The sequence below is a fragment of the Solanum stenotomum genome, chromosome 11 (genome assembly GCF_019186545.1).
Source record: "Solanum stenotomum isolate F172 chromosome 11, ASM1918654v1, whole genome shotgun sequence".
NCBI lineage: Eukaryota > Viridiplantae > Streptophyta > Magnoliopsida > Solanales > Solanaceae > Solanum > Solanum stenotomum.
The window spans coordinates 3,803,306-3,947,484 of record NC_064292.1 but is presented as its reverse complement, the minus strand read 5'-3'; the positions used below and the strand labels follow the sequence as shown (position 1 = coordinate 3,947,484).

The 144,179-nt window shown below is 32.3% G+C and overlaps 11 protein-coding genes, 3 long non-coding RNA genes and 2 other non-coding genes across 23 annotated transcripts in view; 6 read left to right on the top strand and 10 right to left on the bottom strand.

Moving 5' to 3' along the window:
- Nucleotides 1–12,913: 12,913 nt before the first annotated feature.
- Nucleotides 12,914–13,998, bottom strand: LOC125844545 (uncharacterized). The gene is made up of 3 exons (XM_049523853.1): nt 13,872–13,998; nt 13,057–13,794; nt 12,914–12,975 (listed from the first exon to the last, which is right to left on the bottom strand). Exons 1-3 carry the CDS (start codon nt 13,996–13,998, stop codon nt 12,914–12,916), a joined length of 927 nt encoding a protein of 308 aa, XP_049379810.1.
- A 24,377-nt stretch (nt 13,999–38,375) lies between these two features.
- Nucleotides 38,376–41,159, bottom strand: LOC125845268 (uncharacterized). Its single transcript, XR_007444252.1, has 3 exons — nt 40,993–41,159; nt 39,366–39,434; nt 38,376–38,483 (listed from the first exon to the last, which is right to left on the bottom strand). It is a non-coding gene; the product is annotated as an uncharacterized LOC125845268 (long non-coding RNA).
- A 4,388-nt stretch (nt 41,160–45,547) lies between these two features.
- On the bottom strand, nt 45,548–135,793 carry LOC125845251 (uncharacterized). Of its 3 annotated transcripts, none has more exons than XM_049524722.1 (5): nt 135,783–135,793; nt 49,282–49,477; nt 47,692–47,805; nt 47,521–47,591; nt 45,548–45,962 (listed from the first exon to the last, which is right to left on the bottom strand). In XM_049524722.1, the coding sequence occupies exons 2-5, from the start codon at nt 49,459–49,461 to the stop codon at nt 45,701–45,703; spliced, it is 627 nt and encodes a 208-aa protein (XP_049380679.1). In that variant the 5' UTR covers nt 49,462–49,477; nt 135,783–135,793; the 3' UTR covers nt 45,548–45,700. The 3 variants fall into 3 exon arrangements, with proteins under 3 accessions (XP_049380679.1, XP_049380680.1, XP_049380678.1); XM_049524723.1 differs by lacking the exon at nt 135,783–135,793 and adding an exon at nt 96,361–96,371; XM_049524721.1 differs by lacking the exon at nt 135,783–135,793 and having other exon boundaries at nt 49,282–49,514.
- Nucleotides 54,233–59,623, top strand: LOC125844541 (carotenoid 9,10(9',10')-cleavage dioxygenase 1-like). Its single transcript, XM_049523849.1, has 8 exons — nt 54,233–54,460; nt 55,642–55,782; nt 55,900–56,002; nt 57,587–57,846; nt 58,380–58,559; nt 59,060–59,138; nt 59,215–59,296; nt 59,557–59,623. Exons 1-8 carry the CDS (start codon nt 54,233–54,235, stop codon nt 59,621–59,623), a joined length of 1,140 nt encoding a protein of 379 aa, XP_049379806.1.
- On the top strand, nt 59,745–61,579 carry LOC125845255 (uncharacterized). Its single transcript, XR_007444251.1, has 4 exons — nt 59,745–59,877; nt 60,512–60,594; nt 60,705–60,866; nt 61,237–61,579. It is a non-coding gene; the product is annotated as an uncharacterized LOC125845255 (long non-coding RNA).
- LOC125844538 (carotenoid 9,10(9',10')-cleavage dioxygenase 1-like) lies at nt 65,538–74,787 on the top strand. The gene is made up of 12 exons (XM_049523846.1): nt 65,538–65,665; nt 66,157–66,282; nt 66,667–66,769; nt 67,155–67,420; nt 68,091–68,270; nt 68,714–68,792; nt 68,891–68,972; nt 69,206–69,268; nt 69,381–69,519; nt 69,627–69,810; nt 74,310–74,450; nt 74,702–74,787. Exons 1-12 carry the CDS (start codon nt 65,561–65,563, stop codon nt 74,785–74,787), a joined length of 1,554 nt encoding a protein of 517 aa, XP_049379803.1. The 5' UTR covers nt 65,538–65,560.
- On the top strand, nt 70,140–70,694 carry LOC125845254 (uncharacterized). The gene is made up of 3 exons (XR_007444250.1): nt 70,140–70,224; nt 70,332–70,493; nt 70,577–70,694. It is a non-coding gene; the product is annotated as an uncharacterized LOC125845254 (long non-coding RNA).
- TRNAS-CGA (transfer RNA serine (anticodon CGA)) lies at nt 71,031–71,112 on the bottom strand. Its single transcript has one exon. It is a non-coding gene; the product is annotated as a tRNA-Ser (tRNA).
- Nucleotides 71,768–81,669, bottom strand: LOC125845248 (probable beta-1,4-xylosyltransferase IRX9H). Of its 5 annotated transcripts, XR_007444249.1 has the most exons (5): nt 80,043–81,669; nt 78,496–78,745; nt 78,159–78,363; nt 76,491–76,632; nt 71,768–72,027 (listed from the first exon to the last, which is right to left on the bottom strand). XR_007444249.1 is itself a non-coding variant. In XM_049524716.1 (4 exons), exons 1-3 carry the CDS (start codon nt 80,957–80,959, stop codon nt 78,196–78,198), a joined length of 1,335 nt encoding a protein of 444 aa, XP_049380673.1. In that variant the 5' UTR covers nt 80,960–81,669; the 3' UTR covers nt 71,768–72,170; nt 78,159–78,195. The 5 variants fall into 5 exon arrangements, 4 of the variants coding, with proteins under 4 accessions (XP_049380673.1, XP_049380674.1, XP_049380671.1 ...); XM_049524716.1 differs by lacking the exon at nt 76,491–76,632 and having other exon boundaries at nt 71,768–72,170; XM_049524717.1 differs by lacking the exon at nt 76,491–76,632 and having other exon boundaries at nt 71,768–72,127.
- On the bottom strand, nt 75,537–75,618 carry TRNAS-CGA (transfer RNA serine (anticodon CGA)). The gene has a single exon. It is a non-coding gene; the product is annotated as a tRNA-Ser (tRNA).
- Nucleotides 83,975–85,546, top strand: LOC125845250 (U-box domain-containing protein 25). Its single transcript, XM_049524720.1, has 2 exons — nt 83,975–84,432; nt 84,732–85,546. The coding sequence occupies exons 1-2, from the start codon at nt 84,037–84,039 to the stop codon at nt 85,350–85,352; spliced, it is 1,017 nt and encodes a 338-aa protein (XP_049380677.1). The 5' UTR covers nt 83,975–84,036; the 3' UTR covers nt 85,353–85,546.
- LOC125845246 (protein EMBRYONIC FLOWER 1) lies at nt 90,853–98,356 on the bottom strand. The gene is made up of 7 exons (XM_049524712.1): nt 98,120–98,356; nt 96,757–96,950; nt 95,613–96,025; nt 95,393–95,503; nt 93,862–95,288; nt 91,885–92,839; nt 90,853–91,742 (listed from the first exon to the last, which is right to left on the bottom strand). The coding sequence occupies exons 2-7, from the start codon at nt 96,924–96,926 to the stop codon at nt 91,261–91,263; spliced, it is 3,558 nt and encodes a 1,185-aa protein (XP_049380669.1). The 5' UTR covers nt 96,927–96,950; nt 98,120–98,356; the 3' UTR covers nt 90,853–91,260.
- LOC125845253 (protein PEROXIN-4) lies at nt 104,128–109,080 on the bottom strand. Of its 2 annotated transcripts, none has more exons than XM_049524724.1 (6): nt 108,948–109,080; nt 108,793–108,844; nt 106,432–106,551; nt 106,175–106,303; nt 105,014–105,143; nt 104,128–104,315 (listed from the first exon to the last, which is right to left on the bottom strand). In XM_049524724.1, the coding sequence occupies exons 2-6, from the start codon at nt 108,796–108,798 to the stop codon at nt 104,227–104,229; spliced, it is 474 nt and encodes a 157-aa protein (XP_049380681.1). In that variant the 5' UTR covers nt 108,799–108,844; nt 108,948–109,080; the 3' UTR covers nt 104,128–104,226. The 2 variants fall into 2 exon arrangements, with proteins under 2 accessions (XP_049380681.1, XP_049380682.1); XM_049524725.1 differs by having other exon boundaries at nt 108,793–108,846; nt 108,951–109,037.
- Nucleotides 110,057–129,115, bottom strand: LOC125845247 (TOM1-like protein 9). Its single transcript, XM_049524713.1, has 10 exons — nt 128,830–129,115; nt 119,797–119,875; nt 115,648–115,746; nt 115,440–115,553; nt 114,459–114,610; nt 113,327–113,408; nt 112,993–113,078; nt 112,322–112,510; nt 111,479–111,903; nt 110,057–111,026 (listed from the first exon to the last, which is right to left on the bottom strand). Exons 1-10 carry the CDS (start codon nt 128,928–128,930, stop codon nt 110,290–110,292), a joined length of 2,064 nt encoding a protein of 687 aa, XP_049380670.1. The 5' UTR covers nt 128,931–129,115; the 3' UTR covers nt 110,057–110,289.
- Nucleotides 130,941–138,275, bottom strand: LOC125845249 (D-amino-acid transaminase, chloroplastic). Its single transcript, XM_049524719.1, has 5 exons — nt 138,160–138,275; nt 135,425–135,474; nt 133,052–133,230; nt 131,749–132,422; nt 130,941–131,291 (listed from the first exon to the last, which is right to left on the bottom strand). The coding sequence occupies exons 3-5, from the start codon at nt 133,216–133,218 to the stop codon at nt 131,197–131,199; spliced, it is 936 nt and encodes a 311-aa protein (XP_049380676.1). The 5' UTR covers nt 133,219–133,230; nt 135,425–135,474; nt 138,160–138,275; the 3' UTR covers nt 130,941–131,196.
- Nucleotides 138,276–142,414: 4,139 nt separating this feature from the next.
- The window catches only part of LOC125845496 (8-hydroxygeraniol oxidoreductase-like), a 5,008-nt gene continuing 3,243 nt past the window's right edge, over nt 142,415–144,179 (top strand). Inside the window, exons 1-4 of the mRNA XM_049525010.1 lie at nt 142,415–142,497; nt 142,636–142,778; nt 142,935–142,972; nt 143,463–143,865. Coding sequence (XP_049380967.1) covers nt 142,461–142,497; nt 142,636–142,778; nt 142,935–142,972; nt 143,463–143,865 — 621 coding nt within the window. The 5' untranslated portion in view covers nt 142,415–142,460. The remainder of the gene's footprint in view (nt 142,498–142,635; nt 142,779–142,934; nt 142,973–143,462; nt 143,866–144,179) is intronic.

Genomic DNA, 144,179 nt, shown 5'->3' with positions numbered 1-144,179 from the left:
TTTAGATTTTTGAAAACCGATAGTATTTGGTTTGGTTATGGTTTTATTCGAAAAAACCCGAAGAAATTAATAACCAAACCGAACCGATGAATTATATACATATATTTTATTAATATACATACTTAATATATTATTTTTGTAAACAATTTTAAAGATCTTATACATATTTTCATTAAAATTTCTTTATAATTTACTTATTGAAAGCAAAAATGCCCAAGATGAAACATTTATCTTATTGATTTCATGTATATGAGTGTCTATGTCAATTCTTTGTGGGACTGAAAATGTTATTGTCTCTTCCTTTTAGGCCAATATAGTGAATTTTAAAGCTTTATTGATAGTAAATTTAGTGATTGAAAGTTTAGTAATTTAACTCATTCTAACTATTTTTCGTTTTGAATGAATTGTTGTCATTTTTTTCACATTTTAAATGAATTGTTTCTTTTATTTTTGTGTATGGTTAATAATCGAATAACCGAACCAAACCAAACCGAAACCGATAATCACCAAACCGATAAATGTATATTATATTTGTTTTGGTTTGGTTTTGATAATTTTAAAACCGATTAAGTTGGTTTGGTTTTGGTTTTGGCCAATAACCAATCCAAACCAACCTGTGAACACCCCTACTCAAGACAAAAAAATGACTTTATTTATCAATGTTACTTATTTGATTTAGATTGTCAGGAAGTTTGTTTCAAAATAGTTATTACTATATAAACATTTTGTTTTACTTATTTACTATCATATCATATCATATATATATATATACAAAAGAGAACCTTAGGCCCGCCTACATGACGCCACCACAAACAAAAATTCGCTTTTAATTTATTTATTTCCAAAATTAGCCTTCCCCTTTCATGAAAAGTTGTGACATTTATGAAAAGTTGCGACTTTTATAAAGAGTTGCGACTTTTATGAAAAGATGCGACTTTAATGAAGAGTTGTGACTTTTATGAAAGGTTGTGACTTTTATGAAAGGTTGTGACTGAAGAAACCTTACCCCCCATATATCAAGAACCAAGTTCTTATATATTTGCCTAAGAAAGAAATTTAATAAAACAATACGCTTTTCTTGAAAACCTTCCTCACTCAAGGAAGGAAAAACTTTGTTTTATTCTTCCACAACAATTTCACGATTACAACTCGATAATCAAAACTTCAACAACTATCGATTAACTACAATCGATCTAAACAACTCCTAAGAAGTCAAACCCACTTCTTGGTTATACACAACTCACAACCTCTCGACTCTCCAAGAAGCCAAACCCACTTCTTGGTTACAAAACTCACAACCTCTCAACTCTACAAGAAGCCAAACCCACCTCTTGTTGACAACCCTCACAAACTCTCACACAAGCAGTAATTCAACTAAGAATTAATGCGGCTCGAACTATTACAAAAGAATCCCAGAATGTAGAACTCTTTTGATCTCACACACATTGCTGGCCTTTGCTGCTGCTCTCTCTCACTTTTTCTTCTCTCTATTTGTGAATTGCAAAGACAAGTCTTCCTGTCTCGATCTCTTCCCTTATATAGGGAATTTGGATTCAATCGTTTGCTGTCTTCATCTTCGACATTCTGAAGGTTTGCAACATATCTAAATAGTTGTAACCTTTTCGATAAGGCACAATAAATATTTGTTCATGCTATCCTTTGTTGTCTATAAATGAAGGGATTTCCTCTCATTTTAAAACAACAAAAAATCTGAATCTCTTCTTCTTCTTCTTCACAATTAAATATTTGTGTATTTTGCTCCTGTTGAGTGGCTCACTGACCCATTGCTTATGTTACAGATCCTGGTATGTATTTTTACAGTCATTAATTTATGCTTATGTTATTAAGGATAAATGGTAAGATGTAATAATTTTCATTTTCCTTTACACTATTACTGTTTGTTACTACGTAATCTTGTATGTGAGACAATATAGTGTTTTAGTTTTAATGACTGATAGGTTTTAAGTATTATTTTATAAATTTCATGATATTAAATTCCCGCGTGAAGCGTGGATAATTTTACTAGTTTCTTAATATTTCAGTATTTTAGACGAAGAAAAGTTCATGACTTGTAATAATGCTAGTTGAAGTTTGTATTAGTTTAATTTTTATTATAAATTTAATAGCTAATTTTTATGAGGTAAATATTTCCATAAATGCAATATGTCACGAATGTATTATCAAGTTAACAAGATCTTGTAACTTCAAAATTTATTATTTTAAGATATACCGAGTTCTTTTTTTTTTAAAAAAAAAAACTCACAAAAATTGTGAAAATATGTGAATATATATGAATCATTTAAAATTTATCATTTACAAAATAAATTTTATATTCAGTAATATGGAGTAAACATTTTCATTGTCCCTACACTAAATTAAAATCTAATAACTATAAAAAATAGTAACATTAATTAAAAGTCCTGTTTATTTATGTAAGTATAAAGTTTATTAGAAATTCAGCTATTGCACATTAATTCTTTAGTTGTAACATTATAAATTCTCTTAGTTATTACTAACTATTGCAAACGTTATACACACTCTGACACTCTTTTACATTCTTTAGTTATAATATTATGAATTCCCATAGTTATTACATTAATTATTTTTATCATTCATCTTTCCTTAAAACTAACTTTTGACAAATAATTTTTCATATTATTATACCGCTCCTATATATGTGATAAAACAGGGTTGTTATTTTTCCTTGGTCGAATCATGTTTGGTTAAATAAATTGAAAATTGTTTACAAGTATATGAACTATATTTTTGTTGGGTGTAAGATAAACTAGTGATTATATATATGATTTCATAGATAAAATATATTCTTTAATTTTATTTTTTAATTTTTTCGGTGAAAAAAAGAAAGAATGAAACCTTTCTCAGTTAATTATGGACAACCAAATAACTATCTTTGATTTATGTACATAGTCAATCGAGAAGTCAAATATGAGAGGTAACAACAAGAATACTGTTGACACCCAATTTTGACCCTCCACAATATAAATTAATCATTTCGAGCTTCTCCAATTTCAAACGATTTAAAATAATTAGTTTTATAAAGTAGTTTGCAAGATTTTTTTTTTAGTTTTGTCACTTTTCATAATTTTTAGATAATATATATGTTTTACATAATTATGTGTATAATTAATATATTTTATGATTATTCGAAAATCGTCTAAAAAAATAAAAATAAAAGAGAGATTTTATATTTTAAATTTAGGGATAGTTATAATTTTGAATTAATAAGTTTTATGAAATTCAAAATACTTTCAAGTTATTTTTTTTTTAAAGTAATTTTACCATTTTTTTTAATAATAAACATGTATATTTTAGCAAATCACGTTATTTTATAAATATTTGAAAAATCATCACAAAAGATTTTACATCGTAGATAAATACTCTATTAATTTACTTTAAGTTATAGTTATAATTTCGAGCTAGTTGGTTTTGTAATTGAATTAGTTAGTTTATAATTAAGTTAATTATTTCTTATTTCGTTAAGATTAAGAAGCTCATTAATCAATTTATATTTAACTCATCTTGTTTAAATTTTAGCCGAATTCACCAATTAAATTCTATTAGGCTATAATTGAAATCTATTATTTAATAACAATCTATCCCATCTTTTAAGAATAATTTTGGGCCACTTTCTAAAGGCCCAATTCTAATTTCCTATACAAACAATTCCAGCCCATTTCCCCTTTTTTGCTTTCCAATTCAACACCCCTTTTCAGCCCACACCCTTAGCTCCGACCCGGCCCAACTCTTTATCAGGTGAACATCACAGCAACTTCCAAACATCAACAATACAATATATACAACTGACCAAACTTTACTTCTTCTTCTCCCTTACGCCTACAACCCAATAGCCGCAATAACAACACCAAACCGACCCCACTGCCCGTACGAGTCTTTTTCTTCACGCGAAAATCCCGGCAAATCCGGCAAGAAATCCGCAAAATCGTCCAGATCTTGCAGCAGTCGTCCCATCCCCCTTTTCCCCATTTTCAAAATTTCCCATCCCTTCCCCTGTTGAGTTGAAAGAGCAAGCAAAGATTTGGGATTTCAAAAAAAATTTCAATCCGTTTTCCCTCTCAAATCAGCCCTTTTCTTCATCTATTTAAGATCGTTTTTCTCGATCCGAAAAGGGGGAGGAGAAAAAGAAAAGAAAAAAAAATTAATTAATTAAATTACAATGGGTTGTTAAACAAATACACCTAATATATCAACTTTTGTTCTTGTTTTGTGGCTGCGAAATTTGCCGGAATTCTCGAGGCTTTCGAGCGGTGTTTGGAAGTTGAAGTCATTCCTGCTCTTCGTTCTCAGTCGCTGCCCGGAAGAAGGTGAAAATCCTTTCTTAAACTATTATTTCGTTTGATCTTTAATTGTTGTGCTTACTGTTTATTTATTTACTTTTCTAGATTATGTCTTGATTTTCTTTATAATTAAGATTGGAAAAAATCGATAATGTTTTAGCTAGATTTATTTTCCTGGGCCAAATCGTGGTCACTGTTTGTTCACTGATATGTGAATATGAATATTTGGCATTTTGTTCTTTTTTCTTTGGCTACTTTTAGCCTTGTTATGGTTCTTTAAAAATGTCCAATACTTTCAGTGTGTTAATCCATCTCCTTGTGGTTTGTTTAGCTTGTATTCATGAAGTCGACCATATCTCGGTTTAAAGGTGTCATTGCTAAAGTTATTTCAATTGTTGCATATATCTTTTAGTAGGCTATTTTTTATTCATCGATTGTTTAAGTTTCCATCTTCACGTCCTTTCAAATAATGACTTCTCAACATGCTCATTTTAGTTTAACTCCCATGATTAGTATATTATCTTTGGGTTAGATGTTTTGGGTCTCATTTTGCTGAATAATCTAAGATATGTGTGATAACATTTTGGCCATTCTAGTTATGTATCAATGTAGCCAACGGGACTTATATTTTGTCCAAAATCTTACTGATTTATTATCTTATTTTTTTAAGAAAAATGAACATGACATATGGGTTATTTCAATTCCTTTCTGTTGTTTTTTTTTTCTTACTTTAAATTGTTTTGGATCAAAAGAATATGCTGCTAAAGTTTTAATTGTTGGCTTGTTGAGATATATTTTGTTCATTTGCACATTCTTAGAATGTTGTCATATGGGCCTAACAATGGCCTTTGGTTTTTATTTTTTATCTTAAAATATTTAAGTCACTTTTATTTGAATTCAATTACATTCATTTGTTTCCTTATTTCAAATGCTAATCTCTACTTCTTTTCTTTCTCTTTGTGTGTATGTGAATCCTTGTTCATGGTGGACTTATCTACCTCGCATTACCGAGTTGAGCCATAAAGGCTCGATCTTCGCTTTCCCTATTTCTCGAGTCAAAGCCCCTATACATTCGGAAGCTGTTACGGGTCCCAGAACTCCAACGTTCTGCTGGAAATTGGTTCAAAAGCCTAAGAAATGGGCTGTGTACATATTGTATACAGCAGTATACACTCATTATACAGCGATATACGGCTCAAAAACACAAAAATATAGGGCTGAGGAGAAATATAGGTGTTCGGAAGCAAGAAATACATGAAAAGAGCCTATGCACACGCTGATATACACTGATATACATCAGCTGTATACCAAAAACGGGAATTGGGTTAAGCCCAAAAATTCCAACAAATTTGGCCCAAAAGGAGGCCCAAATTCAATTTCTCTCTTACTCGTTAATTATTTAATTGTGATTATTTATTGTTTGTTATTTAACTCTAACTTTATAATTTTTAATTAACTTAATTAGATTCCCCAAAAGATAAGTTATTTCCTTTGTGTTGGTTAACTTTTTAATAATTTTTATATTTATTTTATCTATTTTAAATATGTTGGCCAAATTATACAGTTTAAGTTAAATCTTTTGTTCTAAAAAATAAAAATAGAAAAAATAAAATAACAACATATTCTTTAATGTCTCCCACTCAATCACTTTTTACTCGTTTAAAATTGGTTTAAAGGGTCAGAGTATATTTTTCCTCAAGTAAACTAAAAAAATAAAAAATAAAATTATATATATATATATATATATATATATTCTTTGCTTGGTCATTTTCTCAAAAAAAGGATTAGTCAAAACTTTGCTTTCATTCTTCAATTAATGATTTTCATGCTTAATTTTATTGGCTTAAATTATTTATTTCGAAAATGAGTCAAATAAATTATAATTAATCTAGTTTTATTAAAATCCTAATCACTTGTATTTCGAGTCAAATGTATCATTTTGGATCCCTTCCTCTAAAAATAAAACAAAATAAAAATGCATCATTTATTTAATTATTTGCTTAATCAAATATATTATAGGTTATTATTTCTTATGTTAAATCATTTTTTTTCTTCTAAAAATAGTCAAATATATTTTAGTCAAGTCACAGGTCAACCGCACGTTAGCGGACACTTCGAATGCTTAAACCCTTCTCGAAGTGTAAATTGAACCTCGAACCCCCTTTGGTATTTTCAAATGATTTTTTCTGTTTAAATTTTTGAAAATTATAAGTTTTCTTAATTTCTTTAAAAATTAAGTGGCGACTCTTTTCTAAGTATTTCTCAAATTGATTTATACTTAGAACATTTCAAAATAGTGATTTTGCTATAGATAGGAAAATTACGACACAACAAATATCATCTATTATGTTATAACTTATAAAATAAAAATTAATATACAAAAAATAATTCTAAAAAATAAAATGTAGTTATTCTCTTCACGTGTTCATATGACATCTAAAGAGTCTAACGTGGAATACACGTGTAAAACACATTTGGTTAGATGACAAGAAAAATATACAACAAATATCGTCTATAAGGTAATATTAGTGAGATACGACTAATTATATGATTGAATAAAAAAAATTTCATTGACCATCTTAATAGGTTCACGTGAATAAGAGATATATATGACGATCTACATTGAACATTCACAAAATATTCTACAATATTATTTTTTTATTCAAATATTCAATTAAATAAGCAATACTATTTACTATAACATATATTTTCTGAATTGATAATCACGTGCAACACACATGTCGAAAAACTAGTGTGTTTATATGTATAATGTAACACCCCGAATTTTTTTTGAGCTAAGACTTGAATCATTCTTCGTTGTGAGTAAGATTATACTGAGAAATTTAAATTTTCTTAAGTGTTAAGGTCACTAGATGTAGCAATTTGAGTTCCAAAAAGAACTAAAGAGAATTCATTTAAGTCATTCGTAAGTTCTTTTATGTTTTGGATAAACTTCAAACGGCCCTAACTTTTAGCACAGTATGAGTTAGGAGATCAAGGAGATATCAAATGAAAGATCTCCGAGTCTCTTTCCAACACCGTTGAGTTTTCTAAAATCCGAGTTCAGATGCGGGAGATATGCCCGTTTGAAGTCAGCATGTCCAGTTAAGGAAAGTTACCCAAATTTATGAGGGGTATTTTGGAACTTTCCTTACCCATTTAGCTTAAAATGTTTTTAGTAAGACTTTAGGGGTCTAAACTGATTTGAGTCAGTTTTCATAATCCTAAATACGCTTAGGGTTTTAGAAGAGAGTTCAAGAGGAGAAAAGAGGGGGAAAAAAAGGAAAAGTTCAAGGCGTTCGCCAATATTCATGAGATTTGTGAGATTTGTCGAGGAATTTCGCCAAATTAAGGTATGTAAGTTTTCATAGTGTTTGGTTCGTTCAACCACACACAAATCATGTAAATTCCATCCGTAATTTTGTTCTTGAGGTTGAGTGATTTGAATTCTTGATAGGTATTCTTGAGGTTTTGTTCTTCCTGCTTTGATTAGGGTTGGATGAATTTGGAGGTGAGGATTTCGATTGTTGAGGGTTGTTCTTGAGGAAAAATGAGTAGATTCTTGTGTACTTGTATTGGGTAATTTAATCTAAGGAAAATTTGAGGAAACCAATCTATTCTAGGCGAGTTAGGGTCAGAAAACGAGAAGAAAATTCGTCGGGCTTTTCTGGGCAGGAACTGGCGCGCCGCGCCAGCAGTGCGCCAGAGTTACGCCTTTGAAGTTCAGAGGCCCTCACCCCATGCCACTCAATGCGCCAGGGTCTCCTGCCCCGACCTGTTTCAGTCGTTTGCTCCATCTAAGTTCTTTTAAAACGTACCTTCACTTCTTTCTGATTTTAACTACTCAAACTACATCTAAACATCGAGAGATCCTTCATATCATGAATAATTACTCTTGAATTCAAAATTCAAATTCAAGAAAGAGTTAAGAGTAGAGTTCAAGAAAGTCTTTGAGTTAAATTGTGAATCCCTTGAGATCAACTATCGATTGAGCTAAGTTTTGAGGAAGTAAGTATGAGAATGAGAAAAATTGTACACATGAGTTCTATATTGTTATTTTGACCCTTGAGTCGAGTCGTTCATGCCCATAAGTTCCGCATGAACTCTATAAATTGAGTATCTTTTAGAGGAGTAGTATATTTGAATTCTAAGTTCTTGATCATCGAGTTCCTAATCCTTTTGAGATTATATTGCTAATTATGAGACTACCACATGTTTCCCATGAAGGTCCTTGAGTTGAGTTGTTCATGCCCATAATTTCGCATGAACCCTCTGAGTTGAGCATTCTTAAGATAATTAGTATCATTGAGTCCTTGAGTTCTGAAGTTATCGAGTTTCGAGTATTGAGTCTTATATATGGTTATTAAAACCCTTGAATTGAGTTGTTCATGTCCATAATTCGGCATGAACTTTATTTTGAGAAATATTTTACAATTATTTATAATTTGTTTAAAGACTTGAGTAAATGAGTATGGGGTGAGAAGAGTCGGGTTTAATTTTTTCAAAATGAATATAAGGGAACTAAGCATTCCCAAGAGTAAATGTTTTTAATTTTAAAATGAGAGGAAACTTCGATTTTCAAATGAGTTCATGTGGAGTTTTGAGTATAATCTCTTTAAGAGAAACCTTTTGAGTAATAATCTCAAAGTTTGAGGATGAGGAAATATTTTTTTAAACTTATGAACATAAGTTATATTATTGGGAGTAGTATTGAGCACCATATGGGAAATAGTTCATATAACTCACATCCCCCATAAACCATGTATGTCAATGTGGGTAAAGGGTCATATTTTTGAGATGATTCATTATTGCTTTTTAGCATAGCTTAGTGGATCCACTTAGTTGAGGATGTCTTACACTTCTGCATGGTATATGACAGTTCTGACAGCGTGGGAGAGACGTTGTATCATCACATAGCTCATATTGATGGTTATAGGTTAGAGAACCTCTCAAATAAGAGTTATTATTGTATTTTTACATACAATTGAGTTATTATCTACTGTTTTAAAAGCGTTTCATATATTGCATTTTTTATTGTTGCTTTATTCTTGAGTATCTTGAGTTGATCATCTTTGAGTTGAGTATCTTTGAGTTGAGTTTCTTGAGTTAAGTATCTTGAGTCGAGTATCTTGAGTTGAGCATCTTTGAGTTGAGTATCTTATCCTTGAGTGTAGTATTCTATCCTTGAGAGGAGTTTGAGTTGAGTGGGTTTGAGAAGAGATAAGTACGTTTCTATTCTATCAGTTCAAGCTTATGTTTATGCATTAGAATTCCTCTTACATGCTCGTACATTCAATGTACTAATACTATTTGTCTAGCATCGTTTAATGATGCAGATACAAGAAACCAGGGTCATCAACAGGCGCTTCATTGATACCACTTGCAGTTTGAGTTAGCTTTGGTGAGTCTCCTTACTTCCGGAGGATTCCATTTACTTTCAGTTTTGTTAGGGTATCGATTTATAGGCTTCATAGATGGACAATAGAGTTTGAGAAGTTTGTTTCATTTTATTTTGTTAAATGTTTCAAAGAGTTGAGTTGCCTATTTCTGTCTAGTTGAATATTCTATTATATTCAGTGTTAATCATTTGAGTTAAATCTTTATATTTGAGTTCATCTTATGTTGAGTAAGTCTTCCGTTGAAAGTTGAGCCAGACCAAGGGTTCGCTTGGGGCCAACAATGGTTCTCGAGTGCCAGTCGCGTCCAGGGTGTAGCTCGGGGCGTGACATATAACTATTCTAAGAAATTGGCAGAAACTAGGATATAATTAACAGTGTACTCATGATGTAATAATGGCCTGGTCGGTCATTTTTAGAAATTTTCGTAAAACCATCGTTTTATCCCTTATGATATTGACCCCGAATCAATTCTGTAATTGGATTCGAGTTTTGAGTTAAAAGTTGTGAATTATGAGAATTTTGGAAATTTGAAAGGCTAAAGTTGTTAAAGATTGATTTTCGAGTCTTTTGGAGTTTCAAGTGTCGAAATGAAATTTCATTGATTCCATCAATTCCAAAATGTGGAAATTGGTCCATGAGAGTTTTTTATTTCTGATTCAGAGTCTTTTTGAGGATTTGAGGTCCAAAGTTGTAAATTATTGAGATTTTAACCTTTGGGTTGACTTTAGTCAGCATTCGGGGTTTGGATGCTCAAAATAAATTTTTGACAGTTTTACTGGATTCGGGGGATGAATTTAGGCCAGAGGTCTTTGTTGAATTTTGAGAGGTTCCGAACATGATTTAGCCTTTTAATTTTAGGTGTTATGATTAGTTTCTTGTGACTTACACAAGACTCGGGTCAGGGAGACCTCGGGTCCATGTTTAAATAATTCCATTGTGTCTGGAATGTTGATTATAGTCAAATAACATATATGATTTGTGTGTATGGGGTTCCGAACAAATATCGAGGGTCCTTTCAATGATTTGAGAGTTGACTGATTTTCTTGATATCTAGTGTGTCTCACTTTCGCGAAGGGTACCTCGTGTTCGCGAAGGGTACCTCGCGTTCATGAGGTTTGCGTTAGCGAGACCCTAGTTGTGAAAGTGAAGGGTCTTGTTGGTGCGGATCGTGAAAGCGAGCCTTTTTCGCGAAAGCGAGACCCCCCACTATAAGCGGGGTTCGCTTAAGCGACATCGAGAGTGTTTTTGGCCTGCCATTTGATAGTTTTACCCCATTTTTTCCCGTTTTAAATTTTGGAAAACCCTTGGAGGAGATTTTAAAGAGACTTTTCGAGGTGATACAATTGGGTTAAGTCTTTACAACCCTAAAACATCAATTCCCTTTAATCATTTGTGGATATTTACATCAATTGGGTAAGTATATGTAACCCTAAAACTTTGAATTGTGTTATTATTCCGATTTTGATTTCCTAATTATGAAATTATTATATTGTATATATTGAGATCCTTGAGTTGTTGTTCATGCTTATATCTTCACATGAATCCTAGTTGATGAGATTTTGATGAAAGCCTTTGTGCAATTATTTTCCTTGCATTGATTTTAGAATTTAAATAGAGTCAAAGAGAAATTTTAAAGAATCATTGAGAAGAGTTTTAAGAGAACTTTAATGATCCCGAATTTTTTTATTTTTTTATTTAGAAAGAAATATTATTTCTAGAAAAGCATAAAGAGTTTTGAGAAGTATTTCAGACAGATTAAATACATGAGTTTGATTACCCCTTAAAGAGGGCTTTTGAGTATCAACTCAACCTAGTGAGTATTTTATATCATCATATTGTTATATTTTTTGGAGCAGTATTGAGCACTGAGTTGGTTGAGAGTTCAGATAACTCATAGCCTCATAAACTACGACGCCTATCTTCAATCAATAGAGGCTTCATGGATAGACAAAGTTAGTGAGTCAGTTCAGTCTTTTGTATTCAGAAGTTTTAAACATTGTTATCATTATTTATATTCAAATTTATTTCAGAATTTTGCACGAGATACCTTTAAATGATTTAGAATGTCCATCTCATAAGGCTTCTGCATGTATGTATAGTTTTCCGCTCATTAGTCAACCAGATCAAGGGTTCGCTTGAGACCATCAACGGTTCTGAGTATCGTGCATGTCCTGGGTGTAGGCTCGAAACGTGACAATTAATTAACACAGAGTTGGACTAGGGTCAGTCTACCCAAGTCCCAGAACTATGTGTCACCGTAGGTCTATGTAGCCCCTATGAACGCATGCTTTCAGTTTAGTGGTACCACGTTAGATCAAATCAATCTTTATATCCTGACAAGGTATATTGAGTCCTTTTTTTTGTAGGAATTATACATTGAACTCCATGTTTAGATCACATGGTTATATGTCGGTTAATAGTATCTCCCACATATTAGTTTCAGTTATTAATGCATTGAGCTTGTACTACTTGGTCGTTGCATTCAAATTATATATTTTAGTTTTGTATTCAGTCCAACATTTCATATTGAGCATGTTCAACATATTAGTATAGTGCATGTCTCACATATTCAGTACATTCAAAGTACTGACTGCATACCTTCCCGCGCTATATTATTTTAAAATATAGGTTCAGACGCTCAACATCCTACATGCGGTTAGTATGATCTCCGATCATCTTAGCAGCAGAGTTGGTGAGTCCTCATATTTCGAGGCAATCCTTATGTTTATTTCAGTTGCTTATTTCTTTCTGGAGTTTATCCCAACAACTGGTCCTCATGTTTAAACAAAGTATTTTCTAGAAAAAGACTACAAATTATTATGTTTAAATCAAACATAAAAAATATACTTAGCGGCAATAGCAATTGGTCTTCCATAACCATTATTATGTATATGATGTATGAGAAAAGGAAAAGATAAAAAAGAGCAGATTATATATTCTAAACTGTTTCTGAAATTGAACATGAGATTGTAATGGTAAGTTATAAGTGTTTTAAACATTACATATCAACTAAAATTACGAAGTCATTTGTTCTAATATATAAACCATCAGGCTATATCAGTCTTCCCACAAGAGGGAAATAAGAAAAAAAAAAAACCTCCAACAGACCATCCTCTCCTGCTTTTTCCACCTTGGCTAATCACCAACAATCTGTGGTTTTTAGTACGATACCAATTTCCATCAATACAAATTTCATTCTCAACATCTATTGCGTCTCTTTCTCCCAACGGTTTGATTAGAAGTACCCGCTTGTGCAGACACTGCAACATAGAAATAAAATAAAATTAGAGTGAAATTATGAAAATTAGAACATATTCATTCATAAACTAAAGAATACACACCTGACTCAATGGTAATAAAAAGCTTGTGCTTCCAGCCAAACGATTTCCATTGATAAGACAAGTGAATCATAGAAGGAAAGTCAAACCTGTTCCCCAATGCTTGCCAAAATAGGGCATATCTGATTCCTTGCGCAATGCTGATCAACACGCCTGGACATGTAGTGATATTATCAAGTTCAAATAACTTTGAACTTGTCAAAGTCACTGGCATGCCCACAGAAGAGAACACTGGTGCCTTTATGAAGCACTTAGGAGGACTCCCATCCAATAAGTTGTTAACATCAGGAGTATTGATTTCTAGAAATTGACATTCCATGGAATTAGTCAGCGTTGTGGTAAACCAAGGGACGGGTGTAGGGGTCATCCAAACAAAATGGTGCTCATCAGACAGGTCCCATGAATGTATCCATCTTGGATCATCATCCACCTGCTGACCATCAGCCACCCCATCAGGCACCTGCGGACCATCGGCCACCCCATCAGCCCCCTGCTGACCATCAGCTACCTGCAGACCATCATCCACCTGCTGACCATCAGCCACCCCATCAGCCACCTGCTGACCATCAGCCACCTGCAGACCATCACCAACCCCATAAGCCACCCCATCTGCCACCTGCAGACCATCAGCCACAGGGGCTGCTTGTTGAAGCTGAGGAGCATCTATTGGGGCTGGTTGTTGAAGGTCCATAGGAAGGTCATCGAAAAACCCCAAAGGAAGAGGATTGATAGGACGCATAGCTATGCAAACAATCAAAGATATTAATAAAGACTAGTATTGATGAATAAAAACACTTAAACTAAGAATTACGTTTTACCTTCAACAAGCAAATAGGATTTTGCTTGCTCCAACTTCCCGATCATTTCAAAAAGGTCAGATTGACCGGTACTCCTTTGTTTTAGTGTATTTATCATGTCATCAATCTGAAACTTTAATTGTTCCATAGAATCTAGAAAAGGACAAAAAGATGGAAGGATACAAACTAGTCAATTTAGGATCTTTGGCCATTCTAAAATCAAAAAAGTATGTTCATGTTGGTAATAGACAGAAACAGAATGCTTCAATATCATATTGCAAACAGTAACTCATAACTACAGCATATAATTGGAACCTCAGCTGATACAAACTCAGATCCCATCAATGAAACAGTATCATTTGAGCATGCTCACACTGTTCCGATCCCTAATGTTGAAGATAATCCAGATCCTAACTGGGGCTGGGTTAAACTTGTGAAGAGGGAAACGGAAAAGGAAACCAACAAGTGGAAAGCTGCCCTAATTGTGTATGTTGTGGGTGATACTCCAGGGTATAATTACATGTCTAAATACATAGCCCAAAACTGGAATAAAGTCTCTGAGCCTGATATCTTTTATCATGAAGATGGGTATTATGTAGTTAGATTTAAATCAATGGGTGATCCTAAAGAAATCTTACATGCGGGGCCCTATAGTATCAATAATAGGCCTTCAATCTTGAAGCAATGGGATCCAAATTTTGATTTCAACAAAGAGTTCCTAACGGAGATCCCATTATGGGTGAAATTCCTGAGTCTGCCGATGAGTTGCTGGAGCTGTGACTCACTTAGTCATATATCTAGTGCTATTGGAATACCCAAGTATGTGGACAATGTACAGCTAGACAAACCAGAATATCTTTTGCCAGAATGCTCATAGAGGTGAATGTGACCAAACCATTACCTGACCAAACAAGCAGTTGAATTTGAATGGAAACCGTAGTATAATTGTACTAAGCAAAGATTCAGAGACAACACCCACAAGGGAACCAACCAACCTGCAATGAAGCAGCCTATGGGGAAAAAGAGACCTACCAAAGTGAATACAACTTGTTTGATTATTGTGACCAAACAAGGGTTAAGGGTATTCCATAAACAAATATTCCTTTAAATTTTTCAATATACTGCTGGGCTCAAGTACTGCATATGGACAAAATGAAAAATATATGGTTGAAATTGAAATCACTCAGACAAAGATTAAAGATCCTTAATGAAACAGACTTCAAAGGATTGAACCAAGCTAGAGAGAATCTGAAGGAAATCCAAAGCAAGAGCAGCGCCAATTACTCAGATAACCTAGCTAGATTGAAAAGCGATACTATCCAACAACTGGAGAAATGAAGTCTAATTGAAGAAAGCACAATCCAACAAAAAGCAAGAGCTACCTGGATAAAGCTTGGAGATTCCAATACTAGTTACTTCTAAGCTGTTATGAAAAAAAGGAGACAACAAAAACAAATCAAAGAGATAAATGCAATTGCAGGAGGAAAGTTGGTAGATGTTGAGGCTATCAAGGAGGAAATCATTGCTTTCTATAAATCACTCATGGGAACTGCTCTTCCAAGTGTAGTAGCAGTGAACAAAAACGTTATGAAGGAAGGTCCAAAACTGAATCATGCTCAACAACTCATGCTAAAAGTGCCAGTCTCAGACAAAGAGAGCACTAAACTCAATTGGAGATGATAAAGCCCTGGGAGTTGATGGATATAATGCCCTATTCTTCAAAAAGAATTGGCAGATTACTAATCATGAGGTTACAAAAGCAATTAAACAGTTCTTCACTTCAGGGAAAAGATACAAGGCTATCAATTGTACTGCAACGATAAAATGAAAGAAAAAACAGATTGTGTTATAGTCATGCTGAAATTGTAATTTGTCACTCGGTAATCAACGAAATCTATTAGTTACCAAAAAAAGCAATGTAAAAAAAGTGATGAGTTTGACAAGGCAGCAACTAATAGTGATATCAAACAGAAAAAATGCAGGAACAGTATTCACGACTATTCATGCCATATAATCTGCAAAGAGTGTGGAAAAGAAAAAAAAGGCTACCTTCAGCTTCTCTCGCTTGACAATTCTTTTGGATAACAGCCGTAATAGCTCCAATTCAACCTGCACAGCCCACAGGAGGATTTGACAGGATTAGGATCTTTGGCCATTCTAAAAGCAAAAGTATGTTTAGGCTAGTAATAGACAGAAATAGAATGCTTCAATATCATATTGCGAACAGTAACTCATAACTGCAGCATATGATGAAAATAGAATGTCAACAACAGCATATAACCTAGCAGGAGTGAAGGATGAAATGAGGCAGAGACTATTGAAGTTGACGGGCTTTGAGCTAGGCAAGTTTCCTATGAGGTACTTGGGGCTTCCACTGTCGCCAAGGATGTGGACTAAAATAGAATGTCAACAACTATGTACAAGGAACACTAAAACGATCAGTCTCAACTAGACACCTTTCCTGCATAAACTGAAGTCAAGAATGCAAGATTGGTATGTAAATGATCACTATTGTTTGACTGGAAATGGCCACTACTTGATAGCACTGGGGTACATGCATATGTTGGGTACTGCACCTACAGAAGATAATGCAGGGCTTATATGGAACAGAATCACAGTACCAAAGCACAGGTTCATCCTCTGGCGACTTCACAAGATGGGATTGGATAGCGGCAACCAAACATGTAAAAGTAATATGGCGGAGACTACAGAGCACCTATTCTCACAGTGTGTATTGATCATGGAGGTTTGAAATGCAATGCAGATATGGACTGGAACCAGATTGCATACTCAAGGGGTTCAACTCATGCTCAAACACATCAACCAGAAGCACTGGACTAGATTCAGGGAACAATGTGTATGGAGTGCCTGTACGTAATTTATTATATTTGGCAAGCTAGGAATCATAAAATCGTCACTATGACCTGCAGGTTCATAATTCAACAAGTAAAGCATGTAATTAAGGATAGGATAGACATGTTCAGGGAATCAAAAAGGGGCAGAAAGAATATAGATTTAATTCAGCAACTCTGCATTTCATTGCCAAAAAAAATAATCTAGGACCCAGTTCAACTACTTAAACATCAATAGGTAATTTACCCAGTAAATTGTTGAATTCAAAAATTCAACTACTTAAACATCAATGGGTAATTTGACCTAGTAAATTGTTGAATTCAAAAATTCAACTACTTAAACATCAATGGGTAATTTACCCAGTATATTATTGAATTCAAAAGTTCTAGCATGCTACTTGAGCCTACATCACACAAAGTTAACTTGTTCACAAAGACACCCTGTAAAAGGAAGGAGCACATGGTCAAAAAAAAAAAAAAATTGTTCAAAAAGTAAATTAATCCTCCACTGTTGTTTGTTGGTGTATTGGGTTTATGAACATCATCAACTCTACTCATGACAGCAAAGCTGGATTTGTTGGTGTATTGGGTTCAAAAACAAAGGTTTGAACAAAAACCAACCATTCAGAAGTTAACAAAGAAGAAATGAAGAGAAAAGGAGAAGAAGAAATACCTGAGATTGCAGCAACAAAAAATGCTTTGTTTGAACAATAGGGTTTTTCTCCTCAAATGCTGTATATGTAGTAGGGGTTTTCACTGACCAATAGAAATGTGTACGTCCGTACTGTCAGAGCATAATCCATGCAGTCTCACATAACTGACTGCTATTTTTTGTTTTTTTTTTTTTTAAAATCAAGTATAAATCCCAATTGCAAACATAAGAATATTTATTAACTAACTGAAGTAGCAGAGAGGGCTACGAGTCCGGTTATAACACATTTGCTGGAAAATAACAACTCGCCGGAGACGTTTAGGAATATCAATTGTGGTTAAGTATTATCACTCACTGAGCTAGCGTCTCACTTATTGCTAATTGTTTTTACAGAGAACTCAGGTGGTATGGAAGAGGATTTCATTAACTAGAGAGTGTGATCTGGTGAACCCCGCATTGCTTCGCGTGGCAAGAGAACTATTGATTTGCTATGGTTAATTTAGTTTCTTCAAAAAATTTTAGAGTCGCTCCATTTGTCATTCCTTTGATTTAAGCCGTGATTAGTCCTTCGTATTATAGTCAAGTGACTAGTTTGGAACTTCTTTTTCATAATTTGGAGATGAATTGGTTTTATTGCATGACAATTAGATCATTGATGGATATTATGTTGTGGCTTATAGTTGATATTGGTTGTGTTGTGAATTTCTGAGACAGGAAAAGTTTAGGATAGGCCTAAAAACAAAAGAAACTCTGCCCGATTTTCTATAGAATTATGTTAAGGCTTGCTTTGGGATTCTTTCCCCTTAGTGCTGGTCACAGACCTAATTTGGATCGTGACATGATATCATACCTGCCTCTGCCCTCTGCCCCTGCCCCTGCCCCTGCCTCTCCCGAAAAAGCCTTAATCTCATAAACCGTACTCATCATCTTCTCTGCTACTTCGTTTGGATTGCCTTGTTTAATTTTGAATCTTTTTTGGGTTGCCTTTTTCCACAGTCTGATTAACTATTTTTATTGCTTACTCTTTGAAATCCATAAAAGAAAATGTTAATAGCCTTGCTGCCTCAATATGACGAAGCTAATTTGTTGATTTTAGTTAAAGGGCAAATACATAAAACAATATTCAATTGTCAATTTGATTTTTATTTATTTGTTATTGTGTATCTACAATTACTGTTGTTGTTCTTATGTTCCTTCCAATCAACATGTGATGCTATTGAAAGAAATCAAATTACATGTTGAATTACCCGGCCCTCACAATTAAATTGAACAAAATTCTGCTCAATATAACAAATAACAATACTCATAGGTGGGATTTGCAGAGGGTAAAGAGTACGCAAAACTTACCCACAGTCATGTCCACTACAAAACATATGAATTTCAATAGGAAAGCAGACAGAGTTGAACACGGAACAAAGTAATTGTCTGAGATAACTTCACTCATTTTACCTGCAAAAGTGTGTGAAGTATAGAGTTCTTCTTCCACTTTCTGAAAATAGAAGATCACATATAAATATTTGTTCATAGCTTAGTGTAGTTGCTTTCCGTTGTATTTATTTGCCATGATGAAAATTTTCCGGCTCATTCTTAAAGTATCTTGATTGTGCAATTTACACATATTGTAACAAGCGATTGTCTCAGTGCAATTTACACATATTGTAACAAGCAATTGTCTCAGTGACTCTTCCAAGTTGTTGCAACATTGAGCTGTTGAACTGATTGGAGTTCTAAAACTTTACACACCAACTTTCTTTAGCAATGAATCCTGAACAAACAAGAAAACATCCTCGCACAACGAAAGAGGCTTATGAAAAGAATACCAAATGATGTGAATATATATTGTGATATGTCGTTAGCTGAAAGTGCCTTTATTTTCCGTTTATCTTTCAACCGAGTACCAAGTAGCTAGCACTTTTCGACCATTTCCTCTACTTTTACAATTTGCACTAGGAAGATTTCTCCTCACACAAGGTGTGTATCTTTTGCTCGATTATAACTTATTTAGGAATAACACATAGTTATTATTGTAATCTCACCTTCATTTATTTTTATAGAGTGGTTGTGAGGAAATCATGGCTTTAAGGTTACTGAACCTTACCACTTTTTCATGTAAAGAATTGGAATCTACTCTAATTGAAATATCATCCTGTGTTTCTGGTGCACATGGGAAACCAAGTTTTGTTTATAGATGAAGCTGCGGACTGTTCCTATGTTCCTTTAAAAGTTCCTGCAACCTTTTCTATTGTGTCTTCTTCCTCTTCTGGACTTACTATCTCTTAATTTGTCTATTATGCTAATTAAGTCTTTAATGGTTATTATAGAAGCATTTTATTATCAAAAAACTAATTTTGGTCTTTTACTATTTTTTGGAAACAGGTAATTTACTTAGGTCTTCCACTTATCATTCATCTTTTCTAAGAGCTAAAGGAGAAATAGAGAAGTGAAGGATCTCGAGTTCTCATTTGTGCTTTACGCTCTCAGGTGGTAATATAATTATATCGGGTAGCTACTTGTTAGGACCGAAAAAAGCAGGTGTAACACGGAAGCTAGCAAAGCAAACCTCGAAAGACCACGAGTAAGAAGACAAACAAGAAACACACCAAAAGAGACAGATTTAACGTGGTTCGGTCAATCGACCTACGTCCACAAAGGAGATGAACAATCCACTATAAATATGAGAGTACAAAATATAGAGAGAAACAACCTCAAACAATTCACTCAGAATACAAGGAGGTACACAAAATTCTCCCCCATAACCGTAACTCTCAAAACCCTAGGACTACATTGTGAATGCTAATTAAGTTAGAAGGAACAAGCCTATATTTATAAAGTCCTAAACCTTTCCTACAAGAAAAGGACTAGTTAAAATATTAAAATCTTTTCCTAAAAGGAAAACATATTTATGGTAAGAAATCAGGGCAAATAACCCCAACACTACTAGGATTTGTATTCAATGATTATTATGAAAGCATTTTGTCCATGTTTGTTCTACTTATATTTATATTTCTCTTCTTTTATAATAAGTGTGAGTCTACAGGTCGTTCGTCCATACCTGTTATACTTATAATATTTATGTATTTTACCTTATCAAAGACTTTTTAAAATTCACCATAATCTTTAACGCCTCCTACAGTACTTTCCCTTCAAAAGACGATCAACTGACTTAACATCTCAATAACTTGCATGAAAGGAAAGGCTGGAGCTCACACGCCAGGCACGTCACTACAACAAAAATAACTTTTAGCGGCAATAAATAAATATAGATATTAATAAAGAGTGTTAAAGTCTTTACCGGCATTAGTTAAGTGTCATTAGAACCAATATATGTCGCTAAAGGTTTTAGGGACATACACAAAGAGTGTTAATTGCCGCTAAAAATACATTTTTAGCGGCAATTAAGCTATTGGCGTTAATTAATTATATTGCCCCTAATGATCATTTTTGATGTAGAGAAGAGAGAAGCCGGCCCTAGAATATATTCTCACAACTTTATCAATAAATTGTATCACGTTTTAAGATATCTAATTAGAAACTTTTATAATCAACGACTACATATGTTCATAATTTTTAATAGTAACTATAATGGCTATCAACTCGAACACACAATTGCCCGGTGATATCATCTATATGTTCATTACCTGCTTCAAAGCTTAATAGAGTACATATTTTAAAATCCAATTCATCAGCTCATTGATGACTTTATGTTGTCCCTATGAAGTTTATGAATCTCATTTTCTATCAAGAATCTATGTTTTGAGATGGATTCTGAATGTTACTTTACAGTTATTGATGCCTGAAAAATTAATAACAAGAAAAAAAGTATTTGTTACTACAAAGTTAGAGAATCCCTCAGAATGAATTCATGCCGATACAAAATGTTCAAATCAGAAATTGTTCAGCCTTCAAGTGAGGAAATCATTTCCTTGTGCACTGACTGAACAAGTGAATTGTTGAAGATGCAACAAAAATTGGAGTCGTTAATGAAGGTATTACATTTCTCTTTATGGAAATATATATATTACAACTTTCCTTTGGTAACCAAGATACTTTGGAATTCCTTTGTAATTGATAGACTAATTATTTGCTTGATCCATTAAATTTGCTTCAGTTTCTGGACTGATCAATTGACATTACTTGTGCAGTCATTCCATGTTCTCTGTGCTTTGTTACTTTGCTGCTACAAAAAAAAGTGAGAAACACATTGCAATTATTACTAACTTCTCGCCCCGATGTGATCTTTAAACACTTGATCCAATGATGATGAAGAGATTTGTAGATCAAAATACACGTGAAGAAGAAACCTCTATTACGCTATATTTGTTTCTTCTGAAGAGAAATGCCAAATGCCCCTATTTTTTGTTTGATTATATGCACAATAAAATACGTCTGTTATTCAAACACTAGTCCAAATCCAGAAACAACTTGGGCTGCACCTCTAAATTCAATCCAAACTGGACAAAACTTGAAAAAAAAAACAAAGCTGAAATCTATAGATATCATTCATGGAGAACCTACAATTACATTCACAGTGGAAGAGTAAAACCAAATGCCCCTACTTTTTGTGTGATCTCTAAGAACATTATTATATGCGCAATAGAATACGTCTGTTATTCAAAAGTTAGAAACATGAAAATTTTTCAAGAAAAGTCACTAAAAAGTTATGTGTTCACATTTTTAATCTAAGATTTCACATATGCCATCTAATTTCAAGAGGATGAAATCATCATGTTTTGGGGAGCTTAAGTAATTTTGAATGGTAACAAAGGTAAAACAAAGATTATTTTTGATGTTCAGCTTTTAAATCTAATTTAATAGTCACAATCGTCCTCTTACTTCTTTGAAATTTTGTTCTTGGTTGAGAGTTATTTTCTGTAGTAACCTGATTGCTAATTACAGGACACATCTATACTACTCGCAGGAACTCATAAGATAATTCAGTACATAAAAAATGATCATTAGCGGCAATTAAGAATATGTATTTATAGCGGCAATTAGCACTCTTTGTATATGTTCCTAAAGCCTTTAGCGACATTGGTTCTAATGACACTTAACTAATGCCGGTAAAAACTTTAGCACTCTTTATTAATGTCAATATTTAATGCCGCTAAAAGTTGTTTTTGTTGTAGTGAAACATATTCGTTTTTAGGAATCTCTTTAATTATATTCTCTTCTTTTGCACTCACTTTAGGAACATTAATTCAACAAAGGAAATCACTTGGTTGCTTAACCTGTAATATGTAATGTATTTGAGTGATTTTATATTATTTTTACTTGTGCTATGAATATGCAATTAATTGAGGCTTAAGTGTTAAGAGTATAAGCTCTAATGCTTGAAAATTCTAGATAATTTCTCTCAAAATGAAAGTTGATGAGATGTTGGCTGGGGATGAAAAAATTTGAAGCATCAGGATGAGAGGTTGACTTAGTGCTAAGTTGCCTTCAAAGCTCCAACGTGGAAATTGAGGTTTCGATTCATGCTACGAGGTAACCACTGTTTCTCTGTGTGAAGTCCACAGTTTACTATAAATTAGTATGTGTATTATAGCCATAGATGACGAATAAACCCACCCATCCATCCCTTCCCCTCCACAATCACAAGGTACAGTAAAGAACGCGACGATCAGACAGCAGACTAATAATTGTAGATCGGAGCTAATGATTGGAAACTTCATCATAGAGATTAATTATGCTATTATTACCACTAAAAGACAAGAATAAAGATGAAACTTGAACTGTTAATAAACTTCATTTAATTTGTAGCAACAAGTTAGGTAATTTGCATCGAAATTAATCATTATATATTCATTATTAATTCGTTAGTCCAATGATAAACTCATCAAGATTTCTGAAGTTGACAGTGGCCACTTTGAACTAAACAACCATATTAGACTTACAACAATATGTTTGGGTATTAATTTATGATCTTATTTCTATGAATTACTCCACTCTATATCTGCTATTCTACCACTGGAACTCCCTCGAGCTCTGAAAAATAAATACGACATCCCGTAAATAACTCAATTTATATTTATTCTCTATGTTAATTTGCTTGAAATTGTTGTAAAATATTTTGCAAACTGAATCACTAGCTAGAGGATGGCATTGAATCAGATCAAAAAACCTCATACGTATTTTCCGGATAGGTTGGATGAAAGATATATCTTTAAGAGCTTGTGGAAATCTCCGGATCGGAGGTTTGAAAGTGTCTTTACTTATACGTCCTCAGCCAGATTGGATGAAAGATGGATCTCTCAGAGATTGAGGAAAAATATCATCATCTCCAGAGGTTCGAAAGTGTCTTTGAAAGTTAGAATTTGTTTGTTCGAATTATTACAAACAACTCTTCATTTGAAGGACATTTCATAATCGTTTGAATATCTGTAAACTTTGTTCCTCAATTCAAGTAAATACCGTGAAGTGTTAATATGTTGTAAACATGATATTTATGCTTTCTCTTTTAGTATTTTCAAATTGAATTTCTTTTTATCAATCTTGTGAAGTACTCATAAACAAAGAATAAAAACAACCATAGGCGTGTGCCTTGCACGGGCTTCACATAGTAAATGCATATCTTTTCTTTCTTTTTTGTTAAATTTATACCACTAGACAGAGAGTCTAGCAGTTTTTTATTAAAACAAAAAATCCTCAATAGAAATAAGTACAAGCCAGGGGGGCTAGACCTTACCTTGTCAATCCTATGAGGTAACGAACCTCTACTAATTAACAAGCTTGAAGAAAATAAGAGCTAGAGAGAACTAGATATTCTATGATCATCACAGAATTCGTAATACACTCTATGATGATATTACAAATGAGAATGCTTAAATAATACACAAATATAGAATCCAAGAAGAAAGTTGAGTTATCAGACTTACTTTTACAAATGTGTGAATTAAAAATGATAGATAGTCCATCTAAAGTAACGTAAAGTATTTTCCTCTTGTCTTCTTCTTCAACTATGTCCAACAAAATTTGATACTTCGTCATTTCTTTTTGGATGTGTTGGATCTTGTTGAAGCTATTGACACTGTCATATGATTTTGCTTTGCCAGTCGCATCGGCAGGTGCCTTGGAACAAACTCTCCTGTCACTTTACCATCCCAACTATTGTTTTCCATCTATCTTCTTTTTGTTTTTGTTTCTTCCACTTCTTTGATGCCTAGGTGAGATATCCCCATCTCTAGCCACTTTATCAAAGCATATGTCCAACATATTATCTTCCTCATCCTCATCCTCATCAAAAGAATCTGTAACATCCGGAAAATTGAAATAACTACGAAGAGGCTTCAAAATTGGAAATTTTCATTTTTGGAAAGAATTTTAAAAATCTGGGAATTTGGCGAAGTATGGGAAAAAGGTGAGTTTTGGCCAACTTTGAGCAGTCATAACTTCTATCTCAGGAGGATTTAGGTGTAGTTCCAGTTATGGTTGTAAATTTCTTGGAATGATATTTCCAACGCCACCGAGTTTGCTCGATTCCGAGTTCGTATGAGTGAGTTATGCCCTTTGGAAGTTGGGCAGTTGGCAGGGAAATCCGTCCGGAAATTTTAAGGGCATTTTGGTCTTTTCCCTAACCAATTCCTTTGGTTATATTGTGTGTTAGACTGATTTTAGATCAGTTTTCCCTTTTAAAAAAGAGTAAGAGTTAGGGTTTGAGAGTGAAGAGGAGAAGAAGAAGCAAGGTTTCGTCAAAGATCGTCGTGGATATCGTCGGGGGTGATCCCTACTAGGTATGTGAGTCCATAGTGTTGGGTTGGTTCTTTCCACCACATGCCAATCTCATTTTATTTTCAAGAAAAGATTGGTTGTGTTGTTGAAGTTGTTGGTTGTGTTGTTGATTGTGTTGTTGAAGTTCTTGTTGATTTGGGGCATTATTTGGTTGTGTTTTTGAGTTGAAACCTCTTGTATGTTGAGGGATTTTATGATTCTTAGTGTTTGGGGTTGAAACTTTTGAAGTTAAGGTGGTTTAGAGTTGGCAAAACAAGGGAGAAAAGTCGAGTTTTCTGGGGAAAGGGGTGGCGCGTCGCGCTTGCCAGCGCACCCCAAAAGGGGTTTTGAACTTTCCCCCTTGGGGCTGCGCGCCTAGCAGAGCGCCAGCAGGCCCCCTCTTTATTTCGAGGGCTGGCGCTCCGCGCCTTGCAGAGCGCTAAGGACGCCAAGACTTCTCTTTTATCCCCCACCTTCTCATGCATGTTCCTTGGTATTGTACCTATGTTTCCTAGTTGTTTCCAACACTCCAAGGTACTTCTAAAAGTCAAGAACTCATCTGTAACATGTGATCAAACACCTTGAATCCATAAATCCAATTCAAGGAGAGTTAGTTTCCAAGTCAAGTGAAGTTAAGAGTTAAGTTCAGGAGTTAAGAAGCAAGTCAAGCAAGTCTTCAAAGTTGTTCAAGAGTCTTTATTGAATGTTTTAACTCCATTTTAAGACTCAAGTTTCAAGTCTAGAAAAGGGTATAGAGTTTCAAGCTAAGTTAAGAGTCTCAAGTTTCAAGTTGAGTCAAGAGTTTAAAATTGAGTTCATTTCTCAAAAGTTACTAGGGAACTATGTATTCCCAAAGAAGTTTCTAAATGTTTTTACATTTGAGTAAGAAAGGAACGATAATTTCCAAAAGAGCCTTTGTGCTAGTTTTCAAGAAAAAGGAACATCGATTCCAAGTGAGCCTTTGGGCTAGATTTTGAGTAATTATCTCAACTAAAGAAAGATGTATTTAAAACACTTATAAGCTAAAGTATTTTTGGGAGTAGTCTTGAGCACCGAATTGGGGACACGAGTTCATATTAACTCAACTCTCCATAAGAACCATGTAGCTAACATGGGAGTTAACAGGTCATACTTTTTAGATGAATCCGTAAAGTTAAGCTAATGGATTCACTTAGTAAAGTTAGCTTCCTATATCACAACAAGGTATATGATGGTCCTCGAGCAACGTGAGGTAAAACGTTGTATCACCACTTAGTTTAATAGTGGTGGTTTGTCGGTTAGAGAAACTCCCACAGTAGAAATTGCATGGTTCCTCGAGAAGTTCTGCTTAGTGTGGATGGGGGTATGGGACTTCATTCATGCATTGCACAAGTAGACTTTGAGAGGAAGCATGGTATTTTTATCATATTATAAATATGATTTTGAATGTCATGTTTTAATAGTTTTACAAGCTTCATATTTTGCATGTGTCTTATTGCTTTATATATTGAGCCTACACCCTGGGCGGGACCGGCACCCGGAGACCATTTCTGGCCCCAAGCGAACCCTTGGCTTGGCTTTCTTAACTCAGCGGAAACCTAACTCATCATAATAACTCAATGCCATGCAAAGACATAAAATAACCTAGCTGATAAAGATCCGGCCAAAAGGGCAACTCGAGTCCCAAAATAGAATATTTACATAAATACAAAGATGAGAGACTCAGTACTAACTGACTGACTGTCTATGAAGCCTCTAAAAATACTGAGATGGATGTTGGGACAGACCCACAACATCCTGATAACGCAAAACTAAAAGAAACAAAATATTTGAGTCCTCCGAAAAACAATGAGGCTCACCACTGATTCTGGAGTGCTCAGCTAGATCAACGGCGTACTGGATGCTGATCCGGGGTACCTGTGTCTGCATCGTCATAAGATGCAGGACAACTGGCATCAGTACATTGAATGTACGAGTATGCGAGCTGGAAAGCTAAACCACAACTTAAGCTTGAAAAGAGTACAAGAGAACACTTACCTTGGCTCTGTTCAACTCATGAATAACTGAACTCAATATATAAAGCAATAAGACACATGCAATATATAAAGCTTGAAAACTCTTAAAACATGACGTAAAAATCATATTTATAATATCATGAAAATATCATGCTTCCTCTCAAGGTCTACTTGTGCAATGTATGAATGAAATCCCATACCCCCATCCACACTAAGTAGAACCCTCGAGGAACCATGCAATTTCTATTGTGGGAGTTTCTCTAACCGACAAACCACCACTATGAATCTGAGTGGTGATACAACGTTTTACCTCACGTTGCCCGAGGGTCATCCTATACCTTGCCGTGATATAGGAAGCTAACTTTACTAAGTGGATCCACTAGCTTAACTTTACGAGTTCATCTAAAAAGTATGACCCGTTAACTCCCATATTGGCTACATGGTTCTTATGGAGAGTTGAGTTTAATATGAACTCGTGTCCCCAATTCGGTGCTCAAGACTACTCCCAAAAATACTTTAGCTCATAAGTGTTTTAAACACATCTTTCTTTAGTTGAGATAATTACTCAAAATCTAGCCCAAAGGCTCACTTGGAAACGATGTTCCTTTTTCTTGAAAACTAGCCCAAAGGCTCTTTTGGAAATCATAGTCCCTTTCTTACTCAAATGTAAAAACATTTAGAAACTTCTTTGGGAATACATAGTTCCCTAATAGCTTTTGAGAAATGAGCTCAACTTAAACTCTTGTCTTGACTTGAAACTTAAGACTCTTTATTTAGCTTGAAACTCTAAGCTCTTTGCTTGACTTGAAACTTAAGTCTTAAAAATGAAGTTAAAACGTTCAATAAAAACTCTTGAACAACCTTGAAGACTTGCTTGACTTACTTCTTAACTCTTAAACTTAACTCTTGACTTCACTTGACTTCTAACTAACTCTCCTTGAATTGAATTATGAATTCAAAGTGTTTGATCACATGTTATAGATGAGTTCTTGACGTTTAGACGTACTTTGGAGTGTTGGAAACAACTAGGAAACATAGGTACAATACCTAAGAACATGCATAAGAAAGTGGGGAATGAATGGGAAAACCTGGCGCTCTGAGAGGCGCGGAGCGCCAGACCAAAAACTTCAAAGGAGGCCTGCTGGCGTACTGAGAGGCGCGCCGCCCCAAGGGGGAAACTTCAGAACCCCTTTTGGGGCGCGCTGGCAGGCGCGACGCGCCAACCCCCTTGCCCAGAAACTCGACTTTTCTCCCTTGTTTTGCCAACTCTAAACCACCCTTACTTCAAGGGTTTCAACTCCAAACACTAAGGGTCATAAAATCCCTCAACATACCATAGATTCAGCTTAAAACACAACCAAACCATGACCCCAAATCCACAAGGAACTCCAACAACACAAATCAACAACATCCACAACACAACCAACAACTTCAACAACACAACCAATCTCTTCTTGAAAATAAAACGAGGTTGGAGGGTGGGGGAAAGAACCAACCCAACCCTATGGACTCACATACCTAGTAGGGATCACCCCCGACGATATCCACGACGGAACTTGCTTGATCTCCTTGCTCCTTCTTCTCTTTCTCCTCTTCTTCTCCTCTTCACTCTCAAGCCCTAGCTCTCACTCTTTTAAAATGGGACAAAATGATCCAAAATAAGCCTAACACAACAATATAACCTCAAAAGAAATGTCTAGGGAAAAGACCAAAATGCCCTTAAAATTTCCGGACGGATCCCCTGCCAACTGCCCAACTTTCAAAGGGCATAATTCACTCATACAAACTCGGAATCGAGCAAACTCGGTGGCGTTGGAAAGATTATTCCACGAGCTTTGTAACCATAACTGGAACTACACCTAAATCATCCTGAGCTAGAAGTTATGACTGCTCAAAGTTGGCCAAAACTCACCCTTTTTCCATACTAGTCAAATTTCCAGATTTTTAAATCTTTCCAAAAATGACTATTTCCAATTCTAAGCCTCTTCATAATTATTTCAAATCGCCGGATGTTACACCTTTCGCCAAAGTTTTATCATTCACTGTGGATGATAAGAGCTGTCAAAATTCACCTTGATGTTCATCAGTTGAATCCAAATTTTTGGAAGGGACCTCATGAGTTGAGATGCTCAATGTGACCATGGGTGGCTTGATCACTGAATTGGGTTTGAGTAACATGGCAACCTGACTTTCTTGAATAGCCTTAGCTACGGTAGGACTCATAACATTACCATATTTTTCGGTCTGCATGCTACATACTCCAATTGGTGTGCTAACTGATTGTATATTACTATCAGGATCGGCCTGAACCAAAGTTTTCTCCTTCAAGGGATTAGAATCAATTAACTCTAATTCCTTCTCCACCCCGCGTGCTTCAAATGGATTTTTACAAACAATGTCCTTTGATCCATTAGATTGCACTACTAGATTAGTAGTTAGCTGTTGCTTATTTTCAAGACGTGGAGATTTACTTCGACTTGCCGAGGAACCAATATACATAGAAATTGATTTTTTTTGTGCAATTGTGTTCCAATTCCCAGTTGCATTCTCATCACAACTTGCAAATTGGTAGCTTCCAAAGGTTTCAAATTACCATGTTCTAATTCTGCAATTTTTTCCTTTTCATCAATTGCCAAATTCTCAAGTTGCGCATTAGATTTTTATCACATTATAGCTTCATGAAGTTCACCAGGAGTGTGCTTATCACTGTGCCTCATACTTGAATTTTCAGCAGCAATTTCATTATCTTTTACCTCATTAGTTTTTTGTGCAAATTGTGCATCCTTAGATTTGTTATTTTGCTGATTTGAATGCATAACGAGTTGCTCTTCAACTCCAACACAATCAACTGAATTACAACTTTGCCGCGAAGACTCACCAGTTTGAGGAATTAAGGATAACACTTGATTCCCCGAAGAATAGTCGTCCAACATTGCTTTGCCTTGGCACTGGCCAGAATTTTGGCGCACCAAATTTTGATCTTGAACACCACTCTTTTCAGCCCCTACATCTAAATCTTTAACATTTTCTTCATCATCCTTTTCACCAATTTCCAGCCTATTTAAATCAGTTTTTTAGCATTGAGATGATCTCCTTGAAATTTTTCTCCTTCAATATGATTTTCACTGATGATGGCATCAACTTGACCATCGGTGAGAGTTCGACAATCAGCTTCTCTATGCCCTGATGCTTACATCTCTTACAATAATATGGTACATAATCATACCTGATTTTTTGTCATACGTTTGTAATTTTGCCAGTGACTAAATCTTTGAATTGAACTCTAATTCTTGTTGGAAGAATCCTTAAAAGATCCACCTCGACTTTTACCCTTGCAGTACTAGGTCGTGTTTTATCATAGGCCGCTCGATCCACATCAAGAGGTTGTCCAACTGCCGAAGCCATTGAAAACAGAGCATTACGAGCAAAATTTTGACAGGGTAAACTTGGGAAAGAAATCCATGACATTGCAATGGAGGTTTCTTTATAGTAAATGCATTTCTAATGGTTTTTTTCTATGAAAAAAAAAAGGACTTGAAAGATAATTAATACAAAGTTAAAAAATAATCAAAAAGAAATTAAAATAATAGATAGGAAGAAAATTAACATTGTAATAATATTCCTTCAATTACACTTAATTCCCCTCTAACTTGATAATTACTTATTCAAACAAACATATCAAATTGTATAATTACATTCAGTCACACCTAATTCCAATTTCCTTCATTTTCCAAACATGCCCTGAAGGAAAGTAATTGAAAATGTAAGAGATTGAGGGGAGACTAAAGAAAATCAATCAAGGAAAATCCTTTAGGAATATCAATTGGAGGTCCCAAAAAAATAGGTGATTTCAACTTTATTTTGCTTGAAAACATGAAGAGTTTTTCGTGTAAAAAAGTAGCTAATTTTGACGGATCATATTTCATGAAAGCATGTTACAAGAAGTTTGATCGCCCCTACATATTTCATAATGGGGACGTGACATTCAAATTAAAATCACATTCGTCTAGATGGTCGAATAACATGACAACACGTGGCCAAAGCCGGCTCTAAAGGGTTAATTAGGCCCTCAAATGTGAAGGACATTATTATTATTACTAGATAGGTATGGCCTGTGCTCAGCACAGGCCCAACACTTATATTTTGAACTTTGAAGTGTTTTCGTTCATCACTTTGGCTTTAGTTTCTCTAATTTTCTGCTTTGATGGTATTTGACAAATTATCAAAGCACAAAAAGAATTGATTGCTCGAAATTGCCTGTGCACAGCACGAGCGCAATACGGAAAACATTTCTGTTGGGTTCATAATTACATCTCAATTAATTAAAAATTTAAAAGTTATGAGAAACAAAAATACTTCATACTGCAGTTATTTAACGCTCTGTTCCTTATTCTTCTCAATATTACAGAAGAGAATCATAGTATACCTTATGTTTTATTTGTCTATTTTGACAAAACTAAATTTATAACCTCATCACTTTTACACTTGGGAATGCATAGGATAAAATATTGCCCCTTTTCGCACTAATTTATATTATTCTATCCTTATTTAGAAGTGAGAGTTGGAAAGGACCAACACTGCATTAATACTCTTGTACAACATGCATACAATTTTGTACATTAACTTTTGACTGCATTAATTAGTTGTACAACGTGCAAAAAGAATTGTACATTAATAGAAGGACTAACACCAAGGACTAACACTGCAATTATTATTATTACTCATTACCTAGAAGGACTAACATTGCAATTATTATTATTACTCATTACTCTGAGAGTTGGAAAGGACCAACACTGCATTAATACTCTTGTACAACATGCATACAATTTTGTACATTAACTTTTGACTGCATTAATTAGTTGTACAACGTGCAAAAAGAATTGTACATTAATAGAAGGACTAACACCAAGGACTAACATTGCAATTATTATTATTACTCATTACCTAGAAGGACTAACATTGCAATTATTATTATTACTCATTACTCCTTATTAGAATTATTATTATTACTCATTTGGCTCCTTATTAGAGTTGACACTTTAAAGCACGAACACGGCACTACCATGTTGTACACAAAGCATTTCAAATTGTACTATAAAATTAATTGTGCCTCATTAATTGTACACGTGCCTTTCTACATATACAACAACCCACATGAAGAATTAATTTTCTGACAATTTTGGTTATATTTTTCTTTAAAATAATTATTGCCTCGATTTTTATTTTTATTTTTAACATTTATTTTTAATTTTAAAAGATTGGAAATTTTATGTTAAAAATTTAAATAATAGAAAAAATGATTTATTTAACTTTTATCATCATCAATACTACTAATTTATTTGACGTTTTTTCTTAATCTTCATCTCATCATTAATGTTATTTATATAATTTTCTTAAATCACTTATTTTTTCTTTTTTAACTCTTTTATATTTTATTTTACTCTTATTTAGAAATGGGAGTTTGGAGGACCAACATTGCACTAAAGAGTTGGACTAAAAGCTATAGAAATTGTACATTGAGGCCCACCAAAAAGATGAACTAAAGTAACTTCATCTACTTCTACTTTTTCTACACATATTTTTCTTTAATAAAATAATTATTGCCTCCATTTTTATTTTTATTTTTAACATTTATTTTTAATTTTAAAACATTGGAAATTTTATGTTAAAAATTTAAATAATAGAAAAAATGATTTATTTAACTTTTATCATCATCAATACTACTAATTTATTTGACGTTTTTTCTTAATCTTCATCTCATCATTAATGTTATTTATATAATTTTCTTAAATCACTTATTTTTTCTTTTTTAACTCTTTTATATATATAAAAGTTGGATATGTAAATGATGATGTCACATTTCTTAGAAGCTAAGATTACTATTTATCTAATTTCTCCAAATTTTTAAAAAAAAATGAAGATATCATACGCAAATTTATGGTCAAACTTAAACTATTTGATTCTCGAGAAATAAAAAGTCTCACATAAAATGGGACAGACGAAGGATAACTCTCAATTAAATTTATTTCACTTTTTATTTTCCATTTTTAACATAATTTTTCAAGTTGGATTTCTAGGAATTCTATAGTAGACCCATTTAAATTTTACTTTTTTGTTTTAAATTAGAGAACTTGGCCGCACTTCGCGCGATCATTTAAATTAAATATTTTTGATTAATTTTATATTTACTTTGTTGTTTAATCGTAATATTATTATTTGTCTTAATAATATGAAGATTGTGAAAAAAAATAAAGCTTCACAAATTTTACATCTATTAAATGAGGAAGAATATATTTTTTATCAAATAAGTTAAAATATATTTGCTAATAACAAATTCTTCCATTGCATGAAGTTCATCCTTTAATATATAATATATATTTCGGTCTACCATTCTCCTTAAATGTCTAAGAAATATCTCATAATGTCAAATAACACTGTAATACTCCCTCTGTCCCTAATTACTTGTCCACTTTTAAATTTACACATTTATTAAGAAATCAATTAATGACATAGTGAGTTTATCATTTTACCCCTATTAATTATGAAGTAGATGAAAAGTTCTGCAATTTTCAAAGTAATTAGTCATTTAATTGAGGGTATAATAGGTAAAAAAATATTCTTTCTTGATTTGTCAAAATGGACAAGTAATTAGAGACAACTATAAAAGGAAAAGTAAACAAGTAATTAGGGACAGAGGGAGTACTAAACAAATGCATCAACAAATGAAATTTATATTAAAAATATATTGAATAATGACGTAATGATACCTTAATAGAATTTCCTATCCATTTAAAAAAAAAACCCTTCACCCTTTCAATTTCGTTATATCTTCTTATTTAGTAGAAGAATCATCATTTATTATATTCTACTCCACCTTAATTTGTACCATCAGAGTTTTAAGAATAAACATTAAATTTTAAATCGAAATAAAAATTCATTGAAAAATGACAGAAAAAATAATAATAGTATATGAAAATTAAAATAAGGTGCAAGAAAAGCCTTTTCACGATAATTTTTTGAAATATATTGACAACAATTAAAATGAAGCTGTTATTTTATCTTTAAAATTAAGTTTGATTGAATTGAATTAGTACAATGAGAAAAAATATTAAACTAATAACTTTTTCATGTTATTAAATGCATTTTATTTTTAATTGAGTAGTAGATTAAAAGTTCCGAATTAGGATATTAAAATAATATCTTACTCTCTCCTTAATTATTATGGTATTGCAAACATTTATTTTCCTTAAATCGTGATTCATTTTCCATTTACAGTTATATCCAATTAATTTCTAATGTATTGAATGTGGTTATGGGATATTGAAATAATATCTTTATTTTTCCTTAATCATAATAAAATTATAATTTAACATTTATTTTTCTGAAATGATAATTTTGTTTTAATTCCTAGAACATGTTGTTTACTATATTGAATGTAATTATAATAAAACATATTGTATTTAGTATGACAAAAGAACTCAAAAATTGGAGAAATTAGATAAATAGTAATCTTAACTTCTAAGAAATGTCACATCATCATTTACATATCCAACTTTATATATATAAAAGAGTTAAAAAAGAAAAAATAAGTGATTAAACAAAATTATATAAATAACATTAATGATGAGATGAAGATTAAGAAAAAACGTCAAAAAAATTAGTAGTATTGATGATGATAAAAGTTAAATAAATCATTTTTTCTATTATTAAAATTTTTAACATAAAATTTCCAATCTTTTAAAATTAAAAATAAATGTTAAAAAAAAATTCGAGGCAATAATTATTTTAAAGAAAATATAACCAAAATTGTCAAAAAAAATATATAAAAATAAGTAACTATCTATTAGTAAGAATGGTGTCACTACATTTTCTATTTTAACTTTATTGTTACGTATGGATAGAAACTTTTACATGAAGAAATGATCCAAAAAATTAAAAATAATGATTCCTTAAATGGTGATTCCTTTTCCATTTACAGCTTTTCAATTAATTTTTAATGTATTATATATGCTTATGGATATTGGAATAATAATTTTATCTTTCCTTAATCATAATAAATTATATTTTAACCTTTGTTTTTGTGAAATGATAATTTTCTTTTCATTCGTACAACATATTGATTAATATATTAAATGTAATTATAATAAAACATGTTGTATTTAGTATGACAAAAGAATTCAAAAATTTTAAAAATTATAGAAATAGTAATCCTAACTTCTAAGAAATGTCACAAATATATATATATATATATATATATATCTAAGAAAATGATATAAATTACATTAATGATGAAATGAAGATTAAGAAAAGAAGTAAAACAAATTAATAATAATATTGATGATGATAGGAGTTAAATAAATCATTTTTTATATTTTGTAAATTTTCAATATAAATTTTTCAGTCTTTTAAAATTAGAAAATGCTAAAAAAATAAAACTAAAACTAAAAATCGAGGCAACAATTATTTTAAGGAAAAAATAACAAAAAATGTCAGAAACATTGATAAGAATAAATAAGTATCTATTGCTAAGAAGGTGTCACCCCACATTTTCTATTTTAGCTTTATTATTACATATAGATAGAAACTTTAAGATGAAGAATGATCCAAAAATTTTAAAAATAACAAATCAATTATGTAAAAATACATGTGTAATTCTTATAAAGTTATAATAACTAATTTCTTCAAATAAATAATTAAATGAAAGAAAAAAAAGTAATTAAGAAAATAATATAAATAACACTAATTATGAGATTAATAGCATTGATGAGGAAAGGAACTAAATATGATCATCTTTTTAAATTCTTTTTTAAGAAAATATATATAAACTTTAATTAAAGATAAATAAGAAAAAAAAACTTTAATTAAAGATACAAAAAATCAAGACAAAATAAAAGAAGAAAGAAATTAGAAGAATAATGAGGTTGAAAGAAATAATATCTAATTTTCTCTCTTTTCAAATCACAAAATAAATTTTTGCTTGTTCTCCTCCTAATTTGATACGAATTCCATAAATAGAATGATTTTTTCTCCAAATAATTTTTCTTACCCTTTGAAACACTAATCAGGCTTCTTATAAATTTCTCAACCACAATGAATTTTCTCTCCTTGTAGGAGGAATAAACATTTTTTCAAAAAGTCTTTTATTTTGAAAAGAATTTTTTGTTACATAATCTCTTTCTTTACATCAATGTCTTCACAAGAATAATGAGATATTCTCTCTTTCTCTTTTGTTAAAAAAGTCACATGACCTAGAAATTTGATGGACATCTTAGCGACAAAAGTTGATACCATATATTGATCATTATCGTCAGAAGAAGAAGAGCCAAAGTGAAGAAATTTGTTCTTATTTGTTACAAATGCTCAACTATTTTGTTTTTATTTTATAGGCTAAATAATTATAAACAGTTATAAAAAATGAATAGTTTTTATCTTTTCATCTTCCATTTTCATTTACTTAAATCTATATTAGTGTAATGGATGTTATAAAGGGCATAATTAATCGGGTATGACATAAATACTTTTTTTTTAAATACAAATAAAAAATACAAAACAAAGATAAAATGTCAAAAAAAGGAAAAAAAAGATGAATACAAATACTGGTCATAGAGAGATGCCACATCAAATTGTCAATATTCAGCTTTATATATACATATATAGGTTCATGCCCTTAGATGTTATTTTATTACTTTAGCTGGCATCGACATTTTTGTAAATCTGATATCTACTTTGGAACATTTTATAATGTGGCATAGGCTGACAATTGAGATCATAAATTTAAAATAATAAAATTTAATTTATTATAATACTAATATCAATATCATAAAGATATATATATATATATATATATATATATATATCATTTAAAAAATATATAAAAAGTATTATAAATTGTAATAATTAACCGCTTTATTTTTTTTAAATCATATAACTAATTTGATTTACACTCCAAAATTCATAGGTGTCACACAATTGACACATTAATTCTTCATTACTTAATATATGTAATTATATCAATGACATATAAATTGAAATTAAAAAATACATATTTTATTTGAAAATCACGTAATAGTACTATAAGGTATAATAATTAACAACTTAACATATTTTAAAATTTTAGTTGACTCTCCGAATTCCATATGTCTCATGTAATTGAGACAGAGAAAAACATATATTGGTTTAAAATTAATAAAAATATTATAAATTATAATAATTAACAACTTAAAATTTATAAAAAAAATCCTTTAAAAATTTTTAGTTGGCTCTCCAAATTCAATCGGTATTACAATAATTAAAACATAGAAATTAACATAGATTGGACTCCTGCTGACATTTATGTTTCCTTTTTCTAAATTTTTTCTTTTATACTTTATATAAATAATTTTTTTATGTAAAAAGTATTATAAATCATAATAATTAATAGCTTAAAATATTTCAAAACATATAAAAAGTTTTTGTTAACTTTCAAAATTTCATCTATACCGCATAAATTGGGAGAAATATAGATATATAGATATTTTAAGTTGCTAATTATTGTGAGTTATAGTACGTTTTATGTAATTTTCATATATATTACTCGGTCCTGATTTATGTGATACAAATGAAATTTCAAAAGTCAATGAATTTTTTATAAGTTTTTTTTTATATTAACTTGTTAATTATTGTGATTTCTAATATATTTACGTAAAACATACTCTAAATACAAATAATTAGCAACTTAAAATATATAAAAACATACTAAAAAATTGATTAACTTCAAATTTCATATGTACCACATAAATTAAAACAGAAACAGTAACATATATTGGGCCCCGTGCTGGCACGGGGTCCCATATCTAGTATTACATAGAAATGGATCACATTGCATGGACCAACACGAGTAAGTAAAATTGGTAACTTAGCCCCATGAGAGACAAAACTTTCCAAAAAAAGCTTAACACAAAGTTTACAAAGATCACATATAAGTATAATAATCGAATATCACTTACATAAAGTACAATTATTTGGTCTTTACACAAGTTTCAGTTTTATCAAAAAAAAAATTAAGAAATAAAAAATCAACAGCTATTAAGGATACATGTTGCATGGTTTGTAATTTCTGGACTACATCAATATTTAAGCTATGCACATAAAGTTTTCACTGTTGGTTACTGATTGAGCCAATGAAATATAATGAGATAAGAATCTCTAGAGATCTTTCGTCTCCACTTACGCTTCTTGGTTGAATCAACTGTCTCTAAGTATGACGATTATATATTACCCTTGAAAATGTGCATATTTACAACTTTGCCATTGGTCGTTGATCGTCTTCACTCTTCTATTTATGAAATGCTAGACACATATGCGGATTGATTGTAAGTTATCGATTCACTTGATCATAAAGGAATCTCGTAATTATATGATGCTCACAATGGAGTTGTCATTCCTTGTACTGAAAAAGAAAAAAAAAACTTGAAACTTAAGCCTCATAAAAAACAAACAAACTTTGAATTGTTTAAAATTTACAAACACTACAACAACCCAAGCCAAAATATATGTCTGTTTTAAGGTTGATCCTAGTTGTTGATTGTGATTTGACATGGTAATAAGCAAGTTAACACTTTTTATAAGTCTTGGACAAATATGTAAGTTCCTGAACTTGAAAGTGATTCATAAAGACATGATACCAAATACAATATAAGACAAAGGCAATATAGTTATTTTCTCAAAAAATACAGCCAATATAGCTATTCCTAAACTATTTCATTAAGTTGAATTTTTTCAAAATAAAATAAAATAAAAAATCAGAGAAGATTTTCACAAGAAAAAATATCATCACAAAATTGCCAGACTCTAACCCATTGTAGACGTCATTGGCTTCTTGCTATTGCAAACGACAGGTCCTCTGACACTTCATATATTAACCAACATTCAAAAAAAAAAAATCAATTTCATGTGTTATAACAAATAAACAATAGAACCTAGCTGCTTCTAACTATCAATTTCTCTATTATTCTGGCAGTACCTACTTCTCTAGGAATATTCAATTTTCAAATTAAAACCAACAAACTATTATCGGCTAAAGCTAAATGTTTCAATTATCATGCTTAACTGATAAAAAAATGAGTTAGTATAAAAGAATGCATGCAACACTCACTGGAGATACATAGATGGCGAAAAATTAAGGAGATTGTCAAAAGAAGTTCAGCAATCAGAGAGAGTATACACAAATTTTGAACAAAATTCGCAAGTTCTATTTCAGCAGTAAGTAGTCATGATTAGTTTTTTTTTCCAATAAGGACCGTTAGGAGGAGGAAAATTTGAGATACCTTACCTTGATCAGCCTCTATGTTCATTGAGTCTAAACTGGTCGATATCCCTTTCTGTCACTTGCGGTTAAAAGCTAGAGGTGTAAAACAAAGAGAGTTTGCCATTAAGACAATGGAGTTAGTTATTTATGCAAAGGTTGGGAAAAATGAGATCTTTAAAATCATAAGCGAAACTAAAACATGAACAAATAAAAAGAAATACATGAGGAGTAGCAAGAAGCTCAATACATGTTAACATGAGAAGTGCTACCATTCATCAGTGAGGCAATGTGACAACACCAAGTCTATTATACGATTCTAAACATTCAAGGAATTCAAAAACAGTACAGAAAATTCAAAATTTACTTAACAATGTAAACAAAATATAATTTTTCCAGCTAAGACATTTTTTCAAACAAGTGGTGAACGTCAAATATCCTTCAATAGAAAAACCACATATACATACTTTATTACATCTCACTACAAATAAAAAATGAAGAGGAGAAGAATGAACAAACCATTTAAATGTATAGCAACTGAATATGTTCGAACAAGTGATTGCACGCATAGTCTCCTAGTGCGATAGGTCAATAAAGTTGTTACAAAAAAGAAAATACACTCCGGGCGCAATCACTTGTTCGAAAGGCGGAAGAATTGTATGGAGAAGAGAGGCGGCTCGACAGGGAAGGAATGGAAAATTGTCAAAGATGATCTTTGTAAACAGAACAATGGGCTGAATAGCTAGAATAATTGATCAAGATAGATGACAACACTTTTCTCCCCCTCTTTCTTACCGATAAAGTAATCATCTCTTATGGCTTTCACCCCTGCCTGTAATTAGAGAATTAAGCCCATTTCTGATCCATTCATTCTCCAAGTAGGGAGGATCCAGAGCGTTATCCTACATATCCAGTTGCTAGACACTTTATTGGTCGGATCATTCTCTCATTGTTTAATAGGTAGGGATAGGAATGTAGCTTAGAACACAAGCAATACCTCACATAATATTATACTTATGAGAAATATAAATGCCTGCGAAGTTAGAAGCAGGGGCGGAGCTAGCCTTCTTTTAGGGGTTCATCCAAACCCCCTTTGGCGAAAAATATTACTATTTATACATGGTTAAAAATATTTTTTATGTATACATAGTAGATATTGAACCCCTTCGATTAGTTTGTGTGTTTAGTTCTTTAGATTTTGAACTACCTTATTAAAAATCCTAGCTCCGCCACTAGTTAAGATATGACAAAACTCTCCAGAGTGTTCTCCAATTTCCAGTGTTCGAGCCCACCTTGCACTACCTTCGACAATGCACCAACACAAGTATCTGATAATTCTACCCACCAACCTTAAGCAAATAATTCTACCCACCAACCTTAAGCAAACTTACCTATAGTGTTTTTGTAACTCCACTGAAATTTGAACCTTCAAAAAGGTATGTTTTTCGGTTTTGGGGAAAAATGAAAGGAAGTACTAACTTTTATTAACGAACACATACATATACCCAAAAGGATTGAAATATTATTTTAGAGTATTGAAATGGAAGAAGATAGATACACATATTTCAGAGACTGAATTTCAGTTCATACAAAAGGGAATGGAAATGATAAAATTGAAATAAATAAATATAGTGAAAGACGATTAAAAGCTTACCAAACATGAAGATTGCTGGTGATGGAATCTGTATTTTCTCTTTGAATTTTTGTCAAACACCTCAGCCATATCTCTTATAATTTTCAAAAGATTTATCCTAATCTAGTTGGTTCATAGGCTTCCGAGCTCATCTTGATAGTAAATACCAGCAATTACCCAACTCAAGCAATGTGCCTATTTCTTTGCTTGACTCATCTTATTCTACTTTTATATTTATTTAATACATTTTAATATAGAAGTGAGTGGAAAGAGAGAGAAAGCTCTAGAGGGAAAAAGAAAGATAGAGCGTGTGGTTTGGTAAAAAAATCTAAGTATGACGATTATATATTACCCTTGAAAATGTGCATATTTACAACTTTGCCATTGGTCGTCGGTCGTCTTCACTCTTCTAGAAGAAGAAACTAGTATACGTTAAAGAATTATTATTATTATTACTATTATTATATATATATATATATATATATATATATATATATATAATGTACTTTGTACAATATACTTTGCGTTTGTTTGTTACTACATTATTATTAACTACTTAATATCAAACATTATCGACTAAATTTTGATTAACTTATCACTTGACTTAATCAATTGCGATGTCATTTCTTTTCTTTAAATTCATCATTACCATTATAATACTAATATTTTTGCTTAATGAGAGTGCTAAGTAGATAACGTTGTTGAATAAAAGTATTCAACTCAAATATTTATTTTTATGAGATTTGAAAATTTAAGCTTCTATCATACATACCCTATTAGATATATCTATATATTTGAGTCTTAAAAAGTAATTGATATGCAAAAAAAAAAAAAAACTTACAATAACACTTTCATCAATTATCCAAAATTGCAAGTGGTATTTTCTCATGGATAATGCTAAAGAAGTTAAAAATTTTGTAGATTATTCCGATCATTGTATTACTTAAGAACACTAATGACATTCCTTCAAATATAAATACTACCTTATACAATAAGAAAAAGTATATAATATTTGAAGCTTTAAGTAATATAAAAATTGAATTATTCTTTGTTATGGTATTTTATTTTTAGAGAAAACGAAAAAGCAAGCGAAACTTGACTTATATACGAAAGTTATTTGCCTGCACAATAATCAAGCCAAAGTTGATGTGTGACTTTAACACCTACATACTAAGATCATAAAACATTATAATACACCCATGCAAACGATTTATATAAAGACATATTCACACACATCATATATTTAATTAGTATCATTTGAATATCACATGCATTTGAATGAAAAAAGAAACTACAATATATATATATATATATATATATTGCCAGTAAGCTAGAGTGCAAGGATCATGCCCCATTAAATATAATATTCAATTATAAGCAAACAGAAAAAAAAAAAAAAAAAGAGCTATGAATTCAATATAACAATAGATAGTATTTTGTGCTAGGAGTCATCCTAGTAAATTTGTCAAGTCAATATTCAATACTCTTTCTATTGCCCAAAATAAATTAAAGTCACCCAACAATTACCATCGCTATAATATATAATGGAAATTAAGAATGTTTTGTTAAAATTTTTATTTCTTATACATTAAAAAAATACACATGTAGACTTGTAGTTGTTTAGTCTTCACCTTCATAAATTTTAATAAATTAACAAATGTGACAGTTTTTCCATATCCAGTATTACTCTTTATTCTCTTTTTTATTTGTGCTAAGTTTGAAATTACGCACAAAAATTAAAGAAATAAATTAATAAAGTGAACAAACTATCTAAATTTCAAATATATGAAATATAAATACATACCTCGTCATTAATTCAAGTAGATTTGGAGTTGCTCTTTTACTCCAAGAATCCCCCAAACACGAAAATCTCACTTTTTGTATTCAATGTCATAAGCAGAAAAAGATATAGAGTTTAACACTTGAATTCAAAAATGAGCAACTTTCACATATAGCAAACAAAAAAAATCATATTTGTATGTTATAGCGAAGTTTGCATAATTGCGCTCCATAGCAAACATATATATGTATAATTCGCTATACATATACAATTGAAAGCTGTCTATTTCGCTATACATATATACAAAACGAAACAATTGTATAATTCGTTGGCTCCTCTTCAGAATTGTATAATTTCGCTGGCAGGCCATTTGTATAAATTGTTGTTAGCCTCTCATTTGTATAAATCGTTGACAAAAATATTTGTATATAAAAAATCGCTCTCTTTCGCTTTATACAAACATAAATGATACATTATACAAGCATAAAACTGGGCAGGGGAATATTTTTATTGTATAATTATAAGTGTATAGGACGAATATATATGTATTTGCATGTGTATATACAATTTTCTCGCGCTTTATACAATCAGAAACGCAATTTATACAATTCTGTTGTATAAAACGAGAAAGAGAGAAAGACAAAAGAGAACTGGGCAGGGGAATATTTTTATTGTATAATTATAAGTGTATAGGACGAATATATATGTATTTGCATGTGTATATACAATTTTCTCTCGCTTTATACAAACAGAAACGCAATTTATACAATTCTGTTGTATAAAACGAGAAAGAGAGAAAGACAAAAGAGAACTGGGCAGGGGAATATTTTTATTGTATAATTATAAGTGTATAGGACGAATATATATGTATTTGCATGTGTATATACAATTTTCTCTCGCTTTATACAAACAGAAACGCAATTTATACACTTCTGTTGTATAAAGCGAGAGAGGCGAGCACAGAGGGAGTGAGCGAGAGAGGAGAGTGGCGAGCGAGAGTTTGAGGGAGAGAGGCGCTGGCAAACAGTTTGCTACAGGATACAATTAAATCAAAGTGTGATTATACCATTTAATTTGAATTAATAGTTTGTCATTATGTACAATTTTCCCTTCAAAAATTGGATCAAACGCATTATATTACAATATCTAAGTTAAGAAATATCTAACTATTATCATATTTTTCAATGCATTAAATAATATATATATATATATTCACTTTAAACTACGAATTAATTATGCGTCATAATGACTTACCAAATAAATTAATGAAAATATAATCAATTACTAAAATTTTGAGTGATATATTCAAATATTTATTGCATTAAAAGATCATCAAAAAGTAGCAAAAAATTGCAAAAGAAATAGATTACCAAAATTTTAGGAGATATAATTAGTTATTAATTTATATTACAATAAAAGATGGTCAAAATCTGCAAAAGAAATTTTAAGCACTGCTTTATATATAGCATTGATGCAAAATTGAAGAAAAAATTTCAGAAGTATTAGATTTGATTATGTTACTACTACAAATTATGAAATAACAATATAGTCACTAAAGACATTATGAATTCTTTATCTGTCTGTATTAGATAGAAAATACATGTGATGCTTGGACAGAGATTGAACACAATTAATAAATTACATAAAGTTATGTATGAACAATCAAGGCTCAAGCTATTTCCTCACTATCAATATTGAGATTTGAAAACATACAGTAAGTAAAGAGAAAAGAAGAGACAGATAACGTAGTGAATGGAATTAAGGATAAAATTGACAAGTTATAACTGCTTTAAATTTAAAATTATTTATCAATTGTAAAAAAATATTAAATCTATTTTTTAAGATGCCGACATTTGTCATTATGTGTGTATGTTGATGACATGTGTCTATTTTTATTTTAAATTTTGAATTTATAATAATTAATTAGTAATATAATACTTAATTATTTATAATTTAAAATTCTGAAAATTTGTGGTAATGACATGTGGCATTTTTTCTTCTCCTATTATATATAGATAGATTATTATTATTAGGTAATATTTTTTTTGGATAAAATATTGAGTAAGTACTATTTATAGAAAAGAATACTTTATTATTTAATAAAAGGAGAGAACTTTTTGAAGAAAATTCACGCATCTGAAGAGTATTATTTTGAGAAAAACTAATTAAATGGATTAATCAGTTATATAATAAATTAAAAAGAAATTGATTACAAAAAAAAAAGTCATGAATAACTTTGCAACAAGAACAAACTTCGTAAAAAAATATATTAATTTATTTTTTAAAGTTTAAGACCTTCATTCAATTTTCACTTCTTCCATATGACAATTATTGATTCGACGTAAGATCAAGGATCCAAAAATTAGTACAGCTAGGACCAACATTAATTTTACCAATACACGACTATAGCGTTAGTGATCAATTTGTAAGATAACTGAATAATATTTTATTATAACGATTGAAATTAATTTTTCATATTAGGTTATATGCTATATATTTTCTATAACTGCCAAAAGTATTTGGACAATTCGGAAAAAATATTTTCTATATATCTTTGCACACTGGAAATTCATAAGAAATGCCAAATACCAAATAATATATATATATATATATATATATATAATGATGAGAGGGAGTTGCTCGGATGGTAAGCACCCCTCACTTCCAACCCGAAGATTGCGAGTTCGAGTCACCAAGGGAGCAAAATGGGTGGGAGCTCCTAAGGAGAGTAAAAAAAAAAAAAAAGGAAAGTAGGCATACGCATTATACAGAAAACTGTGTATAATCCTTGAAAGAGAAAACTGTGTTTCTATAACAACTATATAGGTTTATTGTACAAATTGGTAAACTATAAATTTTTATTTGATTTTTTCATTTTCAATAATAACAGAAAATCAAGAATGGCTCCTCCAGTCTATCATTCTTGCAAATGCAGAGTTCATTTTTTTTTTACCCTTTTCTTCTCTTTGGGCTTAGAATGAACTCATCGTCATCGTCATCACTACTATCACTTTTCAATCGTTTCTTCGCCTTTATATCACCGTTCTTTGATGCTTGCTGTGGCTTTTTTGAGCTCTCGGCTTTGCTAATGAATGGTCGCGGAGGAGGAGATTTAATAGGAGTCCCCATTCGAATTTGCTTTTGCTTTCTCTGTTTTTTCTCGAACACCTTCTTTGATCTCTCGGGTGATAATAGACCATGCTCCATCAACCTGCATTTTACATGCCTCAAAAGTCTTATTTCAACTCTATTTGGAAACTCGAAAGAATGAAAGGACAATAAAAACAGTACTAGTAACATTTATTCAATCCATTTTCAACTCGTCCAAATTCAACCAGACCTTAGGCATGGATAGCCCTCTATAGTATAATGGAAGTCACCAACCTAGGCCATGGGCCTTCATGATCACTCATTAACACAACAAAGCGATGTTAAAAATTTCCAGCTTCTTAATACTCAAAATCCCCAATCTCACACACACAAGGCCTGACATTACTCGGTCTATAAATATTCTTTCTAAATTCATGAAGGAACCACTGTTGTCTTTAGGTGATCGAGGAAACTGAACACTGTTATATTTCCTCAGTTGAACCAAACAAGAGCACAATTCAGCTATGGTCCAACTTGTGAAGTAATACGGATGAGAAGAATTCTCGAAAATTTGCAATGCAAGAAGAAGGAACTACATTTCCAATCTATTGCGAGAAACCAAGAATCCAGTCTGCTATGCTGATCGCTTCATCAGAGTCAGCTAGAAAAAACTTTCAGCGGATTTAACAACACTAATGAGCAGCGGGTGGATATACTCCAAAAAAGACAGTCATTTTGGAGAAGTGGGAGAAAATCAAGTGTCTATTTAAGATCACGAATAAAATATGTGTCGAAGATCAATTTTTTGTTCTTCCAGAATGTCAACCACACGAACACATCAAGGCTGACTAGTGTCAAAAGAAAGTGTAATATTCTGATTCTCTTACGAAAACATAAATCTAGAAGTTTCTAGAATTAATATCTTAAATTTGTATGTGCTGCTAGTTTATCTAGAGTCTTCCCTAGACTAGTATATAAGTGTTTTCTAGCATTTGTTACCAAAACTACAAGTAAAATCGAAGCCTAAGCCAAATCTCTGAGAACCCCTTTCTTATACTAAAATTACTACAAATATTAATCTTCTTTCAATTCAAAACAAACTTCGTTCCTACTCTATGTCCACTACATGATATTCTGATAAGAAAGAGGTAAGTTGTAATAGTTTCGTAACAAGAAAAAGATTTCACTCTTGCCAAACCTTAGTGGACCTTTTACCTGGTAACAATGCTGGTGGAGGTAGCATGTACCTCGTAGAATTAGTGTGACGTGCACGTAAATTGGCACGGACATTATTCTTATGAAAAAGAAAAAGAAAGATTTTTCTCTGCAGTGTGAGAATTTAAAGCCACTAGGTAGGACCTAATCCTGTTGTGGAGTCTCATACAGGAAAAGTGGCTGAGGTAGATCTAAGAGCAGTTAACAACATTGAGAAATGAAGACACAAGCAAGCACACTGCTACTCTATGTTGCTCGTACTCTTCAAAAATGTTGACGAGCATGTGTAGGATCTTTCAAAAGTAGTGCATTTTTTTAAGGATCCGACACGGGTGCGATAATATTTTTGAAGAGTCCAAACAAGTGTATTTCTACATATAGCTTACAGATATAAGGTTGCAAGACAAATTTTTTGTTCTTTTTTATAAGTAGAAGATCCAGAGGCAAATGTCAAGAAAACTCACCAAAACTCGGCCATTTCACTTGAAGGTATCTGTTTTGACAATGATTCATAGAATAACCTCAACGGTTCTCGCTGTTGAAGAGAATACACAATATTAAAATCATGGACCAGTCCGGATTTCCATTTAAATTAATCATTAAACAGATCATGAAGAAAATAAGGAGTATATCACCTCTTCAGGAACATCAAACTTCTGACCAGCCAAGGAATACACTTTCTTCACTCTAGTTTTGGTTTGCGTTTTAGTGACGGTCTTGGATGAAGTTGAGGTTGTTTTTCCTTTCACCTTTACTTGGACAATACGGATTCAAAGAACTAATCAAGGTCATCATCGTCAAAGCAGAATAAGCTTTGGTCATTAATTTCTATACAACTAAATAATTGTAAGAGTAGGTGGGGTTGGATGAGAAAACTCAAAGAAACCAATTGAGATATAGATACATTTTATGTTCAAAATTATCAATTTAAAGGTAATTGGTGTTTAGAGAAAACTAAATTCATGGCCTAAGCGTAATACGGTTACTAAGTCACACATGCATCTTAGTTTAACCCTATTCACTCAAAATACAATATCCAATTCATCACGAAAAACAAATCAACAAGAAATCTCACACTCCCACAAAACAAGACAAACAAAGACAGGAAATGAAGAATCTTTTAACTACTCTAGAATATCAGAAGTTTGAAGAACAAGGAAAGTAATGATCTTTCTTTTAAACGAAGTACCTCAGTGTTAGAGACGATAAAGAGAGTTGAAAGGGAAATCCTTAATTACTCCTAAGGAAAAAGGAATACTAGTAATCAATACTTGCAACACGAGAAACGAATGATCTCTTGCAAATGTTACCTCAAGAATATCAAAATTTGAACCATAAAAAGACGATCATTTGCAGATGCTACCTCAATCTTTTACCAATAGACAAATTATTAACCGATATTGTTATGAAATAGATCTCGAATAGAACAGAATTTATACAGAACATCCATATTACAGATCAACACTACTTTAAGATTGAGACATAATTGATTAACTATAAAAACCCAATGATCTTCTTGCACATGGGCACTTCAATTATTCAAGAATATCGAAATTTGAATATAAAAAGATGATCTTTTACCTCAAAGTTTCAAGAATATCAAAATATGAAGCATAAAACATGATCTTTTTTGCAGATGTAACCTCAATCTTTCACCAATAGACAAATTATTTACCACTATTAAAACTAAATGGATCTCAATTAGAACCGAATTTATCAAAAAGCAATGATCATTTGCAGATGAGCACCTCAATTTTTCAAGAACATCATATTTGATGCATAAAAAGATGATCTTTTTGCCTCAAATTTTCAAGAATATCAAAATATGAACCATAAAAACATGATCTTTTTTGCAGATGTAACCTCAAGCTTTCACCAATAGACAAATTATTACCAATATTAGAACTATATGTCTAAATGGATCTCAATTAGAACAGAATTTATCAAAAAACAAGGATCTTTTGCCTATGGGCACCTCAATTTTTCAAGAACATCAACATATGAAGCATAAAAATCCAATCTTTTTGCAGATACAACCTCAATCTTTTACCAATACTTGAACTAAATGGATCTCAATTAGAGCAAAATTTATCAAAAAACAAGAATCATTTGCCTATGGGCACCTCAATTTTTCAAGAACATCAATATATGAAGCAAAAAAATCTAATCTTTATACAGATGGATCTCAATTAAAGCAAAATTTCTCAAAAAGCAAGAATCTTTACCTCAGTTTTAGATACATTAATGGCAGATTTACCCTTTGAATCTGCAGATGGCTTAGATGAGATCTGAATAACCTTTTTCTTGATAACAGATGAATCAAATTTGGGTTTTGAAGATGACCCAACTTGATTATTACTGTTAGGTTTCACCTTCACTACACTAGATTTGGTCTCTGTAGCCATATCTTAGAGTACCTTAGAGCAACACAAAATTTTCTTGGCTTTTTTTTTCTTCTCAATGGTTCATTGGTATCCTAATCTACCACTATCCTTTGTCACTGTAAAAAAAAAAAACTGCGTAAAATTGCTAAATTAGATTTAACAGTGAGATAAAGTGAATGAGAAATTGCTGACTTTTTTTTTTCGGTAGGTTCCTAACTGTTACAGCATATATTTCATGAAGGATTTTTAACTACTTTTAGGCAATAATTTAAAAAATCCTTTTTTTTTTAAGGGGTTTCACGCTGTTGTTTGATATATGTATTGAAGTTTGATTAATGTGAAATTAAGTTTTGCATAGTTCATTTTTAGAAGTGACGCTTTCAATAAGATATTTTTTATTATCAGGACTCGAACGTCTTTGATTAATGCAGAGATCCTAACCATCCCTCTCACAACTTAATCGATAATAGTCAAAATTTCAGGTTCTTTTGAAATATATTGAACAGTATATACCCACAAATGTTAGTAATGGACTAGGCCCTCTTGGTCATATGAGATGAAATGTTGGCATGAAATTATATGAGATGAAATGAAAGTTTTATTTGGATATGCAATTTGAATTTAAATTACTTTTTTTTCATAATTATTTTTTAAAAAAGAAAAATCAGAAGTTGTGAAAAATATTAAAATTGATCAAATTCTTTATACAATCTTACCAAATACACAAAATTCATAACACAAGTATAACATACTATCACAAAGGTATTTAAAAAAAAAAACACAATATTTAATTATTTATTGATCGAATTTAGTTCAATAAAAAAAATTAATATGAGTTGTAGTGAACGATTCTTTAACATAAGTCGTTTGTTGGTCAATATTATTAGTAACTATTTTGTGAATTTATATTTTGTGAATATTCATGACTCCATTGATATTCTTGCAAAAAAAATATGTAGATATAAAATGGTGGATTTTTTTACAGTAATATAAACTTGTGAAGCAATTTTTATATTTAAAAAAATGAAATCATAATATGAAATTTTCAAATCAAACGTTTTAGAAAATTTTAAATTTCATCTCATGATTTATCATATGTTCAAACACTGATTTTAACTTATAATTTCAAATTACAAAATGAAATTGCATGTCTAAACACTTACGAACCATCCTATCATAACTCATTTCAATAATGGTTAAAATTTCAAGTATGAGACAGTTAACATTCCACTTCTTTTTAAAAAAAAAACATTTTTAATAGTATATGCCCACAAATGTTAGTAATTACTTAGTTTCTTAGCTATTGTGATTTGTGCCTACCTTAAAAAAATGGCATGCCTCTTTTCTTTTCTTTTTTAATCTATAACCTACTCAAGCTAACCAATAAAATTTTGGATGGGCTAAGTCATAATTAGTTTATTAATTCAATTTTAATTTTATATCATTCAAATTTAATTAGTGATTCGTCGATTTATTATCTCTAACATGCGATATTTAATCTTGATTCTTAAATCAAATCTTATAGAGAAAAAAAGAGGGAATGAGATAACGATGATGGAGATCATCCCACCCTGAACCCACAATTCTCACCTCATTCTGCTAAATATATAAATATTTTTAGGATAATATTTTTATTTACTTATTTATTAAACACTAAAAATAAGTATTTAAAAAAATACTTGTTTTTTTAAAAAATATTTTCTAAAAAATCATTTTTCATGGAAAATATCTTCTTTCATACCGAACACACCCATAGGTGCGCCTGAAATTAGCGCGATACAANAATATTAGCAGTAAATGCGTACGTTATTTTTATATATGTTGACCATATAAAAATATTGTTAAATTATTAGGTTATTTAAAGGATAACTAATGAGTATATATATGTAACCATTTAATATACTGAAAAATAAGATAAATAAACTATTATAAGAGTGCGCAAATTCGATTTAAATGAAAAAATTGACTGAATTGAAAATTAAGTTTATATAATTTTCTGTTGCATCCAGAGTTTTGACAACAACTGATTTATTGATCATAAGTGTACATACGTGTAAGGAGTTTGTTCGAATTTTTTTTAAAAAAATTATTATATAAACTTTATTTATAATTGGAGAATCAAAATTTATTTATTCATCAAATTATTTCGAAAGCCTAAATATCCTAAAACAAGCATTTTGCTCCTTTTTCTTTTGCTTTTTGGCCAACTATGTATTAGCAAGTCAAAAGGCGCTCCATCCCCGTATCCGTATTGAGGTCTCATTAAATCCAAATTTGTGCATTGTAAAGTTCATTTTTTATGGGTGACACTCCAAATAAGATTTTTTTTTTATTCTTAAAGGCTTGAATCTGGAAACTTTAATTAGAACGAAAGGACATTCTATGATATGATGCTTTGAAATCGAAAGAAGATTTATCACGTAATGATTACTTAGCCTATCCGTGTTTGTCTAGCATTATTTGAGCAAGCACTTGTAATCTTATTTGATATTGTCTCAATTTATACAATATTCTTTTGCATCTCGAATTTTAAATTAGCTTTAAATTAATTCTCAATAAACAACAACAAGAAATAACAGTACATAAATTGGAGCGAATGAAGTATTAATGGTTGAGTGGTTGGGGAGGTCCTGGAATTGAATCCACCCTCTATCTACTATTCAGTTATGAGCTTGTCAAATAAGGCTTCTTGACTAGTGCGATATAAATCTTCCGTATGATTTGCGAGCGCAATGAATGGTCACTTAATAATGAGAATGGCCACTTGACTGCACACAAAACCAGATCCCGTGACACCCACACTTTTGCCATAAAAGTAAATCCAATGAACTTTCACGGATTTCCATTTCTTACACTATCCACACCCATAACGAATCACACACACATTAAATTCCTACCTATCTAATTATATGTAACCATTTAATATACGGAAAAATAAGATAGATAAACTATTATAAGAGTGCGCAAATTCGAAAACCTTAGCTTTCTTGACGATAGGATAACTCTGCAAACTTTCTGCCGACCTAGGGTTCTGGTGGCTCCTACATAGGCAGCAGCTACGCAGCTATCATGGCTGCTACGGCCACTGGATGGCCTCCTTTCGAGGCTGTCCAGCCCGCCCCACCACCCCAAACCACCACATATGCCACCCTTAATCTGCCCTAATTAACTCAAAAATAATTGTAAAATCAATCGAAATAATTCATGGAGAACCTACTATCACGTTTTCAATGGAGGAAAGGCAAGACTTTATGATCGAAGAAGGATTACATCAAGCAATGGTGTTTAAATTATCACATGGTGCGTCAGATTTGAACGTATTAAGGTCAATTTTAGCAAAACATCTTGGTACCAAGGGCAATTGTTTAATTGGCTTACTTGCTCCAAGACAAATTTTGTTGAGGTTTGATCAATATGAAGATTATGTACTAGCTTTATCTCGCTCAGTTAATTATCTTCTCTACAATGGAGAGGAGCACCAATGTAGGGTTTTTCCATGGTCCATTGGATATAACCCTAAGGAGGAAACGACGTTAGCTGTGGTTTGGATTTCTTTACCGGACTTATCTCCAGATTTGTTTGCCAAGAAGTTTATTTTGTCTATAACATCAGCAGTTGGGAAACCAATAGCTACAGATAAAGCAACTCAAATCAAGTCAAGACCTAGCATGGCTAGAGTCAAGGTTATACTTGATCTAATGGAAAAGCATCCAAATCGTATAAGGTTGCAGTTTGTGGATGGAAAATCTGGTAAGTTGATAGAGGTTTTTCGGGAGATTGTATATGATAATCTACCTTTGTAGTGCAATTATTGTAAGCACCAAGGTCATGATGAAGATAGTTGTCGTTTGATTTCGAAAAGAAATCAAAATAACAAACAAATTGATGATACCATTGAAGGTGCTTTAAAAGGTACTACTGAAAGTGAAAAGTATCAAGGTGATGCGAGAGAAATATTAAATGAAAAAAGAAAGACTGTAGATGTCGATCAAAGTAAAGCTACTTCTTTAAATCGGCAATTGGTTGCTTCCACTTCCGAGCAAAATCGTGTAGACTCAATGGATGTTGATACAAGTAATATTGGTGTTCAAACAACTACCGAAAACAAAGGTGATTGCAATAACCAACAGGCTGCTATTAATGAGGTGCAATCAAAAGAAGTTGGGATGAATTTGATGTCTAATGCAACTAAAAACGCAGGGGGAACACCAAGAGTTGGGGTTGATGTGCCGCAAGTTGATTCAGGGCAAAAATTATTGGATTCAGGACAAAAACTAATGGATACATCTGATGTTGAAGATGCTGAAAATTCTGGGCAGCATTTTTTGCAAGTTGCAAACGAGAATCCAACTAAAAACTGGACACTGGTTGCACACAAAAAATCAACTAGTAGTCGGATCATTTCCTCTGCTAGTCAAAATAATTCTCCATGTAGTGAAAAGGGTCCGACTGGGAATTTTCATGATAGTGAGAAGAGACAAGATACTAGTAATGCCTCAAGAGACCTATTATATGTTCGAATAGCTTTGATGCTTTATTGAAGAATACTGGAAAGCAAGTAAGGTTAACAAAGAATGACAACGATTTGATCTAAGAAAAACAAGTCTCACCACTTGCTTTAAATAGCAAATTAAGTCGAGAAGCTCCCATATTTGTGCCTAAATGTGTGCTTGCAAAGAAGAATGAGTCAAGGGCCTTAGTGTCAAATACAATTGATTTGGGTGAGGATTCTCTTGATGAAGATGGAATGGATTTGGGTGAGGATTCTCTTGATGAAGATGAGGACGACAATATGCTGGACATTTGCTTTGATAGAGTGGCTAGGGAAGGGGATATATCACCTAGGCAACAAAGAAGTGGAAGCAACAAAAGCAAAAGGAAGACACAAGGAAGGCAACATAGTTGGGATGGTAAAATGACTGAGGAGTTTGTTCCAAGGCACTTACCTATGCGACAAGCAAAGCAAAACCATTTGACAGTATCAATAGGTTCAACTAGATCCAATAAATCCATAAAGAAGGTATGAATCATCAAGTGTTGTTGGATAGGTTTGAAGAAGAAGACAAGAGAAAAACACTTCAAGTTACTTTTGATGGGCAATCAATCTTTTTTAATTCATGCTTTTGTAATAGAAAGTTTGAGGCAGGTAACTCAACTTTCTTCTTGATTGACATATTTTTACATTATTTAAGCGTCCTCATTTGTAATATCATCATGGAGTGTATTACAAACTCTGTGATGATAAGAAAATACTTAGTTCTCTCTAGCTCTTATTTTTTTCATGCTTGTTAGGTAGAAGAAGTTAGGTACTTAATTCATTAGGATTAGTAAGGTAAGGCCTAGCCCCCCTTGCTTGTACTTGTCCCTATTGATATTTTTTATGTTTAATAAAAGACCGCTAGACACTGTCTAGTGATAAATTTGCTTTAAAAAAAAAGAGTGCACAAATTCAATTTAAATGAAAAAATTGACATAATTGAAAATTAAGTTTATATAATTTTCTGTTGCATCCACAGTTTTGACAACAACTGATTTATTGATCATAAGTGTACATACGTGTAAGGGAATTTGTTCGAATTTTTTTTTTTTGACCAAAAATTTATATGTACATATAAGATTAAAATTAATTTTTTTATGTATATATAATTCCTTTGATTTCTTCCTGTTTATACTCTGTTATTGAACATACACAAATCAAAATTAATCGAGCTTAGATATCGATACCGAACCCTATAAGGTGGGAAACCCAAAGAAAAAAGACTAGCAATAAATTATATCATGGGAGCAGCTACTTGGTGGGAAAAATATAATAATGTTTTGTGGTCACACAATCTAACTATAAATTCATCCATTCTTATGCACCAAAACAACATATCTTCTTATTCAAATTTTCAATAATCCAAAAAAAATAGTGAAGAAATAAATAAAAGAAGTTTCTTTTTTTTAAAATATTTATGGCTGCTTGTAGTTATACATGTCAAGTTAATTATTGTTGTTCGCAAAAGCCTGTTATACCAAAATTTAAAGACTTGGGAGCCTCAGTCTCGTTTAATTTGAAGGTGAATTTTTGACAAACGTTTTATTAAAAAGCATGTATCAGTCAAAAATCGACTCATTTCATACTAATAGTTTCGGAAATCTTTTTTTCCCTTGAACTTTGTGCACAATTATAACTTGCTTCATTTTTTTTGTGTGTAACAGCCATTTTTGACAAATTTGGAACATTTTTCCTTGATAATGGATGTTCCAAAAGTTATATTGAAGGAAACTATTTTCAAATTATTGGACAATTTTGTAGATTTGACCTTTGAATTTGTGGATCAACCTTTATCCCCATCTCAGGTATATATATAATTATATATATATATATATATATATATTTGTCCATTAATTATCACATTTTTTGGTACATTTAGTTGTTCATGACTTTGTGTATTTTCACAAATAAATAATTGATAGAGTAATTTTGCACCTGTTGAAGAAATTGGAGAAGCTGTAAGAGTCACTATAGTTCAAGGGAAAATTCCAGATGATTTTCCAGAGGGTGTATACATAAGAAATGGTAAGAAAGTGTATAAAATAGGTTTTTTTTACACTATCAAATCATCTAAAAAAAATATAATTGCATGTGGCTCGTAATAAGTGAAACTAGCTAGTTACATGAATATTAAGTGTGTTGTTGGGTATGATAGTTTTAATATTAGTGTGTTAACATGAAATTGCTTTACATTATCGAAGTATGATGATTATTAAAGAATATTTTGATATATTCTATGTATCTTTAGTTTTAGACTATAAAATTCAAAAAATATGTCTTCACTTTCTTAAATTTTGTATCAAATTAAAATCAGACATATAAATTAAAACGAGTGAAATATAACTTAGGTGAGCATTTATAATCTGGAGGTGAGTATAGGAGTGAGGTGAGGGATAAGGGTGGGTGAAGGCGGTGAGGGTGGAGATGAAAGGGGGTCTAGGTATGATGGGGTTTGCGGGGCGGAGCCGGATAGAAATGAGAGGATTCATTCAAATTTCGTTCAATAGAAAATTATGTTATTTATATTTATTTATTTTTATGTTTATAAAGTAGATATTATATTATACCTCTTTTCGTTTCGTTTTGTGTATGTACTTTTATATTTTGAACTTTCTTAGTAAATTTTTTAACTTTGCCACTAAATGGATGGAACGAAACTCGGGATTGGGGCGATTAGTGGGCGGAATTTGGAGGTAGTGTGGAGACCACCAATTAGAGCTGAGCATAAATCACCGAAAATTAAATTATCAAGTCGAATGAGAAGTTATTTCGATATTTTGATATGTATTAATTTATTTATTCGATATGATATTCAAGAATAAAATTTTAAAAATACAATAACTAATTTTGATAATTTATACACGACATTAATACCATTTGATATTCGATTATTTTAGGGTATGTGTTATGGTTTTCTGCATTCTGCCCACACACTTAATTTCTCTGTGTGCGGTCAGTCTTAACTAATTGAATTTAAATCATTTTTAATCTGTTGACAATTCCAATGCCCCATCTTTTGGATATCCAAGATTCCACCTTTCACTTTGTGTATATTCTAAATTTTTTTATATTTTTTTAAACATATAGTATATTTTATGAACAGTCCACTTCAACTTTAATACGATATTATTAAATTATCGTATTGAAATTCACAATATGGAAGTTTGAATTATAAGTATGGGACTACACATTGAAAGTTGAAATATGATTTATTAGTATCGGACTGAATATCTCTTTTCAATTATTCAATTATCGATCGAAATCAAACTTTCAAAATATAAAATCAAATAGCTATGAAACCATTTTTCTTCCCTTTATAATCTCATAAATAGAAGTTATTTTCTTGATTTTTAAGAAGCTTTTTATCTTAAAAAAATATTTTTTCCCGTAACAAACACACCTTATAAATTAGTGTCATTTGTAAGCAAAAATGCATATGTACGTAGCATATAATTAATAGGTTCAACTGAATTCAATGTTTGTTTTTTTACATAGAGTGCATATATATTTTAAATTTTTAATTCATCCAAAAGTGTAATTTATGATTTCAATGTTAACCTAAAAATTGAATCGATAAAATTTAAATTTTGAATCTGCGTCTGTTTGCAGGATCAAATCCTCTCTTTGGAGGATTAAAATCAACCAAGTCAATATTTGGAAAATCAAGCCATTTATGGGTTGAAGGTGAAGGAATGCTTCATGCTTTGTACTTTACAAAAGAAAAAGGCAACAAATGGAATATATTATACAAGAACAAATATGTAGAAACAGACACATTCAACATGGAAAAAAATCTTAAAAAACCAGGATTTATTCCTAATATTGAAGGGGATTCTCTTGCTGTTTTAGTGGCTTCCCTTTTAAATGTGGTATGTCATGAACTACTTTCATTTTTATTTTGATTTTGATTTTGATTTCTTATCCGGTATTTGATATATGTAACAAGGTCTCGATTAATTAGTATGTAAAACTTATTAGAGGGGAAAATTAAACTCTTCTAATCAGATTTTTTCTTCATATCTAAAGCTTTAATGCTAAATATCTTATTAAGAATAGAATTATCTATTTCATATTCAGAGCTTCAAGCTGAGAGTCTGATATACATGTGCAACGTCACATGTATTCGGAAACTTAATTGTATACACGTGCAACGTCACATACATTCAGAGACTTAATTGTAATGTACAAGAGAAGATGATGGTATTATTAATGTGGTCTAGCCCTATGTTTCTTAAACTATTTAAAAATATGGAGGGTGTGTGTCAGATATTTTACAGGTAGTACATATTTGGAGAATTTAATATAAAAATAATAATATTTTTAAAGAATCCAAACAGCATACATGTAATTAATTGTAGCAAGAGCTTGAATTATATGTGTATGTATCCTTATTATTTTGCAGATGAGATTTGGTGTATTGCACAAATATATAAGCAATACAAATGTGTTTGAGCATTCAAAGAAGTACTATTCAATTGCTGAAAATCATATGCCTCAAGAGATAAACATACAAACACTTGAAACTTTGGGAAATTGGACTGTTAATGGGGCTTGGAGTCAACCATTCACAGCCCATCCAAAGGTAATGGCTCATCACAAAACTCATTTTGTTACGTCGCTCGAACTCTCTTAAATTATTATCGCAATTACATCACATCCTAAAAGATCAAATATGCTATTTTTGAAAATTTTGACATGTATTTATTAGTGTTTTTGAAGAGTTTAAACAACATATATAGATCTTTACAATGAATCTTGTATGCAAAAATTCTTAAAGTGTGTGATTGTTTAATCTAGAAGTTTAGACTATTAAAAAAGATTTCTTACATAATTATATTGTATATTATGTATATAAAAAATCAACTGATCGAAGTTATTCTTTCTTTTTATAGGTCAAATGAATGAAAATAGTTTTGTTTTTGTCTTGGGATGTGAGCAAAACTATAGAAACATGTGAACTAGATAGGATTTATTGCATGTTTTTGATTTCATGTTGAAGATGTGATTATCACATTCAAAAATTTAAATTACTAAAACAAGTATATTTTTAATTAATTATTTATTTATATTATGTCTCGACAGAAAATACCAGACACGGGTGAACTAGTTACAATGGGAATTAATCCACTAAAGCCTTATCTTCAGCTAGGAGTTATTTCAAGTATGTTATTTTCCATTTTGGAAAGTTTATTTAATTTCCTAATTTATTTTTAAATTCACTTAATACCTATTTTCAGCTGATGGAAAACAAATGGTTCACAAGGTGGATGTCAAACTTAATAGGTGTATCATTTGCCATGAAATTGGAGTTACAAAGAGGTAATTATTATGCGTTTAAGTTTTATGTACTGACTGATCATATATATAAAATAAAATCAACTTATAATAATAAGTATTTTTTTCTATAAAATTTTATACGATAACCTGAAAACTAAAGTAAAAATTCATTATAACCAATTACATTGAACTAATCGATAGTGTAAATATTTTTTGTAGTTTAGTATAAATTTATGAACTTAAATCCAATTATTATATATGCTAATGTTATTCTAATATTTTTACAATTCAATTATATGTAGGTACAATGTGATTTTGGATTTTCCACTAACTATTGACCTAAACAGACTTATTATTGGAGAGCAGTAAGTATTTCAAACATAATATATTATTTTTAAAAAAATTAGTGATACTACAATTTAATGAAAAGTATTTTTTAATTAAATCCTTAATTAACGTATATTTATACTTCTGATTTTTGCAGATTAATAAAATATGATAAAGATGGATATGCAAGAATTGGAATAATGCCTCATTATGGTGATGCTAATTCCATTAAATGGTTTGAAATTGAACCATGTTGTGTATTTCACATAATAAATTGTTTTGAAGATAATGATGAGGTATCTTTACATTTTTTTAAACTTGATTTAATTTCAGATTTATGTGATCAATAATGAAACTAGTAAAATTGGTTAATTTTATCCCTTTTTGTGTGTGTAAAAGGTGGTGGTGAGGGCATGTAGAGCTCGTAGATCGATTATACCAAGACCAGATATTATAGTAGATGAATTTGAGCTGAGTTTGGACGAATTAGACGAGATGAATTTCAGTAAAAATAATGTTCAGACGTTAAAAGAGATTTTTTCATTTTTTCGAGTTTGTGAATGGAGATTAAACATGAAAACAGGAGAAGTGAAGATGAAAGATTCAACTACAACCGATCATCAATTTATAATGGAATTCCCAATGATCAATGAACACTTCATTGGTATTAAAAACAAATTTTGTTATCTACAACTAATTGATTCAGAAGCTTTCTCTAATTACTTTGGTTAGTACTCTAATTTCTGTTTGGATTTGGAACATTGAGATATAAATTATAATCATTATTAAAAACATGAATTTATTAGCTAAGAATTCATTACTAATTTATCGTTAAATAGAATTAGCGATAAATATTTATTATTTAGCAATAAAATAAAAAATTTCATGTTACTAATTAACCTTCATGATGACATATTATCTTGAATTTAGCAAAGAATTTATCAGGAGGATTTGCTAAATTTGGAGGGCTAGCCAAATTTCATTTTGAAGAAAGACATGTTGAAAATTCTAAGGTAATTGCTACTTATAAATTTGTGACAATAATATTATATTTGACATTTTCTAAAATTGTAATATTAATTTATCTTATTGTTATTACTTTTGAATGTTGATTAATTATTAGGATAATAAAGAAGAAGAAGATTTGATTAAGGTTGAATATCACATTTTCCCAAAAAACACATTTTGTAGTGGAGCTACATTTGTTCCAAAGCTTGATGGTGTTGATGAAGATGATGGTTGGATTGTGGCATTCACACATAATGAAAATACAAATCAATCACAAGTAAGTTAAATCATAATATAATTATTCTTTTTTCTCGATTTGTATGTGTCATGTTAATCTTCTATATGTATTTATTACAATTACACGAGATGTTTTCAAGGGACAAATAGCCCCATAATGGACTTGCTATTACAATGCAAACTTAAATTAATCAAGTCAGTAAGTTTTTGAAGTCAAATTTTGAAGGACAAATATAATATATATATATATATTGAGAAAGAGAGTTTTTAAAATTTTAGGATCGATTGATTAATTTTGAATGGTGTTTCATGAATCCTCTTATAGTTTTTTTTTTTTTTTTTTTTTACTCAAACGTGATTTTGGAATTTATATTCATTCTAATATGTATATAACTATTTCAATCTTGCAGGTTTATATAATTGATGCAAAAAAATTTGAAAGTGAGGTCGTTGCCATAATCATATTACCAAGTAGAGTGCCATATGGATTTCATGGGGCATTTATGTCCTTCAATTAATTATAGATACCCTACTAAAAAATGTTAAAATCCGAAAAAAAAAATCGACGGACTATAGTTTATAACCAATAAAATCCATCGATCCGTTGGTTTTGGCCTTCGTTTTTCGACCTGTTTTTTTTTAGTGATAGTATAGTATTCAATATCTTGTGCTTATTGCCTTATTGAATTGTTTCGTATATTTGCGGTCTCCAATAAATACATGCATGAATAAAATATAATATATGCCAATAAATGTTAGTTTCCTTTATTAATTTTTTTTTTTTAATAAAGATCTCATTAGTTTAGGAGTTAATTATTTAGATATACTCTAATTTATAATATTACGAATCTTACTAGACTTTGGAACGCCCAGATTATACGTCCAAATACATGTATTTCGGGATACATGGGTCAAAATTAGGAGTAATTTATTGTAGATACATTGTATCCAATTATGTAGATTCGCATGTATCTGGGATACATAACAAATGTCTCCCTCACCACTCTCCTATGTATCTGGTATAATTCACGTGTATCTAGTATGTATCTAATGTGATTCACATGGATCTAGGACACGTGACTATCTCGCTCGCCTCTCTCTCTATTTTAGTGTCTCTGGTAGAAAAAATACATATATCTGGGTGTATCTTCCTCAATATATGATAGAAAACTCTTAATTAGTGGTGAGATACATAATTATTTAAAAGTGTCGATAGAATTAGTATATATAATTTGGATGTATGTCTAATAAAATAGTTTTTCTTTTAAAAAAATATGGTCAAGTCTCTCTTTCTTTGGCCCATACCACTTGAACTAGATTTATAACCAACTTATAAATTTTAGGACACGATGGATCATAACTCGTTTATTAATTACATTCAATTTTATACTCGATTAAATTATTTGAGCAATTTATCTTATTTGTCACCTCTCTATTGTGAGATATTCGATTTCGATTTTTGAATGGTATTTGTTGTACGCATTGTTAGTTTGTTACGAAAATAATCGTAAATACTTTACTAATTTCAAGAGTATCATAAAATCAATTGAGAACAATTCAGACTTAATATTAATAATCCTAATACGTAATACAATATTGATAAATTAAGAAAGTTATAAGACTTAGATCCTTGTATCGTACGTGCGAAACACATGGTTACTAAATATTTAATTTGTGTTTACTGAGGACGTTGTTGTTGTTTTTTCTATCATAAATACAGATGTGCTTGAACTCGATAACATGATCTCTTTTGGTGAACCCCCACTATGATCGTTAGTGGGTGCCAATTTTTGTGAACCATAGAGCATAATATGAACGGTACAAAATAAGTGGATCGAGAGTGTTCACCTAAACTCTTTCAGTAAAATTTACACGTATATATAAGGTTTTTTTTCTTACTTTTTTTTTTATGTGAGTCTACTAAGCACAAAACTAAAAGTAGACTCAATGGGTTAGGAAAAGTTCAAAATTCACCAAGAGTTTCCAGGTTTAAATTTTAGGTATTATATTATTATTTTTCGAATCCTCTTAGTAAAAATCTTGAATCCGTCACTACTAATGGAACTGTAATTTTTTGTGTAAGAGATTCTAAGACGTGTTATATTTTTATTTACCTTTATCTTTGGCTTTCTTTTCAACATATTTCTTCCCTACAATTTTTATACTTATTAGCATATTAATACATGATTTACCTTTCTCTTTTATTTATTATTAATTATGAATCCAAACATCCACTTGTCTTAGCTTGAGTTGGAATATGGCTGCAAGTTATTGTTTCCGGACGAGCATATTAATTAAAGACATTATATATCAATTAATTGAATATTCATTTAATATTTCAAATGCTAGCTTCCCCAATTTTTTTGTAAAAAAAAATAATTATAAATTTATGTGATCGTTTGAGTCACTTTTCTTTTTCTCTTTTTAACTAATTTAAATGAGAGAGATAGAGAATGTATGTGTTTAAGGGAAGGGTAAAATGGTCATTGGACATTTTAGTAATTCAATTTTATTTTATTTTTTGAGTTTTTTACTTTCGGTATAAATTATTTTGCTTCAAATTTCTTCATCTTTGCATCGTTATAATCTTATACAACATAAATAGTACTAAATGTGTCATCAGATTTAATATCGCTATAGGCTTTAGTTACATTTACAAAGAGTGCTAAAATGTAACTGTCAATAATAATTGTCTCTAAAAAATATATTTATCATTAGTTAAGTTATTACAATTAATTAATTATTGCTAAAGATTATTTTTAATATAGTGACTGATAGTGCATTAAATAGTACCATTATAGAGTATTATAGATTTATTAAGGAAAGAGAAATGGATTGTCTTAGTCCTTGCTACAGCCTACAAGTATTAATAAAATAATATACGACAAAGTGATTTAATTAGGGAAAACCTATGAGACTTAAATTATAGTACTTCCTATTAATTACTAATGACTTTGATTATTCTTTCTAAATTATTGTTAAACATCTTTATCTATTCACTAAAACATCTTTACTAATGGCTTAAAAAATATTTTCCTGACTTTCTATTCGGTGTTCGCTATCCGTATTAAAGCTCAATTCAGAAGATGAGAATTTCTTTTTTTAGCTTAGATTCACGCCGCATGAGGTCCTATTCAGAAAAAGTGCTCCATGTCAAGAATTTTTTTATATCCAAAACTCGAAAAAGAATTTAGAAGAAAATTATTTCAATCTATCTTGTACTTGCATAATTTAAAAATCATACCGCACCACACATAACTTAAAACCTGCACCACTCCATTGTCATTCCAAGAATTATGTTTTTCTAGACACATACAACCCCATATCAATTAGTCATGTAAACTTTTTGAACAATACTAAAACATGTTTGTTATGAGTAACACAAATTTTGAAAGGAAAACATGTAGCTCAAACACATGATGGATCTAAGATTTTGAAGTTATGGGTGTTCTCTTAGCTTAATAGTGACATGATCAAAATTTTCACTAAAAAAAAGTTTAAAAAACATATAAAAAACACGTTGAGAGTGAGATTCAAACTAAACCTCAGCAACACTAAAAAGGCTTTAAGCACCAACCATAAGCCGCCCTTCATCTAATATTTTTATGAAAGCGATTTTTAAATTGAATCGGAAGAAATACCTTTTTATTGAATTGCACCTCTTCATCTCACAATTAATTAGTTGCCTATAAATATAAAAATAATGTTTCAATTCGTTGAAGTTCTTTAATTTTATTTGAATTGCCAACCATTACAAAATAGTGTAATATCTTATCTTGTGAGAAATTAACTCAAAATTGTGGACAATAACAAAGGGGTTAAATTTTTTAAGGAAAGAACACACAATAAATTCAGTGAGAATGGAATCAAATTTTTATTTTTGTATTAATATTTTTTTATATTCATCTTATCTGTTTTTGAAAAACTAAAATTTTCATAATTTTCTATTCCTATAGTTTTAAAAACAAAAGTCTTTATGATTCTCTATTCCAGTTTATTATTCAGTTTGAAGATATAAAGCTTATCTACTTATTATTAAGTCTGAATATTAATGACGAAAGTTTGGCTCTATGCCTAACCTTCACCAAGCTATGATCGACTTTAAATCTCAAAAAATTAAAAGTCAAATAAAACATCAATTAATTGAAAATAAAGTCAAATAAAACATCAATTAATTGGACTTGCTGGCTTATAATTAAGTAAACTTAATAGTCTGAAAAATAAGACAGTTAATCATCTATAACACGTTAGTAAACTCTATACATAATTGTGATTAGCGCAATACTTAGTATGATTTTGATAACAACGTATACTGATGTATGTTTGAATTAATCGAGTTTAAAAAGCTATGAAAAGGATCCCCAAAAAAAAAGAAAGATAGAGCAATAAATTCGTTGCTTGTTGGGAAAAAATAATACTTACTTTGTCTCAAGGTATATGATATAATTTTTTTTAATTAATTTTAAAAAGAATTATATATTTTTATATTCGGTAACAATTTAACTTTAAAATATTTATTTTATCATTAATGAAATGATTTATAGTCACACGACATCTTTAATTTGTCTTAGTCTTTTAGACTAAAAGTTTTAAAAGAAAAAAAAAACTCTGTCACATAAATTAAGACGGAGAAAACAATACTTTGTGGTCACACAATCTAACTATATATAAAAAAACCTTCTTATTCCCTTCTACTTCCTTCACAATACTAGAAAAATTGTGTAAAGAAAACCAATGGCTGCTTATATTTATGCATGCCAAGTTAATTATTGTTGTTTGAAAAAACCTCCTATACCCAAATTTAAAGATTTGAAAGCTTCTGTTTCATCTACTTTCAAGGTAAACATTTTTTTCCCTTAAGAATTATTATGTATTTACTTATATATGTTTAATTTCGATAGAGCTTAATTATTATTGAGCTGGTTATTCAGAGCCAACAATTTTAGCTCATGTATTTTATCACAAGAGACTAGAACATGGAAGATGTTTTAGTGTGGTTGAATGTAGAGCAATCCGTCTTTATGATCTTTGATCGGTTAATTATTTAGACGTTAGAAGATGTTACGCTGATCAAGGTAGTTAGTGCTTAACTCCAAGCTATTGCACTTGATGTACATATATATAGTCGTAGTAGTCGGCCTAGAATGACTCTCTTCCTTACTAAATTACTATTTTGAATGATGGTGAATTATTTATATTTATAGTCACACAAACATTTGTGACTTGTCGATTGATTGATTGACTATAACCTATTGCATAATTATATTTAGTCCAATATTGATTTTGAATTATAGCGGATTAAAACTTGCTTTATTTTTATTGTGGAACAGCCATTTTTGTCAAATTTGGATCATTTGGATGTACCAAAAGTTATTAAGGAAATTTCTTTCAAATTATTGGATAATTTTGTAGATTTGACCTTTGAATTTGTGGACCAACCTTTGCTCCCATCTCAGGTACATACATATATAAATTATATCCTCTTTCTTAATTTTTGTGACACGTTTTATTTTTCAAGAATCAAACAGTTTAAGTTTGATCGAGAATTTGTTCATGAAATCTTTAAATTTTTTAAAATAAAATTTATATATTTGTAAACTACATAAAAAGTACTATAAGTCACAATACTTGATAATTCAAAATATTTAAAAGATATATGAAGAATTTCCGATCAAAAACAAACTCGTTTGAATCTTTAAGTCTGAAATGTGTCACATAAACTCAAACGGAAGAAGTATATATTTCCATTATCACACTTTTTAATTTATATATATTTATGTATATATTTAGTAACTTTTTTTTGGACTTCTTTTTCACCTACAAATACATATAATTGACAGAGTAATTTTGCACCTGTTGAAGAGATTGGAGAAGCTGTGAGAGTCACTACAATTCAAGGGGAAATTCCAAATGATTTCCCAGAGGGTGTTTACATAAGAAATGGTAAGTAAAATGTTTTGATTTTTTTTATCTTACGCTATCAGGTCATCTAGAAGATAACAATACAAAACTTTCCGCTCATAATTAAAAGGCATAATAATAATATGGTCTGACTTCATTTCACATTTATGTCCTTCAATTTTGAGTGTGTAAAGTAAACGACACTTGAACTTGTATAATGTTGAACAAGTAGACACATGAATCCTATGTGATCGACATAATACATGTAGGACACAGATATGTAGGACCCCACATAAGACATGTGTGTCTATTTGTTCAATATTATATGTACACCCAATGTTGAAGGGCATAAATGTGAAATGGGCATATTTATATATCATGTTAACTTATGATCAAATTTAAATCTCGAATCCGTCTCTGAATGTAGGAGCAAATCCTCTATTTGGAGGACTAAAATCAACCAAGTCAATATTTGGAAAATCAAGCCATATATGGATTGAAGGTGAAGGAATGCTTCATGCTTTGTACTTCACAAAAGAAAAAGAAAAAGGCAACAAATGGAATATATTGTACAAGAACAAATATGTAGAAACAGACACATTCAACATGGAAAAAGATAGAAAAAAACCAAGTATTATTCCTAATATGGAAGGGGATGCTGTTGCTGTTTTCATGGCTTCCCTTTTAAATCTGGTATGTCATGAACTAATATGTCTTTTGGGTTTTCATTCGGTATCTCGTACCTGTATTATGGTCTCAATTAATATGTATTTCATGTGTTGCGTAAGATTAAGTAAAAAAGGAAGTTCCTAGTAAAAATATTTCTATACTTAGGGCACGAACTCTTAATTACTCTGTCTATCCTTATTATTATGGGGTCATATATAAAGATACGAACCGCCTAGTCAAGTTATGAAACTACTTATAATTTTGTTGTTAATTAGTGAGAAGCAAGTAATAAAGGAGTATGCCAAGTTCATTCAGCTTGAGATTGTCAGACTATTTATTACTAGCCTTTTATTCAAATCTTCGACATCCACACCCTCCTATTAAGGGTCTTGTCCTCGGTAAGCTAAAGGGTTCCTAGGTCCTGATCACCCCTCCTCAAGAATTCTTCGACTTACCCCTATCTCTACTCAGTACCTCCATCATCAACCTCTCACACCTCATTATTAGGGCGTCTGCTCTCCTCTTTACATGTCCAAACCGTCTCAGTCTAGATTTCTGCATCTTGTCCATCGCGAAGGTCACTTCCACCTTAAACCAAATATCTTCATTTCTAACCATATCTCGATACACACGACGCACACACTCACACTAATAATGTTTTAAATATACTATGTGTATCCTAATTGTCTTGCAGTTGAGATTTGGTGTATTTCACAAATATCTAAGCAACACAAGTGTGTTTAAGCACTCAAAGAAGTACTATTCAATTGCTGAAAATCATATGCCTCAAGAGATAAACATACAAACACTTGAAACTTTGGGAAATTGGACTATTAATGGAGATTGGAATCGATCATTCACAGCTCATCCAAAGGTAATGGCTCATAAAACCATACTATTTTAATTATTTAATTGTATTGTGTGTCACATGTTCCTCACGTGTGGGTGCGCTTTTTTTCATGAGTTAAGCACGTGAAGATTTATTTTAGTTTTTAGTTGATTGGAATGATGAATTTATAGTCATTGGAAAAGAAAATTGGATAATCAGTTGAACGCTCTATGTCGAAAATTATAATGTGTATGCAAGTGAAAATATTAATTACTTGATTACATTGTGTCGTCTCTCACACGCCTCACACGTGTAGTAGATCGATTTTTTTTTTTAATCAAACACGTAAAAATATTTAATTTTGGTTTTGGATGTGAGTGAAATTTGAAGGCTAGAGCTATTGCATGTTTGACGTCATATTAAAGATGTATATGATTATCTTATTTAAAAAAATATATGTATTACTTAATTATATTATATCTCGATAGAAAGTTTCAAGTACAGGTGAACTTGTTATAATGGGAACATATCCACTAAAGCCTTATTTTGAGCTAGGAGTCATTTCAGGTATGCTATTTTCTATTTTGAAGCTAAATTAGGAGACTTCAATGGAATTTTTTTATTTAGTTTTCTAATTTATTTATAAATTTCCTTCCAATTTTTAGCTGATGGAAAACAAATGATTCACAAGGTGGATCTCAAATTAAATAGGTGTATTCTTTGCCATGAAATTGGTGTTACAAAGAGGTAATTATTACTTTTGAGTTTACGTTTCGTATAGATTTCTTATACTATCAGATGAATAATTTAATAGGTTATAGTTCTGATCGATATGATAATTTGAAAAATAAAATAAAAATAAGTAGATGCACACAATATTAATAGTGTAGAAAGAAATTGTAGTTTAGTGTATATGAACTTAAATCCAATTATTATTTATGATAATGTTATTTAAATATGGTTATTTCAATTATATGTAGGTATAATGTGATTTTGAATTTTCCACTAACTATGGACCTAAACAGACTTACCATTGGAGAGGAGTAAGTATTTCAAACATTTTATATGTATAAAAATAATTCTAGTCATTCTACTATTTAATGAAATACATTTTATTAAATCCTTAATTAATATATATATATCATTATTTTGCAGATTAATAAAATACAATGAAGATGGATATGCAAGAATTGGAATAATGCCACGTTATGGTGATGCTAATTCCATTAAATGGTTTGAAGTTGAACCATGTTATGTATTTCATCTAATAAATTGTTTTGAAGATAATGATGAGGTAATTGACTCTTTAAAAAAATTAACTTGATTTTAATTTTTTTAAAAATTATCATGAGACTAGTACAATTGCTTAATTAATTTGTTATTTTTTGTGAATATAAAAAGGTGGTGGTGAGGGCATGTAGAGCTCGTCGATGGATTATACCAAGACCAAACCTCACAATAGATGAGTCAGAGTTGAGTTTGGATGCGTTGAACGAGAAGAGTTTCAATAAAGATAATATTGAATCGTTAAAAAATTTATTTTCCTTTTTTAATGTTTGTGAATGGAGATTAAACATGAGAACAGGTGAAGTGAAGATGAAAAATCTAACTACAAACGATCATCGGTTTATTATGGAATTCCCAATGATCAATGAAAACTTCATTGGTCTTAAAAACAAATTTGGTTATCTACAACTTATTGATTCAGAAGCTTTCTCTAATTACTTTGGTTAGTACTCTAATTTCTATTTGGAATGAGATATAATTAATCACAACTAAAAACATGAATTTATTACCTACAAGATTCATTATTAATTTGGCGTTATATAGAATTAGCGATTTTATTATTTAGCAATAAAATACGTATTTTCATGTTACTAATTAAACTTCATGATGACATATTATCTTGAATTTAGCAAAGAATTTATCAGGAGGATTTGCTAAATTTGGAGGGCTAGCCAAACTTCATTTTGAAGAAAGACATGTTGAAAATTATAAGGTAATTGCTACTTATAAATTTGTGACAATAATATTATATTTGACATTTTCTAAAATTGTAATATTCATTTATCTAATTGATATTATTTTTATATGTTGATTAATTAGGATGATAAAGAAGAAGAAGATTTGATTAAGGTTGAATATCACATTTTCCCAAAAAACACATTTTGTAGTGGAGCTACATTTGTTCCAAAACTTGATGGTGTTGATGAAGATGATGGTTGGATTGTGGCATTCACACACAATGAAAATACAAATCAATCTCAAGTAAGTTCATCATGGTATTAAAGACGATTTGAAAAATGTTATTATAGAGAAATCTGACTATATATTATATGTATATGTTGCAGGTTTATATAGTTGATGCAAAAAACTTTGAAAGTGAGCCAATTGCCATAATCCTATTACCTAATAGAGTGCCATATGGATTCCATGGAGCTTTTATGCCATTCAACTTATAGATAGTGTGTTATACAGTGACGGAGTCAGAATTTTTACTAAGGAAGTTCAAAATATGAAGAAATAAACACATGAACTAGCCGAAGGGGGTTCAACATCTACTATATATACATAAAAAATAATTTTAACCATGTATAAATAGTATAATTTTCCGCCCCTATGTAAGTCACTAAAAATCCTATTGTGATTCAATTATTATTATTATTATCTAGTAACTCGAGGTCGGTATAAGAACTTAGCCCATAAACTCGATTATATATTAACTCGAGGTTGATGTAAGAACTTAAGCCATAAACTTCGAGTCGTGTCTTCCACCATTAGTGCGAGAGGCCGAAATAAAAACAGCGTCAACAGCAGGATTCGAACCTGCGCAGGCAAAGCCCAACAGATTTCGAGTCTGTCTCCTTAACCACTCGGACATATTGACTACATGTTTAACATTTTGAAATTAAATTATTTTAATACACAAAAAAGTTTTGCAATTTTGGGAAATATGGTAAAATATTTCTCTCATATTACAAGTTTTTGCTATGTTTGTGTGAAACATGAAAAGTGGTTACCAATAAGGAACTAGATCAATGGCGTACACATGATTTTATGTGAGTGGTGTCAGACTGTTAGTCTATTGTCACAATTCAACTAGTACCACGTTTGATTTGAGGTTGTAGAGTTTTAATAAGACTTCAATTTTCACGGTTGTTGTGTTAATCACTAATTGGATAGTTGTAAAAATAAACGTTCATACATTTCAACGCTTGTATTTCACTCTCACAACCCCATTTTCACGGATTAGGCTATTCCTATTTCACTCCTACATCACTATATTTAGTATAATTTTAAGGGTAGATGTAGTGAATGAGTTATGTTAAAACAAATTTCAGAATTTTCAATAGTCAAATAGTGTGACAATTTAACCTTCATTTACTAGTCTTTTTGGTTTTTTTTCAACAGAACAAGAGCTATAAACCAATACCTTCACAAGCAAATGACATGAACAACAACACACGTAGTGTAATCCCACAAGTGGAGTCTGAGAAAGGTAAGATGTACGAGACAACACAAAAAACAAATTTTTTTGGAAGTTGACAAGAATGAAATTTTACTTGCATAAATATCAGCCATAAAGAATTTACTTTCCAGTAACATTGCTATATGCACAAGTCTAGCAACTAATTTGAAAGCTCAATGAGGTTGAATCCTTCACTGAACTATTAAGTTGGTTGTATAATGAAAAGCTTTAGTCGAAATAATTGGCCGGATACTTGGAACTCTACATTTGTGTAGATGGCCATGAATGCTCACCAATCAGTTTGAAAACCACCTGGCTAATAGTGGCTTTCCACTTTGTAGCCAGACGTGTAAAGTGGGATGAACTCAGCAACTGTACAGAATTGTTTCCGTAACAAGATACTTCTACGCAGATTCAGACAGAGAAAATAGTCCTGAAATTACCATGAACAAGCTCATAATCATAACTAGTTCTCCCTGCAATCAATAGAAAAGAACATGGTTTATATATTACAGAAAGACCAAAACTTATTGAGAAGTGAGTTTAGATGCAATTTCTGAGCTGTGATCTTTGAAGTATTTAAAATGAGGTAATTCTCCTATTTTCTTGTGTCGCTGATGTTACTAAGGATTTCGATGGTGCTTGTTCTGGTATGTTCTCTCATTTTCCTGCAGGGTAGGATAGGTGGTTGAATCGGTGCCTACTCTCTTACCAGTACTATTAGCACTATTCTTGTTCGTTGATTGTTGTTATCATCTGTGCTTCGGTTATTGCACTAGTTCGTTGTTGTTATTGTTCTTCTTCTGTATGCTATGTATTGCTTTCCACAGCACTCTATTTCGTTGGTGTTACTGTTTTCATTTCCATATTCTCTTTTNTTATTATCTTGCAGTTAAGATTTGGTGTATTTCACAAATATCTAAGCAATACAAGTGTGTTTGAGCACTCAAAGAAATACTATTCAATTGCTGAAAATCATATGCCTCAAGAGATAAACATACAAACTTTAGAAACTTTGGGAAATTGGACTGTTAATGGAGCTTGGAATCGATCATTCACAGCCCATCCAAAGGTAAAAAAAAATTCGTGAGTTAAGCACGTGAAAATTTATGTTAGTTTTTGGTTGGTGGCAGTACTGACAAATTTATAGTCGTTGGAAAAGAGTATTGGGAAATTAATCAGTTAAACATTCTTCATAAAAAATTATAGGGTGTATATTAGTAATCGTCTAATCAAGAATTTTAAGTTTCTATCAAAATGAATTATATATTACTTAATTATATTATGTCTCTCACACGCCTCACACGTGTAGAGCATATGATTTTCTTATGAACCTAACCACAGAAAAAAAATTATTTTTGTTTTTTTGGATGTGAGTGAGATTTGAAGGAAAGAGCGCTTGCATGTTTAATATCATATGTAAGATGTATGTTATTATCTTATTTAAAAATTTATACTATTAAAAAAAATAAAAAATATATATATATTTTATTACTTAATTATATTATATCTCGATCAATAGAAAGTCCCAGGTACGGGTGAACTTGTTATAATGGGAACATATCCACTAAAGCCTTATTTTGAGCTAGGAGTCATTTCAGGTATGCTATTTTCTATTTTGAAGCTAAATTAGGAGACTTCAATGGAATTTTTTTATTTAGTTTTCTAATTTATTTATAAATTTCCTTCCAATTTTTAGCTGATGGAAAACAAATGATTCACAAGGTGGATCTCAAATTAAATAGGTGTATTCTTTGCCATGAAATTGGTGTTACAAAGAGGTAATTATTACTTTTGAGTTTACGTTTCGTATAGATTTCTTATACTATCAGATGAATAATTTAATAGGTTATAGTTCTGATCGATATGATAATTTGAAAAATAAAATAAAAATAAGTAGATGCACACAATATTAATAGTGTAGAAAGAAATTGTAGTTTAGTGTATATGAACTTAAATCCAATTATTATTTATGATAATGTTATTTAAATATGGTTATTTCAATTATATGTAGGTATAATGTGATTTTGAATTTTCCACTAACTATGGACCTAAACAGACTTACCATTGGAGAGGAGTAAGTATTTCAAACATTTTATATGTATAAAAATAATTCTAGTCATTCTACTATTTAATGAAATACATTTTATTAAATCCTTAATTAATATATATATATCATTATTTTGCAGATTAATAAAATACAATGAAGATGGATATGCAAGAATTGGAATAATGCCACGTTATGGTGATGCTAACTCCATTAAATGGTTTGAAGTTGAACCATGTTATGTATTTCACCTAATAAATTGTTTTGAAGATAATGATGAGGTAATTGTTTTTTTAAAAAAAACTTAACTTGATTTAATTTTTTTATAAAAAAAAATTATCATGAAACTGCTAAAATTACTTAATTATTTTTTTTTTTTTTTTGTGTGGGTAAAAGGTGGTGGTGAGGGCATGTAGAGCTCGTCGATGGATTATACCAAGACCAAATGAGTCAGAGTTGAGTTTGGACACGTTGAACGAGATGAGTTTCAATAAAGATAATATTGAATCGTCAAAAGATTTATTTTCCTTTTTCAATGTTTGTGAATGGAGATTAAACATGAAAATAGGTGAAGTGAAAATGAAAAATCTAACTACAAACGATCATCGGTTTATTATGGAATTCCCAATGATCAATGAACACTTCATTGGTCTCAAAAACAAATTTGGTTATCAACAACTTGTTAATTCAGAAACTTTCTTCAACTCTGGTTAGTATTCTATTTTCAATTCAAAATGAGATGTTTTTAGTATCCTTAAAACATAAATTAGCTACAAAATTTGTTACTAAATAACTCATAGCTAATTGGTCTTTTAGATAATCCTCTGATAAATAAAATTAACGAAATTTGTTATTTCGTGACAAAAGTTATTCAATTCTAAATATTCCTATTTTTTTTAGTGAATAAATGGTTGTATGTTACTAATTAAACTTTATGATAACATATTATCTTGGATTTAGCAAAGAATTTATCAGGAGGATTTGCTAAATTTGGAGGGCTAGCCAAACTTCATTTTGAAGAAATTTCTAAGGTAATTACTACTTAATAAATTTGTGACAATAATATTATGTTTGACATTTTCTAAAATTGTAATATTAATTTATCTAATTGATATTATTTTTAAATGTTGATTAATTATTAGGATATTAAAGAAGAAGAAGATTTGATTAAGGTTGAATATCACATTTTCCCAAAAAATACATTTTGTAGTGGAGCTACATTTGTTCCAAAACTTGATGGTGTTAATGAAGATGATGGTTGGATTCTGACATTCACACACAATGAAAATACAAATCAATCTCAAGTAAGTTCATCATAATATTAAAGACGATTCGAAAATATTACTATAGAGAAATCTGACTATATATTATATGTCTATACTGCAGGTTTATATAGTTGATGCAGAAAACTTTAAAAGTGAGCCAATTGCCATAATCCTATTACCTAATAGAGTGCCATATGGGTTTCATGGAGCCTTTATGCCATTCAACTTATAGATAATATGAAGAATTAAACAGATAAATTATCCGAAGGGGGTTTAATATCTACTATATATACATAAAAAATAATTTTAATCATGTATAAATAGTATAATTTTCCGCCCTTGTGTGTATGTCACTATTTTTTTTTTATTCTGACTCTATTATTATTATTGTTATCTATTAACTTGAGGTCGGTGTAAGAACTTAGCCCATAAACTCGATTCTATATTAACTTGAGGCCGATGTAAGAACTTAGGCCATAAACTTCGAGTCATGGCTTCTACTGTTAGTGCAAGAGGCCGAAAAAAAATATCGTCAACAGCAGGATTCGAACCTGCGCAGGCAAAGCCCAACAGATTTCGAGTCTGTCTCCTTAACCACTCGGACATATTGACTACATGTTTATAATTTTGAAATATGGTGAAATATTTCTCTCATATTACAATTTTTTGCTATGTTTGTGTGAAACATGAAAAGTGGTTACCAATAAGGGACTAGATCAATGGCGTACACATGATTTTATGTGAGTGGTGTCAGACTGTTAGTCTATTGTCACAATTCAACTAGTACCACGTTTGATTTGAGGTTGTAGAGTTTTAATAAGACTTCAATTTTCACGGTTGTTGTGTTAATCACTAATTGGATAGTTGTAAAAATAAACGTTCATACATTTCAACGCTTGTATTTCACTCTCACAACCCCATTTTCACGGATTAGGCTATTCCTATTTCACTCCTACATCACTATATTTAGTATAATTTTAAGGGTAGATGTAGTGAATGAGTTATGTTAAAACAAATTTCAGAATTTTCAATAGTCAAATAGTGTGACAATTTAACCTTCATTTACTAGTCTTTTTGGTTTTTTTTCAACAGAACAAGAGCTATAAACCAATACCTTCACAAGCAAATGACATGAACAACAACACACGTAGTGTAATCCCACAAGTGGAGTCTGAGAAAGGTAAGATGTACGAGACAACACAAAAAACAAATTTTTTTGGAAGTTGACAAGAATGAAATTTTACTTGCATAAATATCAGCCATAAAGAATTTACTTTCCAGTAACATTGCTATATGCACAAGTCTAGCAACTAATTTGAAAGCTCAATGAGGTTGAATCCTTCACTGAACTATTAAGTTGGTTGTATAATGAAAAGCTTTAGTCGAAATAATTGGCCGGATACTTGGAACTCTACATTTGTGTAGATGGCCATGAATGCTCACCAATCAGTTTGAAAACCACCTGGCTAATAGTGGCTTTCCACTTCGTAGCTAGACGTGTAAAGTGGGATGAACTCAGCAACTGTACAGAATTGTTTCCGTAACAAGATACTTCTACGCAGATTCAGACAGAGAAAATAGTCCTGAAATTACCATGAACAAGCTCATAATCATAACTAGTTCTCCCTGCAATCAATAGAAAAGAACATGGTTTATATATTACAGAAAGACCAAAACTTATTGAGAAGTGAGTTTAGATGCAATTTCTGTGCTGTGATCTTTGAAGTATTTAAAATGAGGTAATTCTCCTATTATCTTGTGTCGCTGATGTTACTAAGGATTTCGATAGTGCTTGTTCTGGTATGTTCTCTCATTTTCCTGCAGGGTAGGATAGGTGGTTGAATCGGTGCCTACTCTCTTACCAGTACTATTAGCACTATTCTTGTTCGTTGATTGTTGTTATCATCTGTGCTTCGGTTATTGCACTAGTTCGTTGTTGTTATTGTTCTTCTTCTGTATGCTATGTATTGCTTTCCACAGCACTCTATTTCGTTGGTGTTACTGTTTTCATTTCCATATTCTCTTTTCAAACTGTTTTGCGATGCTTTACTTGAGATGAGGGTCTATCCAAAACAATATTTTTATCTTTACGAGGTAGGGGTAAGGTCTAAATACACTCCACCCTCCCCAGACCAGTGGCGGAGTCTTGATTTTCCATAAGGGGGTTCAAAATTTGAAGAAGTAGACACACAAACTAGCTAGCTAATGGGATTCGACATCTACTCTATGTATTACATAAAAAAAATATTTTGACCATGTACAAATAGTATAATTTTCTGCCGAAGGGAGTTCGAATGACCACAAGGTGGCTCCGCCCCTGCCCCAGACCCCACTTGTGGGATACACTAGATATCTTCTTGTGTCGTCTTTCTGTTCTGAGGCTGACAGTGCAGCAGAAGTTATCACTTGTCAGCACCAGTAGACTTAAGGCATGGATTTAGTATTGTCTCTGTGCTTGAGGACATGAATATTTAGATCACTCATTTTTTTCAATATCCCTTGTGCTAGAGTAATGTGCAGTTACAAGGGAAGATACTCTTATTTAGGAGGAAGTTTATTGCTATTTCAGGTAACAAAGAAAGGAGCAGTTTAATCTTTAGGCTATTCGAAATTCACCTTTGTTCTGTTTGAACATTATGTAGCAGGTAATGAATCACAAATGTCCAACAAAAATGTAGAAGCAAGGAGGTTCTACTATCTTGGCGATCGTGTCCAAGTCCAAAAGTTACTCGGCGTGAACTGTCATATATTTCCTAGCTTGAAACTGGTATTTTCAGGAGTATGCACCTTGTTAAAGAATATTGTAAATGTACTGTGTATCAATTAAGATTAGTCATAATTAGTTGGATTGATTCTTTCCTATTTTAACACTTGTACATAGACTATTTAAACTCAGTAGCTTGAGGGACTAATCAAGTAGCGTTTTCTCTCAATTTCTCTTTTACAACCTAATGTGTGATTCCCTTGCTAGAATTGCAATAAATATATCCGGCCCTTCCCCGGACCCTGCTTCTAACAGGAGCTTAGTACCGAGCTGGCCTTTTTTTAAAGAATGTTAAGAAGCTCCTCAGATAAAAATTATATGATATTGCTTAAGAAGAAAAGAATGCTAATAAGCTCCAACTAGAAAATTATGGGCATAACTTGCTCACCTTGTTTATCCTGAAGAAGCACTCTCTATGTCAACATTCACGCGCTAGCAGCAATAGTGCCTGGATAATTCTTTGACCACCACTCACGAGGGTATGGATAAAACAGTTCTGTATTTAATTGCCAAACCATAATTCTTGAGCAGTGCATTGGAAAGACTTCCATTTGGCTCTCATCTTCCACAACTTGTTCGATAAATGTGCTCACCTGTAATATAGGATCATTGAGAATCATTTTATAGACTAATAGTCATGTAAGTTGTGCTGAATACAGGTGAGCCAACGAATAAAATATTGTTTACACAGCAATCAGAGTTACAATAGTAGCAGTGAAACTCACTTGGATGCCAGCTTCAACTATATCAAGCTGCCTGATGGGCTCTAGAGTTGGTCGGTTCCACCTCTTTGGATCCCAAAGTATTGTACTAATGAATGCAAATCCTGATATTTCAGCATCGAATCTTTGGAATCTTTTTGCCATTCCATTGGTATGCCAACCTATAACCTGAGAGCCATTACAGATTGGACCCTGCAAGATAACTTTCCTATTATTTTCAGCTAGTCTTGCCACAACCCATGTCCCGAACCGGCTGCATACAACAATTTTCTATCAAGAAAGCTGATAGACATAATGGCAAGTCCAAATTAAGTATAGGAGCAAAATCATCATCTTTGTCAAAGTGAGCAAGTAAATGCTAGAAAGCAATAGCAACCCGAGACAGATCAGAGACTAAAAAAGGATTTTTTTTTTATAAAGATACAACTTAAAATGAAGATATGGAATTAAGGAACATAAGTGAGGGGCAGGCCAGGTTTCATTCTTTTGTTCTAGAAACCTTTAGAGTATAGAAAAGTGCAAAAGTGGGGCAATCAAATGTTTCTTTTACTTAATATATTTCACATAGTTGTATTTCTTCAATTCCACAACTTATATGGTTGTTGTTTGCATTATAGTTATTTTTTCAACAGTTGTATAAATAATATAGTAATTTCCATTCATCAAAGTGTGAATTTCGTTGTACTTTTCGGTTAAATTTCCAGCAATTCTTGGCGTTTTTCACCTTTGACAATACTATAAGACCATATACATGAAAAAACATTTCTGATCACTCCCACATATGGGAAGATTTTCAAGTGATTGGAAGCTAAAAAACAAACGAAAGAATGAATATTCATTTGAAGTTGAACTCATCAAGGGAATGGCACATTTCCAACTAGATCTGTTTCGTGACATATTAACTATGTTATTAGTCATAATATACAACTATGACAAAATCAGTCAATCCTAAACTACTGGAGGTCGACTATATGAATCATATATATCCATTCCGATCCACTGCAGATTCCTATCCACTACTACCTTGAACCCTGCTTGTTTCTTCCTCAATGTATAATCATCAATCAATCAACCACGGTTCAATCATCAAAATAGTTGGGGTCAGAGATAGGATCTTTTGTATCTATTTCGCTCTAATGTACAGAGTTTAGGACAAGTATAATATCAAGCTGATTGTTTGTTTTGTTAAACCCTTCAATTCACTAGTATACTCTTATGAGTTTAGCTTGAAGCAAAGCATATAAAAAGGGGAACAAGCGTTGTTACCAATTAGAGAATACCAGTCACACTTAGATTTGCTCTATTACATTTACTTCCCACTTATACAGATAATACAACTTCACAAGATCAAAGGAATAGAGATAATGCAAACACCAATAGAACTGCGGAAGCTCAATATTCCCTTCTGACATAATCTGCTGCAAGAATTACTTTATGTATATCACAATCTAAAAATCAAAAGATTGCTAGTGTGCAGGCTAATCACTGAAAAAATAAACAAAGAAAGATTACTTGCATACGGTTATACGCAAAACGAATAAGTAGATTACCTGATCTGTCTCATTTGTTCAAAGACATCTAGGGAGTATATGTTGGAATTATCTGCAAAGTAAACAATCCCATCAAGACGGTGTGTTTCAATGTGTGTTAGTGCCATATTCCTTAGGTGCACACTGTTATCTTTCACTTCAGTCAAGTTCCTCTTGCATATGAGATGCCTGTACATAACTCCAGCACCCCTCAATATATCAGCTGTCTCGATTGATTGAGAGTCCATCTCCACAACTATCCACAGCAAAGGAGGCGGGACTAATTTTAATGTGTGGGCCAAACGGTTAAGATTGTACGCTTGAAATGAATGGGCTTCTGTTGGTGTCACAATGATCAAAAGTTTTCTGGACAATATAAATTCTTGATCAAGTGATTGGTTGACAAACGCATTGACAACAATATCATCTTTCACTTCATCGTATACTAAGTTACGCTCGGACGTAGAATTATCCAGGAAATCCGAACTGTTTAAAGTTGATGTCATATTTCTAGACACATCGTCAAATACACGATCATTTTCGTAAGGGTGGACGACCTCAAAGGATAAAGGTTGATGTTTAGACATTATATTGGGTGAAAAATTCAGAGAAACAAATGGTGCAAGGCCAATAAGAACTCCAACAACAAAGCACATAAAGAATTGGAGAAATGCTCTCCTCCAAATTTGTCCCTTTAACTTTGACTTCTCCAAGGGCCTAGATGTTCTTTGCGACAAAAGACCAAGTACAAATGTCCGAACTTTGTAGAATACATAATCCAATGAACCAAAACAAGAAGACATCAACCCTTCAGGCGGTGTATAACTTTGATTACACAACGATGACTTAGACAATGGCGAGGAAACAAAACATGCTTCCCCATTAGTTCTATCTCCCGGACGAGGCACTGGGGACAATGCTCTTCTAATTGAAGCCATTACAACAAATCAAATGATCCTTTGGTCTCTTATAAAACACCCTCTTGCCAGAATTATCCGACTTTTACCTTCAATACTCCAACTGGCAACCACAACTAATCCTAGAGGTCCTTTCCAACTTAAATCAAAGGAAAAGGGGCAAATATACCCCCTCAACTTTACGATTTACCACTCGTTAAAAAAGTGGTGCATATATACCTCGCTGTCTAACAAATAGTGCATATTTAGACCATATCAACACAACTTCTAAAAGTATACATAGCTCAAACTCATATCAGAACATGAAATAAATACTCCAAACTAGTTCATGTGCTCATAGTACAAGTCCAAGCTACCTCAAAACCACAGAAAATATCAGTTCTTTTGGAAAATTTTGCAACCAATCACAGCAGAATCTCAATTTCTGACCATTCCAAACATTCTTGCAAGCATATATTAATCTAAGCTCAACAAATGACACACTAAGTTAACTAAAAATCAAAACTTTATGAGAGAAAGAGCAAAACAATACAAACTAAATCTTAAATAAAAGTCAAGAAAGCAAATACCCATTACCCAAAACTACAAGAAACACCAGATTTCAACTTTAGATAAGCAAATCTTGAGCTGAAACGAAAAGGGTCACCTCATTTCTGCTAAATATGAAATGGGTTTTGAAATCTTGAAGAAAATGAACAGGAGAACAAAGAACAAGAAGATGCAATTGTCCCTTCACGTGACTATATAAAAATATCTTTTTTTAACAATTTATAAAAAAAAAAAAAATTAAAAAAAGGAAGATTTAATCATATGATAAAGATAGGTTTTATTAATTATTGCTATTTAAAAGAGTTTTATTGGACTTTTAATAAAATTCTATTTTCTACTAAATTAAGAATACAAAGGATAACATAAGCAAAAATGGCCCCCCACAAAGTCAAAGTACAATTGTATTTGATTTAATGAGTTTATGGGGTAGCTTGATAGGGTGTATTAGATAAAATAATGTGTGCATTAAATTTAGTTTAATTTTCGATTACAAATTTAAGTCCAATATAATTAATATTGATATTAGTTATACGTAACAATAATAACAAAGTAAAAGTTCATCGATTAGGAGAACATAGTGTGTATCCAATTTTATTCTTATTTTATGAAGAAAGGGAGACTGATTTTTATAGACTCTCAATTCAAGTACATAAAACATAACAAAACAAGAAAGAAAAAAATAGTACAAACAAATAATATGATAGGTAAAACAAAAGAAACAACAAATAATAATAATAATAATAAGTAAAAGAAAGTAAGAGGAGGAAAAAATATGAGTACTATTAGACCGTGCGACTATCTACGGACCTTTTATCTTAATTCTCAATCTTCATGTCCTTCTATCAAAAGTTGATATTAGTTATATACTCTATTCAATATAATTTTTATCCCATGGTTAATCATAGCATTAACAATATCAATATTATTCTTATACTTTTATACACTAATCATATTACTATTTAAAAATTATATAATGCATATTATTTTCTTTTAGCTAGAATACTGATAATATCTATAATATAATAGGTTCAATGTGTTTGGTTTATTTTAGTGAAGTATCAAATGCTTGATTATAAGTTGATTAATACTATGGTTCCCAAAACTGGGTGCCTCCTCTTTAAATTTTGGACTAAAAGTAATGAATATAATTTTTGGGGTTTATATTTGTTTATAACACTATATTTATGAAAAAACTTGTGCATGTATATTAATTGCTTTGTTTAGTTGTAGTACATCTAATTTTAGAATAAGTAGAAATTTAATATTGAGTGAACCAGTTCCTTTTGTTTAGTATGGAAAAATTCTTGATAATGAATATTTTCTTCTAAAATAAACTCTATACGCTATAAAATTAAAATAATCAAATTTTAATATAAATATTAAATATCCGAATGAAAAAAAAAAGTCCCTCTGCAATTGTTCACGTTCTCAATTTTGCCTTTATATCTTTTTTCTTTTCATCTGTCCACATTAATAAAGGACTTGTCCCCATTTTAAAAAAATTTGCAGGCTAAAAACAGTAGTACTATTACTACTAAATTTTAACCGATACTTCATCTTAATTAAAGATTTTGAGTTTAAATTAAATTTTTGTTTGAATTTTGAAAATAAAAAAAAAAATCTATTGAAAATTAGTGTCGATTGTAGAAAAGACATTATAACGCATGAATTTAAATTTAACGAGACTTATATATATCAGACACTAAATAATTTTTTAAAAAAAAAAAACAATTGAGGGCTGAGCTAGCTAGAGTAGACGGTACAAATTAACCCACATCATGTATATGTATTTTTTAAATTCAGTAAATATCTGTATATATATACTCCATAAACTTTAAAATACATAAAAATTAAATTCTAAATTCACCATCAAATCTAACTTCATTTAGTCAGGTAACTTATTAAGAGAGAAAGTACATAACTGAAGCAAACATATTGACGATCAGTTATGTTATTATTAATTCACTGAGAAGATATCTAATAATATTCTACATTTTTATCTGTTATTTTTTTCTATTCGATTATCATAATGTTTGTTATTGTTAATGTTCATTTCTTTATTAATTTGAGCATAACATACCATTTCTTCACTACTATATTTACTTTTCACACTTCATTTTTCATATGCTTTATTAGAATGAAAGTTCTTTTTATTTGAAAAAATAATTTCCCTACATTTGTAAAGATTAAGAATAAAGTTACGATTCTTTAAAATGACTCAATTAATTTAAAGGGTAGTCTTTCACGTGGATAACTCAGGATCACATGATTCCCTCTCAATGCCTTTTGAGTCAAGCCTATTATATGTGGCTGGTCTAATACAATTTATATTTTCAAAAAGTATTTTTTTTAAAAGATAAAATTATGTATACATACCACCTCGTTCGAACTTCAATTACACTGAATATATTATTATTTTAGTTTTCTTTTTCTCAACAAAAAAGTTGTTAAATTGAATGAACTATCTCATTCCATACAATTATTGTACCCATCCATTTATTTCACACTTTCTCTCTCTACATTTTCTCTTTATCTCTCATCATCCCACCATGAAAACCCAACACCAGCATCCAAAGCTCAAAACCTCATTTTCCTGCGGCTTCTTCCGCCGCTGTACTCAGTCGGTTCTCAGCCCTACTACCACCACCCCTCCTACCCTCCCCATTCCTCTTTCCGACCAAACTTCGTCGCCGTTTCCGGCGCCGGCGCCAGCTACAGCTCCGGCGAGTTCGTCGGAATCTTCATCTTCATCTAATACTAATTCACAGAGTTTTACTCAATGGAGATTTCCACTACCAAGTTCACCCCCAATTTCACACACTAACATTTACCCTCGAGAAACCATGCAAATTACTAAAATTGCCCCTCCTGTTTTGTACACTAATTTGGAGGAACTTTTCCACGTGGCAGAATTACAACTCACTAGTTGTACTGATTTAGACAAGGTTTGTTCAATATAAATACTTACTCTGTCTTAATTTATATGATATTTTTTATATTCTATCTTAATTTATGCGATACTTTTCACATTTTGAGACTAAAATAAGTTTAAGCATAAAAATAATGTTGAACATTTATATTTTTAAAATTACGAGTTCAAAATTTAATATATTTTGAGATTTTAAGTGCTTTTTCGCTAAAATATCTGTGCATGCGCCATGTTATGTTGAAAATGTTGCGCGTTCAGTAGAGTCTTGTTCATTATATTTTTATTGTTGATTTGTATTTAAAATTTTTCAACAAGGTTAAGGCAATGTACTTGTTGGAACATTCACTTGTTCCGAATCCGGTGGCGGCGGTTGACGGTGGTGGAAATTCAGTGGCTTGCCCCGTCACAGTATTGAGAGGGGTGGTTGGGTGTTTAAAAGACAGGAGAGTAGCAAAATCAGCAAGTAAAGTTTTATTAGCACTTTGTTTGTCGGAAAATAACCGACATGTGGCGGTTGAGGTGGGAGCTGTCGGGGTAGTGGTGGACAGTTTGTCGGATTTGGACGTGGCGGCGGCGGAGAGGTCGTTAGCGGCGTTGGAATTGTTGTGTACGGTGGCGGAAGGGGCGGAGGAGGTGAGGGCCCACGCGTTGGCGGTGCCGATGATGGTGGAGGTTATGGGGAGGATGGACGGGAGTAGAGGGAAGGAATACGCGATAAGCGTTTTGGCGGTAATATATGGTGGCGCCTGTGATGGTGCACCGTTGGCGGCACCACCGGAGGAGGTGGCGCGTGCGGTGATGTTGGCTTTGCAAGGTGATTGTAGTGCTAGAGGGAGGAGAAAAGGGGCTCAACTTCTTAAGATCCTTCAAAATCACGGGCGACCCGACCCGACCCGGGATGAGGAAGAACCGGAGCCGGAGCCCCGAGTCGTTTGATCATGAACCTTTTTATTTAAATTTAATCAATAAGTATAATGCTTTATTTTAGCAATTTTATTTCAGTTTTTAATTTGTGGTAATTAGTTTTAGAGTTTTATGTAAATATATATAAACGTACGTAAGAATTGAAATATTTATTTCTAGGAAATGTACTTTCTCGAGTAATACATTTTGATTGTAATATTATATTATTCAGACTTTTCAAAAATAATGTTGTACTCACAGTCTCACACGAATCTTTAAAAAATATACTATTTTTGAGGAATTCATTAAGCACATATACTGTTTTTGAGGAATTCATTAAGCACATACTGACATTTTTTGAAGAGTTCGAACTATATAATATATCTAATAGAAACCTTGATTTATTTATATATATATATAGCAACATATCATGGAAATAAAAATTAGGTTAAACGAACAATTTTGCGCTCAAATGTGTTTATTTTCTCCATATTCACCAGAGCATTCTTTTTGTTTTGTCTATTTAAAAATTGAAGATCGATTTTATGATTCATTATACATATTTTTTTAAAAGTTATATGGTTCTTTTCATAGAAAATCGGTAAAACATAATAGTTAGCTAGCACATGAAGTGAAATTGCTTCACATGTTAAATTATAATTATTAATAAATTTTATTTTATATGCACTTGAATTTTCTTTAGAATTAATACTATATGATATATTAAATCAAATGAAACTTATATTAGATTTTGTGAAAAAAGATGTTGGATTTTTGTGACAGTTTCACGTGGGGGGGTGGGGTTGATAAAAATTGCAGTCAGTCAGTGAATATTATCAGTGCTACTGAACATATTATTTTGTGTGTTTGTAGTTATCCATCATCAGTTTTTTTCCAAAAAAATGTTACAAAAACATTCAAATTCTTAATGAATGTGATTTTATAATTATAATATAAAAATAGCATGAATAAATCAGCTATTATAATTGTAATTTGTTGGATTAACACACTTTATTATTCTCTTTTGTATTTTATTTTATCTTTTAGGTTGATTTATGAAATTATACATAATATATTATTGACCTAATTCATTCTTGTTGCGAAATCTGGTGTACGATAATGAATTATATACTTGTCTAGTTTGTTCTCCATACTTACATATATTTTCTTATTTGGTTTGTGATATTGCTTGTATTTTTTTTTAAAAATATATTCATAGAATAAATTATGAGAGCGATCTCGTGTGGATCTTAATAAAACTTAATGGACGATAGTCTTCTATCTCTAAGAAAAAACGCTCTGATCTCCTACGAGATTTTTTTCACAATTCTCATTACACATAGCTAAAATTAATCATGAGTACGATTGGTGGGTTGGGTGGGTTGGTTGAAGAGGGGCCAATGAGGGTACTCTTCGATCACTCCATTTTTTTCATATATATATATATATATCGATCCAATAATAAAACCCATTAAGAGTTAGGTCTGGACAATATATATATGTTTAGTGCTTACAAAATCTCTCTATATATAATTCAGTATTGAATTAGGCTTGTTAGGTCTCCCTTGGAGAAGGCTGCTCCAAACAGTGGTGGATTTAAGTGCAAAAAATAGGGTGTTCGAACCCGTGGTCTCTTCGTAAAATTAGATATTTTATGTATATATTTTCTAACATTTGTATAATATTATATTCTTGCACCCATACTATAAAAAGTCTAGTTGGTCCACATGGTTAAATGTTGAGCTTTTGACTTTGAGAACTGAGGATCAATTCCCACTTAATATATTTTTCTTGGTGCATCCATATTCAAAAAATTCTAGATTCACTTCTGACTCCAAACCCCCATGAATCCCGTCTTACCCTGCCTTGAACTAGAACTTGAAATCAGAACATAAATATAACTATAAGAGAATGGTAAAATTCCCCTCATCTTTTTGCAAAAAGCCGCTTCATGGTGGTAAAGTCTCATCTTATGTGTTGGTCAAAATTACAATAGTAAGATCTCGAAAAAAATCTTCTAATTAGGAGGAAATTTCGCAAAATTCTGTTTCCATCGAGAATTGAATTGACCTTTTTTATATTTCGAATAGAGAATCTAACATAGACACTAATGTGAATATTCCGACAATTTTTTTTAGACATGGCTATACTTTATATATAGTTTGGGTAATTGTGATATAACTACATTTTGATTATTGTGATTGAACAAACAGTATCGTTTGCGTGGAAAAAATGCACATTATAATAAGTAAGTATTTTTATATGCATAAAGCATGGATCATATATGTTTTGTTAGTATTAATTTATATAACGATCTATATATCAAAATGAAACGTAACTGGAAAGGAGTTTGGATTTTATTCCACTATATTAATTCCTAATTTTTACACTATAGTACGTGTCTTAATTTCAAGCATATTAGAGGAACAACAAATTTTTCTACTTTGCTATATACGTCTTTATCTCTAATTTAACTAGATATTTGAGTTTTGAATTCAACTCAGATCTATATGATATGATGATCGATACACATAATTTATTAGAGGTGGATCTAAAATTTTAATTCTATGCAGGGGCGAAGCTAAGTGGGAGCAAGAGCAGAGTTTTGAAATTCTTTTTGGTGAAAACTTAACCGTTGTGTATTCAAGGTTAAGATTTTTTGTTATGTATATATATATATATATTATAGATGTTGATGTTGAATCTTATTGGCTTTTTCGCGTGTTTAGTTCATATATTTTAAACTTTCTTAGTAAAATATGGCTCCGCGCGCTACTAATTCCTTAATTTCAATATTCGAGTTTCTCAGATTGAACCCATTTATATGTATTAAAACCATGAATACATATCTACTACTTATTACAATTTTAATGAATTTTATACATAAATTATATTTATGTTGTGAATGATCTGGTGCCGTAACATTAAATCCGCCTCTAAAATACGATTCACTTTCAAGATGTCTTGTAAAATACTCCTAATAAACACACGCATGTCGCATGAGACTCAAAATCTCATGCGATCGAATTTTTTTCAAGACATAATTAATATTGGAAATACTAATCATTATTATGATAATAAAAATTGTTTTTTGATTTTATGAACCTTACGCAATATAAATAAATTTCGAATACCGAATAATTAAAAAAAAAAAGTAGTAAGTGAATGGAATTTAGCAAGTACGTTTGCTCAGTTGCTTTATTCGTGACTTCGTACGTTTGCCCTAACCTGAGGTTGTCTTTTAACCAATTAAAAAGAAATATAAAAAATAAAAAAATCAAATTTATTAACCCACTCGCATATGAGAGCGCGTAGAAATACGATCTTTCAATCTCACACGCGCATAGAAATGAATATGATGTGGATATCCACCCAATACGTTTGAGTTGTCCAAACACTAAACAATGAAAATTATTAATTCCAAATTTACCCTTTAAATATTTTATCCTCATGTCTCGATTGAATCGGTCCGATTAATTTAGATATGTGTCACGTAATAATATCATTAGACGGGGAAAACTCTACTAATTACGTTTGAGTTGTTCAATACTAAACTATGAAAAATCACTAATTCCAAATTTACCCTTTAAATGTTTTATCCTCATGTCTTGATTGAGTTGATCCGATTAATTCAGATTTGCACCACGAAATAATCATTATACGGGGAAAACTCTCCTAATTATGTTTGAGTTGTCCAACACTAAACTATGAGAAATCATGAATTCCAAATTTACCCTTTAAATATGTTATCATCATGTCTTGATTGAATCAGTCACATTCATTCAGATTTGCGTCACATAATAATCATTAGAAGGGAAAAACTCTTCTAAGTACGTTTGAGTTGTCCAAAACTAAACTATGAGAAATCACGAATTCCAAATTTACACTTTAAATATGTTATTCTCATGTCTTGATTAAATCGGTCAGATTAATTCAAATTTGCGTCACCTAATAATCATTGGACGGGGAAAAGTCTCCTAGCTAATTACGTTTGAGTTTTCCAATACTTAACATTCCAATTTTACCCTTTAAATGTTTTATCCTCATGTCTTGATTGAGTTTATTCGATAAATTTAGATTCGCGTCACATAATAATCATTAGATGGGGAAAACTCTCCTAATTATGTTTGAGTTGTCCAACACAAAACTATGAAAATTCACTAATTCCAGATTTAACCTTTAAATATTTTATCCTCATGTCTTGATTGAATTGATCCGATTAATTTAGATTTATGTCACGTAATAATCATTAGATGGAAAAAACTCTTCATATTAGGAATTTCTCTAATTCAGGATGAGAGCATGTTGGGACGAACCTAGTGCATCAGCTATGGTTTGTACGTGTCATAACTTTGGCTTTAACGTTGTATATTACAAATATAGATGGATATATTATAGTAGACATGAAGTTTAAATTTTAGATCTATTTATGTGAACACAATAGATCGAATATTGAAATTGAGAACCAAATCGAGTATTGAAGTTTTTGATAAAATAGAATCAAATAGAAGAATCAACTTAGTTTTGTTTGATTTGACTTTTTTATTTTCAATATTTATTTTCACCCCTAAGTCAAGAATGAAGGGAACTTATTATTGATCTATCTCACTACAACTCTCGACGATAATTCTATTTTTGTATAACATTATATATATAATGAGATATTAAATATTAACGTTATTAGTATATTATATATATTCGTTATAATTGAAGAAAAATATTAAAGTAAGGATTGAGAAGTTTAGTTAATTAAAGAGATGAAATATGGTATCAAAGTTTTATTCTTTATAGTTTATACTAATCAAATAGTTTAATGAATTAAAATAATTTGAATTACATATCTCAACGGATCTTTTTAATATTATGCTAGATTCGTGCATCCCTAAGAAAAAAGGCTACTTTTTCATTTCAATTTATATGACGAAGTTTGCTGAGCACGGAATTTAAGAAAAGAAAGAATTGAAACTTATGATCATAAGTATATTATCAGATTTATGTTGCTATAAAAGTACTCAATGTCAATAAAGATAAAAATGAAAAACTTAAAATTAAATTATCGCCAAATACGGATTTATGTCATTCTTTCTGAAACAGACTAATAAGGTAATGGACAAAGGGAGTATAAGCTTAGATTCAAAATTGAAGTATAATCAACTATACACCAATTTCAAACTAATTGGAATCGACTAAACAACCACATAACCGGTGTAGCCCCATAAAGTGAGTTCCAAGGAAGGTAGAGATATCTTATCCTAACTTATAGGGAAAGAGACTGTTTCTGATATATCATCGACCCAAGGAAAATTATCTTAAAGTAGTCCAGAAAAAGAAGTAATAGAAGCACATGAAACAACATATGATAACTAAAGAACAACACCTAGGAACATAACTGAAACAGTAACAAAACAATACAATAATCAAGGTACAAAGAACAATGGAGAATACCAAAAATCGTCAGGCAAGAAAGTACCGGAATAAACTATGACTACTAATATGAACGGACCGCAAGACTATATAGATGTATACCAGAAAATTGAGGACAAAAGCTGTTTTTATATCTATTGAACATGCTTGAAACATATAAAAGATAACACATTTCAAGCTTATTCTTTTTTTTACCACAAAAGCACAACAACTAAACACACAAGTTATGGAATAACATTCAAGTTTGTATCCAGACTAGTATAACAACACTATTCAAGTTTTCTGAACATTTTGATACATTTCTTATTATCATAGATAGTAATTTGCCCTCAAAAGTACTCTAACTGGTATACTAAATGAAATTATCCTGCTGGGAAACCAACCAGCATTAACCGCCTCTCACAAAGCTCTGTAACCATACAAAAAGCTGATATAACCAAGTATAAGTTAGGAGGTATGCTTTCAGCAGAACTAAGTCTCCACAACAACAACAGCAGCAATATACGATTCATGGCCTTCACAATGCACGGCCTGATGGTGGTAGTCTCCCAGCGCTTTCCTTTACAACTTTCCGCTGCTTTCGCTTATTATTCAAGTCAACATTGCGAGATCTCTCTCTTGATGAGCTCTTGCCGATTCTTGTATCCTTAATGGTCCTAGTGAAGGGGTTCCCTTCTTCTGGTACACTAAATTCAGCAGGGTTTTGATTAAGGCTGCAAACCAAAGTTTCACAGTTGCTTTTGACAGGTACAGCTCTAGCAGCAGTGTGGCCCTCCAAGTTGAAGAACTTTGAAGTATTACGATCCTGCTGTGGAGGCATCTGAGAACTTGATGTGCCTTGGTTTCTCTTTTGCCCGTCCTTGTCAAGACAAGGATCTCGAGTCATGGTCAGCGGGCCACTTGAAGACACAAAACTCTGTAATTTGCTTCCGCCACATTGCGAAGGAGCATAAGATTTTCTTGATTTCTCTTGTCCCCTAGGCTTGAAAGATATTTGATCTGTAAACTCAGCTTATTAGAGTTTGTTTCATTCGCACATGGAATAACAGATAGACCGATTTAAGTACAGGAAGTGAATGAAATATTCTAGAAAGTTGATGCTTACAGAAAAAGGAACAAAAATATTATCTTGAGTGCTAACCTGCATAGTAACCACCAGGATGTACCCCAGGGGCCTCCTTCAAGGGATGATGTGATAAATATGAGCCATTGAGAATACTCTGCTTTCCATCTATATGAAACCTCGGGTGATAGCTGCAGGGTGAAAAAGGTTTCTCCAGGAGCTTGTTTGCATCAAGATTGAAAGGAGGAGTTGATGGCATCCTTCGGTCCATAAGGCTGAGTAACTGCATAGCTGGGATTGTCTCATTACAATAAGGATCTAAGGACCCCATACCTTTCACGTTTGAATCAGATTTGTGAAAAAGACCATGATGCTCATTCTGCATTCTCACATCACTACACTTTATGTCACTTATGGTCCTTCCCTTCTGAAGTGAGGCAGGTGCCTGTCCATGGATCATTTTATCATTTGGCTGACCGATGGATTTCTGTGGAATTCCAAATCTCAATGGCTGCATGTTCTGCACAGTTGGAAACCATACAGGTTTTGCTCCTTCACCAGGTCTGATGTGCACGGAAGCAGAACCTTGCCCTCCACTGGGAAATTTCTGTTGAGTTTGTGGAGAAGTACCAAAGAGTTTGGTTGGTGGTCTTTCCATCCCGAGGTGGTTCCTCTTAACATGAGAGGCTTGGAGAGAACTTCCTCTGCTTGCTCCAACATCAATCTTCTTATTCACATTAGCTGGACGGAAACTAGGTACACCACGTGACAACGCCACTGCTTCACTCTCATGTATTTCAGTATATGGCCTTGCAAAACCAGCAGTCCTTTCACTCATGCATTTGGTTCTGGTCTCAGTAAGACCTCTCTCGTACTGGTTCTTCGCCATTAACTCCACAATTTCCATTGGTATATCATCTGACAACCCTCGTTCTAAAGTCTTCTCAGAATGTTGATATCTGCGATGCTTAATTGCCTCTGAATGCTCTAGAAATTCATTAAGATTTTCTTTGTTATGCTGGCGAGGCGTTTCCTGCGAAATGAAATTTCCATGAATACAAACAGTTACCTTAAAACTTGCATTAGTAGGTTGCATTGACTAACTCTACAACATTCATGAAACATCTCAAAAGAACAAGTGACACAATCACTGATTGAAATCATTTCACCCAAAACACCTATACAGAAGTGTTAAGCATATATAACAACCAAGTAAACTCAGACTTGAATAATAAGCATAACCACACCAGTAAATGCAATGGTAATGTCTCTTAACATCCAGAGTGGTTATTCAGCTAGTCACTTCAGTAGCTTCTTTTCAAGAACATAAAAGAAATGAAAGGAAAAATGGGATGTGGCTGTCTTAAGTGAATATCATTTCTTACCTTTTTCACACTGTAGCGATCTATGAAACTCAACTTTTCACATGAAGATGTTCTATCATCGAATAGGCAGTCCTCTAAGATATATCAAAGAAGTTTTCGAAACAGAAAACAGATTTAAGTTATCCTGCTGCCTTTTCCCAAAAATCTGTCAACCTCCCTCAATCCCATTTGTCAGATCAACACAATCAATCTGAACTGTAAGGTAAAGCTCTTTCTGAAAATTGAGAGGCAAATAATAGTTTTTTTTTTTGGGCAAATAAAAGACATTGTCTTTCTACAATATGGATTTCAAGTCTACTCTACATATCAGTGCAAATTTATTAACAATATTTTAGCTTTTCCATCATATAGATCTGAACAAAAGTAGTATAGGTATGTGAAAGGTAAAAATTTCTACAATGTGATTTTGAAGGCAATTTCAAATATCTCTGCAGGTCCTCACATGTAAAGAAAAACTACAATCGTGAACTACAAAAGGTTTCAGCTTTACTGTATAGCCCGAGCAACCAAAAAAAAGAAATGTTTCTAAATCAACTCCACTTTATATGCATTTTTAGCCATTTCACATAGATCATTCGACCTCAGAGAAAATAATGGAGGGGGAGGGAGGAAACCAAATCATCGCAAACAAAAGGGAGGCTCAAAGTAAAACGGAGAAATAAACCAGTACCATTATCTCAGAAACTTGAAGATTCCCCTTCTGAAGTAGAATTGGAGAGCTTTGGATATCTTTCCACATAGATGCTGTCTGCGGAACTCCCTGGTTGAGGTCATATATCACTTCTTTCCTTGAAGATTGACCTGCTTCAGGAACGTTTGACTGTCTGACATAAGAATTATCTTTCCTTCGAGGAATATCACCATTCGATCCCTTCTGGAGAATGAATGGCCAGTTTGTCATATTTTTGCTTTGGGTAATATCATTCCCCGCATGTTTGTCGGGATCTCTGAAGCTGTTCAAAGACAGGTCTAGCCCTACTTTAGCAGATAATTCACGTGCTGGCTGAAAGGTCATCATTTCGATACCACTGGTCACTGGTATGAGATGATTCCTCCTGGTCGAACTTTCCCCCGGGAAATTATTGTTAGGATGCATAAGAGTTGAGGGAACACGTCCAACTTCAGGAAACTTACTACTTTTCCAACACAAGCCAGAACCTCTACCTGTTCCTACCAATGACTGATAACTACTTAAATGAGGTTCAAATTTCCCACCCATGGAAGAATGTTGCACTGGATGAACGAGGCTATTAACATCACCATATCCCTTTAAACCTCCATTTTCCATGGTTATATCCTGCCAGCGCATTTCAGGGGAATATCCATCGACAGGTCGAAACTGCTTATTTTTCTTTTTATTTATTCCATTTCTATGCTTGATTCGCAGATTTTTGTTACCATTCGGTATACCTTCTTCACCAGATTCCTTCTCATCTGAACGTGAATCAGCGGTTTCAACTGCTATGGAACTCCTCTCAACTCCTCCATTAGATGGCCTGACCCTTTTACCAATGTTGCATTGTATTCCCATACCCGACAGATTGCTGTCAACTTCTTGAGGAATCTTCCTCTTCTTCTGAAAGTATCTCTTATCCTTTGGCATACCAACTGGTTCTAGTTCAGGAGGCACCACAGTCTTGGTACTCAATGAATTACGATCTGCTTTGGCAGGATTACTCTCCAAATTGACTTTTCCACCCAATATATCAGTCAACAGACGCACCTTTCGAGTTTTCCGGCGTGGTACATCATTTGGAACATCATTGTGTGAATCAAACTGTCTATTTTTAGCCATGAGTGGGTCGCTTCCTGGAGATATTCCATTGTGGTCTCTCAATTCAATGGAAGGTAACCTGCTCAGTTTTGTTTTACTGGTTTCAAGAGCCTTATCAGTAGTATCTGGTACATCAGATTGCTTAAAAGCTGTTGAGGCTGTCCTCTGAACGTCATTTGGAGAACCCATTGCTGTCTCTGCACCAATATCAGGACTTACATCATCAGCACTTATGTAGAGATTTCCATGGGGTACAATTTTACCCTCTGACAGAGTTGATTCAGAGCTTGCAACTCGTATGACGTTGTTTGACAGATTAGCAGCTGTTTAAAACCAAAAGAGTTCTGGTTAATTTAAAGCAAAAAAAAGTGTGTAAATTGAAGATCATAGGATATTGACACAGTCACAAAAACTGAAATTGAATTACCAGGGCTCTTTCTATCTATTTCTTTGCTTGAGCAATGTTTAGATATTGCTACCTCAATAGTTGGATATCTGATCTCCTCATTTCTAACATTTCCTGAACCAGTTCTGTTACCTGAAAAGTAATGTGGATTATAAACACATAGACAGAAATTATTATCATTCTAAACTAATAGAAATACCCAAAATAAGTAACATAGAACATGAATTATAGAAGAAAATACCAGCTGAGACAGCTTTGTCTTCAACCATAGTACACCTTCCTTTGTAAGGTTTACATAAGAAGTCATAGCCACTGGTATTGACAGCATCAACGATAATAGCTTTCTTTTTGTCAACCTTTCGTGAAGTTGAATCATGCTTCATCTCTAACAATGCATTTGTTGTAGCATTTCTAGAAGAAACCATATTTGGAGAGATCAATCCACTTCTGCAGCTTGGAGGAAGAATCTCAATCTCTTCACCTGAACTTTCTGTGCCAATCTCGCGCATGCAATTTTTGCATCGCCACCACCTAAATTTGGGAACATCCAGAGGAGGAGGAGGAAGTTGCTCCTCAGAAATACTGCGGTCACCGCTTGACGTAAAAGGTGCACAAATTCTCCGGTCTTTTTCTCTTTTCTCAGCAACATATCCACTGTGTCCAGCATAAGAAATGGAGTCAAGAAGATATCAAACCAAAAGAGATCAGAAAAGTCGTACGATAAGCCATGGAGAACATATGATTTGGTTATAAAGACTTGACAGCATATGTATACACTGAGAAACATCTCAATTCATTGCTTGGTTTTACTCGATCCTCACAAGGCTTAAGACTGCAACTAATGGTAAAATTTTCGATGGAAACACAAATTTATCTGAAGAAAAACTTCTGAATAAGATTATAAGCACAAAACAAAAGTTTTTCATACATGACAATTAAAGTGACGTGCCACGATTCATCCAACATGGTAAAGCCAGCTATACATCATCACAAAATTTTCCGCACTCTCCTTTGATGCAACATATAAGTAATGCAATTATCAACCACGGATTGTTATTGGTGTGGCATTTTTGAACTTTTAAGTCACTTTTCTATGCAAAAGGAAAAAGGAGATCACTTGTAGTATGAATCCCGAGTATAGAATTCATGTTCTCGTTTATTGAACCAATATCTGCCATCAGATGCCTAGTCTATTTGTCTATCCAATACTACACAGGAGTAACCATAAGGTGACAATCAATAACCAACAATCAAGTGTCAAGACAAAAGAATCAGCTTCTAAACCAAGTGACTGACGACAACATAAAGGGAAGGAGTATATATATCAGCAAGAGAAACTTAAGTAAGCAACATCAAAAGACAAATTATAGAGATTGGAGGCTCACCGTATAGAGAAATAATGTTGACATTTTCCTTCCTCTTTCTTCGGCATAGGAATATCAAGGTCTATAGATATTGATTCAATTTGTATGAACGATCCCAAGGCTTTAGGCACAGGAGTATTAGTATCACTTTTGTGATTATTTTCTTCCACTGCTTTGTTACTTTTCTCCATGTAAAAAGGAGAATAACTAATAACCTACACAAGCAAAATTCAGTTCATAAACTCAAAGAAAAAGGATCATTGCAAACAGCTATCAGGTAGACAAAATATGTCCTTTAAGTGTTTCTGTACACTAAAAAAATTGGAACTTTATCATCAAACCATGCTTAAGGTAAGGCTCAAGTCAGGCACCAGAACATGATTATACCAAATGAGTTTAACATACATACATTCCCCGACAATGTTATATACCACCATGCCATCTTATAACTACAGGTAACCGTTCATAAAAAGTGGGACATATTAGTAATCTGAAAAGATAAGCAAAGGTACCTACTACAGCAGGTTAAAATTCAGAGTAAAATTCTTTAAATTATCAGTGTATACAACAACAACATACCCCACTATAATCCCACAAGTGGGATCTGGGGAGGGCAGGGTATATGTAGACCTTACCGCTACCCCTGGAGGCAGAGACACTATTTCCAAAAGACCCTAAGCTCAAAATTCTCCAAACCCTAGCCTCAAAAACAGCAACAATTTAATCATTTCACATCAAAATGCATTTCAATAACAGACATATATACCTAAGCTAAATTAAAAAAATACACCAACATTAATCATATAATAAAGTTAAAATCATTTATATCTACCTCTATAGTTTTATAAAAATGCTCAACTCACAACCAACAAATAAACTAAACCCAAAAGCTATAAAGACAAAACCTTTATCAATAATTCCACAATTCACATAAAATACACAAATTAGGGTTTTGTCAAAATGCACACCTCATACCCAATTCAATAAACTTGATCCAAAATCAATAAAGATCAAATCTTTATCAATAAATCAACAAATCACATAACATAAACACATACAAATCTAACAAATCAATCACACATAAACAAAATTAGGGTTTCAGCGTCGATACCTAAGTAAAGCATAAACAACAAAATAAATCCAACCCCACAACCTTATTCACACCAAAATCAATAATCAACCAAAAAAAACCCAACAAGAACACAAAAATGAAAAAAAAAAAAACAAAAAACTGAATCTTGAAAAATGTACATCTGAACAAAATGATAATTAAGAATCACCTAAAAAGTACAAAAAAACAATCAAAACTCAAAACCCATATAACAAATCACCTCAAAAACAAAACCCAACTTCCAAAATCTCAAGATTTGAAGAAAAATCATACCTTTTTGCCCAAATCGATAAGAAAAACCCAGTTTTTCAACTTTCACGGATGATGAAAAAAATGCTATCTTTGCAAAGAAGAAACTGAAATGAGTCCAGATTTGCAAGAATCTTGAAGTGATTTTGATTATAAAGTGATGAATTCGAGCTGTGAAAATGAAACCGAAACCCTTAGGTTTGTAAGATGAAAATAAACATTTTTTCTAGAGAGATAAAATTTATAGTGAGAGAAAAGTGAAGAAGAGTAAGTGAGAGAGAGAGAGAGTGAGGGCTTTATATTTCTTTCTTTAAATAAAACCAATTTATTTCTTGTTGTAATAAATACACACACATTGCGTGTATCTAACTCTTTTTTTAATTTTATAATTTAATTTTTTGTATTGTATAAAAAAAACCCTAGTCAAGCGAGTACTATACACGCACTTGAAGTGAGCGTGGGATCGTCTGTTGATGTCCTTGTCGGAAGACAGGTGGCAAGCACTTATGTGTGATTTGAGTGGTTCGTGATGACGCGATTATGTTCGGCGCGTCGATGACGGGAATATCGAGGAAAGAAAGAAACCCTAAATATTATTGTGGGGATAACCCTAAGTTTTTTTTAATTTTTATTTATTTCGAAAGATGATATAATAAAAATAATAATAATAATGTATTGAATAGGAAAGGGAACAACTTGTTATAAACGTAAGGCACAAAATAGAACATGTAAGAAGTGGGACCCTCATATAAAAAAAGATGATTATTTAAGTTTTTGGAAGTATATATTATTTTTATCATATAGAGTAGTATATATATTTTGGTGAATCATCTGTTTATTTTGTTTAGCATAATGGCAATTTTGTATGAAAGAGCTAAGAGATCGAGTTAGCGGAGAAATGAAGTTTAATTCATCGATAGAAGTTCATCTAAAGTCTAAAAAATGGATTGTCATATCGAAGAATAGATAAGTAAATCAAAGTTAAATTTGATGGATTAATTCAATTTTTAAAGTTTTGAAATTGTATCTATTAAGTTTGTTTGTATTGAGGACTTATATATGTTGAATCAATATAACTATACATTTCTTTCTTGTTATACGATTTTTATGAGACTGTTTGACAAATGAATCAACTATTTGGGACGTTATATTATTGTCTTGGGTGATGGCTCATTCATATTCATTACAACAATGTTGATTGCCTCATGAATAGGTATATATTTTTTCTTTTAGATATTTTGTAATTTGTGGTCTAATTGGACAATCTTACTTCAAATACAGGGGTTGCTAAAAAAGCAGAGTTCGAGAAACAGAGTTGATTGTGTGAAAAATCTTCAAGTAATTATGCATAAACATTCTAAATTGCTAAACAGAGCACCCACTCTACAATCCGCATAAATTAGGTATAAACATGCATTCCACCACCCTGTTTTAGTGAAAGATCACACTATTTAATTTGTCCCCTGCATTGCTAAACAGAGCACCTACTCTGTCGCTACCCTGTTTTAGTAAAGGAGCGCACTATTTAATTTATCCCTGCATTGCTAAACAGAGTACCTACTCTGCCACCGCCCTGTTTTAGTAAAGAAGCGCACTATTTAATTTGTCCTGCATTGCTAAACAGAGCACCTACTCTGCGGCCACTCTGTTTTAGTGGAGGGACGCGCTTGTTTACATTCATTAATTAATTGACAAGGACATCACCATCGATTGATGGGGATCAAATTAAATGGTTATTCATCATGTACCTTTATCTTCGGAGGCTAAAGTAGATCATACCCCTTTTGTTTTATCGCATGAATCTTTTGTCTCCGACTAACACAATTTAAATAAAATTTACATATTCAAATAAAACGTATTTGTATATGTGTAATATTTACACTTCATGTAGATTTGGACGAACTCATATATATAATCAATGGATATTAAACTTTTTGTTAACGTACTGTATAAAATAAGTTTGTAAATATTTTGTGCATGCATCGATCGATTGTTGTCACGTTAACTTAATATTTTCCTTTCGAAGAAATTATAGAAATATTAGTGGTAAATAAAAACATGAAGTGTCAGTATATATATAGGAACGATAATCTTTTGAACATTAACAAAAAACTTCAAGACAGTTGCAATAAAATAAATTATGAAATTTTCCATTCACGGTATTCCGTGTCCGTATTAGAGTTCAATTAAGTTTGATTTCTTTGCGTCACGAAACTCCACGATGGGGTAAAACGTTCCCAATAAAGACAATTCTAGAGTTCGATTAAGTCTGGATTAATCTTTGCGTCACGAAGTTCCACATTGAGGTAAAACACTCCCAACAAAGACAAATTTAAAGTTCGATTAAGTCTGATTTTTTTGCGTCACAAAGTTCCACATTAGAATAAAGCTCCAACAAAGACACTTCACGTCACGAAGTTCCACTTTAAAGTAAAATACTCCCAACAAAGACAATTCTGATCCATATCCAAAAAGATTTGAACTCGAAACGTTTATTAAGGATAAAAAAGGATCCGTTATAATACATCATACTTTCATTTCTTGTTTTTGGCTCTTGTTCACGGAACCTTAATTATTACTATATATTAATTTAATATTGTTCATAAACATAAAATTCTGAATATGCTTATGTCTGAATATTATTTTGTGTGCATGTAAGTGTAGTGTACGTGTACGTTAGGTTTTGGAACATAGAATTTTCCGTTTATTTCGTAGAAAAACTGCGTTATTATTTAATTTCCTATATGAAATTAATATATATCATTTATTACAAATTGTTTCTAAAATAGATAATAAATAAAGTGAATAATATACATTTTATTCACGAATAAGAATCAGATTCTATATAAAGTAATTATTTTAAAGCTTTATCTACATATATATGCTCTTAGTCTTTGACCTAGTTTTTAATTATATGAAGTGACATACTATATATTAGCAACATTATTGCAAGACGATTACTTTTTTTTTCATATATTAAGAAAAGACGTTTTTTTTTTCTATATTTTACTTTTAGTATTAATTACTTATTTCTCAAATCATTTTATTTTAAAATCTAATATTAAACATTAATTAATTAGGGTCATCCTGCACTTGGAAGAAGAAGTAGAAAAAATATATATATATAGTGATAACTTGATTCTTCATCGCCGTGGTAAATAAGAATTTTTTTTTGTAATTCTTTGTTTTCTACAAAAAGCTTTACAAACAAATTAAAAATAGGAGTAAATTTGTGATATGCTCACTAAAAAAACACTCTTTGTATTTATGAGCGAACGACGCGAATCAAATATAGAATGTTTACGAATTATGAGTGAACGACAGGAATCGAACCCGCGCATGGTGATTCACAATGTATTGCCTTAAACCACTAGGTTGTATCCGCCCCTTGCCTACTTACATTCCATTTTTACACTATTTAAATTTGAAAATAAAAGATTGTTATCAAATAGTTATATCAATTATTATTTTCTTACATAAACTCATCAAGTGCAAATATAACAAGTATAAAGTGAACGGAAGGAGTATTACAAGACCCCTAAAAAAAGGTCCCAATCACTAATGATGTATAGGAGTACTATTCTTTTACTCTGGACAAAAAAAGCCAATGATGTATGTATGAAAAACTAGACTATACTATTCCTTAATTAATTAAGAAGCTACGATATGTTGATCGAAACATCACGTTTGAAACACAAATTCAGATTTAATCTAATCTTAATCTAGAATGTAACGCGACACCGGATGGGACCAAAGAACAAAATTTTACCAGGATCGTAATGTAACTATACTCCATCTGATTCAATTGTTATTTCAATATCAATAGAACTTTTTAGAACAAAGTTTTTCTCACCAATCAATATAATTGCTAACATTCAATATTTTATCTAAAAAAAGAAAAAAAAAAAAGTTACTCAGGCACGTAGTTCAAGAAAAATGAACATCTTGAGGTCTAAAATAAGCTAAAGAAATTCTTGTCATGACTTTAAATTAATCATCCAATAGTTTAAAGTGATGACATAGTGTTATTATAGTACGGACTATATTACTAAATTTTTGTAAAAGATATATCGTGTGTTATTATTTTGGAATTAACTAAAAAAAAAAGATAATCCGTAGATGAAGTTAAACATAGTGATGAGAACAAAACTATCAAAAAATTTATTCAAAAAATATATTAAAGATCTTAAATGAGAATCCAAATAAGCTTATTTTTCTTCTTGACATAATTAATTAATTACCATTTTCTTTTACACCTCTTAGTTATAAAATAAAATAATCATGAATTAGGTCAAATTAATTATGATCAATCGTACACGATAGAAAATAGGTAGATTAACATGCAAAAATTATATTGCACGTGATCATAAACTAAATTTGGAAACTATATAATAGGTAACTAAAAAATCATGCAATATATATTTTTCAAGTTAATTTCAACAACATAAAATTATACCATCTTTGAATATTTCTTTTCTAACTAACGTACAATTTCAACTTTCCACTACTAACCAAACGTATTTACCATTTTTATTATGCATGAGAATTTGGTGAAACCCATCGTCGATTGACACCGCGCCTTAAAGTATAGTGGCGGAGCCAGAAATTTCACAAAAGGTGTCCAGAAATAGCAGCTTGTTATGTTAAGGGTGTCCAAAATATGTTATTTAATCATTTAGTGTATCATTTTACTTGTATATATGGTATTTTTTTCCGACGAAAGAGACACCCTTACCACCATGTGGCTACGCCACTGCTTAAGTAAGCCGTGTACATTTTAAATATTTGTATAGGTCCTCATTGTATCATTTGACGGGAAGTGAAAAGTCGTACCTAACTTTATATGTTTGTCGATGAGTTCCGCATGAGAATTTTAGTGGTACATATTAATGTAATGCATGTTTTTTTTTTTTTGGTTTTTTATTTTCTTTGATCTCAACAACGTCAATAATATAGAGAATTACCTACTTTCGAGTCAATCTCACACCGTAACAAAAAGCCAATTTTTAGCGTCAATAAATATACATTAACAAAGAGTATTAAAATTTTTACCGACATTAGTTAATTGTCATTAGTTTTAATGTTGCTATAGGCTTTAAGGTCATTTACAAAGAGCGTTAATTATCACTAAAAATATATTTTTAGTGAAAATTAAGCTATTGCCACTAAAAATAAATTTGTAGTGAAAATTAAGCTATTGCGTTAATTATTGTCACTAAAGTTGGTGTAGTGTCATCTAATTCACTGGAAGCTGGAAACAAAAATGAGAGAGAAATTTTAATTCTCAATGTATATTTTATCGGTGAAAGTTGTAATATAGTAATCTATTTGATTTATTACAAAACCGATTTATTAATATTAATGATCAGATTGTTCGAGCATTTGCTGCTAAAGTAGCTGCTATTATTTTCTATTTAGCTTTAGAGGCCACCAAAAAAAGAGCCTAATTTTTCAATTGTAGAAGTGAGAGATACATGCTGCCACGTGGATTTTATTAAAAACTAAAATAAAATTATTTCTTATCCATTAAAATTCATAATAATCATCCTTTTATGGATAAATTATAAACCTTTTTTTTTGTTTTAATTTGAACAGACATATGTCAACATTGTATTTTATTAGGGTATGTCAATATCAGACTTAGATATTACAAAACCATCATACTTTTATTTCTTTACTTATTTTTTTTTTGTGGATTAATGTTCACCCAAGTAGTAGGGACAAGAATCCATTTTTTTGCTTGAGGCACACCTCGGATTAATTCCATCAAGTACCTGCTACCTCCCAGTAACACATAAACTGTGAAACTCCGTCTACTAGGCTTTGCGCAGATGAAAAGAAATCACCTAATATTATTACAAGCATAAAAATGTCAATTAGTCTGATGACAACTTGAATAAACTTTGCAAGGTACAAGAATCAAGATGATTTATACAATTCCACCTTATACTAAAAACACACACACACACCAAAAAAAAAAAAAAACTAATGAAGTGATAAGTTGTATCAGAAGTACATAATAGTTTTGATGTTGTAAAGCTGCTACAGAACACCAAGCAGATGTTTAAGAATTGAAATTGTGTTAATGCCATTACTACAAGTTGTGTGAACATGGTTGTAGCTCATTGTTTTTAGCCCTTCTTGGGCATTGCTGCAAGCCTAGTGTACATCCTTGCCATTGACTGGTATCCTCTGATATCACCAGATCGAAGAAGATTGCCTGTGTGATTGAAAAAAATCGATGTAATTAGTCTATTTGACGATCTCAAAAGGGGGGACGAGGATGAAAAATATGTGAGGAAAGAAGCACTTATCATCTAAACAAAATTCGAACCACATCAAAAACCTGACCCCCACACCTTGTTTTCCCCTCGTCCTTCAATATCTTTTAGCCCCGGAAAACATTTTCAAATGAGTTCTAGGACTGGTGGAAAGGGATCGAAGAGAATGTAGTTCATTCAAGGCTTAAACAGAACTAGTTAGAAACACCTATTTTTACTGGTAGTCACTTGATGTGATGTTCTCTTCTCTCGCCTGTAAACCATAGGGAACATCAGCAACAGATTTTGCCAAAAGCAAATCCACTTCCTTAACTTTATTCTCCCGACTGTAGGAGTAATTTTTCTTTCTCACTCATATTTGCACTTCTCTCTCCCTTGCTGACACTTGCTCTCTCAATCTTTGGATTGGATCTACTGTACGCTGCACACCCCCTCTAGTGGGACCCAAGTCTTCGCAAATATGGTTTAAATCTCTAATACAAGTTTCGAGATACCTAGATGGTGCTAATGTTCTCATATTTTCTTGAATATTAACAAGGAATTGTCAAGGGGGGGACCTAAGAGCTTAGAATGAAAATGGATCATCCGCAATCATCAAATCAAAGAAAACACAGCCTCCGAAAACATCACATAATACCTGAGTCACAGTTTAGCGGGCTATCAGCTTCAGGATGAGCCATCAAAGCAATTATAGCTCGACAAACAGACTGGAGTGTCCATGCTGGGCTCCATGCATTCTTCAAAATATCAAGGCAAATCTCTCCGGTCTGAGTACGAAAAAAGAAAAAGTTAAATGAAAAATGAAAAGAGAGATTAGTAAGTAACAACTCATTTTTGATTAGTGAGTAACAATTAACTCCGTAACAATTTGGGAGATTCAGTGTGTCTCATTTGAAATTCGAGTTCTAAAACATTTAAAGAGAGTGTAGACACAGATTTGGCGTGTCTCATTTGAAAATTCCCCTCCTGTCCTAGTTTTGGAGCCCAGATAATTACAATGTTCAAACAAAAGATTAACCTTTACATACACAAGTACAAGACTACGACGGGGGAAATGTAAAAGGTATTCCACTAGAAGTTCACACAATTACTAATAACAAAAATTCATGAGTTTTAACATAAAGAACATGCTTCCTACATTCAGTTCAACAATTGCATATAATATTGTAATTAATGCAATTTACAACAAATAGTAAACAACTAATCTCAAACTTAATCAGTTATAACAAAAAAAGCTAATCTCAAACTCAACTTATGCACAAAGTATAGCAGGTCCCAGCCTATAAAACATGAAGGTTGCAGTAGGTTGACATTCTTAGTATGATGAATCCACTGAGTGCTGACCTAGGATAGAGCGTAATGGACATTGAGGACTCAGAAGCTGATCTAAAGAGTTTAGGATTAGAAAATAATTAATTGGTTGGCTGGTTGATTGGTAGTCGGTAAACTAATTCCACAATACAATGGCCAAATTAACGTTGCACGTGAATCTAAAATATGTCTCAATGAAGCATGGGGGTAAGGGAAAGAGAAGTGGGAGAGAGGTTTGACATTGCCCCAAACATTTGAGCGGAAAAACAGTGTTTCGTTGCAAGTAACTTTGCTCAATAAGTTTATATAAAGAGAGAGAGACACACAAGCAGCATTTACAATAGTTTGCTTTATCGAAGGACAAAGCAGGAAACAGATAACAATTTCCACTAGTGTCTTGCGGCACGTCAGTATATCAGACTCTAAGCAAAGTTTAATTTCATTTAAGAAACCAAAGAGCAACACAAAAGGATAATTTAGGAGATACCTTAAAATGAACGTTTGGGTGAAATATTTTGGTCAGGAACCGCACTTGAGGAGGTTGCAATGGATACTGCTCTGGAACTGAGAAAGCAAGCTGGAAAACTCCACCATCATAAGGAGTTTCAGATGGCCCCTGTGCACACCATGAATGAGCAGTCAATTAGATCATTAACCAAAGCTTTTTTTGTCTTCTTTTTAGAGGGGGGGTTGGAAGAAAACCATGAAATTGAACATAATAGAGCATACTATAGCGGAGAATACTTTAACAAGAGCCGTCCATTTAAAGATATTAGAATCATCACAAACTAATTGAATATCAGGATCAGCTGTTTTCTCTCTCTGTACTTCTTTGTACTCCTTGAAAAGCCTTGCCCTTGAAGCCTACATCATCAGAGAACCAGGGTTAAATGTTCCAAAAGGTACACAACAATAGAATATTAATTAGGATACAGCTATAAATGTCGAAAGGAGTGACCTACGTCATAAGAGTACTAATTTCTCCACTCTAACATCTTTACTCTAACTAGTTTACACGGTCAATAAAAAGTGCATCCCTTTAATAAATTCGAATGACAAATAAATCCTCTATCTTTTTCAATTGTTTTTTAACTTCTCGTGAAAAATCTGATTTTAAATTGTATATCATATATGCATTCTAATGTCAAAGTTGTATGCCACATTATTGTAATTACATATGTACTTATCTTGCTTGCATGGTGCTAGTTTGCACAAAAGAAACCATATAATTGGTCAGAGTATGAAATTGAATGTGCACAATTAAAAGCAAGTAACAACAAGGAATGACACATACCACTCCCTCTTCCTTCCAGGATTTTTACAAAAGAAAAAAGTGTTTGCCAACAAAAATAACGAAATGTTTGAGCTGTAAAGGTATTTTTTCATCTCATGAAAACTTACAGTTACATATTTTTATAAGATAAATATTTTTTTAATGGTGCCCCTTATACCAAAAAGTAGAGAACCTACACCAAAATATGGTTCTCCACAAGAAACCCTATCTTCTATACAACTGGGACCTTATGGGTACACCAAAAGCAAGAGACTACTTTGCAATTTTACAAAATTTTGGTCTACCCCTTCAACTGCTCTCCTATTTCTCCAACTTATTAAAAAATGCTCCTACTTCTCTCTTTCCATATAACCCACATAATGGCTAATACTTCTCTTCCGCCCTCCTAAAGGTCCAACAATGAAACACCTCTTTTTTTGTGCCCCTACATCACCCATTGCCTTTCAAACCAACTAAGGACCATCGAGCACAATAGTGTAGCCACCTTACAATTCAACAAGAGATGATCAACTTTCTTCGCCCACACATCTGCACATGAAGCCCCGACTAACAAAGGTGATCCTCTTCTTAGTTTTCCACAATCAATATCACATCCCTTGCTGCCAACCATATAAAGAAATACACCTTATTGAGCACCCTATGAACCCAAATAGATCGGAGCAGAAATGTAAACTCTCTCAATAACAGGATTTAACAGTGAACACACCATCCCTATGCTCTCGACATTTTCATAAGTTGGATGTAGTGAGCGGTGCGTTTTGCCCATACTGTTCAACCAGGTTATGAAATTCGCCCAACTCCCATCCTAGAGTACTCCTAAATCTCAAACCCTAATGTTTCCCCAGCATATTACCTATGAATCCGTCGGACTATCAGCTCTTTCTAGTACGAGACTCTATATATATATTAGGGAAAGCATCCAATGTTTAATGAATCCTATAAACACGCCTTCATCAAGACAATTCCTTACTTGACTAATCACTGATTCTCACCACAACTCAAAAGTTACCTGATCACTTTTAACTGCCAAATTCCATCCAAGCTATATCACAAACAACATGACAATATGACCACAAATTCCACAAAAACTAAATCCTCTTGTACATTAAGCTAATCACTGATTAAAGCTCCGATATCCTATTATACATCAAACTAATCACTGACTAAAACTCCGATATCCTATTATACATTAAACGAATCACTGACTAAAACTCCGATATCCTATTATACATTGAACTAATCACTGACTAAAACTCCAATATCCTATCCAACAATAACTCCGATTTCCTATTACACATTGAACAAATCACCGACTAAAACTCCGATATCCTATTATACATTAAACAAATCACTAACTAAATCTCCCATTCCACAATTTCTTTGTCAAAAAAATAAATCTCCCATTCCACAATAATCAACTGCCAATTTGCCAATGATAACGAAAAAACCAATGATAGCAGTTATGGTCCAAAGCCATTAACGAAGAAACATAAGAACCTAAACCCAAAAACCCAAAACCTAGCTACAATAAATACAAACAAACAATTGGGTAATATCAAGATCATCAACCATAAACAAAACAAGAATAGATTAATAGATCAAGCAAAATGATAACAGAACACAAAACCACAAACCCAAAACCTATTTAACAAACAAAAAATGGAAAATTGAATTATGGGTAGTAAATATCAAGAACAAAGAAGAATTTTTTTTATAGATCAAGCTAAGAAATAACAGAAACAAGAATCTAAAAATCAAATCTTTAATCAGAAATTTGGTAATAAAAGAGAAGATATTTAAGGGTTACGAACCTGCATCCTTATTGATTCGTCTACAATCAGCACTTCAAAGCTTAAGAAGAACCTAAAAAAAATACAACAGTATATATAGTAAACACAATTAAAACAAAAAAAAAAAACTACAAAATCCTCATAGTAGATATAGAATAAGCTCAAAAAAATTTCACCTTTTTTTGCAGAAATTACAGAAAATCTTCAAGAGAAATTAGTATAGTTGTTCGTCGGGCACGGATTCCGATGAGTATCAAACTCACCGCGGCAGTCTTTTAAGTTTTGGATGGAAATATAGGCCTCGTGAGGTTTTAGAAATGTCAAAGTTAGTCTTCCAAGTTTTAAATAGTTGTTAAATTGACTACTTTATTTGGTTTATGTTGTGTTTGTTCGGAAAAGATCTTTGACTAAATTCAAATACGAGAAATTCTTTTTGAAGAAAAGCAAATGATAAAATCGATTCCCAAATTGTTTAGTTATATTAGGAGCCATTTGACCATGAATTTATTTGTTTTTTTTTCAAAGGTGAAATTCGGAAAACATGTTAGGCCATAAAATACAAATTGAATTTCAGATTTTTCAAGAATTTTAAAAACAGCAAAAATCTGATTGATATAGTCGAGTCAAGATTCTTCCAAAAACAACATCTCTATCTCCACAAAGTAGTGGTAAGATCTGCATACACTCTATCGTCCTTAAACCCAGTGGTAAGGTCAGTAAATACCCTATCCTCCTCAAACCCAAATCACAGTGGTAAGATCTACATACACCCTATCCTCCTCAAACCCCAGTGGTAAGGTATGTTGTTGCTATAGTCAAGTCTAGACTCTTCCATAAATAACATTTCTACCTCCACGAGAAAGTGATGTGACCACATACACTTAACCCTCTAAAAAAACTGACTGGTGGGATTTCACGGGGTATGTTGTTGTTGGTGGTGTTTTAGTACAAATTTACAACTATAGCATGGCTGCCAAAATTTTATTATCTTCTTACACATTTTCACTTTTACCTTAGCCAATATCTTAAATCAATTGCTTCTTCATGTTTTACTTAAATGGTTAGTAACTTAAAATACAATATATTATATGACAAGTTGACAAATGTCTAGTGAAAAAAGGTTACTGAAAGAAACTATCAACTTTGATTCAACCAACTGAACCATTCATTACTCCAGGAAGTAGGTTCATCTGTTCAAGTTCAACTATACAAATGGAGACATAAAAGAGAAAACTCATTGCAGCAAAATGAGAAATGCACTGAATTTAACAGATCAAAAAGCTTCAAAAAAATAATAAATGAATATATCCTATACGTATTCAATGTAGCAAAAAACGAGAGGTTCCTCAAGTTTCTTTCTTTACGATCTAGTTATTCTCTCTACAAGAAATGTACACAACTCTCATCATCTCGTGAAAAACCATCAAATGCATATGGATGTGTAAATTTGAAAATGAAGAACAGGCAACAGAAGCTTAAGAATCAAATGAACGCTAGAAGGTGCAAAATTAGTCATTGTCACGTGCTACTAGCACTCCCGGGAGCACCATTGGTTGATTTGAACTTTGAAAGGTCAACTAGGTCCCCGAACAATTTGTCTTGTGGCTTTGAGGGCTTTCCGGGTGGCACATACGAAGGAGTGGGAACTTGATAAGAGCTGTTGTGGACTCCATTGTCCCTCATAGAGAGCCCAGACATTCCTTGGTTTAGGAATTGAGTATTTTGTTGTTGAGCATTACCATAACCATAGCTCGCCATTTGGTTGCCATACATTTGCTGGGAATACATATAAGCCATTTGTCCAGGTGGCATTTGTTGTGGATACAAACCCACAGGTTGTCCACCTTGGAATTGTTGTTGAGGATGCAAGCCTTCCATCTGATTGCTTTGCATGGCCTGATTGTTCATCATACCTGGCTGTCCACCTTGGAATTGTTGTTGAGGATGCAAGCCCTCCATCTGATTGTTCATCATACCAGGCTGTCCAGCAGTGTTTGGCGAAGCATACATGCCGTGGAGGTATGTACCGCCAGCTAGTTGCTGGCCGTTGGCTGCTACCAGCTGATTATTTTGCATTGACATAGCATGTGAACTACCAGGCATCACCTGATTATTGTGCATTGCTAGAGCTTGTGAGTTGCCTGGCATCGACGGATTATTTAGCACAGGCTGAGCATGAGGGCTGCTCATTATTTGGTTGTCTTCTGCCTCAGTTTCCCACGGGGGAAGGGCAAAAGGATTAGTGCTTTGAGTTCCTATTCAGAAATTGAATGAGCAGAATGAGCAAGGGTCTTAAAACATGAGCAATTCATAGCACCACAGAAATTGAACAAGGAGACGGTCTTGACACTTCAAAAAGGGTTTTAAACATTAATTAAGCAATTAAGATTTAAGAAGCATATATTCTTAATGTCTTCCCTAATACGACTTCTATCTAGTAGGTCTCTAAATGAACCAGGCAGACAAAGCACAAAAGGACAAAATTCAAACAAGGCATCAACACAACATACATATTCTTTTTAAATCGGTCATGTCTTGTTGGGTTAGCTTACGTGCACCTCGACTAATCCACCAGGCAGTAGTATCCAGCCCCCATATTACCAAGGTACACAACAGGCATATTTCCAAGATACTTCATTTTTGTTTTTTAGCAGGTCCTTAATACTGTAATACAAGTGGAAGGCATGCAGGATAAAGTAGGAATCACCGTAGACTGGAGAAGCAGGCTGTTGTTGCTGCGACATCTGTTCGTTCCAGGCAGGAGTGGAGCCTTGAGCGTAGCTCATACCAGGAACACTTCCATTTGGGTACAAAGATGGCTGTACAGGATGAAAATTCTGTTGCTGCTGAACTTGAGGGGATGAAGGATGTGCCTGACCAACTGAATTTGTAGAGGGTGTGGTGCTTGGCTGTGCAAACATGTCGAAAATAGCAAGGGCATTCTGCTGTGAAGGATTTGCTGGTTGAGGTTCTCCAACAGGAACAAGCGCAAGAGCATTCTCAGCTGTTGGTGAGCCAAAGTCAATTCCACTCAGAAGATCTATCATAGGGACAACTTCTGTTGGAGTTGTTGATTGACCATTAGCCGATGGAGGAGCAGGAAGAAGTGTTCCTAAAGCACTTGATGCAGATCTGGATAGCACAACATACATGTTTAAGCAACAACAATAATGTACCCAGTACAATCCTACAAAGTGGGGTCTGGGGAGGGTAAAGTGTACGCAGACCCTTGAGTCGAGGGTATATCAGAAACAGCTTCTCTATCGATAAGGTAGAAAGGTAGAGATTTTTATTTTTTTTTGTAAGAAATATTAACTGTCCGACAAATATTCGATAATCTAGGGAATTCATGTCTACTGATTTTAGGTATGAGAATCTGATATCCAAATTTCTCAGATCCTTCTTGAAACCAATACATCAACTCAAAAGTCTTTTTTCAAAAAAAAATTAATACAGGCAAAAGCCCATTTCAAAAGTCAAGTTATTAAAAAAAGGCTAAAAAAAAGGGTACATTAGATTGGTAAGAAGAAATAAGAAAGAATTTAAGTACCCTCGGTCTGACTTGTTGCTGGTTCCAGTATCAATAAGAGGACTATCAACATCTACAAGGGATCGGGCAGGTTCAGATTTTGATGTTTCCCCTTTAGCAGAAGTTCCCGATGAAATGGCTTCATGTTTGGCCAATAAACGCTGTAAGTCATCATTCAGTGCTAGTCCTTGGCATAGCAGTGACTCATCCCTGGATCAGGTAAATGTAAGGTTCACAGGAACCACATATGTGGTGCGTGACAAAGATGGGAGAAGATAGATGACAGATAAAACGTCCATCTTAAATTCAAAATTGTTTTAAAGTTCAATATTTTATAGTAATAAGGCCAGTCTCTGCAATTTACAAGAAGTTAATGAAAAACCCATCTGAGAGAAAAGGTTAACTCATATTACTTGAATTTTACAGTACATTTAACAACAATAGATGGAGAAATAATATTTAGCCTTCAACTTTTATATCTAACTAAGAACAAACCCAGGTGAAACATGTAAGAAGTTTCAGCTTTCAAATAAATATTTAGACTGACCCTTAGACTAGAAATAGGAGCATTCTTTAATTACAGGAGTTTAAGCTTAATTTCAGAAATAAGAAGCATATCAAGAAGAAAAAGAAGCACATCAAGATATCTAGAAAAACGTCACGAGAAATGGTCAAGTAAGACAAGGCCTTACGTAGTCGAGTTCACAAGGTGTACCAATCTCTGCTTGCAGGTACGGCATTGTTCCACCAAATCAACAATCACATCTTGTCTGAGTCCCTGTAACCCCACATGCAAATATATTGCATCAAATAAAGAAAGACATAATTCAATAAAAGTAAACTGAACAAGAATGAAAATATCTTAGAAGGAACAATCCCTTGTTTCAATTTTTTTCTGCTACAATAGTCCAATTAGCATCTAATTTTAAACATCTAACTTGTTGAATCAAAACATTTGGTCTCAATACTTCAATACACTAGCGAGGGAGCATATCCCTTTAGACATATTATGCATATGGACTTTACCTCTTTGTTTTCAGGACCTAATGCATTCAGCATTTCAGCTAGGACATCCATAATACCACGTGCATTCTGGATCTCCGTCAAGCTAACAATAGAAACATGCAAAAAGGAATCAAAGAAAATTAATTAGCATAGCAATAAACATGCATACATTATCTTTATAGTGTATTGTTATTCATACTTGTTAATGACGTAATTTTTCTTACCATTTGTAATTGTAATACAACTGGATACCAACAAGTAACCTAAGAGAAAAACTCATAAAATGTGAAATGGTAGTAGGATCACTAGGTTGTTATCATCTTAAACCTGTTGAAGTCTAATTATACTGCTTTCAGCTTCTTAAGGAAATTCATAAATGAACTCGAAAAAGAGATTTCCCATAGAAATCCATTTTTTAAATCTACACATAGCACATTTTCACGAGTGGCAGAAAAACAAAAGTAATAAACATGCATATTGTATCCTTATGGTTTATTTTGTTCACACTTGTTTATGAAGTAAATTGTTCTTACAGTTTGTAACATAATTGAATGAAAACAAAAAACCTAAGAGAAAAACTCATGAAATTGGAAATAGTAATCAAATCGTCAGGTTTTAATTGTACATCTCAAACCTGTCTAAGTCTAGTTTTACCCTTTTGGATTCTTAAAAATATTCATAGAACTAACAAGCACTCAGATCAAGATCTAATAATACAGGTCGCAATTCAATGGACATTGCATGCTAGGAAGACCGATGATTTACTAGCAATCAAACTCAGAGGCTATTTGATTTTAATCACCTTTTGAGGGAAAAAGTAGTATTAGCAATAATTGAAGAAATTAATGTAGTCCTAAACCTCCCGTAAGTTCAAACTTTCCAGAAGCTAGACAGTAATAAATTCTGAAATTGTGTTTGTCCAGAGAAACTGTCAAGATATGCATTATAAACTACTAATCAAACAAGTGAATGCAAGGACAACAAGAGCATTTTCCTATGCTGATCCTCCATTCTCATATTTTTCTCACCAACTAAACTAGCTACCCATGTTGAATGCTGACAGCTGGGTAACAGGATTAAAGAAACAGAAAGAATGTTGGAAATTCCTCAGTATACACAAACGACCTGATAATATTAAAAGTAAAACAGTCACCTCAAGGTGGGATACTCAGCATCTGCTGAAGACTCTGCTGCATCCTGTCCAGATTCAGGCTTTTGAAGATTACGTGGATCAGACGATAGTGGATGTGTTTGGGGAGGTGGGAGTGCAAGTGGTGTTCTCTGAGGGAATACTGCTCCAAGGCGCTGAAAGTCAAGCAATACATTTCAAAACATTTTCTATGAAGTGAGGTGTCAAACAAGCATATAGAAAGTACATATCATAGCAATGGGCATGGACAAAATCCAAGTTCAGCAAGTAAAACCAAGCATTTGGTTTTGGCAATTTAGCAACCAATTATCAATAGGTATGTACAATTACTATTGGTTGGACAGGTACTTGGTTCTCTTCATGGTGATTCATATAAAACCCGAATAACTTACTTCAGGAAAAGAGAATCTTTACCCTCCAAGTTGCCCCTATTGCTTATTTTGTTACTGCTCATTGCTCAACTTACTCTCCAAAGAATTTTCACTGCTCCAATGCACTGAAAGTCAAGCAATACATTTGCAAAACATTTTCTATAAATTGAGGTATCAAAGCCCTCTTTCAAAAAAAATTGAAGTGTCAAACAAGTATATAGAAATTATAATCATAACAACTGGGCATGGACAAACTCCAAGTGCTGGTGTACAATCAAGCATTTAGTTTTGCAATTTTAGCAACCAACACTTGACATCAACTGGTATAAACCAGTAGTATTGTTTGAATAGGTTCTCGCTTCTCTTTACAAAATAATTCATATAAAAGTCTCCAGAATAACTTACTCAAGGAAAAGAAAACTTTAACTCTCCAAGTAAACCCTATTGCTTATATAATTTCTGCTTAGGTGATAAGTTAAGAAACTGAACTTCTATGGCTGGAGCCAGGTGACTTGTCACATAAACCCAAATAATACCAACCCCTAATAGCGATGAAAAATAACTTCAAATAAACACATAATAGAAGAGTAAAAAACCAGCATTTCACTCTCACCAACAACTCTTGGTAGGCTCCATAATATTGAGGGTATCTTGCCCTTGGTCCTCCAAAAGCTTCTTGCCAAGTGTCGATCGAAACTAATATCTTTTCCTTGACATGAAAGTCGGGCTGCATTTGCAAAACAGTACAAGATTGATGCCTGTACTTTATGAAGGGGAAGGATTCCAAAATAACATAAGGGAGGTTCAGAGTCTGTAATCACCTTCTTCTTTACCATTTTCACCATCTGATGAAGAAGACCTTTCTCAGCGACGTGCATATGCACAATGTCTCCACAATTCTTCACAATTGCTTCCAAAAGCTGAAGAATGGTAACATTCGGGTTAAGCGTGTGGCAAGTCAATTTTCTATTTGGCAAGCCAAGCAAAGAGAATACCATAATTCTCTAGGAACATCATAAACCCTTACAAAATTGAAGTGATATAAGCAAATCAATACATATCCAAGCACCCAATTTATTTATTAATTTAAGATTAATCAAACATTTTTCATAGCAGATACACCAAGGTGAACATTTTGATCTGATATTGTGGCTCGACCACGATCATCCAAACGAACCCTAACTACCTAAAAACAGAAGACTCTTTACACCAAAACATACATAAAATAAAGAGGATCTTTTGATCTTGTTACGTCATTCTCATTATTTGGCATGTCCTCTACTGCTTTCTTTCCAAATAAGACAATAGAGACATAATATCTTCTTTAGTATCCAACACAACGTTACTTCATTCAGCATTGTTGTTGATGCCCAAACATTATTCTCGGTGTCCACTGATCGGAGGAGATGGTACAAGATGTGTAACAAGTTCAACTGCTCAGGTTGACCTCAGATCATTCACCAATTATGCTAGATGGAAGTAGAAGGAAAAGCTTACGGATTCCGTTCAGGTTCGAGAATATGTGGCTCTAAACACCATGATTTGAAGATAGAGTGTATGCTTGGTGGAAAGGGTATGAAATTACTGGCACACCATCATTCCAACTTCCTAGCAAGTTGAAAATGTTAAAAGGAGATGTAAGGAAGTGAATAAGGTGTTTGGGAGGATGGAAGTTAAAATGAGGAAGCAAATAAATGAGGTGGGACATATTGAGCATGTGGAAGGGATGAGTTAGAAGAGAGGGAGAGAGTTAGGAAGGAGGAGGCAAAGGTGGAGCTTGCTGCTTTTGTGGCCACTCAAGTGACTAGTTGGAGGCAAAAATTGAGGGTTTTGTATTGAAGGAGGGGGATTGGAACACAAAATTCTTCATAGGGTGGCGGTAGAAAATAGGATAAGGAACTTCATTGAGTTGTTAGACGCTAATGGGGAGGTGTTTGAGGGGGAGGAGGAAGCAAAGGGGGTCATTGTAGGGCTTTAAGAACATTTCTTTAAGGAAGATGTAGAGTGGAGACGAAATTGGGGGGCTAGTATTTAGTCAAATAGGGGAGGGAATGAGGGAGTGGTTGGAAAGGGCTATAGAAGAAGAAGAGGTGAGAGAAACGGTGACAAGATGTACAGGGACAAGGCTTCGGGACCGGATGAATTCACTTAAGCTTTCTTTTCCAACACTGTTGGAGTATAGACAAAAGTGAGTTGTTGCAAACCATTGCAGCATTCCAAGAAACAGCGGAGTTTGAAAGAAGTCTTAATGCATACTTTGTTACTATTGTGCCAAAGAAGGAAGGTGCGACAAGCATAAAAAGACTTTAGACCTATTAGTCTAGCATTTACAAGATTATATCTAAGGTGCTTTCTAATAGACTAAAAAAGGCTCTGGATGAGACGGTGTCCACTTCTTAGAATGTGTTTGTGTGAGGAAGACAGATATTGGATGCAGCTTTGGTGGCAAATGAAGTGGTTGATTCTAGAAAGAAAAAAAGTGAGCCAGGAATTTTATGTAAGTTGGACCTTGAGAAAGCTTACAATCATGGGAATAGGGATTTTCTGGATTCTATGATGTTGATGATGGGACAAGTGGAGGAGATGGATCAAGTTTTGAGGGCTAGATTTTGTATTGGAGAATGGGAGTCTTTGTAGCTTCTTTGGGAGCTCGAGGGGCTTGAGACATGGGACCATTTATCCCCTGTGCTCTTTATCTTGGTGATGGAAGTTTTGAGCAATATGATGGATAGGCCGGTCAGTGGAGGGCTATTGAAGGGTTTTGATGCGGTTATCAGAGGGCATAGCAATGTGACAGTTACTCATTCATTATTTGCAGATGACATGTTGGTTTTTTGTGATGCAGATGAGTTCCGGCTAGCTCATTTGAGACTGTTTTTATTTGATTCCAGGTTGTGTCAGGCCTTAAGATCAACCTCAGAAAATGTGAGATCACACCGATGGAAGTAGTGGATAATATTGAGAGATGGCAGAAGTGTTGAATTGCAAGGTGGGTACTCTACCTACTAGCTATCTAGGCTTACCTTTGGGTGCTTCAAGTAGAGACCGCTTACAAAAGGTAACCTAAAATAAAGGAGACCAATCCAAAGGAAACCCTTTAACCAGAATGGAACTGCCAGCTTCTTGTAAACCATTCATCGACACATCCCTCGTTCCCATCACTCTACCAAATCTCCCACTTGGAAATTCTTTTGTAATCTCAATTTGTTCTCAATTTCCTTGATTGAAACACAAAGAGTCATAATATCTTCCCAAATTCTTGGTTCTACAGTTCGAAGTTTATCTTCCTTTTTTACTTTGATATGGTAAATTCTTGGTTCTACAGTTCGAAGTTTATCTTCACAGGGTATGTTGTGGTTTCGAAGTTCATCTCCGGCAATTTTGTTTCATCTCTGTATAACTTTATTGTGTGTTGAACCATCTCTTTCATGAAACCAAGTAGAGAAAAATATCTGTGGGGGATTAGCTTTTCTGGGGACACCAAAGATTACAAAAGATTGCCACAAAAGACACAAGATAAAAACTTGATCTGAGAACTTTGGGAATTAAAAGAAATACGAGAAAAGAACACTTTAAGCTGGGAATTTGTTTTAGTTTACAATTTAAGTGGACCAAAGCATAAACCGTGTTTCAGAAAGAAAGATGCTAGAGGGAAAATGTTTTATGACCTACTAGTTTTTCTTTGTACCAAGCACCATATTCTGTACCACAATATGAATATCTTATACAGTTTTAAATGGCTGTTGCCATTTGGACATCCTTTTTTCTTTTCTTTTTTTCCTTTTTTATTTCCAAAAAAAAGGTTGCCATTGGAACATCCATATCTTCATGCAGTTTTTTCTTCTAATAAGTTTCTTCATGAAGATTGCCTTGTCAACCAGAAATATCAAATATGTAACTAATAAACAGGCAATTTGTATCTAAGAACTGCATTGACATATGTCACTTGAGAGAGTAACAATTCAACACATATATAATTGACTAGAATAAGTTCCGCAATTAATGCATATGCATATTTTGCAGAAAGTTCTTACTGTTTCTCCCACCTAATTCTCTGTAACGCTATTTTTAACAAACAAAGACTTTTGACACAGGCTAAATATATGCAAAAGTAACAAAATTTTACAACAAACAATTAAATCTGGCAAGAGTTCTACACGTCCTTTCAAATTTTTCGATAAGATACAAGCTCCTTCATCTGTATCTCTCCAAAATAAAAATCAGCTCTTATATCAACTGGTATTCCAACAAGTTATGTCAGAAAGGTTGAAATGCAAATGTTAAGATTGAATAGTTCCCAAATACAGGAAGATATCAATCTCTTTGGACAGAATTAAAAGGAATGATTATCACATAATAAAACGTTTTTAAAAATAATAGTATGTTAAGAATCTCTTTAATCAAAATGAAAACAGATATTACAGAGGAGATAGTTAGATGAAAGTAAGGTACATTGGATAAACCAAAACAATTAACAATCTAGCAGTAGGATACTTTCAATTAATAATAGGAAAATTGGCGCACCCATGATACAATATGTTGAAGAGAAACCAAATACTCTATGCTGTTAGAGCTTTATTAGTAGCATTGAGGGCATATTGCCTCATATTATATCAGTACTTTAATAGTTTTTGAAATTGGTAACATAATGGTATAATGGACTATCAGTACTTTAATAGTCCTCCAGTATAATGGTATTTCTGTTGTTGCTAATAGTAAAGGAGAAATAGTGAACATAAAAAGGAGAAAAGGTAGGAATTGTACAAAATGACTGTAGATGAAATCTTTGCTCAAGACTGCCATTCAAAAAAAAAAAAAAGGAAAACCAACAAAAAAGATGGAGGGTAAGGAATTGATAATACATTCAGTTCAAGCAAGTATTGAATTGTGGGATTTAATTTGTTGATAAGGTACAAGCGTTGACAGAAATAGTTAAGGAATTATGGAATTTAATATTTTCAAAAGCTTACTGTCAGGGCGAGTAGCTGGACTTTTGATCTCCTACTGCCAAGACGCTTTTTTATTCCTTTCACAACATCTTTCGCTTGCCTGGGGAACAAAAATTAAGCAAATAATAAGAACTACCTTCACCAATCTTCAGTCCAAACAAAAGCAAACACCTCAATGATTATGCCAATTATTTAAAAATAGAAAAACAAAAGAAAAAGGGAGATTACGTTGAGGCTAGAAGAGCCTCAGTTCTTAATTTTACTTAGATAAAAAAACTCATATAATTAGTTCAGATCATCCACAAATGATCGACTTGCTGGAGAGACTTGATGGCAACATATTGTTAGGTAAGCACATGATTAGTGATCCACTTCACTAATAAAAATCAGCCAAAAGTAGATTATATACCCTGTTTTCCTGCACCAGCGCCATTGTTTCCTTTTGGTCAAACATCTCAACAAAAAGACCAACATGAAATGGCCTCAGAGATAGCTTCTTCCACAGGAAATGTGAAGTTTGCATGTTCAAGATGATTATAGCCCGATAAATGATGAATCTAGGTATCAAACAACTATAAAATTCCATTATTTACTTGTATATTTTCACCACCAAAAAAGGAGAGGAGTTATCTTCTCTTCCTTAACAACTTTTAATCCCAAAAGAAAGGCTCTCTTCATGACAGTGTTATACTCACTTTGTTCCAATTTATGTCTTTCTTTCCTTTTTAGCTATTTAAATTATGTGTCTTACTTTTCGTTTTAGTCTAAGAACGCCACTTTCTATATTTAGTAACTCTTAATTCCAACACCTCACATGGAATGTTTAAGACCGCAAAATTCAAAGGGCATTATGGTGCATTATACACATCTTTAGTTTAAGACCACAAGAATCTTACTTAATCTCTAAAACTCCGTACCTAGTCAAACTAAGATACATAAAATTAGTGGAAACAAAATTGACAGGAGCAGATACACAATTGATCAAATAACTGTGGTTCAACCGATGGCTGGGAGAACTACACTTAGAGGCTGTGGGGAGAAGTGGGGGTATAGCAGTGTTATGGGACAGGAGAATGTGGAAAGGTGAATTGGTGGAGGCTTCTGGGCAAGTAATCACATGTAGATTTGAAGGCATTAATACGAACTTAACTTGGTTCCTTAGTTCAATTTATGCTGATTGTAACGAAGTCATCAGAAGGGAGTTGTGGAGGATCTAATCAATCTAAAGAACACATGCACAGGTCCTTGGTTGTTCTGTGGGGATTTCAATGTGACAAGATATCCCACGGAAAGATCAACTGGACAGAGATTAACAGGGGCAAAATAGGTGCTTACTGTCAAAATGGCTAGGTGGTTTGGTAAAGAGGGGCAGGCTCTGTGGAAGGATGTTATTGTTAGCAAGTATGGACAAACTGATTCATGGACATCCAACACTGTGACCAGCACCTATGGGGTCTCAGTTTGGAGGTCTATCAGAAATTTGTGGCCAAAACTAGCGAGGAACATATGCTACAAGGTGGGTGAGGGGACTAGGATCCTTTTTTGGAAAGACAAGTGGATAGGACAGAACTCCCTCATGGAGGACTTAGCAGATTTGTACTCTTTTTGCGACAAACCTGGAGCATCTATTGCTGACATGTGGTCTCAGCAAGGGTGGAATATAACCCTTCGGAGGCTCTTAAATGACTGGGAGGTGGATAGAGTAGCCAATTTACTGCAAAGGTTGGAAGATTTTCCGGGACTCAACACTAATCCTGATGCAATCAGATGGAAACATGATAGGGATGGGGAATTTTCTGTTGGAAGAATGTACAAAAGAGACCTGGCAACACACCCGGGGGGGCATTTTTAGACCTTGGAAACAAATTTGGAAATCCAACACCCCAACCAAGATAAAGTGTTTCACATGGTCAGTGTGCAGAAGAGCATGTCTGACTCAGGAGAGACTAAAAAAAGAGGATTTCAGATTGTTTCTAGGTGCTTCTTTTGCCATGAGAAGGAGGAAACAAACAATCATTTGTTCCTTCACTGTAGAGTGACTTCCCAGATATGGTATATGTTTCAAAGCATTATTCAAGATCCTTGGGTGGTGCCTGAGCATACTGCTGACCTACTAAACTGTTGGATGAGAAGAGGTGGAGTAAAACACAGAAAAAATGGTGGAATCTAGTTCCATCTTGCATATGGTGGTCAATTTGGAAGGAAAGAAACAATAGGTGCTTTAAGAATATTACTAACCCAATGAAGAAAGTTAAAGAAAACTGCATTAATACTCTATATTTTTGGTGTAAAGAAGGGGGTATATATGAAGTAGATCAGTTAGTAGATTTCCTAGGCTCTTTGTAATCATGACTACTTGGCCTTTGAATTTTTATTTTTTTTTGTTTGGTTGCCAGCATACCCTCATTGCTGATGAATACAACTTTACCATTCTCAAAAAAAAAAAAAAAACAGGACTTCACAGATTGGATAAATGAAATGGAGCTAATTGACCCTCCTTTATTTGGAGGATTGTACAGCTGGAGAAGGGATGAAAACCATGTGACTGCTTCTAGATTGGATAGATTTCTTTACTCTCATCATAGGGACGACTCTTTCTCACAAATTAGGCAAAGTCTTCTACCGAGACTAGAGTCTGATCACAATCCAGTGATGCTAACTTGCAGGGAGCTGAACTTGAAGAAATCTTATTTCAAGTTTGAACGATGGTGGATGCAAGTAGAAGGTTTCAGGGAGAAGGTAAGGATTGGTGGTGCTCCTTCTCAGTAAATGGGACCCCCTCTTTTATCTTAGCTTCCAAACTGAAGTTACTGAAAGGGAAGTTGAAAAAATGGGGCTATGAGAACAGAGTCAGCTGGAAACAAAAGAAGGAAGAGATACTCAATCAAATTGCTGGTCTGGAAAAGATACAAGAGCAGAGAATATTGACTGATGATGAACTCCTTCAAAAAGTTCATCTATCTAGGGAGTTTGATGAAGCTTCCAGGAATGAGGAGATAGCTTGGAGACAAAGGTCAAGAATTCAATGGCTCAAACATGGAGACAAGAACACCAAGTACTTCCATAGGATGGCCACAGCACACAAAAGAATAAACTCAATTGAAAAATTGGAAGTAAATGGCAGAGAGTTGACTGATACTGATGAGATCAAAACAGAGATTACTAATTTCTATCAGAAACTATACAGAGAAACAGAGAATTGGAGGCCTGGTCTAATCTTACAAGGCATTGAAAGCATCAGTTTGGAGGAGAAGGATTGGTTACAAAGACAATTCGAGGAAGAAGAAGTGGCAGAAGGAATCAAATTGTGTGCAAGCGACAAAGCCCCTGGCCCTGACGGGTTTCCTTTGAGCTTTTATCAGAACTTTTGGGAGATGCTCAAGGTAGATATCATGAATACCATCAGACAATTTCATGATCAGCAGGTCTTTGAGAAGAGCTTGAATGCCACATTTGTGGCTCTTATCCCAAAGAAGACAGGCAGTTGAGCTTAGGGACTTCAGACCCATAAGTTTGATAGGCGGGGTATACAAAATTATAGCTAAGCTACTAGCTGAGAGGTTGAAGAAAGTAATCAACAAACTGGTAAACAAACATCAGATGGCATTCATAAAAAGAAGACAGATCATGGATGTTGCCCTTATTGCTAGCGAATGTGTAGATACTAGACTCAGAGGGGCTGACTCTGGAGTTATGTGCAAGCTAGACATTGAGAAGGCATATGATCATGTCAACTGGGAGTTTTTGCTCAATATGTTAAAACAAATGGGGTTTGGTGAGAGATGGTTGAGATGGATTGAGGTCTGTATAAAAACTGTTAGGTTCTCCATTCTGATAAATGGAGAACCTACTGGTTTTTTTCCCTCAGAAAGAGGTCTCAGACAGGGAGGCCCTTTGTCCCCTTTCCTTTTCATCATAGCCATGGAAGGATTCGATAGTATGATGAGTGTGGCTACTCAAAACTCATTGTTGCAAGGATTCAAAGTAGGCAATTTCTCAGGGGTGGATATGCAGATATGTCACTTGCTCTATGCTGACGACACTGTCATATTTTGTGAAGCTAAGGAGGAACAAATTAGAATTGTCAGAATGATATTGGTAGTCTTTGAGGTGGTCTCAGGCTTGGCAGTCAATTGGAGGAAGAGTTGTATATATCCCATCAAAGAGGTGACACAGATCCAGGCCTTAGCAAACATTTTGGGGTGCAGAATTGAAAAACTCCCAACTGTTTACCTAGGTATGCCACTTGGAAACAACCATAAAGAGCTAGTGATATGGGATGGTATAATTGAAAAAACTGAGAAGAAGCTGGCAAACTGGAAATCTCAATATCTATGCTTCGATGGGAGAACCATTCTGATAAACTCTGTACTAGACTCTTTACCTACCTATGTGATGTCCCTATTCCCTATGCCGGTCAAAGTGGAAGAAAGACTTGATAAATTAAGGAGGGATTTTCTTTGGTCGGGAATCAAGGAAGGTAAAAAAATACATCTTGTCAAATGGCAAACTGCTTTGCTGAGTAAAAGCTAGGGGGTTTAGGGATCAAAAACTTGGGGCTACAAAACAATTGCTTGTTGGCAAAATGGTTGTGGAGGTTCGGAAGAGAGGATCAAGCACTTTGGAAGGAAGTTATCAGTAACAAGTACGGCCAGAATAGCCCATGGGTTTCCGATATGGTGAATATCCCGTATGGTGTCTCGGTGTGGAGAACTATTAGAAATTTATGGGGTCAACTACAACACAATATTAGATACAAAGTGGGGAATGGGACCAGGGTTCTTTTCTGGAAAGATCACTGGATTGGTCAGGATTCCTTGATGTCTTCCTATCCGGATATATATATCCTCAGCTCGTCTCAACATGCAATGGTAAATGAGGTATGGTCTGAACAAGGGTGGAATTTCAGCTTCAGAAGGTTACTAAATGACTGGGAGATAGGGAGAGTAGCCGAGATGCTACAAACACTAGATGATTTCAAGGGCACAAATCTGGAAGTTGATGTAATGATTTGGAAACACAATCATGATGGTATGTTGTCAGTCAGCAGATTGTACAATAGGAAAGTGAAGGAACTTCCAGGGGAAATCTCTGGACCATGGAGTAAGGTATGGAAAATAAAGTGCCAACTAAAGTGAGGTGTTTCTCATGGCTAGTGGCTAGAAGGGCATGCCTAACTCATGAGAAGCTGCAAAGAAGAGGCTTTGAAATAGCTTCCTGGTGTTCACTGTGTAATGAGACAAATGAGACTAATAGCCATCTATTCCTCCATTGCAAAGTCACTGCTCAATTATGGGCCCTTTTTCTAAGCAGAACACACACAAACTGGACAATGCCAGAACACACTGCAGACCTTAGTTGCTGGGTTTAGTTGTTGGGTGAGAAGAGGAGGGGAGTAAGAGCTAGAAGAAATGGTGGAACATGATACCCTCTTGTATATGGTGGACTATTTGGAGAGAAAGAAACAAGAGGTGTATGGAAAATACTGCAGAATCAGTACAAAAGATCAAATGGCGTTGTATGAAGACCTTCTGTTTTTGGTGTAATGAGGAGGGTATAGAGGATGCTGGACAGATTTTAAATTTTTTCTCTTCTTTATAAGTTTAGTAGCAATTTCTTGAGTTGGTCTTTTTTGGGTCACTAATGTAAATCTTTTTGATGGTTGCCAGCATACCCTCTTTGCTGAGGAATACAACTTTACTTTATCAAAAAAAAAATATATACTAGTCTCTCATAATAGCCTAGTGAGTAATGAAAAGTAGACAGATCTCATACAATAACCATCAAGCACCAGAAACATGAGGGCACTCTAACTAGGAAACATAAAAGTTGCTGCTATCACAACAAAATTAGATGCCAATAGCAGCCAAAGGGCAAAAGATAAAAACGTAAAAATACAAAACAATAAAAACAAAAGATAAAAAAACAACATAAATAAATGAAGAAGGGCCAAGGGTACTCCTCTAGAACCTATATGGACAATTTGGAGAATAGGAAATAGGAGAACTTTTGAAAGGACGAGAAACTCCTTGCACAAATTAGGAGGTCTTTCTTGTTCCTGTTACTTTTTTCTGCACCTATGAGATTCAATGTAGCACTGATCATCAGGTGCTTTTTGTAGAGAATCACTCATTTGTTTAGATTCTTTTCTTTTGCCTACCATTTGTGGCAAATTGGTTAAACTATGACTTTATAGAAAATAGGGACTAAGACTTGTCATTCTGCTCTCTAATGAAACATATACTGTTCAAGCACATTTTGCCTGCATGAGGTGATACACAAAGAAAAGCAGCACGGTTAACTAGTCTTATATTACCCAATCAATTGTCTGTCCTAGTCATACCAAGCATGAAACTGAAACACACTTGAAAGCACTTTAAAGTTATGCATTAGCAAGAATAAATAAGGAAAACTCACTTGCTTAATTCTCATTAAGCTAGGACTCTTCAAGCAACACACAGAGAACATCACTGTTAATTAGTATCAATAAGGTGCTGCAATGATAGCTCAGCTATTTCCTTTTTAGTTTCTTCTCATTTAAAGAAAAAATACTTTTACCAACTTATTCATGAATTCTGATTCCTTCTAAATCCTATCTTCCAGTTCCAACCAAAACAGTGTGTAGTGGGGCATGGCACAACAATGACCTCAAGTGTAATACTCCCTCCCTTTCAGTTTATGTAACATATTTTCTTTGTTCATCTGTTTCAAAAAGAATGTCACCTTTCTATATTTAGTAGTCTTTATTACCAACATTCTCATTTTACCTTTATTCACTTAATGACACTCTTTTGGTGGCCAGAGTTATCCAGTACCTGTGTTGGTGCGAGGTAGCAGGTACTTGATGGAATTAGTCGAGGTCCGTGCAAGCTGTCCCGGACACCACCCATAAAAAAGAAGATTTGAAAACCTCCTTCGCATTATTAAAATTATGCTCACTTAAATTACCACACAAGATGAAACGAAGGGAGTGGTATATGAAGATGCAAACCTAGTTTTTGAACTCAACCTATATAGTCCAGCACAGTCCCATAATCACAGAAGATAATATTACCATCAATCAATCAACTATGCATTGTAAAGGGACTGAGAAACTATGGCAGTGGTTCATTAGCCTCAGGGGTATTAGATGGACCATGCCAAGGAATACTACAGATGTTCTAGCATGTTGGAATAGAGATGAAAATCAGTCAAGACACAAGGAGAGATGAAAGATTGTCCCTGCCTGCATCTAGTGGACAATATGGAGGGAGAGAAATCAGAGATGTTTTGAGAACAAAAGCATTCCCTTCCAAAGCCTAAAAATGAACTGTTAAGTGACCTTTTTACTTTTGGTGTATCCATGCTGCACCGAAGGATCAGGGGGATATTAGCCCTATTTTTAGATAGTTTTGAAGGGAGATTGGTGATAGATCTCTTTTTTGTCTGTCCCTCTACCATTTTGATGTAATTACTACAGAAGTACACTATTGGTGTATTTCTCTGTTTATGATACTAGTTAACTTTCTCATAAAAAAGAAAATTAATCAACAATGCATCAATCCATAATTAGTAGGATCAACTTTATCAAACCTATATATCCATTCCAGTTTTGAGGTCACACTATTCCAATGCTAGCAAAACAATCTCGCAAGGCAGAGGTTTTCTATAATTCACCCCCAATTCAAACTAGCTAGAATTGATTATATAAACTGTATCCATTCCACTCTATTCAACTCGATTCCTTTGCGAAAGCGGCAACTAATTTATCTTATAAGACATTCTTTATCACCCATTTTTAATGGTTTTGTAAAAAACTAATTAACATGTATCTCGATTATTTCACCAACTATGTGCATTCTCCTGCAAGTACAAGACCAAAGGGCTCTGTCCACTTAGACTTTGGAAAATGAGAAGAAATCACCTACTACTGCCAAGAATCAAATCTTTGTCTCTCATGGTTTTCGTTTCAGCTTCATCGAAAGTAGGCTAAGTTTTTCTTTTTCGGAAAACAGAGAAATCTCTTGTTCTTTCAGACTCTCTTTTTTTAAAAGGTGAATGTTTTTATATCTTGTTCTTCCCGACTCTTCTCGACCTTGAGATCAAGTGTTAGACTAATTAAGGGTTCCCTAAAACCAGAAGTTCTCTAAATCACACACTTAAAACTACATTGACATACAAGCTTCTGCTGTAAGTTAAAAAATTACAAATTGCATTTGCAAATGTTCAAAACAACTCACCAAAACAAAATAATAAACAACAAAATTTACAAACAAAAAATAGAGAAAGAGAAAAAAACAAAGTTACTTTTTTCGAAAACTAAAGGTAAAATTAATTAATTTTATTTTTTTATGACAAGGAAACCCGCAGCCGCTACCTTTTGGGTGCGCACAGGGTAAAACCCCCTCTCCTATGCAATAGCTCGCAAACCACATAAGAGAGGTAACCCGCACTAGGCAAGCCCGGTGCGACGAGCTCGACCCAGAAGGCAAACCCCTTGCTTTCGCTGGCAAGGGGTTTCGAACTTGAGACCTCCAACATGGAAGTCCCAAGCCCAAACCACTGGGCCACCCCGAAGGGTTAAAGGTGCACTTAATTCTACACTAGCATAGCCCTATCTAACTAAAACCTACTACTATCAAAAGTTCAAACTTTTCAATTACAAACAAACTAAACAGAAAGCCAAATCATACTTCTAAATCAAATAGGCAATAGCAAAATCTCAGATAACAAAAATAGAGAAAAGATAATTTCTTATAAAACTAAAAGGTCTATAAATCTCACACATATTGCAACACTGGCATCTAAATCTCTACTAATTACTACAGAAATCATACAACTTCTTCACTTACAAATATTCACAAAATTCAGCTCATAATAAAAAAAAACATAAAAGCAAAATTCTACATGCTAAAACAGAGGAGAAAAAATACTTTTCTAAACTAAAATTGACATACAGATGCCAGAACCTAACCAGATACTACTACTACTGAAATTTACAGCTTTATCACAAATATTCAAAAAAAAAAAACATGCAAAAGGGGAAAGAATAAAAAGGAAAATGGAGAAGCATACGCTGGATCGCGACTGCATATATCGCAGATCTCGACATTCATCGCCCAATCAGGACCCATGAGCATATCGCTCGTCGCTCGTTCCACCAAAAAATTCACCATCCTATTACCGCCAGAAAAAAATCCGTCACCGATCAAACAATAAATTGATCGCCGGCGAACTCGAAATCTCCGGCGTCAAAAAAATCACCGGCGAGATTCCGAAAAAACGAATCAAATAATCGTCTCAAATCATATGATTCTCTCTTTCTCTCTCTATAGATTGCATTTTTCTTATGTTCTATTATGATCATAATAATTAGTTTTTTTTTTTTTCATAAGCAAGAATAAAATAAAAAATCTAACCAATGGGAAGTGAACACGTGTATTGTATTTTAAAAAGATTTATGTTTTATCGGCTACTATTAAATTCGAGAAAATGACATAAATAGTCCCTATAATAATTATAGGAGTAGGTTAAAATGGCCTCTTAACTAAACACTTAATGGATTTAGTCATTTAACTATTCAAAAACTTTAACAACTTTAGTCTCTTAACTATACGTTTACCGGTTTTAATCCATTAACTATAAATTTATCGATTTTAGTTCTTTAAATATTCAAAAACTTATCAGGTTTGGTCTTTGTCCATTTTTTTTAATGCAAATAGCTTAGATTTATATTAACCGAAATCTTTGTGAAATTAATTCTTTAACCCATTTTTTAAGTTGTTTCTCTATCCCGGCCTTTTTTCTTCAAACTACTCTTGTGAAAAGAACAATAACGTCATTCAAAATAAAATTAATGAGGAAAGAAAATATAAGTTCTAATTTTATTCAATGGAGGATAAAATTAAGCACTTGAATATGCTAATCAGTGGGAATTTTATTTAATATACTCAAATTTCTTTATGTAAAATAAAATGAATAGAATAATAAAAATTGATCTATTTAAAAAAAATTAAAAAAATTACAAATCTACCATTTTATAAATTTCAATTTATGAAAAATAAAAAAAAATGTTCAATGAAGTTGTTGGAGTATAACATTTGGATTTAACGCGTAATAAATTTTTTTTTCTTTTATAATAAAGGTTAACATATTGAAGTCATTAGTAGCAATAATATGCTTCATTTTATTCTCTGTTGAATAAAATTATGACTTATATTTTCTTTCCTTGTGAATTTTATTTTAAATCGCTGAGGTTTAGGTTCTTCGCATAAGGTTAATTTGAAGAAAAAGTAGCGGAGAGAGAGAAACAACAGAAAAAGTTGCTAAAAGATTTAATTTCTCGAGGCATGGATTCTGTTAATATAAATCAAAGTTATTTGTATTAGAAAAAAATGGACAAAGACCAAACTTGATAAGTTTTTGAATACTTAAAGGACTAAAATCGGTAAGTTTATAGTTAAAGGACTAAAGTCGGTAAGTGTATAGTTAAGGGACCAAAGCTGATAAGTTTTTAAAATAGTTCAAGGACTGAATCCGTTAAGTGTATAGTTAAGGGACCATTTTAGACTTACTCATATAGTTAAGGGACTATTTATGTCATTTTCTCGACCAAATTCATATACCTATAAATTATAAGTAATAAGTTTTTAGTTAATTTAAATCCCAAATAGTTAGATTTACATTTATTCACAATCACGAGGTTCGTCATTCATTTCTAAAGTTCAAACTTGAGAGTTTTAGTTAAAAACAGAGAAATCTCAACCATTCTGCCACCAGGGGCAGAGCTACATTTGCTCGAGGGGGTCAAGTGACACCGAGTTTTAGTTAAAAACAGAGAAATCTCAACCATCCTGCTACCAGGGGCAAAGCTACACTTGCTCGAAGGGGTCAAGCAACACCCCTTTGTTTAAAAACTATATTGTATAAATAGGTTAAAATTTAATTTTATAAATAAGTTAAATATATCTGAGACATCTTGACAAATGACACAAGTTGAAGATTTGCGTAGTAGTTAAGGTATTGCAAAAACTTTCTCAAGGATTTATGTTCAATCTTAGCTAGTGACAAAATTAAATATTTTGACATTCCTTGATGAATATTCTAACTCTGTCACTGTCCGCCACACATCATGGTGGTAATCTTTTAACATTTTTACTAAAAAAATTTGTAAGCTTTGATATGCATGCATATTTATGATTTGTAAAAGTTATACATTTCATTGATATCTACATCATATTTTTAACTAATGCAGAAAACAAGAGTGGAATGTGAGAAAAATCAAACAGTTTTTGACCTTTGGCCATAATACAAATTTCATTCTTATGAAGAGCCATTACAAAGCTTATTTTCCTAATTCCTGCAATACTTGATGAGTGAGATTATTCAATCTTTTATGAATATATTGTTTGAGCAAAAGCTACTGAGTTCGGCCTCTGCTCATCAATAGGGAACTGGAACTCGCACCGTGGGAGGCCCTGACTTCATATCCTCCAAGAGAAGATTTAGCAGAGCTTGTGTCACAGGACCTTCTCTACCTACATTAAGGAGGAGGAAGAAACAGAAAGGAGATCAGAATACAATCAAGTAAAGAAGCCAAAATTTCATTTGTAACGTCTCGAACAATCGTAAATTTATGCCACCCTTGCATAATTATATGAAAACTAGCTTCAACAGAACAAGGTTTTAGATAGGACTTGTGTGTTTAGAAAGAGTGAATATATGTTGGTATCAAATATCTGTCGCGTAGCCACATGCAGTTAAGGGTGGTCAGTTGAACACCCTTGATGAATTTTCTGGCTTCACCACTGTCAATCTAGTCTTAGTTTGACGAGCAGTACTTACGTTGGATCCATTAATCAAGAAAAGATCATTTCGTGCTCGAATTTTAAAATATCAGACTTTGAGCAAAGCATATGAAACCAAAGCAAATGGAACATGTGGGCAACAGTGCATAGTTAAATATTGTTTCGATGGAAGCAGAGAAACGCTTACCATTACCGATGACTTCTTCATCCCACTGCACCACCGAGCGTACAAGAACCCCACTACCAATTAGCATCATCTCATCTGCTCTTTTCGCGTCCTGTACAGACACATTTTCTACTCTAATGCCCCGAAGTTTACCTTCCTTTACTAGATTTTCTGCAAGAACTGCAACTCTTTTAGCTGTACAGCCACTGAGAATTTTGTCAAAACAAGGCATCAGAAGTTCCTTTTCCTTTGTGACAAAAGCCACGTTCATGTTCGGGCCTTCTGCAACAAAGCCATCGCCATCCAACCAAATTGCTGCATATGCATCATTTTCTTCTGCTTCCATCTTGGAAAGTGCATTCGGAAGATAATTAACACTTTTCATGACAGCAAACTGTGGGGGTTTAATCGGGATGGATGACGTTACAACTCTAATGCCCCTGTGATCAGGAGGTGATTGATCTTTAATTACAATGGCATAAAGAGTTGATTGATGACAGCCGGATGAAGATAGTTGAAAATCACCAGGTCCTGCCGAAAGCCAGTATCTTAAAGAACCTTTTCTGCACTTGGAAACACTTACTGTACGGATGAGAATCCGTCTAATGCTTTCCCTATCGAAAGGAATTTGTATTTTGGCCATGGTTGCAGATCCCAGGAAACGATCAAGGTGTTGGTCCAACTCATAAAGGTATCTGATGGTACATAAGAAATAAGACAAATAAAGCAAAACCCAAGAATCTCAACTATCTTTTAGCTTCTCATTCTTGTTCACAGTCATGTCGATTACAACTAATCCCACACTCGAGAGTTGCGTATCTAATGTATTGCTAGAAATCGACGATTTCCCCACATAGAACATAAGATAAGGGTTCAAGAGTAGCTAGAAGAGCTAATTGAACAAAAAGGACAAGAATTTGGCCAAGTTAGAGAGATAACTAAGTTATTGTGTGTTCAATCTGCAATAAAATCAGAGCTTATTATCTCAACTTACGAGTACGAAATACCACCTAATGTAAAGGGGTTTATATCACAATTTACATGTTGACAAACCTGAAATCCCCAAACAGCATATTACTATGAAACACTGCAGGATGATAAATTGACTAGTCGAACTTCGCAATGAATTCATACCAAGACAAATTTTATCAAAGGAGATGCATGAGCATGGTCACTTGGATATGTGTTTATGTAATCAAGTGCAGCTCTAGGAACGATAAATCTCTTTTTAGGCTTAATCTATGTTACATACAGGAACGGAAATTCGATCTAACAAATCAACTTTGGTAGATAAAGAACCGAAATTATAGTTAGAAATGCTAACCCATCCATAATGGCAGCAGTATCAAAGACACCATGCCCTCTATGAACCATGTGATCATCCATGGGGATAACCATGGCAGCTGTATCAGTTGTGATTCCACCAAAAACGCTTGAGTACATTGCCAAATAAAGCTGCTTGGTGTTGTGACCTTCTCGACTAGTTCTCATCCTCTCAATAACCTTTACAGGGAAAATAAAGACCATTTACTTTTGAGAAGCCCTTTTATTGATATCAGCTACAAGGTTTATGTACTCTATGAAGTATGAAGTATCCCTAATAATTTATCGATTATTCATTGATACTTTGTGGTTATCATCTTTTAGCAATACACAATGCAGAAGCCAGGTTATTCTTTTTACTTTCCTTATTTCTAGTGAAAACCGGGATTTGTAATCATACAGGACATGTAAGTTTCAGATAATCTGTTCTGAAGAAGGTGCTAAGAAAGAGAAATGAAGCTTATCAAGACAGAAAACAAAGTAGACGATGTAAGAGGGCAGCCCGGTGCATTAAGCTCCTGCTATGCACGGGTCCGGGAAAGGACCGGACTACAAGGGTCTATCGTACAGTCTTACCTTGCATTTCTACAAGAGGTTGTTTCCATAGCTCGAACCCGTGACCCCCTGATCACATGGCATTAACTTTAGTAGTAGACCATGTACAACAACAACGTACCCAGTGTAGTCCCACAAAGTAGGATCTGGGGAGGGCAGATTATACGTAGACCTTACCCCTACCTCAAAGGTAGAGAGGCTGTTTCCCATAGACCCTCAGCTCAAGAAAAACAGTCCAAAGCAATCCAGAAAAAAAAAATTGAAGTACAAGAACCAACAAATAGTAATAAAAACAACAAATAGTAACAAAACAGTACTACAACATAACAATATGATAGTTGTACTTAGTCAAAGTACAAGAAACAACATATAGTAACAGTTTTCGTAGGACAAGAAACTACAAGAGTAAATCCCATATTACTAGTTTTTGACTTTTGAACCAGCTTAATTCAACCATAAATCAGAAGAATTACTGTTGAAAGGGTGAACAGAACAGACCACCTTTGGAAATGCCTTGAGCAAGCTGAATTTACAAAAGCTAATCTTCTTTTGTTTTAAAACCAGTGTTATCAAAGGCGCGCTTAAGCCCTAAAATGAGGCTCAAAACGTGTTGAGCACTTCGCCTCACTTAGTGTGCGCTTCAGTGTCGTCGTTAAGGTTCTAAGGAACACTTTTCCTTGTGAATGAGCATCTTCTAAAGAGGCGACACTAAGAAATTGATATTTGACTTTATCGTAATTTTTCTTCAATTTCTTTGTTCATATACTTGTTGTCATTCAAGCTTATATATTAGTTTTGGACTAATAATGTATATTTATATTTTTTCTCCCTTTGTGCCTTTTCTCATTAAAGTCCATCCTTTATTTGCGCTTAAAGCCCCAATGAACCTTAAAGCTTTTGATAACACTGTTTAAAACAAGATGGCAAGGTGGAATTTAGAACCAGTTGCTTAACTAGAATACAAGCCACATAGAAGGAATGATGGCCAGAAAATGTACTGTCCACTTTTTAAGTTCAAACAACTCCGTTCTCCATTATATTGACTCTTTCTCACTGTTTTCAGATAATATGTTGCTTGTCATACTTTCCTTTTTAGTCCTTACCAGTAGGGAGGATGGTTAGTAAGAAGGAGTGCATCTACACGAGTAAGTAGGAACGTATGCTTGTCGCACTTACTAGTAGGCATAGTTCTACTTTTTGTAGTTTCTTGTTCATCAATTTAGGTTACTATCAGTTATTTCGTGCGCAGTTCAATTATTGCTATACAACTGTTCTGATACTTCCATTACATCTTTATCTAAAATGTTTTTGTCTTGAGCCGACTGTCCATCGGAAACATCCATTCCACCTCACCTCAAAGGTAGAGGTAAAGTCTTTGTACACTCTAACCTCCCCAAACGTCACCCTGTGCGATTACACTGGTATGTTGTTGTTGACTTACCATTTTAATCCGTTTAAAAAAGAACATATGTTTCCTTTTTCAGCAACTCTTTAATTTTTACTTTCCACACACTATACAGTTTAGTATATTCTACGTATCTTTAGTAACTAAAAACACAATATTCAAAAGCCCTTTTTTACTTTCTTAAACCCCACGTTAAGTCAAGTCAAAACCAAACAAACAAATCAACTCCACATCAAGTTAAAACCAAACAAACAAATCGACTCTACTTCAAGTCAAGACCAGACAAACTAATCAACACCACATCAAATCAAAACCACACAAACAAATCGAGGGAAAGCGCTCTGACTCAACATGTGATAGGAAAAATGAAGTCTTTACATAAACATTTAAGATTGAAGAAAAGAAAAGCCAAACCTCTGAGCAAGAAAGAAGTGGAACATCAAAGGTTGGACCATATTGTCCACCTGCCCCACACCAAACAGCTAACCATGTTAGTACTATCATTAAAAAAAAATTTAAAAAAATCAAGATTTACCAGAGGAAAAAGTTGAGTTCTTGAAAACATTGGATCTGGTTAAAGGTCTAATCTTTGATCTTGAAAATTCCAAATTGCTTAATTTTGGTAGAAAAAATGAAGTTTCTGAGATGGGTTTTGTGAGAGTTGGTAAAGAAGTCATTGTATCTTTAGCAAATTTTACAAATTTTGTGTGAAAAAAGTGGCATAAATAATCATAACTTCTTGAAATAATCAAATGTTTTTTTCCAAAACAAAACAAAATTTTCATAAAAATAGTACCAAGTGGACTGCAATTGTTGTTTACTGTGTCCTTTCTTGGTTATATGTTGTAGAAAAAATATTGTTATTTTTATAACTGTGGTCCGATTCTGCATGTATTTTTGACTAATTCTACAAATATGTATCACAAAAGTAAGAATAATTTTTTAGTTGATCAAAAAAAATATATATATTTTTATATTTAGTAACAATTTAAATTTAAAATATTTATTTTAACCTTAATAAAATGATTATCAGCCACATAATTATCTATCATTCATTTTAAACCATAAATTTCAAAAAAATTATTTTAAACTTTATATCAAGTCAAATTAACTCATATAAATTGAGACAAAGAAAGTAACGGCTCAATTCATTGTTACCGTCATTTTCCACCATTATCAATTGTCGTTATCGTTGACACAATTATCAACTATGTGTCATCATTTACAACCAACAACTACTATTCCCTGTCATAAATAATTTTCACATATATAAATTTTATTTTTAAAAAATAAGTAATTATCGAAGCACAAATTATATCAAACAAATTAAAATGAAGAGATTATTATTTTTCTTTTAGAATTTAACTGTCACAAAATTAGCGCTTTGAACTAATGATTTTAAGTGTGTGTTTGTACCTACGATTTTATCTCGTGATTTAACATTAATGTTTGAACAATTGATTTGATCTTTTGATTAATTTCAAATTATGAGATGAAACGATCTCAAATTCTTCAAAAATCTTGATTTGAGAATTTCATATTTCATATCATGATTTCACATTTATTAAATATAAAAATTGAACGACAAGTTTATATTTTATATACTAAAAAAAAAAGACCACCATGTTGTATCTATCGACAATTTATTTCATACGTGTAAATAAAATTCATAGTTGATATTATTATTTTTTACAGATCTTTAAATTATTAATATCAAATATAAATATTATCCTTACAAACTAAATTTATAATTGATATTATTATTTTAATCAACCTTTAAATTATTTATATCGAAAAATACATATTCGACGTGAAAAAGATAGTATGTGAATTAAAATACCCCTATCCAACTTTTTTTCATACATTAATAAGGATGGTTTCTGTTTGGAGGAAAATATAATAAGACTTTACCTAGGAGAATAACCAAATTGCAAATCACGTAGGTCTAATCTAATGTTGGATGGCACATCAAGAATTAATGTCCATATATATATCAAAATATTTGAAAAAAAATTAAATCTAAAAAATTGAGATTATGTTAGAGGAAACTTTGAGTAGGTCAAGATCAAATAGAAAAAAGTAAAATTATTATTTACAATAAAACTATTTTTGTTTTCGAAATCACCTTCTTTTTTGTAATCAATCTTCCTTTTAGTTGTTTTTCATCCTTTTTGTTCTTCTTTAATTATATGAATAAATATTAGGAAAAAAATTAATTGGATAAATAATCAGTGTACACTTCGTGTATAGTTAAGTTATATTTCATTTTTTGAGTATTTCATATATAGTCAGTGTATAGCTCATGCATAGGTAAGCTATATTTTAGTTTTTTGAATATATAATCAGTGTAGACTTTCTATGAATCTTGACTATTTTTTATGTAAATAAAAATATGACTATATTTATTATAAACGAATTACTTTATTGTATATATTTAAAATTAAACTTCGAAACTTTCGTTGTAAACTTGGACTCTTGTCATCGAGAATATTTTATATTTATTTTTTTGTTTATTACGGAAAAAAACAAAACTACAACAACTAATCTACAAAAGACAAAACAAACTATTTCACACAATAATTTAACCTCTAAAATACAAATCATTTGTATTTCTTTGAGTGACAAAAACAGTTACGTTAACTTTTTAGATAATTAATTAATTAATATTTGTGTGAAGAGAGTATTGAATTGACATGAATATCGAGTTTTACTTGTCTTACCCTTTCAGTTATATTTTCCATTAATGTTTTTTCTTACTAACCTTCTATCGATATGATACTCTCATATCTAAAATCATGCATATCCTTGACATATTACAGTTATATCATATTTTGTCTAATTATTTTTCCGTATTTTAAGGTAAGTAACACTAAAACATATTAATTAGTATTTATTATAATATCCGGTGCATAAAAACAAAAGAAGATATATATGGACTCCCTCCCTCCAAGTGTTTACATCACATTAAGATTGGGTTTTTTTTTTGTGGGAGGGGGGGAGGGGGCGTCTACCTAAAAATGAGACAGAAATGAATGCAAGACTTCGAAAGCTTGCAAGGCTTGAGATCCGTTGGGGGGAGAGGGGGGTATATGAATGATAGTACAGTGCAATAATAGTACTATACAATAGTATTCACATGTTATCTATACCAGAGGAAAAAGTTGAGTTCTTGAAAAGATTGGATCTGGTTAAAGGTCTGATCTTTGATCTTGAAAATTCCAAATTTCTTAATTTTGGTAGAAAAAATGAAGTTTCTGAGATGGGTTTTGTGCGAGTTGGTAAAAAAGCCATTGTATCTTAAGCTAATTTTACAACTTTTGTGTGAAAAAAGTGGCATAAATAATCAAATGGTTTTGCCAAACAAAACAAATTTTTCAAAAAAATAGTACCAAGTGGACTGCAATTATTGTTTACTGTGTCCTTTCTTGGTTATAGTATGTTCTAGAAAATATTGTTATTTTTAGAACTATGAAATTTGCATGTATATTGACTAATTCTACGAAATATATATTATATTTATTGATTAGTGGTGTTTTGGTTATTAAAAAAAAAAAAAGATTCAAACCAAAAAATTGAATCAAGTAAATTAAATAAATTGATTTTATATGAATTCATGTAAGAAAAATTAATAGAATTAAATTGATTAAATAAATTAGTTATTTAGATTTTTGTTATTAAGTTTATTTATTTTTTATACTTTCGAATTTTAAATGTTTGGTAAATTTAAATTTCGAGTAACAAAATTTTAATATCTTTTAACATGTATATTTAAAAAAATACTCCATATAAATGTTTATTCCATTTGTCTCAGTTTATATGATTTACTTTTCATTTTAATCGTTTAAAAAATGACATATTTCTATATTTAGCAACAATTTAATTAAAATGTTCATTAAAATTTTTAACCTTAATAAAATGATTTCTAGTTACATAAATATTTATCGTTAAACCATAAATTTTAAAAGTTTTTATTTTTCTTTTGAATTCTGTTTCAACTCAAATTAACTCATATAAATTGAGATGGGGAGTAACTTATTAATTTCATTTCAATTCATTGTTACCGTCATTTTCCAACATTATCAATTATCTTTATTTATTGTTGTCTACAATTATCAATATCATTTACAACCGACAACTAGTACTATTTTCAGTCATAATCATAGTTACTATTTTGTCATACGCCATTTAAATAGTTTTCAATATATAAATTTTATAATAAATGAGAATAACCAAATTGCAAATCATGTAGGTCCAATCTATTGTTGGATGGCACATCAAGAATTATTCTCTCTCTCTCTCTCTATATATATGTTTATCATATAATCCATTTTATGTGGTACCAATAGAATTTAGAGAGTCAATTAAATATGTTATATAACTTTTAAATATTTAAGCTATTAATTATTGTAATGTATAGTATTACTTATATTATTTTTGAATATAAATGTTACCTTTTTTATCCTAATTTATATGGCATTGATAGAATTGAAAGTGTCAAATAATTGTTAATTATTGTAATATGATATGTAGTACTTTTTATGTAGTTTTTACTATTTTTAAGCATACTAAGTATAGTATTACTTATATTATTTTTAAATATATTTAAATCTACTACTTATATATATTTTTTTTTGTAGATAAGTGTGAATGTGAGGGTATTTTTAAATACCCAAAATACCCTCACTTTCACACTTATCTACTACTTATATTATACATTATATTATATATATAGATATAGCTCCTTTTATTGGGTGTCACGTGTCAAAAGAAGAGTGAGGGTATTTTGGGTATTTAAAAATTACAAAAATTAGTCTTTTTTTTGTTGTCTTGTAGATATTTTAAGTTATTATTTATTGTAAATCATAGTACTTTTTATTAAAGTTTTTAATAACATATGTTACTTTTTATGTTTGAGAGTTAAACCAACTTATTTTTATATGTCTTTTAATTTCATATGTGTTTTGTCCTTTTCCATTTTCAAAAACTAATACTCTCTCTATTTCATTTTATATGTCATTTCTTTTTATAAATATATTGGTTGTGGTGCTTGGTTATTCCCTCTTCTTATATAGTAATTTAAGTTATTATTTATTGTAAATTATAATACTTTTTATTAAAGTTTTTAATAACACATGTTACTTTTTATGTTTGAGAGTTAAACCAACTTATTTTTATATGTCTTTTAATTTCATATGTGTTTTGTCCTTTTCCATTTTCAAAAACTAATACTCTCTCTATTTCATTTTATATGTCATTTCTTTTTATAAATATATTGGTTGTGGTGCTTGGTTATTCCCTCTTCTTATATAGTAATTTAAGTTATTATTTATTGTAAATTATAATACTTTTTATTAAAGTTTTTAATAACACATGTTACTTTTTATGTTTGAGAGTTAAACCAACTTTTTTTTATATGTCTTTTAATTTCATATGTGTTTTGTCCTTTTCCATTTTCAAAAACTAATACTCTCTCCATTTCATTTTATATGTCATTTCTTTTTATAAATATATTGGTTATAATAATTCTTATTGGAACACATGTTGACTTGTGGTGCTTGGTTATTTCCTCTTCTTATATAGTAATAATATATATATATATATATATAGAAAGATTCGAAACATAGAAAAAAATCCAAATTTAAAAAATTGAGATTGTGTTAGGGGAGATTTTGAATAGGTCAAGATCGAATAGAAAGAAGTAAAATTATTTATAATAAAATTGTTTTTGTTAATCAATTTTCCTTTTAACTATTTTTCATCCTTTTTCTTCTTCTTCTTTAATTAGATGAATAAATATTTGAAAAAAATTATTTTGATAAATAATCGGTGTATTTGTAAAATTATTTTGTATGGCTCATGCATAGGTAAGCTATAATTCAATTTTTTGAATGTATAATCAGTGTAGACTTTTCATGGATCTTGACTATTTTTTATAAAATAAAAATATGACTATATTTATTATAAACGAATTACTTTATTGTATATTTTTAAAATTAAACTCTGAAACTTCCATTATAAACTTGAACTCTTATCATCAAAAAAATTTTAATATATATTTTTTGTTTATTATGAAAAAAACAAAACTACAACAAACAAACTATGTCACAGCATAATTTCACCAGTGATTTCTTCGAGTGACAAATAGGGTTATGTAAGTTTTTTATATAATTAATTAATTAGTATTTGTGTAAAGAAAATATTGAATTGCCATGGATATCGAGTTTTACATGTCTTACCCTTTCAATATATTTCTTCTAATGTTTTTTCTTACTAACCTTCTATCAATCTGATACTAACTTCATATCTAAAATCATGCATATCCTTGATATATTATAGTTATGTCATATTTTGTCTAATTATTTTCCGTATTTTACGATATAAGTAACACTAACACATATTAATTATTATCTATTATAATATCTTGTGCATAAAAACAATATATGGACTTCCTCCCTCCAAGTGTTTATTTCACATTAAGATTGGGTTTTTTTTGGGGAGGGGTGGGGTGGGGGTATATGAATGATAGTACAGTGCAATAATAGTACTACACAATAGTATTCGCATGTTATTTATGGTGTCGTTTAAAATCATTGTTAGGTAATGATGAAAAAACTCACTTTATATAACAACTGATTTTGTATGATCACGTTATTATTTTAATATTCTATTTTCATTTTGTCTTCATTTATTATTTATAAATTTTGTTTTGACTTATCTTTTACTCTATTTTTTCATAGTAGTTTTATCGCATACCCTAGTTTTCTCGTAGGTTTACCATCCAAATTATGAAGTGTAACATTATATATGAATGATAGTACAGTGCAATAATAGTACTATACAATACTCACATGTTATCTATGATATCGTTTAAAATCATTGTTCGGTAATGATGAAAAAACTCACTTTATATAACGATTGATTTTGTATGATCACGTTATTATTTTAATATTCTATTTTCATTTTGTCTTCATTTATTATTTATAAATTCTGTTTTGACTTATCTTTTACTCTACTTTTTCATAGTAGTTTTATCGCATACCCTAATTTTCTCGTAGATTTACCATCCAAATTATGAAGTGTGACATTATATAACGACGGAGAACGATACGTGTTATATTCATTAAAACAATATACTATAATACGATGTACAATATAACACTATACATTATGAAATAATATTAACGACTTCTAAGAATGTTGTAGCACTATAACAATTACTAGATTAAAGTTCAAATTTCTTATTAATTACACAACAACACAAAATCAATTGATCATATTCTATATTGAAAATCAAATACTAAATAATTGAGTAACATTTCGTGACGAAAAAAATCACATTTTTTTCATGCCTAACGTGACTTACATGCTTTTATATATATATATATCACTTCTTGCTTGAAACAATTTTATCTTCTCCACATTATTATATCTCGTTTTTGACTTCACCACAATGAATTCAAGCAATCACACAGTCATTACATGCAAAGGTGAGATTATAATTTCTCTCTACATCCGTACTATGAATTAAATAAAAAAAGATACTAGAAACTTTCTTGTTTGACGATCAAGCCCGGAATATAATGATTTCAAATGATGAAGTCAGAAATTTCGTTAAATAAATGCAGGTGCAATAGTCTGGAAGTCCGGAGAGGAATTGAAAATAGAAGAAATAGAAGTCGATCCACCAAAATCAACAGAAGTTAGGATTAAAATGATTTATGCTAGTTTATGTGGTACTGATGTTCTTTGTTGCAATGGCTTTCCAAAGGTATATATGGAAATTTCTTAGAAATTACAATTTTAATGGCGAAATAATAAAAAAATCGCGATTAATTTCATTTAATTATCGATAACTATAAATTAAATTTTTTAGCAATAAATTTCATAGCTGATAATTATGTGATCTATTGTTGATAATTCTCAGCCTTTGTTCCCTCGCATTCCTGGACATGAAGGAGTTGGGTAAGAATAATTGATTTCTCTCATATATATTTTTAAATTTAGAAAAATATAAAAGCTCATTGAAATTGCAATAAATAATATATATTTGAACTTAAAATTCTAAAAATACAATCATTTCAATACTAAATTTCATGAAGATTGAATCATAAAAGTTTAAATTTCGAATCTAATTTTCCGTATTTGCTGCCATTTTTGAAAATAAGAAAATGATGGACGTGAAATTAGACAAGGTGTATTATGTGTGAAAGCTACTTCAGACAAAATCATAGATTTAACGGCCCGAGTCGCTAGTGATATTGTTTGTTTCAGGCCTAGGGCCGCACGGCTTTGAAACACGTCACTAGGGCGTAAGATTGCTTACTTATATACCCAACATCTCTCATATATTCTGCCAATATGAAACTTCTTATTCTAAGCAGAAATGTAATAATAATTATAATTTTTTAAATTTAATTTCGTCTATATAAAACTTTTTTTTTGTTTTTTGCAGCGTGATAGAAAGTGTGGGAGAAAGTGTAAAAGATTTGAAAGAAGGAGACATAGTGATGCCACATTTCTTGGGAGAATGTGGAGATTGCCCCAATTGCAAGTCCAAAAAATCCAATTTATGCCATAAATACCCTTTAAATTTTAGTGGATTATTGTTGGATGGAACATCAAGAATGTCTATTAATGGTCAAAAAATTTATCACCATGTTAGTTGTTCAACATTATCAGAGTACATAGTTCTTGATGAAAACTATGTTATTAAGGTTGATCCTAGGTTACCAATTGAATATGTTCCTTTTTTATGTTGTGCATTTACAACTGGTTTTGGAGCAACATGGAAAGATGTTAACATTGAAAAGGGTTCAACTGTTGCTGTCCTTGGTCTTGGAGGTGTTGGACTTGGTGTAAGTACATTCGATAGAACTAACGTTTACTGGTCATTTTTTAATAAATATTGATTCATATGAATTTTCTGAAGTTTCACATGTGAAATTTGATATTTTATGACGTTGACTATTTTTCAACTATGGAGGTAAAAGCTTAGTTAGTTATATGTTTTGTGAATGTTATTAGTACATTCAATGTTGTTTATTGGCCGGTTCAGTTTAGTTATCATTGCATAGGAATTTTTTAAAATTTCACATATGAAATTTGATATTTTATCATGACGATCATTTTTCAATTATGAGTGTAAGTACATGCGATAGAAATAGCATTC

Coding starts and splice junctions, on each gene's coding strand:
- LOC125845251 (XM_049524722.1), bottom strand. CDS start 49,461: ATGGCTACAGAGACCAAATCTAGTGTAGTGAAGGTGAAACCTAACAGT. Junction 47,806..49,281: donor TTAATGTATCTAAAACTGAG/GTAAAGATTCTT, acceptor GTCCAAGTAAAG/GTGAAAGGAAAAACAACCTC. Junction 47,592..47,691: donor AGTTTGATGTTCCTGAAGAG/GTGATATACTCC, acceptor TCTCTTCAACAG/CGAGAACCGTTGAGGTTATT.
- LOC125845246 (XM_049524712.1), bottom strand. CDS start 96,926: ATGGAGAAAAGTAACAAAGCAGTGGAAGAAAATAATCACAAAAGTGAT. Junction 95,289..95,392: donor AATAGATAGAAAGAGCCCTG/GTAATTCAATTT, acceptor GGTTTTAAACAG/CTGCTAATCTGTCAAACAAC. Junction 92,840..93,861: donor TTCAAGTTTCTGAGATAATG/GTACTGGTTTAT, acceptor TTCATTTCGCAG/GAAACGCCTCGCCAGCATAA.
- LOC125845253 (XM_049524724.1), bottom strand. Junction 105,144..106,174: donor ACCCAAACGTTCATTTTAAG/GTATCTCCTAAA, acceptor TTTCGTACTCAG/ACCGGAGAGATTTGCCTTGA. Junction 104,316..105,013: donor CCCGCTAAACTGTGACTCAG/GTATTATGTGAT, acceptor TCAATCACACAG/GCAATCTTCTTCGATCTGGT.
- LOC125844545 (XM_049523853.1), bottom strand. CDS start 13,998: ATGGAACAATTAAAGTTTCAGATTGATGACATGATAAATACACTAAAA. Junction 13,795..13,871: donor ATCCTATTTGCTTGTTGAAG/GTAAAACGTAAT, acceptor TTGTTTGCATAG/CTATGCGTCCTATCAATCCT. Junction 12,976..13,056: donor TTTTATTACCATTGAGTCAG/GTGTGTATTCTT, acceptor TCTATGTTGCAG/TGTCTGCACAAGCGGGTACT.
- LOC125844538 (XM_049523846.1), top strand. CDS start 65,561: ATGGCTGCTTATATTTATGCATGCCAAGTTAATTATTGTTGTTTGAAA. Junction 68,793..68,890: donor TGAGCTAGGAGTCATTTCAG/GTATGCTATTTT, acceptor TCCAATTTTTAG/CTGATGGAAAACAAATGATT. Junction 68,973..69,205: donor GAAATTGGTGTTACAAAGAG/GTAATTATTACT, acceptor AATTATATGTAG/GTATAATGTGATTTTGAATT.
- LOC125845249 (XM_049524719.1), bottom strand. CDS start 133,218: ATGAGAACTAGTCGAGAAGGTCACAACACCAAGCAGCTTTATTTGGCA. Junction 132,423..133,051: donor ACTGCTGCCATTATGGATGG/GTTAGCATTTCT, acceptor ATGTACCATCAG/ATACCTTTATGAGTTGGACC. Junction 131,292..131,748: donor TGAAGAAGTCATCGGTAATG/GTAAGCGTTTCT, acceptor TCCTTAATGTAG/GTAGAGAAGGTCCTGTGACA.
- LOC125845247 (XM_049524713.1), bottom strand. CDS start 128,930: ATGGTGAATTTTTTGGTGGAACGAGCGACGAGCGATATGCTCATGGGT. Junction 113,409..114,458: donor GCTGAGTATCCCACCTTGAG/GTGACTGTTTTA, acceptor TTCTATTGTTAG/CTTGACGGAGATCCAGAATG. Junction 111,904..112,321: donor AGCAACAAGTCAGACCGAGG/GTACTTAAATTC, acceptor TGTGCTATCCAG/ATCTGCATCAAGTGCTTTAG.
- LOC125844541 (XM_049523849.1), top strand. CDS start 54,233: ATGCTGGACATTTGCTTTGATAGAGTGGCTAGGGAAGGGGATATATCA. Junction 58,560..59,059: donor CATTCACAGCCCATCCAAAG/GTAATGGCTCAT, acceptor ATGTCTCGACAG/AAAATACCAGACACGGGTGA. Junction 59,297..59,556: donor GAAATTGGAGTTACAAAGAG/GTAATTATTATG, acceptor AATTATATGTAG/GTACAATGTGATTTTGGATT.
- LOC125845248 (XM_049524716.1), bottom strand. CDS start 80,959: ATGGCTTCAATTAGAAGAGCATTGTCCCCAGTGCCTCGTCCGGGAGAT. Junction 78,746..80,042: donor GAACAAATGAGACAGATCAG/GTAATCTACTTA, acceptor TGTTGTATGCAG/CCGGTTCGGGACATGGGTTG. Junction 78,364..78,495: donor TAGTTGAAGCTGGCATCCAA/GTGAGTTTCACT, acceptor CCTATATTACAG/GTGAGCACATTTATCGAACA.
- LOC125845250 (XM_049524720.1), top strand. CDS start 84,037: ATGAAAACCCAACACCAGCATCCAAAGCTCAAAACCTCATTTTCCTGC. Junction 84,433..84,731: donor GTTGTACTGATTTAGACAAG/GTTTGTTCAATA, acceptor TTTTTCAACAAG/GTTAAGGCAATGTACTTGTT.